Source organism: Tachysurus vachellii, chromosome 16, assembly GCF_030014155.1.
Source record: "Tachysurus vachellii isolate PV-2020 chromosome 16, HZAU_Pvac_v1, whole genome shotgun sequence".
Lineage (NCBI taxonomy): Eukaryota > Metazoa > Chordata > Actinopteri > Siluriformes > Bagridae > Tachysurus > Tachysurus vachellii.
The window spans coordinates 4,721,232-4,824,588 of NC_083475.1; the positions used below are offsets into that span (position 1 = coordinate 4,721,232).

At 40.7% G+C, this 103,357-nt stretch overlaps 2 protein-coding genes, 1 long non-coding RNA gene and 1 pseudogene across 3 annotated transcripts; 1 reads left to right on the forward strand and 3 right to left on the reverse strand.

Annotated features, from left to right (window-relative positions):
• Window positions 1–2,651: 2,651 nt before the first annotated feature.
• Window positions 2,652–6,873, reverse strand: atp6v1f (ATPase H+ transporting V1 subunit F). The gene is made up of 2 exons (XM_060889497.1): window positions 6,602–6,873; window positions 2,652–3,126 (listed from the first exon to the last, which is right to left on the reverse strand). The coding sequence occupies exons 1-2, from the start codon at window positions 6,757–6,759 to the stop codon at window positions 2,925–2,927; spliced, it is 360 nt and encodes a 119-aa protein (XP_060745480.1). The 5' UTR covers window positions 6,760–6,873; the 3' UTR covers window positions 2,652–2,924.
• Window positions 6,874–39,756: 32,883 nt separating this feature from the next.
• LOC132859453 (histone H2B-like) lies at window positions 39,757–40,131 on the reverse strand. Its single transcript, XM_060890196.1, has one exon. The coding sequence runs from the start codon at window positions 40,129–40,131 to the stop codon at window positions 39,757–39,759; it is 375 nt and encodes a 124-aa protein (XP_060746179.1).
• A 186-nt stretch (window positions 40,132–40,317) lies between these two features.
• LOC132858963 (histone H3-like) lies at window positions 40,318–53,626 on the reverse strand (annotated as a pseudogene).
• A 15,369-nt stretch (window positions 53,627–68,995) lies between these two features.
• On the forward strand, window positions 68,996–76,802 carry LOC132858987 (uncharacterized). The gene is made up of 3 exons (XR_009649697.1): window positions 68,996–69,099; window positions 76,036–76,124; window positions 76,511–76,802. It is a non-coding gene; the product is annotated as an uncharacterized LOC132858987 (long non-coding RNA).
• Window positions 76,803–103,357: the final 26,555 nt, after the last annotated feature.

The following is a 103,357-nucleotide window of genomic DNA, read 5'->3' on the forward strand; positions in this document are numbered from 1 at the left end:
GATTGTCTTTGCTCTTTTGCTCATTCTGGAGAAGTACAGGTCTTGGAGAGTGGGGAGTGTTGTGCCAATGGTTCGCCCAGCAGTCCGGACTACCCTCTGTAGTCTTCTGAGGTCAGATTTGGTAGCTGAGCTGAACCAAACAGTCACTGAAGTGCAGAGGATGGATTTGATGATGGCAGTGTAGAATTGTTTCAGCAGATCATGTGGCAGGTTGAACTTCCTCAGTTGGTGAAGGAAGTACAACCTCTGCTGAGCCTTTTTTACAATGGAGTCAATGTGAATGTCCCACTTCAGGTCCTGGGAGATTGTGGTTCCCAGGAATCTGAATGACTCCACTGCTGTCACAATGCTGTCCATGATGTTGAGTGAGATGAATCTTTTTAACCCTACAATTTCACCTAAGAAAGCAGACATTACGTCGAATATATGTAAATTCACACACAAAAACCTGGATTAATAGACGTTTAAATCTAGAATATACTGGAAGGTTACACTGCTTATTTTTTATTACATTTACAGCTTTTAGCAGATTCAAGGCAGTACCTATTACAGATACAGCTATTACAGATACAGCTATTACAGATACAGCTATTACAGATACAGCTATTACAGATACAGCTATTACAGCTACAGCTATTACAGCTACAGCTATTACGGGTACAGCTATTACAGGTACAGCTATTACAGCTACAGCTATTACGGGTACAGCTATTACAGGTACAGCTATTACAGGTACAGCTATTATGGGTACAGCTATTACGGACAGCTATTACAGCTACAGCTATTACAAATACAGCTATTACGGGTACAGCTATTACAGGTACAGCTATTACAGCAACAGCTTTTACGGGTACAGCCATTACAGCTACAGCTATTACAGCTACAGCTATTAAAGATACAGCTATTACAGCTACAGCTATTACGGGTACAGCTATTAAAGATACAGCTATTACAGCTACAGCTATTACAGGTACAGCTATTACCGCTACAGCTATTAGAGATACAGCTATTACAGCTATAGCTATTACAGGTACAGCTATTACGGGTACAGCTATTACAGATACAGCTACTACAGATACAGCTATTACAGCTACAGCTATTACAGATACAGCTATTACAGCTACAGCTATTACAGATACAGCTACGCTGCCACGGCCAGTGCTTGTTCACCCCAGAAAGCTCCATTCTCAAAGTAATTCATAATTTTTTTATTTTTTTTAACAAATGTCTTGTAATGAATTTCAAACAAGCTTCAACAAGCCTTTCCTCCAATAATAGTGCTTTCTCAGGTTGTGTTGTGTCCAGTGGCAATGACAGCTGGACCTGTAGGAGGTAGAACTTAGTGAAATTAGCCTTGGTGTACTGCTTGAATTCTTTTCCTCCTTTCTTGTGAACATTCATTTCATGCTCCCAGCTGTCTGTGTAACCGTTTTGGAGCTTTGTGGGCACAGTTGTATAGAAATGAGCCCCACATGCCTAGTTATACATGACTTTTGGTTTTCGATCTTTTTATGGAAGCATAAAATTACTCCTGAAGACATTAGTTTGCAGGTCACAGTGTATTTATCAGTAATACTGAAAAGTTTAATGATTAATGTTTTAGCAAATCATACAATTCAGTTCAAATTTATTTATATGGTGCTTTAATTAAGCATTAATAAGTATTTAATTAGGCATTTAATTAAGCATCAATAATTAAGATTAATATAATACAAAATTCAAGATTAATATTAGATATATTTTAATGTGTTTGTATTTATCCCTAATGAACAAGCCTGAGGTGACTCAGGTGACTGTGGGGAGGAAAAACTCCACAAGATGGTAAAGGAAGAAACCTTGAGAGGAACCAGAATCAAAGGGGAACCCATCCTCATTTGGGTGACACTGGAAGGTGTGATTATAATTATACAGTCTGGCAAATGTTATATTGATGAGGAGATTATTGTCCTCAAAGACCACATGGAGTTGGTATCTCCTCTTTAGTATTGCAGAGTTCAACTGGAGCTGGTAGATCTCTAGATGTCTCAGGATCCTCTCAGAGTCGGCCTCGTCTCATTTGTAATCCATTCTAAACTTCACTGGTAGCCCATGTAGAGATGATAAAATTGGGATTATATGATCATATTTTCTTGTCCTGGTAAGAACTCTGACAGCTGCGTTTTGGACTAACTGTAGACTATTTATTAAAGATGCAGGACAACCACCTAGTAATGCATTACAATAGTCCAGTCTAGAGGTCACGAATGCGTGAACTATCTTCTCAGCATCAGATACTGATAGGATGTTTCTCAGTTTGGCAATATTTCTAAGGTGGAAGAAGGCTGTTTTTGTAATATGGGCGATATGATTTTAAAGACAAGTTACTGTCTAATATAACACCCAGGTCTTTCACTGTTGAGCTAGTAGTAACAGTACATCCCTCTAAATGGAAGTTGAATTGTGAGAGCTTCTGTGTACTGGTTTTTAGACCGATAAGAAGTATTTCTGTCTTAAATCAATTATGAAATATTTAGACAGCATATGGAAATTCCCTCCAGGAAAATTATGCTTTAAGGGACTTTTGCTTTTTTTCCAAATAAAACCACACCTGAAAGCAAGGCTTAGATCTGCACAGTAATTGTATACAAGTGATTAAGTAATGTGCCAAAAGACAGACTTTAGATTTTTTTATTCATTTTTAATTAACACAAACTCAGTTTACATTCACAAAACTCAGAGACCATTTTAGAGATTATTAAGTCAACACATATCTAGATTTGTTCTTCATAAATCACAAAAGTACACATCACACATTTTTTAATCAGTAATCTTAGTTCAAGTATTTTTTAAATATAAGGAAATGGGAGACAATGAACAACATCAACATTAACATTTATATTTATAAATGCATTCAATGCTTCTGTGGCTTGACAATGCTAGAACAGTTATCGGAAATCCTCAGCAGAGAACATGCCCTTAGCCCTGCGTAGGATTGAGTCTTTGGAAGCATCATAAGGATGCTCTTTAGAGGGGATCTCCAATACAGCAGGGATGGACTGCATATGAGCATCTATTGCATGCCGGATCATCTCAGCAATGAATTGGTTGATTAGGATGATACCAATATCGTTGCGAGTCAGGAAACTCCTGTTTAGGAAATAATCACAAATCACAATCAGGCTGTGGACATTGTATTATTAATACTGTAACAACTCACAGGGACCTATGATAACACAAATTAAAGCAAGTTACAGCTGCCATATGTTACTGTAGTTATATTTCAGGCAATAGCAATATTTAGGGATCGTAGAAGAGAAGAATAATATCAGACCTATCACCAATTTATGAATATCTTGAAAACCAGGTGCAGGTCATTCTTCAAGAGACTCCCTAGTAAATTAAGTGACAGATGATGTGCCATTCTGGAAACCTCAGCGGGGAGTGACATTTATTTATTATTATTGTTTTCATGCATCTCTATGTTCTGTGGGTGAGGGTGTGCAGATGTTGATATGATATAAATTGGCATTATGTCAAGCTGTTAATATTACAATTTTATTTTCAATGGCATACATATTTATAAATATTCAATAGAAAGCCAGAAAATGCTACTTATTATATGTATTTAGTGTAGAAGACAATACTTTATTGGTTAGATAAACTCCCTAAAGCATAGATAGGCTTGGGGTGACTACAATATTCCGTTGGATAATGGAATAGAGACATGGCTGTCAAGGTCCTTCATTAATACAGGACTAATACTGAGAATATTAATTTCTCAAACTTTTTAGGTCAAAAGCTGAAGGTGTTTTCATAAGGTCTAGAATATGCAGGCTAGAAGAATTACAAAATTCAGCTTACAGTTCAGGTTAGAAATATCTCTGCAAAATCACTATTCATCAGTTAAGAGTAGATCTTTCTATTTCAGATGAAGGAAAAGAGATAAATACTAAACAGAGCTAAATACTATTTAGATATCTATGACCTTCGTTATTGCAGTCAGTTCTGCTTTGAAATAATAATTGTAATTTGTAAAAGACTTTTACAGGAAGGAATTAGTGTTGGGTCTGTGGTGAACTCAGAGTTTATGATGACCCATTAGTTCCTCAGGATCTCTCGGTTGCACAATTCTAAACTGTTGTAGAAATTACATTATTTGCATTGACATTATTTCCTGTTCAGTGTCACCCAAATAAGGATGAGGTTCACTTCTGAGTCTGGTTCTTCTCAAAGTTTCTTCCTCATATCATCTCAGGGACATTTTCCTCACCACCGTCACCTCAGGCTTGCTCATTAGGGATAGAGATAGATATATAGTATTTAAAATTTTACATTAATTTTAAACTTTAAATGTTAAATGTTAATTAATTTATTTAAATGTTAATTAAATGTTAAATGTTAATTAATTTATTTTTTCTTATTATAGACACACACTTTTTTCTCTTGTTTCTATACTTCGGTAAATCTGCTTTGAAACAACGTGAATTGTTAAAAGCGCTATACAAATAAACTGATTTTGAAAAGTTGATAGAGATCCTTGTGTCGATCAAAAGGCTAATAAATCACTAGGTTTTAATTTTTTAAGATTTTAATAAAAGAAGTGGCTCTTTTTTAGGAAGTAAGTAATCTATTTGTGTTGGTGTTCTTCCTTCCACTTAACACAATGTTTCTTTTATTCCTAAGAGTAATTAGTTAGTAGACAATTGGTGTCTGATTAGACTTTTAACCTGTGATTACAAACATATACAATCTTTGTAAAATGCTTAAACCATTTAAGGAAACCTAATAGTATAATCTGGATAAAAATATAAAAAAATAGGCACATCTCAAAAATATTCTGGACTTTTGCAAAGCCTTTGACTTTCTTGACCATGTTAACATGGTTTTATATTTAAACATTAGAAAAAATTGTTTGATGTTGACTTTTAATGATCACAGTGATTCTTCCATTAAGGTAAAGCTGGGAATATGTCAAGGATGATATAATTTGCCATACCTATTTCTGTTAACTACTCAGCTGATGGTCACAAATTTATATACCAAAAATTTACCTCTCAATATAATACTCTGGATACTCTCAATCAGTTGCTATATGCTGTTTAAAAAGTATGAAAACGTTCTGTTAATTTTAGGTTTAATTGTTCCAGATGCAACCGATACACACTTAATATGTTTTAAATTGCTCACAACAAAGTACAGAAGAAACATGCATGCTCTATTTTCTCATGTGATTCCAAAATGGTACATGGAGATGGACTCTTTTCCATCTCTTTTAGTATCGTGATCACATTTAATTGTACTTTTCCCCCAAATAATCCTCTTGCGCTTGCTCAAGCCCTGGTCTTATTTGTCTGATTATTATCATTGTGTAGATCTAAAAGGTGACTTCTCTATGCATCCTAGGATTATGTTTGGTTTTCCACAAGGTTCTGTTTTAGGCCCACTTCTTCTCATAAATATTCACAAAGATGGTATGAGCTTCCACTGTTATGCTTATGGATACAAACGAGAAGCTCTTGACACACACAGACACACACAGACAGACAGACTCAGAGACACACACACAGTCAGACAGACTCAGAGACACACACACACAGACAGACGCAGAGACACACACACAGACAGACAGACGCAGAGACACACACACAGACAGACAGTCGCAGAGACACACACACACACACAGACAGACGCAGAGACACACACACACAGACAGACGCAGAGACACACACACACAGAGACGCAGAGACACACACACACAGACAGACGCAGACACACACACACACAGACAGACGCAGAGACACACAGACAGACGCAGAGACACACAGACAGACGCAGAGACACACACACAGACGCAGAGACACACACACAGACGCAGAGACACACACACAGACGCAGAGACACACACACAGACGCAGAGACACACACACAGACGCAGAGACACACACACAGACGCAGAGACACACACACACAGACGCAGAGACACACACACACACAGACGCAGAGACACACACACACACAGACGCAGAGACACACACACACAGACGCAGAGACACACAGACGCAGAGACACACACACACAGACGCAGAGACACACACACACACACAGACGCAGAGACACACACACACACACAGACGCAGAGACACACACACACACAGACGCAGAGACACACACACACACAGACGCAGAGACACACACACACACAGACGCAGAGACACACACACACACACAGACGCAGAGACACACACACACACACAGACGCAGAGACACACACACACAGACGCAGAGACACACACACACAGACGCAGAGACACACACACAGACGCAGAGACACACACACACACAGACGCAGAGACACACACAGACAGACGCAGAGACACACACACAGACAGACGCAGAGACACACACACACAGACAGACGCAGAGACACACACACAAAGACACACACAGACACACACACAAAGACACACAGACACACACACAAAGACACACACACAAAGACACAGACACACACAGAGAGAGAGAGAGAGAGAGAGAGAGAGAGAGAGAGAGAGAGAGAGAGAGAGAGAGAGAACAAACACAAATATACACAACATAATGCAGAAGCTGTTACTGAAACACTTACTTAAATGTCTCTTCTATCTCGGTCACACTGGTGTCTTTCTCCACCACCAAGAAATTCGGTTTGCGGTTTTTGTTCAGCTCACCGATTCCTCCGAGAAGGAAACCAGTGCACGTGTCTTCATCCCCTATAACTGCGATTAATTTACCCCGTCCTGCCATCGCGTAGGTAATTAAATGTAGATCAGAGAGCTTAAATCTGCCTTTCTGCTGTGTCTGTGAATGACAAGCTAAAGTCAGGTGACAGATTCACTTCCGCTTTCTGGAAGACCAGAAGTGTTGATTCTCGCGAGAGTTCAGTACGTGAACAGGACGTGGGATGCACTTATTTCCAGGGATTTCAGAACAGCGTAATAGATATTGTGTCATCGGGTAGGCGTGGCCTATTTGATAATCTAACGCTAACCCTAAACGCCCCCCCCCCCCAAAAAAAAACAAAAAAAAAAAAAAGAAAAAAAAAAAAGTATTCACTAAATTCCAGGGGTTTCGTTACGACGACGTAAAGTAGTGATGGGAAGTTGGTTCTTTTCCGCGAACCGGTTCTTTCGGACAGTTCGTTTTAATGAACCAGAACTAATCTTCATCAATTTACAAAAACTTACAAAAAAGCATAATTTTGAAATGTTTCTTTCGCTCCATCAGTTGTTTTTAAAACTAATGAAACTGAGTTAAACACTCATATGTTGATAAGACATTAAATCATAACCATTTACATTTGTTGCTGTATCAGTTGTAATTTACGCATGCGCAGTAACAACAGCTCGTCGGTTCTCAGTGTGTCGGACGTGTCCGAAAGAAACAGTTCTCAGTTCAGTGTACTGATGATTCGCTGTATCAGTTCAGTGATTCAAGCATGCGCAGTATCAACAGCTCATCGGTTCTCGGACGCATCCGAAAGAAACAGTTCTCAGTTCAGTGTACTGATGATTCACTGTATCGGTTCAGTGATTCACGTATGCGCAGTATCAACAGCTCGAGGTCACAGTTCTCTCAGCACAACATGTCTCAGTTCAGTGTACAGGAGTTACATATACTCCGGGATATTAGTTTATTTAGAGTCGGAGGGGCTGTCTGGCATGACCGAAAGTGAGTAACTTTAGTAACTTGTGGATTAGCGCTGAACTGAACTGTTTGGAACGAATCAGTCCGATTTGGTGAACTGGTTCATCCAGTTCACTAAAAAGAACCGGTTCAAAAGAACGATTCGTTCACGAACTGCCCATCACTAACGTAAAGTGGGCGTGGTTTATAGAGGTTTTGGGAAAAAGCCCTCTTTCGTTCATCCCAACATTCACAGGGCTCTCATGCGCAGGTCTACATGGGCTTTAAATTATGGGGTCAGAATTGTTTCGTTATTCTGAATAAATATACTATGATCCACAAATAAATATAAAGAGTTTCACAAATATTTTTTAAATCCACAAATAAATATAAAGAGTTTCACAAATATTTTTTTAATTCACAAATAAATAAAATGGGATTTGCAAATAAAAAAATATTTATAAATATATATTTAATTGTATTTATTTGTGAATGCCTTCCTGCTCATTTGTGAATCGCGTTCTGTGCATTTGTGAATCACTGCACGCATTTGTGGATTGCGTTCTGTGCATTTGTGGATTTGAAACATTTCTAACGCCAAGACCTGCACAAGAATCCACAAATAGGTGGACTCCGCCCACCGTCTACTCCAGCCAATCGGACAACGGTCTCGTGGCGCTGACCAATCGTGGCACGGTCTACCTCCAACCAATCACGTTCTGATTTACTTGCTCTGAGGCTGTTCTTCAATCCAGTGTCTAGTTTGCACTCGTTTTTTTTCATCCAGTACGATTCTCTTGTTCTATTTTGTGTGCGCTTTCACATGTATTTACAGTCTCATGATTTTTTTTACTTTGCATTTTTCTCATACTGATGCTTTCACTTGCACGTACATGACTTAGCCCTGTGTGCCATCGTTCCACGTTATATAAAGCATTATGGTCGTGAAGAAATGACATTTTATTCTAATGTATACAAGCTGTATAGAGGAATTATGATACCTTGAATGATGAAACCTAAGAGTTATTGTAAGCATAATGCATCCTGCTTCCTTTAGCTTTTACTTTAATAAAGTCACACAGTACATTTTCAATCAGCAAAATGTGAGCAATGTTTACAGGTGTACATTGTTTACTGGTGTTTACAGGTGTACAGTGTTTACTGATGTTTACACGTGTACAGTGTTTACTGATCTTTACAGGTGTACAGTGTTTACTGATGTTTACTGGTGTACAGTGTTTACTGATGTTTACAGGTGTACAGTGTTTACTGATGTTTACAGGTGTACAGTGTTTACTGATGTTTACTGGTGTACAGTGTTTACTGATGTTTACAGGTGTACAGTGAGTTGACACTGAATGCTATTTCACATGAAACTTCTGTTTCTAAATGACCTGCACTTGACCGATTAGTAAGGATAGCATGCATGTTATCTCTATCAGGAGTTTACAATATTTGTCTGAAAAGATTCATCTCTGTTTCTGGGCTTTTTATTTTTATTTTTAGTATTTCACATACAGTAGATAATGTCATGATTTCGAGTCATGCGATTGCGAGTAAATCAGAACGTGATTGTTTGGAGGTAGACCGTGCCACGATTGGTCAGCGCCACGAGACCGTTGTCCGATTGGCTGGAGTAGACGGTGGGCGGAGTCCACCTATTTGTGGATTCTTGTGCACGTCTTGGCGTTAGATATGTTTCAAATCCACAAATGCACAGAACGCAATCCACAAATGCGTGCAGTGATTCACAAATGCACAGAACGCAATTCACAAATGAGCAGGAAGGCATTCACAAATAAATACAATTAAATATATATTTATACATTTTTTTTATTTGCAAATCCCATTTTATTTATTTGTGAATTAAAAAAATATTTGTGAAACTCTTTATATTTATTTGTGGATTTAAAAAATATTTGTGAAACTCTTTATATTTATTTGTGGATTTAAAAAATATTTGTGAAACTCTTTATATTTATTTGTGGATCATAGTATATTTATTCAGAATAACGAAACAATTCTGACCCCATATTAAACTGGTTTTGTAGGGAATTCCAAGGCCATTATTAAAGTTTGCAACAAACTATTTTAAACCCGACATTCAGAGGACGTGTAACTTCCCACAATGAAATCGTATGAAAATGTATATAGAGGGTTGGACAAAAATAATGTGAACACCCATTGTTATAGGCTTTAATATTATTTGTGTAGGCTACTGTGAAAGAAATAAATGTGGAAATTATAATTTATTTCTTTTTTATTTCTATATATTGTTTAGTTCCATGGCAGCATAAAACAAGTTGTGCTCAGACTTGGTTAGTTTAAGCAGTGGTGTCAAAAGTATTCACATCCATTACTCAGGTAGAAGTATAGATACTAGGGTTTAAAAATACTTCTCTAGAAGTTGAAGTATCAACTCGAGATTTTTCTAGTGTAAAAGTACTGGTTTCAAAACTACTTTAAAAGTATAAAAGTAAAAGTAATGCAAGGAAAAAAATGCCATTAAGGACAAAAGCTTAGGCTGTGCCACAGGGGCCTATTGTGCACTACCAAACCTCCTTAAAAAAACATATTTCTAAAGGCCATAATGACTATAATGTTATATTAATATGATATGTTGAAAAATGTGGGATGCACTAGGCTACCTGTTTCAGCCGCATACTGTATATGCCCATTGAAAAAGAACACATTTTAGTACAATGCAAATACATTAAAGAACCATATATGTGTACTACTGAGCTGTGTTACATGGAGCAGAGGATATGACTAGTTGGCTGTAAGTATTGTAATGGTGCAAAAAGTCAAACTTCAGAGGCATGTCATCAATAACCTTTATTAAAACAAACACATTGGACTTAAACAACATGGAACAAAGAGTTACTCTGCAGAAAAGCAGCTGGTTCTCAAAGTTCTTTGAGCCAATGCATGTTCTTCTTGTCCTGAAGATCAGCCCTGCAACACTAAACAGTCTTTCACAGGCTGCTGAGGCAGGGAGTGCCATATTAAGCTTAAGTGATAGCTGGCACACAGCTGGGAAGGACTTCAGTACCTCTACTGTGTCTCCTGGGCACCCCAGGTACGCATCCAACTGCTGGGTCGTTTCAAGAAGGCTGGTCTTCTTCACAGAGGAAAAGAAGTTCATTAGAATAAAGAAATTCATACAGATTTAAAACAACATGAGGATGAGAAAATGGTGACAGAATATTTCTTTTTGGGTGAACTATCCCTTTAAAGCTGTTTTAGGACCACAAGCAGCTGCTGGCATGACCGAAAATTAGCAGTAAAATCATTTTAAACAGCATTTGGCTAATAGTTGGGCCTATTACGTCTTTACAAGGACCCATAGAGCCCCATACAGGCGCGTGCACTCTCATACACAGACAGGATCATGACTATCTTTAGTACATAACTTATCAACCAGCTGTAGATTATAGCTTTGCACAATTAACTTACAAATATTGCATATAGTACCAATATAAGCTCAGATAACATTTGGTTAAAGTTGAATTTCAAATCTCACATCAAGCCACCAAACTAGTTTGCATCATAGCCTTCTGGTAGCAAGCAAACCATTGGCATGTACCCAAGTTTGCCATAGAAAACATTGCAAATTTATTATTATTAGTATGTTACTAGGTCACTACAATATTGTCAATAATCGACTGATAATAACAAAAACTATAGCTTTGCACAATTAACTTAGAATTATAGCAATAATTTAAGCTCAGATAACAATTGGCTAAAGTTGAATTTGTTAATAATTGACTGATAACAAAATTTCAGCTTACCTCAATATGCTTTTTTAAATTAGACGACGAGTTTTTGAAAGCCATTAGTGCGTGGTATTTGGGTGCGCGTAGCTTACAGCGCATGTGCAATGACTTATCATTTCAAACAATTCTTCCAGGTACGGCCAGGGATGTACAGTATAAGGGTTTGGGTTGGTTGGTCTTCCTGGCTACCAACTTCCTTGCTGGTGCTGGTGCTTGGTTGTTGAGACATTGAGTTCGAGTTTTGAGCCTTTGCCATGGACATCTTCATACTTGGCTCCGTCTGCTATGTCCAGCGTTGGGTAACTGAAGTGTGACGTGATTTGTGTCATGTGCAGGTGCGATGGGTCGCGCACAAACCAATAGGGTGTCAGAATGGTATATGTTTATACTTCTCAACCAACCACAATCAAATTCACTCTATCCGGATGGCACGATTTATCTTGATAGGTTTTTTTGAATGATGACAAGCCGAAATGAAATCAAGCTGAAATGAAATAGACGTAACAAAAAACAAACAAACAAAAAAAAAAGAAATAGGAGCAACGAGGTTATTTTTAAAAAGTAAGGAGTAGAAAGTACAGATAATTGCGTGAAAATGTAAAGAGTAGAAGTATAAAGTATGCTAAAAAATAATTACTCCATTAAAGTATAGATACTCAAAATTTCTACTTAAGTAAAGTAACGAAGTATTTGTACTTCGTTACTTGACACCTCTGAGTTTAAGACACTTGAAATGGGTGACATGAGACTTCCAAAGGTGACACATTATGGGAACCCATTTATCAGGAGAATTTGTAACCTTTACAGTCCAACTCTTTGGTGTTCAAACAGCAAGTGTCCACGGTTATGACTGCGTATGCATGACAGGACCTCATGAGTTAAGAAGAATAGTGGATGAAATTCAGAACTTAATAACAGGGAATGTTGACCACTAGGAAGAATTGTGTCCAAACAACACAGAACTACTGCAGGAAAAGTGAAAGCAGGAATTAATATCCACTTTAAAGCCCTGTTTAAATAAAAATAAAATAAGTATAACATCAAATAGGGTATTTTAATATTTGTGGCCATAAATGTAAGTGAACTTGGAACTTAACTTAATTAACAGTGCTGCTTCAACCGTTTTAGCACCGTTTGTACCAGTCCAACAGATACAGTATATACAAATATACAGTTATATCAATACCAATCCTACTCTGTAACACATTGCTTGTAGTTTTAACAGCAAAACTTTACAAAATTTGTTTGAACATTTTATAAGTTATTAGTGTAATTAGCAATGCAAATACAAAAAAGTATTACAGTTGTTAACAGCATATTTCCGTGTCATGTGTAATTATGTTTACAGATAGGAAGTGCTGTCACTGTATTATGAGATTGTAAGGGCTTAATTCATGTTTGAAATCTGTTGGACTAGAGCAGTACTAGAACGGTTGAAGCAACACTGTTCAGTTAATTAAGTTGCGTTCACTTACATTTATGGCCACAAATATTAAAATACCCTATTCAATGTAAAGTAAAACTTATTTTATTTCATTACACGCATTTTACTGGGGCACATGCTCTTAATGATCTTTTATTCAAGTTTTATAAAAAGTTTAAAAAATCCATCAAAGTAACACTACCATCACCTACTACACTACATCTTGAAAACAATCTCATTGGCATTCTTGTTGTGGTCCAAATACTATAGTGACCACTGATGTATAGTTCAACTCAGTGTGTTTTCAGAACATTTAGTGGGATATAAATTTCAATTTCTTGATTTCAATGTTTTTTGATATGTTGTTTTCGGTTAGTAAATGAATGTAATGTTAACTTTTAGTTTTTTTTCTTATTTATAAGGAAAACTCTATCAATATAGAGGGATAACATTAACAAAAGGACAATGAGAATTTCACAGCAAAACTGGTTCAATATAAAGTTTACAAAGGTGACAACAAAAAAGAAAACACACAAATGTCTTGGCATACAAATTCATACAGGGAACATTATAATTGTGTATTACAATTACGTTTTTAAAGGTTTTGTAAGTGTTTAGGTAACAACCACAACTGCAATTTCCCCTCTGGACTACCAGATTAAGCCCTAGCCTGACTTTTGATCACTTCCTGGACATTTCCCACCATTATGAACTTTTAAGCTGTGTTTTTAGACACATGAGGCGGGGTATTATTAATATTTGATATGAACCAAACCTTGTTAATGCCATTGCCATTGATCTATCAAGTTTTGTCTGTGTTGCAAACATTGTTTGGATTAAGGATCTGTACCTCTGCATCACTGATTTTGTTTTTTGGACAGTTTGCCTGAATCCTTCTTGCCTGCCATTTTGGATTTGCATGTCACATGTTTTGCTTCGCATATGGATTGTACATATGTGCTTCTGAGAGTTCATTCTGATAGAATACATTGCCAGCTATGAACCCAGAGGAGAACTCACAGCTTTAAGCTCTTGTAACATACTAGGCTGACTGTCCTTATACTCTCCCATTGGTTGCTCCGGCTCTGGAACAACTCAGAGAGACACATATATTCACCAATCTGGATTTACTGAGTGCAGACAAACTTATCCAGGTATAAGAAGGCAGTGAGTGGAAAACTGCATTCCACACTACCACAGGACATTATGAATATCTTGTCATTCGTCAATTAACTGCTTTGAGATCTACTCAACCATTGTTTCATTGTGTACATTGATGATATTCTGATCTTCTCTAAGTCTGAATAAGCTCTCATTAGCCACATGCTAATGGTGCTATTTTGGCTGTTAAAGAAGCAACTTTATCAGCGTGAAGTGAAGTGGAGACCGATGAAAACAAAATGTGTGGTTTGACAGAGTGGCTTACTTCCCCCATGAAGGGTGGTGAGGTGAATATATCCAGCTATGTAATTGGGGCTGTGTTGTCACAGACTCATAGTAGCCTGGCTAAACTCTATCCATATGTTTTCTTTTCAAGGAAATTAACTCCTATGGAATCAAATTATAATGTAGGCAATAGAGAATTGTTACCCATAAAGAAAGTTTGGAGGAATGGCATCCTTTCAAGTAATAACCAAGCATAAAAACCTGGGCCTGTATTCATAAACAATCTAAGAATCATATCAAAGAGCTCCTAATTAATCTTCCAGAGGAATTGGGGCTGACCCTGTTGCTAGGTATGAAGCATTGTTGTAAAGACTGCGATTGGATGTACACCCTAAAAAATAATAAAGAGCGCTTTTCTGTAAAGTTATAAGCCTTCACTTACCTATTTAACCCTAGTCACACATACACACACCATGATTTTAATTTCATATTTAACATATTTGATAGATCAATGGATGAAATTTTAATTCTTTCATTATTTCCAATTACACTTATTGCTGCCATGTCTATTTAAGGTGAAGTTGGTTTGATTGTAGCAAATATAGAATAAAATACAAGAAGGACGAGAAAGCCTGAACAGAGGAACAGTGTTTACTGTTAGCCCAGTTAACTGATGAACACAAGGCCATCCTTAAAGGAAATTTAGGCCCAAGTGTCACTGCATGCAGAAGGAAGACTTGAGAGCTTATTGTGCAAAATATTAATGCTTCATGCCATCTGGTTGTGTGCACCATTGAAGACTGCAAGAAATGCTGGTACGTTCTGCAGTCAAAAGCCTAAGAAAAAATTGCAGCATACAAGCGGGAGTCATCAAGCTGGCAAACTTACTGGTGGCAGAGCTATCTTAAACAATTACATGTAGGCTACACATGAGGTCTGTTGCACTATTTTCTAGGTGGTGTACTGAGGACTCGCTGTTGAGTCAGGAGCTGGTGCTAGTGGGTCATATGTCGGTGGTTGTGGCGTTGGTGCAGCCACCTCCAGATGTGGTTGAGGAGGTGAGCCATCCAGGACAGGATCATCTAAAAAAGACTTAAGACATGTCACGGAACATATGAATGTGGCTGCATTTCATGCCAGGATGCAACTACCAAGTACTGGACCTAGTAACAGCATTAAATCATATTTTATCAACCTGCCCACAGATTTCGTTCTGAGCAAATGCAAACTAACTAAACTAAATAACTAAAATGTGTTCAGTAGGAATGTACCACTGATGATGAAAAGTACTGAGACAAAAACAAAAAAAGTGGAACAACCTTTTTGCAGACAAACAAGCATCTGTAGAAACAAAAAGGAAAGTTATTATTGAATCCGGAGGATTTCTTTTCCAGTACTCAGCATGGCCATTCCAGGAAACACTATCAAAAGGTTCTCACATGGTGGATCTGCTTAAGAATCTCACAGACCCTCATAAAGTTGTCTGGTCACACCAGACAACTTTCCTCATATATTTCTACATATTTCTTTATCTCTTTCTAATACTGCGTTCCAGTATTATGATAGCAGCGGGTGTGGCTAAGCTTTTTTCTCTATCCATTATTAACCCTTTTCTCACCCTCATGCAAAGTGCTTCTCAGGAGCTGAAAACGCGTTTCCCGCAGTCGCAGCGCTCTAGCGCCTTCCTTTAGTGGTTTTTCGTGCAACCTTATATAAGCACACATCTGACAAGCTTGAAAAGGGCTGTTTCACCTTGTTTCCATGAAACATGATAGGACACAGTGTGTTTATGTCAGAAATCTCGGAAAAAAGCTTTTTTACAGTATTTTATGCTAAATAATATAAAATATAATAGTTCATATTAAAGACCAATATGTTGATAAAAATATGATTTAAACTCGAAAATCTGATGATTTGTGTGTGGTAGGATCATTTTCATGCAATCTTAGGTATCAGCATGTGCTTTGAGTGAATCCCTGCATGCATGTACAAGAGTGCTTCTCAGGAGCTGAAAACGCGTTTCCCGCAGTCTCAGCGATCTAGCGCCTTCCTTTTGTGGTTTTTCGTACAACCTTATATAAGCACACATCTCGTCTTGTACTTGTCTGTTGCTGCCGTTGATTATTCAAATATTTTAATATCAGATCATGCACCACTATTTCTGGATATTCAGCTGTCCACAGAGAGATCTACTCCCCCCTTTGGAGATTTAATTCTCTATTGTTGGCATATAACAAATTTTATGAATTTCTGGCTAATTCTGTTGAGTTTCTCCTTCTTAATCAGAACGAACTTCAAATCGTTTTATACCTCTTTGTATAAATCTGAATTTCCGGCCGATACTGCTATTATGAATCAGTTTTTAGACAACCTTAAAAACCCAACCATTGATTCTGACCGTGTACAAGAACTAGATGCCCCACTCTCCCTTGAAGAAATAAAATTCTCAGATACCTTATGGTTGTAGGCATGTTAATGCAAACAAAGGTGCTGCTGGTAAATGTCTATGCACCCAATTTTGATGATGTTGAATCCGCCAATAGATTACTTAGTAACATACCTCATTTAAATTCTCATTTGTTGATTTATGGAGGTGATTTGAATTGTGTACTTGACCCAGTGCTAGATAGATCTAGTTCATGACCAATATCTCAGTCAGCTATGTCAAAATCTTTTTCTGACTTTATGAATCAGAATGGGTTGGTTGACCCTTGGAGAGTTCGTAATCCTTTAATTAAAAAATTCTCCTTTTTCTCTCAGGTTCACCAATCATACTCAAGAATAGATTATTTCTTCATAGATAACAGCTTGAACTCGTCTGTTGCTGCCGTTGATTATTCAAGTATTTTAATATCAGATCATGCACCACTATTTCTGGATAATCAGCTGTCCACAGAGAGATCTACCCCCCCTCTGGAGATTTAATTCTCTATTGTTGGCAGATAACAAATTTTGTGAATTTCTGGCTAATTCTATTGATGAGTTTCTCCTTTTTAATCAGAACGAACTTACATCATCATCTTTACTTTGGGAGTCACTGAAGGCTTTCCTTAGGGGCAGATTATTTCATACTCCTCTCATTATAATAAAAAACATAAGGCCAAGCTTACAGAACTCACTTCTGCTATTGGTATCCTTGACCAAGAGTGTGCATCCAATCCCTCCCCAGAACTGTTTAAGAAACGTCTTAACCTTAAGACAGAATTTGATCTTATCTCCACTAGGGAAGTAGAGCGATTGTTATCGCAGACACGCGGCACTTACTATGAACATGGGGATAAAGCGAATCGACTATTGGCTCACCAATTGAAACGTCAATCTGCCTCACGTTTGATACCTAAAATGAATAATAATGTTAATGTAATTGTTACAGACCCAGTAGAAATTAATGCCACGTTCAAATCGTTTTATACCTCTTTGTAAAAATCTGAATTTCCGGCCGATACTGCTATTATGAATCAGTTTTTAGACAACCTTAAAAACCCAACCATTGATTCTGACCGTGTACAAGAACTAGATGCCCCACTCTCCCTTGAAGAAATAAAATTCCCGATTAAAGCGATGCAGTCCAATAAAGCCCAGGGACCTGATGGGTATTGAGTTCTTCAAAAAAATTGTTAATAAATTAGCACCTCTACTTTTGTCAGTGTTTAATGAATCCTTGGAAAATGGTTTGCTCCCAACTACTATGACCCAAGCTTCGATAGCTCTTCTTTTGAAGAGTGATAAAGATCCAACTTTATGTGGTTCCTATAGGCCTCTATCTTTGTTAAATGCTGATGTTAAAGTTCTGGCAAAAACTATAGCTCTGCGTCTAGAGATAGTGTTGCCCAGCATTATTTCTGAGGAGCAAAACGGTTTCATTAAGGGACATCATTTCATTATCGAAGCATGATACACTATTTAGTTTTCTGAAGTCAGTGCAAAACCTAATTCCTCCGTCCTTTTTAGGGACCAGTATTATGGGACTTGACCACTCACTTTTCGATGGTTCTATAATCCCCATTTCCAACATGGTCTTGAGCTCAGTCTTTAACTGTTCTACCATCTTCTCCGGGACTCGATAAGATTTCTGTCGTATAGGGGTAGTGTCTTTCAGGATGATATTATGTGTGAGAATCTCGGTCCGACCCGGTCTTTCCTGGAAGAGAGATGGAAAAGATTGAAGTACCTCAGCTAGCTGCTGTTGTTGTTGGTTATTCAAATGTGAACAACATTCTGGGGCATCCTGTATTGACCGAACTGGATCCATATCTGGTTCATCCTCTTCCTCCACTACGGCTCTCACCATCATCTCTTGGTCTTTAACCTTCATGGGACCTTGGAGATCAGACATATTCTCCTTAAATTCTCTCAGAAGATTAACATGTAAAACCTGTTTAGGCTGTTTTCTTCCTGGACACAAAATCTCATAGGTTACCGGACCCAGTTTTCTGGTCACAACATATGGACCCTGTCATTTGGCCAACAACTTGCTGGTACCTGATGGTAATAGTAGTAGAACTTTCTGTCCTGGTTTGAAATCCCTTTACCTGGCATGTGTGTCATACCAGACCTTTTGTCTTTGCTGGGCAGCAGCTAGGTTTTCTTTAGCCAGAGTCCTAAAGTTCTACAACTTGTCCTGCATCTGTAAGACATATGAAGCAATACTGCACTGGGCTGGTTCCTCTGCTATCCACCCTTCCTTGAGCACGTCCAGGGGGCCACGAACTTGCCTGCCAAACAAAAGTTCAAAAGGTGAGAAACCGGTTGAACACTGAGGGACCTCTCTATAGGCAAAAAGAAGAAACGGTATCCATTTATCCCAATCCTGCCCAGACTCATCAACAAACTTCTTAAGCATGTTTTTCAATGTGGCATTAAACCGTTCTACAAGACCATCTGTTTGAGGGTGAAATGGTGTAGTTCTGATTCCTTTAATGCCTAGATGTTTATACAACAGCTTCATCACTTTAGCCATAAAGTTTGTCCCCTGATCCGTGATAATTTCGGATGGGACTCCAACCTGGGAAATCAAGTCAACCAAACATCTCACAATGTGTTTTACTTGGACTGAACGCAAGGGGTAGACCTCTGGATATCGGGTAGCATAGTCACAGATCACCAATGCGAATCTGTGACCCAAACTACTCTTTACCAAAGGACCTATTATATCCATACCTATACGATCAAATGGAGTTCCGATAATGGGCAAAGGTTGCAGATAACTTCTATCAGCTCTTCGAACAGGTGCTACCATTTGACATTCAGAACAAGTTTTACAGTATTCTTGCACATCATGGTACATTTTTGGCCAATAAAACCGTTGACTGACACGCTCATAAGTTTTCTGTTGGCCTAAGTGCCCTGACCAAGGGATGGTATGCCCCAAATGTAAAATTATTTGATGCAGTACTTTGGGTACCACTAATCTAGGACTCTCTATGTCAGCCAGGTACAAAAGATTGTTCTTTAAAATGTACCGGTCCCCCCCAAACTTTCGTACCCCAACTGGCTTACCATCCACTTCACACAATTTTGCAAACAAGGGTTGTAAAGCAACATCTCCCTTTTGTAACTCCCTAAAATTATCAGGAACCTGCCAACGGGAATTAATCAACTCAGACCCAGAGTCAGGAAAATTTGTTAATCTCTCTTGTACCTTATCCTTCCCCTTGTGTTTTTCCTGTCGTCTCTGTCTTTTACTTTTTCTTTCCTTCCCCGCATTAGCAAATAATTCAGCATCCGCATTGGGAAGGGGTTGCAAGCCTTTAGTCTGGGACCTTGTAACTACTGCACACATTTTGGAAGTCACCAAATCAGTTAAACAAGGAAAATGTTCACCTAACACCACATCAAATGGTAGTTTCTCAACTACCCCCACCCTTGACAAGTATGCTTGTTCTTCTACAATGACAGAGACTTCAGCAGTTGGATAAGTTTGTTCATCCCCATGTACACATCCGAAGCATACAGTATCACTATAGTTCAACATTTCACAGTTTAGCAAGTCAGATTTCACCAAAGTTTGCGTACTACCTGTATCAACCAAAGCCTGGGCAGGCTGACCATTTACAATTACCATTAGAAGGTGGCTATGTTTCTCGGTAGATGTTGATGATTCAGCAAAGCACTCATTCCTGGGAACATAACACATATTATTCACTTTGGATTTTTTAAGGGGACAAAGGGAAGCCTTATGTCCGGGTTGTTGACAATAAAAACAAATCAAAGTTGCATTAGAATGTTTCCCAAACAGTCCCATAGTCTTATCAATAGGTTCCTCAACTTTACCCCTGCCCACAATCACAGTACCTTTGTTGGTTCGTGGTGGATCTCGATGTGCAGCCATGTATCTCTCAGCCAACCTAGCAGCTTCCTCACTACATAGTTCAAATATGATGGTTTCTCCCAGCTGTTCCTTGCTCTTCATTTCCGGTCGCATCTACCTCTTATACAAGCCCTTAATGCGGTTGTAGGTCTCTCTTACGCTTTCTCCAGTTGGTACTGTCAGACTCCTAAAACGCAGGCGATATGTCTCCTCAGTCACGTTGTACTTGGCCAGCACAGCAGCTTTGATGTCAGCATAAGATCCGGAACGTCGTTCATCCATGCCTGCATAGGCCTCCAGAGCTTTGCCTGTTAACAAAGTTACCACTCGTGCCGCCCACTCATTGGTTTGCCATCCCCACGTTCTAGCACTGCGTTCGAACCGCACAAAGAAGCTCTCCACATCCTCACCTTCCACGAAATCAGGAATTCGAGGTTCATGATAACGTCTAAAAGGTACTACCGGTGGTACAGACATACTTGGCAGATGGTGCTCAGGTTGAGTTGCATGAGGTTCTGAAAACATGGCTCTTCCTCCTGGTGCTTGCGGAAGTGTTCTGGGTGTAGGTAATGGGTAGTGAGTTTGTTGACTTATTTGTTCAACTGATTCCCACCCTGCCTTGGATTTCTGGAGAATAGTAGCCTTTAAGCCATTCAATTCATCAAATAATAATTTTTCATTCCTTTGTTGTTGCTTCATAATGTTCCTCATTTCCAAAAGAAACTCTTGATCCACCACAATACTTTCTGCTTCACCTCGGGGTGTACTTACTTTATTGGTCTTGGATCTCACCACAGGTTCAGTCTCCGGATATGGCACTTTCCTCATATGAAACAAGTCCGTCACAGCCTCCTCTGCTATCACAGCTTCCAACTCCACATCAACTGCTTGGACTTCAACAGTGTCCTCCTCCCCTTCAGAGAACAGTATTGGATGAGCTCGGGTAATCCTTTGAGAACCTCCATGTCCTCTAGCAGCCATCTTAAGATTTAAGATTTTCCTCCTCTACTGTCAGTCACTCCTCAAAGACTTCACATCCCACTTCTGACACCATTTGTGGTAAGATGGTCGATGCAGGGGCTAACTAGCAGAAAAAGAAATGGCAAAACTCTGGAAAAAATCCAAGGAAATGTCTTTTTATTTACATGAGCCACCATTTTCAAACAGGTGAGAAAGAAGCCAAAGTAAAATCTCCATTGAAAATCAAAATTTAACAAAACCAAATTAATAAATAAATAAATAAACTATTCAAAGTACAACTCACTCAACAAAACACAAAAGGGAATAACTAAATTGTTGGCTACTGTTCCAACAAACACCCCTCTTCCCCCTATGCAACATTTCCTTTGTCTTTATCAACCTGGTCCCCTCCCTTCATATTCAAACGGACCAATCATAACACTCCATATGTTAGCAACATTATTTTACACTTCACAGATCTGATCACTTTACAAGTTACACCAAAATAATATCTACCTGTAATCAAAGGCATTATCCTTTAACAAATCACCAAAATATCTACATACAAGACATTTGTAATCCTTGCATGCTTGATCAGGTGACTCCTCCCCTTCAGGATGCTATAAAACCGGCTTCCTGTTCGCGGGCCACTCCCTATTAGGCCTTTCCTGAATCGGTAAGACAAACATTCACATTAATACACAACCTTTTATTGATTTCGCCTTACTTTGGATGTTGCTAGCAGTCACCATGGAATGTGCACCTTTCATGTGCCTGCTTCAAAAGTAAAACAAACACAAAATAAAGAATGTACCAAACTGTATTGTGTCTTTATTTAATCTGAACTGTGTGTGCCACATCACACTCATATTTCATAGGCCTTCAGGTTTTGCCGGATTAGCTTTTCTTTTCTTTTGTAAAATTAAAATTATTGGTACTCAATAATTAAAAAGGGCCAGGACCCAGGGTGGGCAGTGGTGGTGGTTTGTTTTCTGATTTTCCTTTTTGACTTCCTTTTTATTATGTTATTCTTGTAATTCTTTTACTTTACTCCTTTTTCATGCAACGCCAAACTTTTTTTCAACGCAAAAACTTTGATTTTGTTTGCAATGAAAAGGTTTCGCAACAAAAAAGGGCCATTATGTTGATAAAAATATGATTTAAACTCGAAAATCTGATGATTTGTGTGTGGTAGGATCATTTTCATGCAATCTTGGGTATCAGCATGTGTTTTGAGTGAATCCCTGCATGCATGTACAAAAGTGCTTCCGAGGAGTTGAAAACGCGTTTCCCGCAGTCTCAGCGCTCTAGCGCCTTCCTTTCGTGGTTTTTCGTGCAACCTTATATAAGCGCACATCTGACAAGCTTGAAAAGGGCTGTTTCACCTTGTTTCCATGAAACATGATAGGACACAATATGTTTATGTCAGAAATCTCGGAAAAAAAGCTTTTTTACATTATTTTATGCTAAATAATATAAAATATAATAGTTCATATTAAAGGCCTATGTGTTGATAAAAATAAGATTTAAACTCGAAAATCTGATAATTTGTGTGTGGTAGGATCATTTTCATGCAATCTTAGGTATCAGCATGTGTTTTGAGTGAATCCATGCATGCATGTACAAAAGAGCTTGTCAGGAGCTGAAAACGCGTTTCCCGCAGTCTCAGCGGTCTAGCGCCTTCCTTTCATGGTTTTTCGTGCAACCTTATATAAGCACACATCTCGTCTTGAACTCGTCTGTTGCTGCCGTTGATTATTCAAGTATTTTAATATCAGATCATGCACCACTATTTCTGGATAATCAGCTGTCCACAGAGAGATCTACTCCCCCCTTTGGAGATTTAATTCTCTATTGTTGGCATATAACAAATTTTATGAATTTCTGGCTAATTCTGTTGAGTTTCTCCTTCTTAATCAGAACGAACTTACATCATCTTTACTTTGGGAGTCACTGAAGGCTTTCCTTAGGGGCAGATTATTTCACACTCCTCTCATTATAATAAAAATACATAAAGGCCAAGCTTACAGAACTCACTTCTGCTATTGGTATCCTTGACCAAGAGTGTGCATCCAATCCCTCCCCAGAACTGTTTAAGAAACGTCTTAACCTTAAGACAGAATTTGATCTTATCTCCACTAGGGAAGTAATGTAATTGTTACAGACCCAGTAGAAATTAATGCCACGTTCAAATCGTTTTATACCTCTTTGTATAAATCTGAATTTCCGGCCGATACTGCTATTATGAATCAGTTTTTAGACAACCTTAAAAACCCAACCATTGATTCTGACCGTGTACAAGAACTAGATGCCCCACTCTCCCTTGAAGAAATAAAATTCTCAGATACCTTATGGTTATATACATGTTAATGCAAACATAGGTGCTGCTGGTAAATGTCTATGCACCCAATTTTGATGATGTTGAATTCGCCAATAGATTACTTAGTAACATACCTCATTTAAATTCTCGATTTTTGGAGGTGATTTGAATTGTGTACTTGACCCAGTGCTAGATAGATCTAGTTCACGACCAATATCTCAGTCAGCTATGTCAAAATCTTTTTCTGACTTTATGAATCAGAATGGGTTGGTTGACCCTTGGAGAGTTCGTAATCCTTTAATTAAAAAATTCTCCTTTTTCTCTCAGGTTCACCAATCATACTCAAGAATAGATTATTTCTTCATAGATAACAGCTTGAACTCGTCTGTTGCTGCCGTTGATTATTCAAGTATTTTAATATCAGATCATGCACCACTATTTCTGGATATTCAGCCGTCCACAGAGAGATCTACCCCCCCTCCTTGGAGATTTAATTCTCTATTGTTGGCAAATAACAAATTTTGTGAATTTCTGGCTAATTCTATTGATGAGTTTCTCCTTTTTAATCAGAACGAACTTACATCATCATATTTACTTTGGGAGTCACTGAAGGCTTTCCTTAGGGGGCAGATTATCTCATTATAATAAAAAAACATAAGGCCAAGCTTACAGAACTCACTTCTGCTATTGGTATCCTTGACCAAGAGTGTGCATCCAATCCCTCCCCAGAACTGTTTAAGAAACGTCTTAACCTTAAGACAGAATTTGATCTTATCTCCACTAGGGAAGTAGAGCGATTGTTATTGCAGACACGCGGCACTTACTATGAACATGGGGATAAAGCGAATCGACTATTGGCTCACCAATTGAAACGTCAATCTGCCTCACGTTTGATACCTAAAATTAATAATATTGTTATTTTAATTGTTACAGACCCAGTAGAAATTAATGCCACGTTCAAATCGTTATATACCTCATTGTATAAATCTGAATTTCTGGCCGATACTGCTATTATGAATCAGTTTTTAGACTGTAGCGGCCCCTTGGATTTATTAATCAAGAAGAAGCAGAGAGTTCCAAACGGGTGTTGGTTTATTTCTTCCTTTCAACGTATCATGCACCATAAGCAATATGAACACCGTGAAAACTACAGCAGAAAACAGCAAAAATACAAAATGCTTCTATGTAGTTTCACAAATAATTAGCACATAAATCATAATCACAAATTAATCATGTTTACACCAAATACAAATCATTTTAACATTTTAACTTATAATCAATAGAGAATGAATGACATAAAATATCACGTTTCTTTTAAATGAAATACAATATATTACAATTGTTCACAGAAAGAATATATTGCTTTTATCATGAGGACACGTGCAATTAACTCAAACAAATGAAGTTTATGACCTTCTCTGTTCCCTAAACAAAATCTCTTCTGATAATAATACACACTCCACATTTTGAGTTTCATACCTCATTCCGCTCTCCAAGGGCGCCATCAGCTAACATTCTCTTTAGCTCGACACGCACCCTCACAGTCCAAGGCTCTTAGAAATAACAGGTACGAACAATACAAAAAATAATAAAGTGAATCACAATGTAAACTCTTTCCTCATAGGATTCAAACGGAAGAACATGATAAACAACTGATGTGTTTAATTTTTTTACTATTTTTCCAACAATGCGTGAGCACCACGTTGTGAAGCGAGTGTAACAGGAAGTTTAGCACCACAAACATACGAAGAAGAAGAAGACGGCACTTTTCAAAATAAAAGCAGAACAGACCACGGGGTGGCACTGTAAAACTACAAGGTCTTATTAACACAAATATAATACTGTGTAGGAGAATATTAATGCAATTTATCAGACATTTACACTCCCACCAAATCCTTGTACAATGAATGAACAAATACACAAAGAGTAAATGAATTGTACAGGATTTCTTGACTCTAAGAAATAAATAGCTTGAAGTTAAGCTATCAGAGGTGTAACTATATATATCATAGTGTTGTCAATCGCTTTCTTCTAATCAGTTCTCAAGGAGGAGCACCAATTTTTTGATTGGTCTCTCAATAACTGAGGGCTTGGAGGCCAACTTGCACTTTAACTCGACGAACCAAGCCATCACTACTTTGAACAGTCTCCATCACTCGTCCAAGTTGCCAATGATTTCTTGGGAGGTTATCGTCTTTGATAATGACAATATCATTCACCTTGAGTTGCGTTGAGGTGAGTGCCATTTCTGTCTCATGGATATGTTCAACAGATACTCCCTTTTCCAGCGGCTCCAGAATTGTTCGCCTTGATCACAGTGTAGTTGTTGAACAGCTCCTCTCAGGCTGATGAAGCATCTCAATGCGTTGATGAATGAGTCTGTTGACAAATCTTCGAGCATTTCAATATGAACAGCTCTAGAGTACAGACATGTGAAAATCAGGCCATATCTTTTGTATTGTTTGCGAGCTTTCGTTACAATAAAAGGGCCGAAACAGTCCATGCCACTGTATGTGAAAGGTGCTGAAGCTTTGACACGTTCTTTAGGAAGTTCGGCCATTCGCTGTCTCTCTGTCGGCCGTCTCAGTTTCCGGCAAAACACACAAGTGTGTATCAGCTTAGCAACCAACTTGCTCCCACCAATTACCCAGAATCCATTGGCCCGAAGCTCATTTAAGTCTGGCTTCGACCCTGATGGCATATCTTAGCGTGGAAATGGTACACAATCAGCTTTGTGATGTGGCTGTTATTTGGTAGGATGACTGAGTGCTTCACTTTGTGACAGAGCGATGACTGTTCCAATCTCCCACCAACATGGAGGAGTCCTTCAGACCAAATGGGGTCGAGACGGAAAAGAGAGCTTGACTTTGGAAGTTCTTTTTTACCCTGAAGCATCTTTATCTCCTTGGGGAAGGCTTTCTGCTGTACGATCTTAATCACTTCATCTGCAGCCTTCTCACGCTCCTTAACAGTCACATACTCATGGTGTTGTTTCGGTTTAGAGCCCAGCCTCTTGATTCTTGAAACCACTTTAAGAATTGTTGTCCAGGAGGAAAACTGACTCAGACGCCTGAGGATGTCATTGTAGTTTTCAGCTTCTGTTGCAAGCACCTGAATTGTCTTGACTTCAGGATCGCCAACGAGTAATTCTGATGGAGTGCTGGGTGTTAGAAGTAATTCACGCTCCCAGAGAAACTTCGGTCCTCACAGCCAGTTTGTTGAATGAATGTCTGAAGCACGAAGACCTCGGGAAGCATGATCGGCCGGGTTTTCTGCAGTGTCCACATAGTGCCACTGACTGGGGTCACTGTTATCCCTTATCAGCTGAACACGGTTCGCAACAAATATGTGGAACCGACGGGCATCATTGTTAATGTACCCAAGCACGACTTGTGAATCTGTCCAGAAAACCTCATCATCAATCTTTATGTCAAGTTCACCTCTTAACATGACACTGATTTTTGTAGCAACCACAGCTGCCGCAAGTTCTAGTCTCGGGATACTTGTGACCTTTGTGGGTGCAACCCTTGCTTTCGCCAACACGAGACTGCAATGGACTTCGTCCCTGTCATTTTGGTACCTGAGATAAGAACATGCACCATATCCCACGCAGCTGGCATCCGAAAAATGGTGCAATTCTACCCTGACAATGTTATGGAAGACATATGGGTGGTAACATCTCGGGATTGAAACCTCTTTCAACTTGTGAAGACCATTTATCCACTCCTCCCACCGTGACTTCAAATCTTCTGGGAGTGGATCATCCCATCCAATGCCTCTGTGACACAGCTCTTGCAGTATACGCTTTCCAGTTAGGCTGAATGGAGCGATGAATCCAAGTGGGTCATAAAGCGAGGCAATGACAGAAAGACAACCATGCCGGGTTGAAGGCTGATCCTTCAAGCTGCTGTTAAAGCTGAAAGTGTCAGTTTCAATCGACCATTGAATGCCGAGTGCACTCTCTGATAGGGTTGAATCCAGTCCTAGAGGTTCGATGGTTGCCGCTGTTTCTGAGGGATCTAAGCAGGTGAGGGCTGCTTCCTCGTTTGAATTGAATTTGTGAAGGCGTAGGCCTCCTCTTTTGCACCACTCCTGCGACTCAGTGATCAATTTCTTGGCTTCTTCGACTGATGGGACACTAACTAGCCCGTCATCAACATAAAAGTTTTTCTCAAATATTGATGCCAGTGGATAGGTAGCTTGAGAACTGATAAAACATTCTTTCGCTATCACAGATGATTGCTACAGCCTCCTTCCTGAAGCAGCAAAGAACTCCTACCAGAGGATTGATAAGGTCAGGTCCAGTCAGTAGATTGTTGTTTAGAGAAACACCATGGAATTTGGCTGAACAGTCGAATACGACTCTCAGCTTGTCTGGTTTCCTGGGGTGATAGATGCCGTGATGCGGAAGGTACCACTCCGTCTCTCCCTCAGATGTTGTAGCGGCAGGCTCTGCATCACCCTTGTTAATTGTTTCTTCCATGAATGTTTTGTATTGATTATAATATTGTTTATTGGTGACCTCCGGTGGTGCGCGCTGCAAGATGGCTGCACAACACTAGGCTCCCGAATATTAACCTCTTATTTCTAGTTATTCATGTCATACAGAGGGAATATTGTCTCTTTTCGACAACTGGTGAATTCTAATACAAGGATGGCTACCGGCAAAAAATCGATTTCTCCCCAAAAGTCTGCTACGACCAGCAAACACCTCAAAACACTCGACGAAGATGTTGCCTCGATTGTTAGCCACGCAATTGAAGCACAACAGGAGGCTATGCGAGAAATGGTTTCTTGTATGTTGATGGAAGCGATAAAGACGGCTCTCAATCCATTCAACGACTACATTAAAGAAAACAGCGCTGTTCTTCGTACAATGAAACAAGAAATTTACTCTCTGAGTAGTAGTATGGCGTCGATTACAACGAAAGTTGACAATCTTCAAGGTGGTTTACGCAATTCAAAGAAGGATACGAACTTTTGATTGACTCAGTTAGAGCAGATTCAACGAAAATGCAATGACCTCGAAGATCGGTCACGTCGCAATAACGTTCGTCTGGTGAATCTACCAACAGGAATGGAAGGCGACGACCCCATCGGTTTTCTACAGAAAATGTTGCCTAAATGGATCCCTGACATTTCGACACGCTCTTGCCAGATAGAGATCGACAGAGCCCATCGGGTCTATTCGAACTCCAACTCATTTAAACCACGATCGATGATATTTCGGCTTCTTCGCTATCCTGACAGGCAAGCCATCCTTCAAGGAGCACGTAAAGCAAAACCCACCTTGCCCGGAGGAGCGCATCTGGAGTTCTACGCTGACTACAGTCACGAGACGGCACAAAAAAGGAAGGCGTTTTCAACCGTAAGATCCAAACTTCACCAGAAAGGTGCTGAAACTTTCCTTATCTACCCAGCATTGCTGAAAGTTACTTACAAAGGTCAGAAAAACTCGTTTGAATCTCCGGAGGACGCAGAAAAGTATCTGGAGGGTCTTAATGAAACAGCGACACCGACTGCTCGCAGATCCTTAAGATTTCCGCCCGAGGAGTCAATGGACTTATAATCGCTTTCGGTAACAGATTTGTTTAATACAAGCACTAGAAACCAGTTCAGCGTTTGCTCATGGGTCAGCACATCAGAGTGAAATGGTAACATTCCTGTTTTTATATAATACTTTATTTAATTGTTTTTTCTATTTTTATTTTTATACCTCATGTGTGGACTGTTAGATATTGCTTTGTAGAGAGTTTAGTTGAAGTACTGTAAGCTCGCTAATCTTGAAAGTTGGGCCTCAGCCCATAATTTAATTCCGGTGGTCATAAAGAGTTCAGTTATGGATATCACATGTTATATGATTACTCTGAGTTCTGTAATAATCGTCTTATAATTCTACATTTCTCTGTTTGTTTAAATCATAGAGGTTAATAAGGTAAATAGTGTTCTAGACATTGCCTCGCGATCGCCACAGATGTTTGCTAAAAGGGTTATACGGGAGAGGGAGGGGGCGCTTAGGCGCATAAAGCACCCAGGACCGATACTGATTTTGTTACTGCAAATGGTTGTGAAAATCTTGGTTATATGCTCAACAATCTGTTTTTTACCTTATGCGTTATTCTGTGTGATTCCAACAATTGTAGACTATGGTTAATATAAATATATTGTCTCTCAATGTTAGGGGGTTGAATTCTCCGATTAAACGTACTTGGGTTTTAGATCTTATGCACAGAAAGAAAATCGATGTAGCGTTTCTTCAAGAAACCCATCTTACTGCAATGGACACCCAAAGAATGCAAAACAGGCGTTATATTCCCATAATATCATCATGTTGTAAGTCTAAAAAACAAGGGGTGACAATTCTTTTTAAGCATAATTCTAATTTTATTGTTGAACATAAAGGCTCTGATGACGATGGCCGAGTTGCATATTGTTGTGCCTTAATTGAAGGAAATAGGTATGCATTTGTTAATATATATGCCCCAAACTCATATGATGCCTCCTTTTTTCCACAAGTTTTGAAAACTCTTTTATCTCTTCATAACTATTCAATCGTCACTGGATCAGACATGAATGCTGTGTTTGACACGGCTCGCTCCAATCCTTCAATTTCAGTAACACAGTCTCATTCTTCTGCAGCACTGAGATTGTATAGTAAAGACCTAGACCTATGTGATGCCTGGCATTTACAAAATCCAACAGCTAAAGAATACACTTATTTTTCCCCAAGCCACAAATCATTTTCAAGAATTGATTATATTTTACTTTCATCACCGCTACTTTCAGATCTAATAAACATTGAGTTCCTACCACAAAGTGTTTCTGATCATAATGCTGTATTAGCACATCTCCAGATTAAGACAGCCTGTAAATTGTCAAGATGGAGATTTAATACTCTACTTTTACAAAACGAGGAATTCCTATCTCAACTGAGACCAGAACTGACTGAGTTTATTAGATTGAATCAAAACTCAGTCTCTAACAATGATATGCTATGGGCATCTATCAAAGGCTTTTTAAGGAACAAAGCCATTTCCTTTTCTGCTAGACTTAAAAAGAAATATTTTGAAAAAATATCAGCATTAGAAAAAAGATGTGGGGACTTAGAAAAGGAATTAGGATACAGCTTTTCCAATATTAAACTACATGAGTTAAATGTGGAAAGGGCTGCACTCAATGATTTGCTTCGCAGAAGACTAGAATATCTTATGCATATTACGAAACAGAAATACTATATAGATGGAAGCAGACCAAGCCGGCTCCTTGCACTTACTCTGAAAAAACATGAGCAACGTTTTAATATAAGGGTGATCAGAAATTCAAAAAATGTTCTCAATTCACATCCCAAAGATATTAACAAAATATTCATGTCATTCTTTGAAAAATTATATGTTTCAGAAACACAACCCAGTACTGGCCAGTTAAAAAGATTTTTCGACCAATTGAATTTAAATAAACTTTCAAAGGAGGAAGTGGACAACCTTGATTCTGATATAACTCTGGAAGAACTACATAATGCAGTAATCTGTTCGAGTAAAGGAAAGTCTCCTGGAATTGACGGTCTTCCGGCTGAGTTATACCTGGTGCTATGGGATTTATTAGGCCACATTTGGTTGCGTACTATAAATGAGGCCGTATTCAAAGGCCATTTTCACCAAGACTTAAATACAGCTCTAATCTCTGTTCTACCTAAACCCGGAAAGGATCACTCAGACTGTTCTAATTATAGGCCCATTTCCTTGATAAATGAAGATGTCAAAATTTATGCTAAAGTTATTGCTAGACGTCTACAAGTAGTAATACATAAGCTAATTGATCCAGATCAATCAGGTTTTATCCCTGGACGCCTGGCTTCTGACAACGTCCGCCGAGTGTTACACGTCATTGCGGAATCAAGAAAATTGAAAGTGCCTAGTGGCCTTCTATTTATTGATGCCGAAAAAGCCTTTGATCGGCTTGAATGGGGTTATCTATGGTATACTTTAAAGAAGTTCAATTTTGGTGACCGGTTCATTAGAATGATACAAACTCTATACACTAATCCCATGGCCAGGGTATCTACTGGTGGACTCATATCGGACAGATTTTATATTCATAGAGGTACGAGGCAGGGTTGTCCACTTCCCCCTTTTTGTTTAATCTATCAATAGAACCTCTGGCACTGTATGTTCGGCAGTGCAATCTGGTTACACCAATCCGGTTAGGTGCTGCAAGCCACTCTATTTCCCTATATGCAGATGACATATTATTATTTCTATCTGACTTGCAGCGCTCGCTTCCTAATGCCCTCAAAATTATAGACGAATTTGGCATACTATCGGGATTTAAAATTAATCTTTCGAAAACTATTTTGATGCCTCTTAATTCCGATGGTCTAATCCTTCCTATTCCAAGCAATATCTTGATATCAACACAAGTTAAATACTTAGGGATCGAACTCAGACCTACTTTAACCCTAATCTCAAAAATAAACTTTATGTCAATTTCTGAGAAAACTGAGGCTGATATTCAACGGTGGATGTATCTACCCTCATCACCTTCAGCCCGGATGTCAGTGATAAAGATGAATATTCTGCCTCGCATTAATTTTATTAGTTCCATGCTTCCTCTCCCTCCACCTACAAATTATTGGAAGAAAATAGATTCTTTACTAAGAAAATATATTTGGAATGGAAAACGTCCCCGCGTTAAGTGGTCTACACTTCAAAGAATTAAAACGAAAGGTGGATGGGGCTGCCCAAATTTTAAATTGTATCATCGGTCCTTTGTTCTGCTCTCAGTCAAGAAATGGTTTGATCCTTGTTCACAGCTCTCGTGGAAAGTAATAGAGCGAGAGATTATTTCACCAATTCGATTGCAAGATTTTTTATTTTCTGGTCTCTCATATAGGAAGTGCTCATTACATTATGGACCTATACTCTCCTACACTCTCCAAATATTTAAAAAGATTGAATCCCTTTTTCCTTCTAAAACAATATGGCATACTCATACTCCTATATGGCACAATCGGAATCTACTTTCTGGTGGGCAACCATTTGTACAGCCAAATTGGGCTGCAAAAGGTGTTCTAACGTTAAAAGATATAAGTGGAGGGAAATCAATTTTGAATTTTCAAGACTTAACAGGAAGATTTAACATTTCCCATAACACTTTATTTCTATATTTTCAACTTCGTTCCGCATTAAAAAATCTAAAAGTTCCTTGGGGCAATAATCTTCTGATCCACCCAGTAATGCAATGGATTCAAAAAGCACCAAGCATAGGAATGGTCTCTTATTTTTACTTTTGCCTCTCAAACCTTAATTCTGATGACTTCCCTAAAGCTAGAGTGTGGGAAGCAGATTTGACTCCCTATAATAGAAGCATTGATTGGGACACAGTATGGGTTAATACATTCCATGCGTCCTCAAACTCTCAAACCACAAATTCATTCACTTTAAAATTATTCACAGAGCATATTTAACCACACGTATACGTTATGCGATAGGTATTTCACCCCAGCCGTATTGCATGTTTTGCGGACCAGGTTGCCTTCACACTTTCAGGCATATGTTATGGGACTGTCCAGGTGTACAAAAATTCTGGGACATCGTGCTTGATGGTATATATAGGATTATCGGGATTCGTTTTCCTAAGGATCCTGTTATTTTGTTGTTGATGAACGCATTCCCGTATCTGTCTTGTAAGACTTTCCATGCTCCATTGTATGCGCTCTCTGAATCTCGATAAAAGAAACCTTCTACAGCTTTGCGCGCCTCTCCAGCAAGATAGTTTTTGAGATAAAACATCTTTTCACTTGGTGGGAGAGGTTTTCTGTCAATAAGATCTATGAACGACATCTTCCAATCTGTAAACTGTAAAGGGTCACCACTGAACGTGGTTGGTTCAGGGATCGGTAAGCGGTTCATGCTTAATGAGCTGGCGATTGCTTGGGATAGACTGACAGACTCCTGGGTCATTGTCACTTCAGGAGCAACTTGGTGAGGTTGGAATGATACCGCATCAGGATTTAATTGAGGTTTGGTTTCCATTCTGTAGCAAGCAGAGTTAGTTTTGTCATTAATCTCCTCATCATGGTTCTCAAAACCTTCAAAACTGTCATACGCTCTCACACGAGCTGCTGCTATGGCAACGTCTTTTGCTTTTTGTAATCGCTGTAATTTTGCTCTCTCTTGTTCCAACTGTTGCTGCATTTCCACCTCTTTTTGTTTCATTTCTGACATCATTTTTGCCTCTTTAAGTTTCCATTCACCTTCTAACTTGAGAAGATGTGCTTGCTGTGCTTGGATTTCTTTCATGGCTTTTGATTGTTCCAGCTTAGCCGCAAGCTCTGCTTGTGCATCTACTCTGCTGCTGTTGGTACTGGCTGAGCTGGAGTAGTTGCTCAATCTCTCCGGTGACTCTGCTGAGATTACCGTTTCAGTTTTGGTGTGGCCAAAGACAGACCCATATTCATCTTTGTTTAATGTTTCTCTTACCCTTTCCTTCTCAAGTTGGTCATTATAATCTTGATTAATAGTCTCTAGGCGGTTACTTATAAGGTCACAAATGTCTTTTGTTAGCGTAACACAGGCGTCCATTTTCTTTACAATTTCTGGTGTGGTGTTACTGTTACGTAGGATAGGTTCATACTGCTGGCCAACGTCATCATGCTTTGCTTGAATGTCTTGCTGTAATTCATTAAGGTCTTCTGATGAACAAATGGTTTTTAATTTTGTCCTAGTCTTCCTTGCTACCAACTTCCAAGAGTCATAGGTCTTGTTAAATGCTTTCTCCCTTTTTTTGTTGTCTTGGTCATGCATCATTTGGCCTTTCTCTGTCAGCTTTCTTTCACGCGAGCTGGACCTGCATGGTGTGTCTTTGTGACATCTTGTTTGTTTGTGCTGCTGCTTTAAGTCGAATGTAGCCTTTGATTGTCCTATGCCTGAATTTACACTTGTAAGCTGTAGTTATCTTTTACCACAGAGTAATATTTATGTCAAGCATTAACCGATTATGGACATCCAAAAGTAAAAACAGTAACAACAAATTCACACTTCAAACATTTTCATAAATAGACATGACATGAAGTTGTGGCTTAGCTTGCAAGTTATTTTGACCTTATAATAACATTATTTACTTAGTCATTTCAGTTATGCTGTAAGCTTGCGTGTGTAGAAATTGTCCACCTTTATTTGCTACTTTGCATCCAGTGTTCTTTTTTGCATCTCTAGTTGTACCTTAAGCGTACTGCCCAGTTCAAGTCTTGCCTTTGTGCAGGAGTTGGATGCAAACGGGTGTTGGTTTATTTCTTCCTTTCAACGTATCATGCACCATAAGCACCATGAACACCGTGAAAACTACAGCAGAAAACAGCAAAAATACAAAATGCTTCTATGTAGTTTCACAAATAATTAGCACATAAATCATATTCACATATTAATCATGTTTACACCATTTTAACATTTTAACTAATAATCAATAGAGAATGAATGACATAAAATATCACGTTTCTTTTAAATGAAATACAATATATTACAATTGTTCACAGAAAGAATATATTGCTTTTATCAGGAGGACACGTGCAATTAACTCAAACAAATGAAGTTCATGACCTTCTCTGTTCCCTAAACAAAATCTCTTCTGATAATAATACACACTCCAAATTTTGAGTTTCATACCTCATTCCGCTCTCCAAGGGCACTAATTAAAGAGTTTCCGCCATCAGCTAACATTCTCTTTAGCTTGACATGCACCCTCACAGTTCAAGGCTCTTAGAAATAACAGGTACGAACAATACAAAAAATAATAAAGTGAATCACAATGTAAACTCTTTCCTCATAGGATTCAAACGGATGAACATGATAAACAACTAATGTGTTTAAGTGTTTTTACCATTTTTCCAACAATGCGTGAGCACCATGTTGTGAAGCGAGTGTAACAGGAGGTTTAGCACCACAAACATACGAAGAAGAAGAAGACGGCGCTTTTCAAAGTAAAAGCAGAACAGACCACGGGGTGGCACTGTAAAACTACAAGGTCTTATTAACACAAATATAATACTGTGTAGGAGAATATTAATGCAATTTATCAGACATTTACCTAGACAACCTTAAAAACCCAACCATTGATTCTGACTGTGTACAAGAACTTGATGCCCCACTCTCCCTTGAAGAAATAAAATTCCCGATTAAAGCGATGCAGTCCAATAAAGCCCAGGGACCTGATGGGTATTGAGTTCTTCAAAAAAACTGTTAATAAATTAGCACCTCTACTTCTGTCAGAGTTTAATGAATCCTTGGAAAATGGTTTGCTCCCAACTACTATGAACCAAGCTTCGATAGCTCTTCTTTTGAAGAGTGATAAAGATCCAACTTTATGTGGTTCCTATAGGCCTCTATCTTTGTTAAATGCTGATGTTAAAGTTCTGGCAAAAACTATAGCTCTGAGTCTAGAGAGAGTGTTGCCCAGCATTATTTCTGAGGAGCAAAACGGTTTTATTAAGGAACGTCATTTATTTTTTAATACTCGCACTCTTTTAAATATTATTCATACAGTACATTCCAAAACGGTACCTGAGATTGTGATTTCAGCGGATGCCGAAAAAGCATTTGATAGGGTGGATTGGGAGTATTTATTTGCTATATTAAAAAAAAATTGGTTTTGGTAATAAATTTATTAGTTTGGCAAAATTACTTTATACGTCACCTCAAGCCAGTATTCAAACAAACAATGTGTGCTCAGAGTATTTCCCATTAAAACGTGGGACACGTCAGGGCTGCCCTCTCTCTCCATCTTAGATTAATTAGATTAATGCTATCAAAATGAATGTTCTGCCTAAATTTCTTTTTTTATTTCTAACAATCCCGTTGATCCTACCTAAACATTTCTTTGACTCATTAGATAAAACGATTAATGCTTTCATTTGGTCTTGGGGATGTCCCAGGGTGCGTAAGTCATTACTGCAGAGATTTAAGTCTAGCGGTGGTCTGGCACTACCAAATTTTCAGTTTTATTACTGGGCAGCACACATGCATAAGATACGGTGCTGGGTGGAGTCACCTCATTTAGCATGGTGTAAGTTAGAAGCCCAGTCATGTTCTTCCTCATCCTCTATAACTGCTCTTATATACTCTTCTCTTCAAATTAAAACTTCTTTATATGTTAAAAATTCTGTTGTGTTTAATACTCTAAAAATCTGGTATCAATTTAGGAAACGTTTACAATTTAGTGTAACTGCTTCTCCTTTAGGTCCGTTATGTAGCAATCATCTTTTTCATGTCTGGATTCTTTTTTCTCAGTGTGGTAAAGCAAAGGTATACACTGTTGTCTTGACCTTTACACAGAGGGATTTTTTAACAGTTTTGCTAATTTGTCATCATTGTATGGGCTACCTGCCAGCCACCTCTGGGACCTGCCACCAACTGGGACTTCAGCTCGGGGACGGGTGGTGGGATAGTGTTGTAAATGGCTTTGGTAATGTCTCATGTGCTCGTCTCGCACTCGTCCAGTTTAAGGTCATTTATAGGGTGCATTTTTCTAAATATAGATTGTCTCAAATTTACCCAGATGTCGAGGACAAATGTGACAGATGCTCTAGCGCACAATGCCACCTGAGTCACATGTTTTTTTTCTGTCCACGACTATATAATTATTGGTCGGATTATTTCAGTACAATGTCTACTATTCTGGGAGAACATTTGCAACCCTGCCCATTGATTGCTATATTTGGACTTCCAGATGAAGCATCTCAGTTAAACTCTATGCAAAAAGAAGTTATTAGCTATACATCATTGTTGGCCAGACGTCACCTTCTTCTTCAGTGGTTTTTCGTGCAACCTTATATAAGCGCACATCTGACAAGATTGAAAGGGCCTTTTTCACCTTGTTTCCATGAAACATGATAGGACACAGTGTGTTTATGTCAGAAATCTCGGAAAAAAGCTTTTTTACATTATTTTATGCTAAATAATATAAAATATAATAGTTCATATTAAAGGCCAATATGTTGATAAAAATATGATTTGAACTCGAAAATCTGATGATTTGTGTGTGGTAGGATCATTATTATGCAATCTTAGGTATCAGCATGTGTTTTGAGTGAATCCCTGCATGCTTGTATAAAATTGCTTCCGAGGAGCTGAAAACGCGTTTCCCGCAGTCTCAGCGCTCTAGCGCCTTCCTTGCGTCATTTTTCGTGCAACCTTATATAAGCGCACATCTGACAAGATTGAAAAGGGCTGTTTCACCTTGTTTCCATGAAACATGATAGGACACAGTGTGTTTATGTCAGAAATCTCGGAAAAAAAGCTTTTTTTACATTATTTTATGCTAAATAATATAAAATATAATAGTTCCTATTAAAGGCCAATATGTTGATAAAAATATGATTTAAACACGAAAATCTGATGATTTGTGTGTGGTAGGATCATTTTCATGTAATCTTAGGTATCAGCATGTGTTTTGAGTGAATCCCTGCATGCATGTACAAAAGTGCTTCCGAGGAGTTGAAAACGCGTTTCCCGCAGTCTCAGCGCTCTAGCGCCTTCCTTTCGTCGTTTTTCATGCAACCTTATTTAAGCGCACATCTGACAAGCTTGAAAAGGGCTCTTTCACCTTGTTTCCATGAAACATGATAGGACACAGTATGTTTATGTCAGAAATCTCGGAAAAAGAGCTTTTTTTACAATATTTTATGCTAAATAATATAAAATATAATAGTTCATATAAAAGGCCAATGTGTTGATAAAAATAAGATTTAAACTCGAAAAGCTGATGATTTGTGTGTGGTAGGATCATTTTCATGTAATCTTAGGTATCAGCATGTGTTTTGAGTGAGTCCATGCATGCATGTACAAAAGTGCTTCTTCTTTTTTTTGTGTGTGTGTGTCACATACACACACACATACAGGGTACGACATGCAGTGAAATGCTTTTTGCAACTGTCCAGTATTTAAGCATAAAAAAGGGAATGCAATTTAGGATAAAAAATAAACCAAAACCAAAAGGAGATAGATAAATAAAAAAAACTATAAACAACTATATAAACAACTATATAAAATATGAAAATATAAGTGGAAAAATAATGTATATGCATATGCATGAATGTGTATTTTTTTTTAAAGATTGTCCTTAAAGTGTCCAGGTGCAGAATGGTGTGTAAATAGTGTATATAGTGTATAAAGTAGCACTGTGCTGTGCAAGTCCTGAGTTAATATTATTATTAAATATTTATTATTAAATAATATTAGATATTTATTATTATTATTTGTAGTAGTAATTTTAGTTCATTTTTTATTTATTTACTATTACTGCTAATACTAATAGTACTAATACTACTGCAATTAGACCAGTCTAGGTGTAAAAACAACTGCAGGAAGAAGGGTTAAGGTTACAGTTTATGCTGATGATAACAATTTCAAATAATATTCACTTTGAATTAAAGGTGATAATGAGATATTTCAAGAAATATAAAGAAATATCTGGAGCTAAACTGAATCAAAACAAAACAGAAGCGTTATGGATGAGCAATAGTGTTGTTCCACCCCTAGACACCCAGAGCAAAGAAGAGGTCAAAGTATTAGGCTTAACAATTACAAACGTGCTGAACACAACTGGGGAGAGAAATAATATTTAATAAAAACTGAAAACGAAAACTGGAAATCAAGAAATTTTGTATTCAAATGTATGATTGTAAAACGCATGATGTACTTGTGAATGAGCTTTTGATAAAGTTACTTGAAATCTTTCAATAAAGTTTGGGGGGAAAAAAGCAAAACCAGTAGCAAAGCATTTAATTGTAATTACAAATTAAAATACAGAAACACTGATGGAATACATACGTGAAAAAAGTGGTGTGTGTGTGTGTGTCAGTCACACGCAGAAAGGAGATTTGCACGTTGTATGAAAAAGTGGGCGGCTCTTAAAAGAGCCTTTGTGTTGATAAAGACGGCGGTAAGGCGCTTTACTTGGAGTTGGTGTACCTGGTGACGGCCTTTGTGCCCTCAGACACCGCGTGCTTGGCCAACTCTCCGGGAAGCAACAGACACACGGCAGTCTGGATCTCCCTAGAGGTGATGGTTGAGCGCTTGTTGTAGTGAGCCAGACGAGAAGACTCACCGGCGATGCACTCAAAAATGTCGTTGACGAACGAGTTCATGATGCCCATGGCCTTAGAGGAGATGCCGGTATCAGGGTGCACCTGCTTCAGGACTTTGTACACGTAGATGGCGTAACTCTCCTTCCTGGTCTTTCTGCGCTTCTTGCCGCCTTTACCTGCCGTCTTGACCACGGCTTTCTTGGATCCCTTCTTGGGCGCGGTCTTAGCTGGTTCAGGCATGCTGTTGCTGTTCGAGTGAAGTGCGAGAGAATGAGTAACACCCACCTAGCGGCTGCTCTATTTACAGTCTGACATTGTAACACACACACACACACACACACACACACACACACACAAGAAGGAATATCTCTTTGTGGATATTTGGGTGGCCCTTAAAAGAGCCGTTGTGTTCACGTGGGTCGGTGTTGAACGTTTATCCGCCAAAGCCATACAGAGTGCGTCCCTGGCGTTTCAGGGCGTACACCACATCCATGGCGGTGACGGTCTTTCTTTTGGCGTGCTCGGTGTAGGTGACGGCGTCGCGGATGACGTTCTCCAAGAAGACTTTGAGCACACCGCGAGTCTCTTCGTAAATCAGGCCGGAAATACGCTTAACACCGCCACGGCGAGCCAGACGGCGAATAGCCGGCTTGGTGATTCCCTGGATGTTATCGCGAAGGACCTTACGATGACGCTTTGCGCCCCTTTGCCGAGTCCCTTACTGCCTTTACCTCTACCAGACATGATACTGCTCTCTGGAATTGAAGCTGCTCAATAAAATACACCACACAGAGGCCGAATATTTATCCTCCATCTCCTGGACCCAGTTGAGAACAGGCAAGGAGGAGGGTCTAAGACCAGCACTCACACAATAGAACCCGTTCATAAACAAAGAGAAAGCCACAGCTTTTAACTTACTAGTGTATTTTTCTGCTGCAACCTCTATGTACACACAAGGATCATCATCATCATCATCATCATTATTATTAGAGTTGTTATAAGTCTTAGTAGTAGTAGTAGTAGAAGAATTTAACCCAAGGTATACAAAGTGAGTACTTCAATAAAAATATACAGACCAACACCCAGCAATGTATAGAGGTTAGTAACATCACTCTGTGGTTGTACAACATTAACCTGCACTGTTTAGATGTAAAACATCCTTTTGAGCACATCTGTGGCTTGAGAACTTTATTCTATACTCCTAGGTCCACTACTAGGAGGCCCGGTGTTCCCCGTTCGTCTGGGTACATTATAAACCGAGCCCATGTTTAACCCTGATAGTAGATTACAAGCAACACAGAACAGGAATGTAAAGACAACGAACAGGAGTCATTTTATCAGCTGTAAAACACAAAATATTACAGAATCTACAAGGTTTATAGTCTAAATCAGCTATATTGTCTCCAACACTAATCTCATTCTAAAACTCACAGTGTAATTCACAAAGAAAGCTCATTGAAGTCAAAATTCAAATATCAAACGTGGGTCAAAACAAAACATCACTGTTCTACTTGAAATATTTAGTCCACACCGTCTAGACACACCGGGCTCACTGTAAATGGGATCATTTGAACAGCTATGTTAGATTACATGTATATAAGTAGACTCTATTTGTAATAGATAAACAAGACAACAGCTGAACAACAGAGTCTGATACACTGTACACTCTATTGTACTGAAAGCAGAGCAATGAAGTGTGATTCTGATAGTTGTGTGTGACTGCCAGAATCTGGAAACCAACATATAAACTGTTTATAAACTGTGACATGCCGTATTCAAACAAAGGGTTAACCAAGATTCAGAATTGAAGACAGAACCAAACAATACACAAACAATAAAAGAAAGAAAGAAATCAAAAGCAATACAGAATGTACAGACAAACTGAAACACGTTTATATATTGTCGCTGTCGGGCGGAATCCTCGTATCTCCAAAAAAATTACTTTTCAGGAAATTAAAAAAGCGCCGTACCTTATCTGCAGTGCACAGGGTTTAGTCCGCATTGCAGTGGATTGTCTTGCGCTAAATTCCTGTCCTCAGACGAGCACCAGAACTAGCGGGGGTCAAGATTTTTTTTTCTTTGAGCCCAGTGTTTTGAAGACATTTACCTCAGAAGACGTGTTGACTCGTTTCGACTCTTCTTGAGGAGAAATATTCCGCGAAGCTCTCCCGCAGAGTGAAGAAGAGGTGGACAGTTGAAGTGTCCAATGGAGTTAAGAGATTTGCGCTCAAGCTATTTTCAAGACTTTAGATTGGTTAATAACTTGTAAAAATAACAGACCCACGTGGGGACTGACCAATAGCATCGGTATGTGAAAAAATATGAAATTGACCATATTTGGACATATGAGGTTTCCGCCCGACAGCGACGATATATATATATATATATATATATATATATATATATATATATATATATATATATATATATATATATATATATACACACACACACTGTTACGAACTATGTTTGTGGGTTTGCTGTTTTGCTTGTTCTTGTTCTCTCTCTCTCTCTCTCTCTCTCTCTTTTCTCCATTATCTATCTTTTCAGATCCTACCATTGGGCATCTCCTGTCAATCTTCATTATCCTGTGTGACATCACCCGTCGATCCACCAATCAACCAGAATCAGAATCAGGATTAGAAACAGAGTCAGAAACAGAAGGAGAAAGAAGATGTGTGCTAATTTGTTAGAGGGCTCTATTGTTGTTCATTCGGTTTTAGTATGTCAGACTGTTCATGTATCCCAATTTGTTATTTTTTTTTTGTGTATGTGACTTGCGGGTCACTTTGTGTATGTGACTTGCGGGTCACTTTGTGTAAGTGACTTGAGGGTCACTTTGTGTATGTGACTTGAGGGTCACTTTGTGTACGTGACTTGAGGGTCACTTTGTGTATGTGACTTGCGGGTCACTTTGTGTATGTGACTTGAGGGTCACTTTGTGTATGTGACTTGCAGGTCACTCGTTCTGCATCTGGATGCCTGTGTTCTTCGCTTTGTGGATATAACTTTGTTTATTTTGGGGAAAACTAGACAGGTGAGTACGTCACGTGACATACATTGTGCAACATGTAGGTAAGCTTTTCTGTATTAGACACACTAGGTTAGGAGCGCGTGCCACCCTCTGTATCTTTTGTTTTTATAGGAAGTATAGGTTAGTTAGGGCGTCATCGACGCTGAAGATTTGTTTTTATTACTTTTCTTTGTAGTTCAGGTTAGAGGGTTATGTTCAAGCTAGCACAGTTTTGTTTTGCTAATTTCTTTGTTTTGGCACCGCTCATGGCTCTTTTCCCCTTTGTGATTTTTGTTATCTTGTTTCTGTAGATATCATACATATTACCACTTTTGTCACCACCATTTGTATGATAATAGAGACAGGTTTTGCCCACTATTTGTTGTCCTTGTCTTTGATTGCCACATACACACCAGAAATCTAACTTTATAATCATTTCATATTGTTACATCCCAACCATACCCCTAAACACCATTTGGGGTCGTAACACACACACACACATACACACACCCACACACAGTTAAGTCCATATATATTTGGACACATGAAAAAAAAAAGATGCATTTGAAGAGCAGATGTTCAGCTTTAATTCAAGGGGTTGAACAAAATTATCAAGTAAAAGGTTCAGGAACTGCAACCATTTTAATACACAGTCCCCAGATTTTCAGGGGCTCAAATGTAATTGGACAAATGAATATAATGATAAATAAAATGTTCATTTTTAATATTTTGTTGAAAATCCTTCGCAGGCAATGACTGCCTGAAATCTGTAGCCCATGGACATCACCAGAGACTGGGTTTCCTCTTTTCTGGTGCTTTGCCAGGCCTTAACTGCAGCTGTCTTCAGTTAATGTTTGTTCATGAGTCTTTCTGCCTTTAGTCATCTACTGTTGTCTTCCGTGGACGGCCAGGCCTTTTTATGTTGCTGAGCTCACCATTGCATTCTATTTTTTATCAGTATCTACCAAACTGTCGATCTGGCCACTCCTTATGTTCTCGCTATCTCTCTGATGGATTTGTTTTGTTTACAGTATGAAGCCTAATGATGGCCTGTTTGACTTGCATGGAGAGCTCCTTTGAAGGGATGATGTAGGTTCACAGCAACAGATTCCAAGTGCAAATACCACACTTAGAATCAACTCCAGACCTGTTACCTGCTTAATTGATGAAGAAATAATGAAGGAATAGCCTACACCGGTACATGAAACAGCTTTTGATTCAACTGTCCAATTACTTTTGATCCCTTGAAAAAGTGGTCTGGCTACTATCAAGAGCTGTAATTCCTAAACCCTTCCTCCAATTTGGATTTAAATATCCTCAAATTAAAGCTGAGAGACTTTCAGCCCACTATACCTATACAACTATAGCCTGAATATGTTTGGTAAATACCTAAAAAAAAACTAATTGTGCCTGTGACCAAATATATATGGACCTAACTGTATATGAAAATTGTACTCTACTTCTAAAGATTATCAGTCAAGAACTAAATGTATTGTTGCAATTTTGAAATTTGGCCAACAACATCAAATAGTATGCATAACAGTGAAGTTTTAATTATGCAATTTATTGCTTTTATATTAGTTTTCTTCTTATTGTTTTTGTTAGAAGTAGTAGTAGAAGCAATATTCTAAAATGTGCAAATGTAGCACTGGGTAAAAGGAAAAAACAACAAAAAAAAAACAACTACTACTACTACTAATAATAGTAACCTGAAACTATTTGTAACCATTGTGAGTTTTTTTAATACAATTTACTACTAATACCATCACCACTACTACTACAACTAATAATAATAATAATAATAATAATAATAATAATAATAATAATAATAATAATAATATTAAATATAGCTGCAAGCAGCAATACCGGGGTCAAGCCGATCAGATGCGCTCAGAACATGTCGCTGATGAACCATACCAAGTTTTGTAGCGATATGGCATTGCATTCGTAAAATGTGTGTGTGTGTGTGTGTGAGTGTTTGTGTGTGAGTGTGTGTGTGTGTCTCTGTGCGTCTGTGTGTCTGTGTGTGAGTGCGTGTGTGTGTGTGTGTGTGAGTGTGTCTGTGTGAGTGTGTGTGTGAATGTGTGTGAGTGTGTGTGTGTGAGTGTCTGTGTGTGTCTGTGTGTCTGTGTGTGTGTGTGTGTGTGTAAATGTGTGTGTGTGTTCCTCGTATGTGAAAACATACTTGGGAATAAAGTGTGTGTGTGAGTGTGTTTGTGTGTGTGTGTCTGTGTGTGTCTGTGTGTGTCTGTGTGTGTGTCTGTGTGTGTGTGTGTGTGTAAATGTGTGTGTATGTGAGTATGTGTGTGAGTATGTGAGTGTTCGAGTGAGTATGTGAGTGTGCGAGTGTGGAAACTTGGTATGGTTCATCAGCAACGTGTTCTGAGCGCATCTGATCGGCTTGACCCCGTGTGTGTGTGTGTGTGTGTGTGTGTGAGTGTGTAGTGTGTGTGTGTATGTGTCTCTGTGCGTCTGTGTGTGTGTGTGTGTGTGTGCATGTCTGTGTGTCTGTGTGAGTGTGTGTTTGTGAGTGTGTGAGTGTGTGTCTGTGTGTGTGTGTCTGTGTGAGTGTGTGTGTAGTGTGAGTGTGTGTGTGAGTGTGTGTGTGAGTGTGTGTGTGTGTGTGTGTCTGTGTTTGAGAGTGTGTGTGTATGTGTGTAAATGTGTGTGTCAGTGTGTGTGTGTGTGTTCCTCGTATGTGAAAACATACTTGACAATAAAGTGTGTGTGTGTGAGTGTGTGTGAGTGTGTCTGTGTGAGTGTGTGTGTGTGAGTGTGTGTGTGAGTGTGTGTGTGTGTGAGAGTGTGTGTGAGTGTGTGTGTGTGTAAATGTGTGTGTATGTGAGTGTGTGTGTGAGTGTGTGAGTGTCTGTGTGAGTGTGTGTAAATGTGTGTGTAAGTGTGTGTGTTCCTCGTCTGTGTGAGTGTGTGTGTCTGTGTGAGTGTCTGTGAGTGTCTGTGTGTGTGTGTGTGTGAGTGTCTGTGTGTGTCTGTGTGTGTGTGAGAGGGTGTGTGTGTGTGTGTGTGAGTGTGTGTGTGAGTGTCTGTGTGTGTGTGTGTCTGTGTGAGTGTGTGTGTGTGTGTGTGAGTGTGTGTGTGTGAGTGTGAGTGCGTGTGTGTGTGTCTGTGTGAGTGTCTGTGTGTGAGTGTGTGTGTGTGTCTGTGTGTGTGTCTGTGTGTGTGTGAGAGTGTGTGTGTGTGTGAGTATGTGAGTGTGTGAGTGTGAGTAAGTGTGTGTGTAAATGGGTGTGTAAGTGTGTGTGTGTGTTCCTCATAAAGACCTTTCTGATTCTGAGTCTGATTCTGATTTTGCAAGAATTTTGCCTAAACATACTTGGCAATAAAGACCTTTGTGATTCTGATTCTGATGTTGCAAGAATTTTGCCTATAGGCCTTACGATTCAGCACAAAATTGGGTTTTTGGACTGTTGGTGGCGCTAGAGGGTTTGAGCTAGACACACCAAAGTTGCTACAGTAACTTCTAAGACTGGCCTCTACATGTGTGCCAAATTTCATAACTTTCCTACGTACGGTTCTATGGGCTGCCATTGACTTCAATGGTGGAAGAGGAATAATAATAATAATAAATATAGCTGCAAGCAGCGATACCGGGGTCAAGCCGATCAGATGCGCTCAGAACATGTCGCTGATGAACCATACCAAGTTTCATAGCGATATGGCATTGTATTGGTAAAATACTGAACTTGACGTGAAAATTCAAAATGTGTGTGTGTAAGTGTGTGTAGGTGTGTGTGTGTAAGTGAGTGTCTGTAAGTGTGTGTGTGTGAGTGTGTGTGTAAGTGTGAGTGTGTGAGTGTGTGTGTACAGTAAGTGTGTGAGTGTGTGTGTAAGTGTGAGTGTGTGTGTAAGTGTTTCTGTAAGTGTGTGTGTAAGTGTGTGTATGTGTGTGTGTGTGTGTGAGTGAGTGTGTGTGAGTGTCTGTGAGTGAGTGTGAGTGTGTGAGTCAGTGAAGGTGTTTGTGAGTATGTGAATGAGTGTGCGAGTGTGAGCAAGTGTGCGAGTGTGAGTGTGTGTAAGTGTGAGTGTGTGCGAGTGTGAGTGAGTGTGTGTATGTGAGTGTGAGTGTGTGTATGTGAGTGTGAGTGTGTATGTGAGTGTGCGAGTGAGTATGTGAGTGTGCGAGTGTGAGTAAGTGTGCGAGTGTGAATGAGTGTGTTTGTGTGTGTGTGTAAATGTGTGTGTTCCTCGTATGTGAAAACATACTTGGCAATAAAGTGTGTGTGTGAGTGTGTCTGTGTGAGTGTGAGTGTGTATGTGTGTGTCTGTGTGTCTGTGTGTCTGTGTGTGTAAATGTGTGTATGTGAGTATGTGTGTGAGTATGTGAGTGTGCGAGTGAGTATGTGAATGTGCGAGTGTGGAAACTTGGTATGTTTCATCAGCGACATGTTCTGAGCGCATCTGATTGGCTTGACCCCGTGTGTGTGTGTGTGTGTGTGTGAGTGTGTGTGTGTGAGAGAGTGTGTGTGTGTGTAAATGTGTGTGTATGTGAGTGTGTGTGAGTATGTGAGTGTGCGAGTGTGTGTGTAAATGTGTGTGTAAGTGTGTGTGTTCCTTGTCTGTGTGAGTGTGTGTGTCTGTGTGAGTGTGAGTGTCTGTGTGTGTGTGTGAGTGTCTGTGTGTGTGTGAGAGGGTGTGTGTGTGTGAGTGTGAGTGTGTGTGAGTGTGTGTGTGTGTGTGTGAGTGTGTGTGTGTGAGTGCGTGTGTGTGTGTGTATGTGAGTGTGCGAGTGTGAGTAACTGTGTGTGTGTAAATGTGTGTGTAAGTGTGTGTGTGTTCCTCATAAAGACCTTTCTGATTCTGGTTCTGATTCTGATTTTGCAAGAATTTTGCCTAAACATACTTGGCAATAAAGACCTTTGTGATTCTGATTCTGATTCTGATGTTGCAAGAATTTTGCCTCTAAGCCTTACGATTCAGCACAAAATTGGGTTTTTGGACTGTTGGTGGTGCTAGACGGTTTGAGCTAGACACACCAAAGTTGCTACAGTAGCTTCTAAGACTGGCCACGACATGTGTGCCAAATTTCATAACTTTCCTACGTACAGTTCTATGGGCTGCCATTGACTTCAATGGCGGAAGACGGAAGAATAATAATAATAAATATAGCTGCAAGCAGCGATACCGGGGTCAAGCCGATCAGATGCGCTCAGAACATGTCGCTGATGAACCATACCAAGTTTCGTAGCGATATGGCATTGTATTGGTAAAATACTGAACTTAACGTGAAAATTCAAAATGTGTGTGTGTATGTGTGTGTAGGTGTGAGTGTGTGTGTAAGTGTGAGTGTGTGTGTAAGTGTGAGTGGGTGAGTGTGTGTGTAAGTGTGTGAGTGTGTGTGTAAGTGTGAGTGTGTGTGTAAGTGTGAGTGTGAGTAAGTGTGCGAGTGTGAGTGTGTGTAAGTGTGAGTGTGAGTGAGTGTGAGTGAGTGTGTAACTGTGAGTGTGAGTATGTGAGTGTGCGAGTGTGAGTAAGTGTGCGAGTGTGAATGAGTGTGTGTGTGTGTGTGTAAATGTGTGTGTGTGTTCCTCGTATGTGAAAACATACTTGACAATAAAGTGTGTGTGTGAGTGTGTCTGTGTGAATGTGAGTGTGCATGTGTGTGTGTATGTGTGTCTGTGAGTGTGTCTGTGTGTGTGTGTGTGTAAATGTGTGTGTATGTGAGTATGTGTTTGAGTATGTGAGTGTGCGAGTGAGTATGTGAGTGTGCTAGTGTGGAAACTTGGTATGTTTCATCAGCGACATGTTCTGAGCGCATCTGATCGGCTTGACCCCGCGTGTGTGTGTGTGTGTGTATGTGTGTGTGTGTCTCTCTCTCTGTGTGTGTGTGTGTGTGTGTTTGTGTGCATGTCTGTGTGTCTGTGTGTGTCTGTGTGTGTGTGAGTGTGTGTGTGAATGTGTGTGAGTGTGAGTGTGTGAGTGTGAGTGTCTGTGTGTCTGTGTGTGTATGTGTGTCAATGTGTGTGTCAGTGTGTGTGTGTTCCTCGTATGTGAAAACATACTTGACAATAAAGTGTGTGTGTGTGTGTGAGTGTGTGTGTGAGAGAGTGTGTGTGTGAGTGTGTCTGTGTGAGTGTGTCTGTGTGAGTGTGTGTGTGTGTGAGAGAGTGTGTGTGTGTGTATGTGAGTGTGTGTGTAAGTATGTGAGTGTGCGAGTGTGTGTGTAAATGTGTGTGTAAGTGTGTGTGTTCCTCGTCTGTGTGAGTGTGTGTGTCTGTGTGAGTGTCTGTGTGTGTCTGTGTGTGAGTGTCTGTGTGTGTCTGTGTGTGTGTGTGAGAGGGTGTGAGTGTGAGTGTGTGTGAGTGTCTGTGTGTCTCTTTGTGTGTCTGTGTGTGTGTGAGTGCGTGTGTGTGTGTCTGTGTGAGTGTGTGTGTGTGTGTGAGTGTGTGAGTGTGAGTGAGTGTCTGTGTGTGTTTGTCTGTGTGTGTGTGAGTGTGTGTGTGTGTGAGTATGTGAGTGTGCGAGTGTGAGTATGTTTTCGATTGTGAGTAAGTGTGTGTGTGTAAATGTGTGTGTAAATGTGTGTGTAAGTGTATGTGTGTGTGTGTGAGAGTGTGTGTGTGTGAGAGAGTGTGTGTGTGTAAATGTGTGTGTATGTGAGTGTGTGAGTATGTGAGTGTGCGAGTGTGTGTGTAAATGTGTGTGTAAGTGTGTGTGTTCCTTGTCTGTGTGAGTGTGTGTGTCTATGTGTCTGTGAGTGTCTGTGTGTGCGTGTGTGAGTGTCTGTGTGTGTCTGTGTGTGTGTGAGAGGGTGTGTGTGTGTGTGAGTGTGTGTGTGAGTGTGTGTGTGTGAGTGTGTGTGTGAGTGTGAGTGCGTGTGTGTGTGTCTGTGTGAGTGTGTGTGTGTGAGTATGTGTGTGTGTAAATGTTTGTGTAAATGTGTGTGTAAGTGTGTGTGTCCCTCATAAAGACCTTTCTGATTCTGGTTCTGATTCTGATTTTGCAAGAATTTTGCCTAAACATACTTGGCAATAAAGACCTTTGTGATTCTGATTCTGATTCTGATGTTGCAAGAATTTTGCCTCTAGGCCTTACGATTCAGCACAAAATTGGGTTTTTGGACTGTTGTTGGCGCTAGACGGTTTGAGCTAGACACACCAAAGTTGCTACAGTAACTTCTAAGACTGGCCTCTCCATGTGTGCCAAATTTCATAACTTTCCTATGTACGGTTCTATGGGCTGCCATTGACTTCAATGACGGATGGGATAATAATAATAATAATAATAATAAGAAGAAGAAGAAGAAGAAGAAGAAGAAGAAAAGTAACGATAACAATAGGTGTCTACGCCCCTTCGGGGCTTGACCCCTAATTAAAGCTGCAAGCAGCATTTCCCGGGTTCAAGCGTTTAAGGCCTTTGGATTGACATGACAATATATGTCATGTCATGCTACATATGTCATGCTACAGAGGGTGCCACAACATATGTCATGTGAAGTACTCACCCGTCCAGTTTTCCCTAAAATAAACAAAGTCATATAAATTAGAGATGAGCCGGATACTTGGCTGAAACGAGTATCCGGTACGGATAAAGCACTTCTGCCGAGTACGAGTATTATACGAGTAATACGAGTCAATATCTGTGCTCGGATTGTATGAAAATCATCATTGGCTAGCTGATTGTGTCAGCGCTCTGTGATAGGCTAGTCACAGCGCCCCTCCCCTACAGTGATAGGCTAGTCACAGCGCCCCTCCCCTACAGTGATAGGCTAGTAACAGCGGCCCTCCCCTACACACATACAGATGTATTGTGTTGCTGTGTCTCGCTCTGCTCACTCACAGTCACACACAGAACAGCTCTCTGTCTCTCCCTCAGTCTCTCGGGTTCGTGGGTCTTTTCCGTTAACGTTTAGGGTTTCTTCAGTTTTTTACTTCGGGTTGTATCATTAATAATACGTACTTACTAACCAGTAGAGTTCTGGTAAACGTGGGTTTGTTCAGATTTGGTGCTTGCTTGGTAGAATGCGACTCGCATTGCGTCTCTGCCTGTCGGAGATTTTTTTTCTTTTTTAAACCTTCAGCTGTCTCTAACCAGTAACCAGACACTGTGTGTCTGACACGTTTTTGCTGTATTTCATAAAAACATAAAGGTAGTAAGCTAGTGTTATAAATATTACAAATTAATTATTACTGGTTAAAGCCCCGCCCATTTCAAGACAAGCCCCGCCCACTTGAGATTTTGGCCCTGAGTAACTGTGACCAGTACTACCATCTGACCAAGTTTGAGCTCTCTAGGCCTTACGGTTTGGGCTGCACGACCGTTTCTAGGGTGGAATAATAATAATAATAATAATAATAATAATAATAATAATAATAATAATAATAAAAATCCTAACAAAAACAATAGGTTTCCAGTGCTTCGCGCTTGAACCCTAATAATAATAATAATAATAATAATAATAATAATAATAATAATAATAAAGATCCTAACAAAAACAATAAGTTTCCAGCGCTTCGCGCTTGAACCCTAAATATAGCTGCAAGCAGCGATACCGGGGTCAAGCCGATCAGATGCGCTCAGAACATGTCGCTGATGAACCGTACCTGAAGTGGCCAGAATACACGTGAGCCAGTTCCCCTTATTGTGCTGAGTGTTTTGATATATCAAATGTCCATGTTGTGCAAATTTTTTATTTCGCTTATTTTGGGGGCGGGACTACACGTGACGTCACGTGACGTGACCAAAATACACGTGAGGCAGTTCCCCTCATTGTGCCGAGTGTTTTGATATGTCACATGTCCATATTGTGCAAATTTTGGATTTTCACGTGACGTCACGTGACATCACGTGACGTCACGTGACGTGACCAAATACACGTGGGGCAGTTCCCCTCATTGTGCTGGGTGTTTTGATATGTCTCATGTCCATGTTGTGCTAATTTTTTATTTCCACGTGACGACACGTGACGACACGTGACGTGACCATAACACACGTGAGGCACTTCCCCTCATTGGGCTGAGTGTTTTGATATATGACATGTCCATATTGTGCTAATTTTTGATTTCGCTTATTTTGGGGGCGGGGCTACACGTGACGTCACGTGATGTCACCAGTATACCCGGTGGGGTGCCAATACTTTTGGCAAAAAGTGGCTACTGAGGGTTTGGACATTTCATGTCAATACTGCAGTCATTATGGGATTCTACTTATTATTATACTGCATAGAACACAGGAGAGAAGCCGTGCCTGAGCTCTGCGCACGCTGCGTGTGTGAGAGCTTAGAGGAATTTTAGGAATTCCCCATTCAAGTCTATGGGACGTTCCATCGTCGACTACGGGAAAACCGAAAGTTCCGTCGGAACGCCGAGACAAAAACTTCGTCCGGAGTAACGTCCTAAAGAACCTGTCCGAGTTTGGTGTAAATCGCTCGAACACTTGCCGAGTTATAAACCTCCAAAGTTTATAATGGAAGTGGATACGAAAAAAGGCCACTTTGAGCTTCCGTACCGGGAATGCCGGGTCTACCAGGGTCTACGACATATCCGAATTTGATGCATGTGGCTCGAAAGCCCTAGGAGGAGTTACTCTTGATAAATTTTTGTCTAAGAATAATAATAATAAGCTTATAAAGGAAAACAGAACGTTGGCTTCTACAAAGCCAACATAATAATAAAAAAAGAGATGACGACTACATGTGGTCTTTGAGGACAACATCCTTATCATCAATACAACATTGTCAGACTGTATATTTATAATCACACCGTCCAGTGTCACCCACATGAGGATGAGGTTCCCCCTTAAGTCCGGTTCCTCTCAAGGTTTCTCCATAAGGGTGTTTTTCCTCACCTCAGACTTGTTCAGTAGGAATAAATACAAGTCTAATATTAACTTTGAGTTTTTGTTTTATATTAATCTCTATATAACTATGTTGTGTTCGTGTTCTATTAAGCTGCTTTGAGACAACGTCCATTGCTAAAAGCACTATACAAATAAATGTGTATTTATTTATGTATCAATTACTCTTCTTATCCCTGAACACAATATTCCTAACACAAACACTCTGTACTCGCTGTCTGTAAATCATTTCTGTTAAGCAGATTCACATTTATATGCATGTGATTATATATTTTAATATTATACACACAAACACAGTGAGTTTTATATGACAAACTCTAAGTTCACACACACACACACAGATATGAAGAAGTGCTCATTTATCCGAGAGAATGTGGTGGCTCTTAAAAGAGCCTTTTTGTACATTAGACAGAATTGAGGTTTAAGCGCGCTCTCCGCGAATACGGCGGGCCAGCTGAATGTCCTTAGGCATGATGGTCACTCTCTTGGCGTGAATGGCGCACAGGTTGGTGTCCTCGAACAGACCGACCAGGTACGCCTCGCTAGCCTCCTGCAAGGCCATGACGGCCGAGCTCTGGAAACGCAAGTCGGTCTTGAAATCCTGAGCGATTTCTCTCACCAGGCGCTGGAAGGGCAGCTTGCGGATAAGCAGCTCAGTAGACTTCTGATAACGGCGGATCTCCCTCAGAGCCACGGTGCCGGGCCTGTAACGGTGAGGCTTCTTCACGCCGCCGGTAGCCGGGGCGCTTTTGCGAGCAGCCTTAGTGGCGAGTTGCTTCCTGGGCGCTTTGCCACCAGTGGACTTACGGGCGGTCTGCTTGGTTCTTGCCATAGCGTCGAGCTGTGAACTTCACTGAGAAAAAAACACAATAAGCAGCGCTGGCGAACGCTGTCGTTTTAAGCCCTAAAGCCGCCCTGTTCTCATTGGGCGGATTGAAAGCACACGTCTGCCATTGGATAGAACGCGTTACGTCACCTGATGACTATTGGACGGTTCTCTGTCACGGACACAGTTTGATACCCAAACCGCCCGCCCCTATCTCAGTAGCACACGCTTTTGTTTTCTGTCAGCAAACCTACTGTCTCTTTCTGTCATTTAGTCAGCAGGCTTCATTATTTATTATCATCATCATCATCATCATCATCATCATCATCATCATCATCATCAATTATTATGATTGTCTGTCATCCGCCCTTCTCCCTGACAGCTCTCAATAAAACTTCAGCTAGTGATAAAGAAATTAAACACTATTTTTTAATTATTATTATTTAATTAATATTACATCTGATTGAGTGATCAATTACATGAAGGTAGTTAAAAAATAATTTACAACATTAAAGGAATAAAAAGAATAAACTTTTCACAAATTCCTTATTAACCTTCAAATTTAATTGAATTTTTTTTCAAGAATTCATTTCAAATTTTCACCTTCTAACATTCACATTAAAAAAATCACTAGCTCTCAGCTCAGAACGAGCTCTTATATGAAACATCACTTCAAATGTTTACTCACAGTTCATGTTAAAGTCTGTAATGCAGCTGAATTGACAAAGTTCACCCTACTGCTGCGCTAAAGTTGCTGGGACACGTGAGACGTATACAGTGACGTCACACTCGGCGCTGTGATGGCTCTCTAGCCGGTGGAAAGGCAAACCGGTTCTTAGAAGGATCGCCAGTGGAACCAACTTTGAACCAGCACCAGAGCTAGCTCTGAACCAGCACCCGGTTCTTTCCGGTGGAAAAGGGGCAGTAGAGTCCTGATGCCACCCACTGTACTTTTAGTTAGTTTAGATTAGGGCATGCAGATAGTTTTTCTTTGCTGTCAATTTATTTAGCTCAAAAAAAAAAAAAAAAAAAAAAAAAAGACTACACGAGGCTCTGTTTTTAATTCTGTTTATTTCTTTACACTGTCCATGTTTTCCTACCTTAATGAGTCCTGAGTCCTCATGTTCTGTCTGTAATTTCTTGTCATTTTAATCATTAAAGTAATAAGCAGTAATAAGCAGACGTGACCTAATGGTTAGAGAGTCTGACTTGTAACCCGAAGGTTGTGGGTTTGAGTCTCGGGCCGGCCACGACTGAGGTGCCCTTGAACAAGGCACCGAACCCCCCAAGTGCTCCCCGGGTGCCGCAGCATAAAATGGTTGCCCACAGCTCCGGGTGTGTGTTCACGCTGTGTGTGTTCACTGCTGTGTGTGCACTTTGGATGGGTTAAATGCAGAGAACAAATTCTGAGTATGTGTCACCGTACTTAGCCGCGTGTCACTTCACTTTCACTTTCAATAAGTAATAGCTGCTTTCCCCCTCCTAAATTTTCACCTGGTGATTTTCACCTCTTATATTTATAGATATGACCTCATTATATATAATTATTTGTGTAGTAATAAAGTGTCCACTTTCAGTAAATGATACTAATACAAATTCTATGTAATAGAACTCTAGGTAATTATTCTGGCTAAGGAACAGATTGATCTTTTGTCCTTTACCTGGCCTCTACTCAGGAGCGCTGCTTCTTTAGTGTCTTTTCATATAATAGTGAAGTCCTTTGGGGAAATTTTTCTTTGTTGTTGTTTTTTTCCCTCTTTAAAATAAACATAAAGCATCATAGGGTCTGGGGTTTATTAAATTTAATAAAAATCACATTCAATAAACAATAAACAAATATAATGAATTTACTGACAGTCACTATAACTCTAATGTATAACATTTTTAAATGCTGTCTATGTTCAGTTTAACATTCTTGCTGGTTTTAAGTCTAATGTAAGAAAACATTTTCAAAAAAATCGAAGACCAGGGGTCTCATTTATAAAGCGTGCGTACACACAAAACGGGGCTGGAAACGTGCGTACGCACGCTTTATAAATGAGACCCCTGGTCTTTTTACCATCGGATAGCTATCTGATCACAGAAAACGCATGAAGTGACCAGGTGTAAAAAAAACCCTAAGATATAAGTCTTAAGTCCTGAACTTCATACCAGGTGGCTGTGGATCAGCAGAACAAACATGGGGGTGTTAGGATAAGAATAAGGACAGAATAAGACTTTTTTGACTAAATCATGTATTTTCGATTTTTATGAAAATGTTTTCTTACATTAGAAAGAAATGTTGCACCAGTTTTCGCGCAAAGGTTGTGATCTATAAAAAACAAACTTGACGGGAAAATGTGCGCACCTTTAAGCAAACTTTGAGCTGTGCGTACGCACATTCTGGAGACAAAGGGAATTGGTGACACAGATGGTGAGGTCGTGAAGTGAAGTTAGATTGTAGAAAATACATGTGAGATGAACGATTATAAGAATTAATGTCATTTAATTTTCACTCCATTTCATACGTTATATCCACATTATCATGAAGATTAAAGCCACAGGCTCCCCGTGACCCAAGTAGTTCGGATAAGCGGTAGAAGATGAATGAATGAATGAATAATCAGCGCTGCCTTACAGTCACATTGTCCACAACGGGAGCGCGACTACATGTGATACAGAATAGCATGAAATACCCTTTTATTAGAGAACTGCAGAGCACAGTGTAAAAACGAAATATTTTCCTTAATCTACATATCATAAAATGTCAAAGTCTGCAAATACAGTCATGAAGCACAATCGCTACTCATCATCAGTCCTAACTATTACGGTGTTCATTACAAAACCGTCAGGAAGAAGCATGCGTTCACTATAACATTTTCGTCTTAAATTTTCGCCCACAAATTAATTCTGTGATTTTGTCAAGGTGTTAACGATCAGTCTAATTGCTAGAAACATATAAATCCTCCGGTGACCCGGGTATGTAATGCTTCATGATGGCACTGCTGGCACTGTTGGAGGATTACGCCAATGGCAGAATAAGGAGAGAACGAGTTTTCAGGGACCATGATGATTTCCTGGCCCATGATGATGACTGGCTAATAAGCTGATTTAGATTCCCTAAAGCTGTGCTCTTAGATCTATGTGTTGAATTGGGTCCAGTATTAGAGAGGGCAACACGCCAGAACCATGCCATCCCAGTCCAAATACAAGTCCTCACCACTCTGGGGTTCTTGGCAACCGGCTGTTTCCAGCGGGAATTGGCAGACAGGTAAATTATTTATATAAAAAACTATAAGTAATGCTCAACTTTGTCTCTAAGACCTTTTTGTATATGAAATAATTCTATTGGAATCTATCATCTCACCCTATAGGTCTGGTATATCACAGCCGTAATATCTGTCATAATATCTGTCGTTTTGTATGGTATACTTAATATGGGTAGTCGATACATCAGGTTCCCCTACACTGTGCGAGAACAGGCCGAAATTAAAATGCAATTTGCAGCAATGTCTGGTTTCCCAAATGTAATCGGCGCAATTGACTGCAGTCATGTTGCTATAAGGGCACCATCTGAAAATGAATTTGCTTATGTTAATAGAAAGCATGTGCATTCTATTAATGTGCAAATCATATGTGACTCCAACATGACCCTCACAAACATTGTGGCACGCTGGCCTGGTTCAACACATGATTCCTTTATCATGACACATAGCAGTGTAGGGAACAGACTAAATGCAGGCGCCGTACATGATGGCTGGCTTCTTGGTGAGTTTAACAATATTAAAAAGTAGAAACTGTAACAATTTTGTTTTTAATATAATTATAACAATGTTGCTTTTAATATAATTATAACCTGAAGGCGACAGTGGCTACCCCCTGAGACGCTGGCTCCTCAACCCATTTTTAAACCCGCAGAGCGCAGAGGAAACTCATTATAACGAGGTCCACTCTCGTGCCCACGCAGTGATTTGCATTGACTATTTATGGTTAAAAATGGGCGTGTACAGGGCGGGATTTGAGGCTGGTTCACGTACGCACATCTGTGAGTGATCTGTGATTTATAAAGGGAACATTGCTTAGAGGAGTGCGTACGCACGGTTTTATAAATCAGAATTTTTTTTGGCATATGCCATTTTTGGCTTTTGGGCATACATAAACTTTTAGTAGGGATCCTACGCACAGTTTTATAAATGAGACCCCAGGTGTAAAAAGGCCCTTAGACTTTATTTCTCAGAACACTGACTTTTTCCTTGCGACACACATCCACTAGATGGCGACATCTGGCCGCAGTAAGTGAACCACACAATGTGCTGCATCTGTTACTGCTCTCTTTCAGTAAACTTCCATCCTTATCATTAGTGTGCAGAACATTTCACATCAACAACGTATTACATTACTGTACAATATTTAATACATTAAAATTAATTTTATTGCATCCATGAAATGTTACCGGCACGTTACCAGCATCAGTAAAGCTGATATAGACCAACATCTTCACAGAACGTTTTCCTAACACAGTTATATCTCTAAACTGCCCCAATAGTATAAAACCATTCTAATACTTAGTTAACAGTGTTAAAATGAATGCATCTTTTGTTATACTTTAATGTTTTAGTTGTTATCAAAATGTATACAGTGTTGAAGTTACACACCATAGTAGTCAGAGCACTGTAAAATTAGAAGATATGGAATAATAACGTAAATAAAATAAAACACATTATTCACATTAGTCACAAAAAGACATCACTGCTATAATTTAATATAATCTATTGTACATATGGTAATATAATATCCAAGCTCATACTGAGCTGGATTTAATGGATGTCTGTATAAAATTGTGATAATGATGTGGCCAAACAAAGAAAGCAAAAAAAAAAAAAAAAAAACATAGTGTAAAATGTATACACAGTGTGTGACGATCATTTTAGGATATTTTCAAATATTCTGAATTTGATCTTCGGTCAAAAACCCAATATATGACAAGACCAAGGATTTTCATTCATTTTCTGAATTTGTCACATCTATGGGGAACTTTTTGGTGGACCCAGAGTTTTCGTGATACAGTGTAAAGAAACCGAGTGAAAAAGAACTGAGTGAATAGGTTTCTCACTCACTCATATTCTACCGCTTATCCAAACTACCTCGGGTCACGGGGAGCCTGTGCCTATCTCAGGTGTCATCAGGCATCAAGGCAGGATACACCCTGGACTGAGTGCCAACCCATCGCAGGGCACACACACCCTCATTCACTCACGCAATCACACACTATTGACAATTTTCCAGAGATGCCAATCAACCTACCATGCATGTCTTTGGACCGGGGGAGGAAACCGTCTTGCCACATTGTGCTGCTTTGCCGTCGCAACAGTTGTCCCGCAAATGAGACACACACACACTTTTCTTTGACTGATGTAAAAAAAGAAATCTTCCTCCCAAACACCGTGAAAATGGTATGTTTTCTGTTGCTTTTCTGCCATGTTTTTGGGGGTAAATCACAACTAGTTGCTGCACCGCTTCCTTGTGTTAGTAGTTGAACGTGACGTGCGTGCAATATTGACATTTGACTTCAGAAAAGGCCAGAGTTCGTTATATACATAAAACATTTTTGTTTTAATTTTTTTAAAATTAAATAAAATTAAATTAAATATCATCATTTTAAAATCTACATTAATGCAAGTGTTTTTTTATTCAAAAACTACAGCAAGAACATTTTTTAGACTGAGCTATATTTTGACCAGTGCTGTTTTTAGAACATACCTCGCGGGCACCTTAAGTGCTCCTTGCGGGCGACCAGGTGCCCACGGGCACCGCGTTGGTGACCCCGGGTATAGAGAAACCACATTTTGTATATAATTAAATTGCCAACGTCAATAAACTATAAAGGACTGAAAAATTGATGCATGATTGGCAGCAGGAATATTTATGTAGACTAACAGTTATATCAAATCTGAATTTAATATTTAATTCTTAGGTGTGGTAGGTTTCAAACCGAGTCAGTCTTGTGGGCAGGGAGACATGTGATTTTTCAAGACGTTTGCATAAAAATCACATTTAAAATTTAAAAAATAAATAAATAAATAAATAAAACGCATGAAAGAAGTGTATAGAAATCACACATGGCAATCAATCTCTCCTTTAATTTTTCTTTCCCTTGTAGGAATTTCCCAAGTCCATCAGACAGTTCTGATGGACTTGTCTTTAAAGAGATCATTACATTTGATGGGTTTCTCCTGTGTTGCTGGTCTCCTGGACGCTGCCTCAATCTGTCTCACCTCATGTTCATTATTGATGTCTCCACTCCAACCCTCTGTGATGTAGAGCTCAGTATATATCTCATTCAGAAGTGCTGAGCTTCCATGCTGTGACATTCCTTCATTAATTCTTCTAAACCTCTCTCTCAGATTGGACTTCATCTTTGGCTGATACACAGAGGCGAGTTCTAATAAACAAAGTAATAACTAATTTTGAAATGTAAATAGTTTTAATGCAAAATCATTCAAACACTGCTATCAATTCCTGACAGATGTACTAAATATTTTTAGAGCTGAACCAAAAACATAACAGAAAAGCAGCAGATGTACATGATACTAAAAGTTTAAAAATAATAAATAAATAAAAAACTCACAACGGTTACAAATAGTTGCAGGGTACTAGTGTTATTAGTAGTATTTATTTTTTTAACCCAGTGCTACATTTGCACATTTTCGAAAATTGCTTCTGCTACTCATACCGCTACTACTAGTACTACTACTACTACTACTAGTACTACTAGTACTACTACTACTACTACTACTACTACTAGTACTACTACTACTACTACTACTACTGAATGAGTGAATGAGAGTGTGTGTGTGTGCCCTGCGATGGGTTGGCACTCCATCCAGGGTGTATCCTGCCTTGATGCCCGATGACGCCTGAGATAGGCACAGGCTCCCCGTGACCCGAGGTAGTTCGGATAAGCGGTAGAAGATGAATGAATGAAACAAAACAAATCCATCAGAGAGATAGCGAGAACTTTAGGAGTGGCCAGATCAACAGTTTGGTAGATTCTGATAAAAAATAGATTGCAATGGTGAGCTCAGCAACATAAAAAGGCCTGGCCGTCCACGGAAGACAACAGTAGTAGATGATCGTAAACCATTCATAAGCCTCAAGAATAGAAAGGCCAGATTAGACTTTGCCAAAAAAAAAAAAAAAAAAAAAAAAAACTCTAAAAAATCTAAAACCAAACAGATACCAAAAAGTGTAATACTGAATATAATTTCTCTACACATCAACAAAGCGGTTACATGATGATTAACAGGCAATTAGGAACAGGTGAGTCCAGATGTAAAACACATGACACAACACGCTCCATGAAGGCCCACTAAAGTTCCAGCAGGGAATGTTTGAGCAGAGTCCTGACATATCCAGAGTATTGTTTAAAAGTGCTTTGAAGTCTATCAATGAACAGATCAATACCGGTTCAGTAAGACACAGACTAAGGATACAATCAGTCTATAACTTTGTTGGGAGGAAATATAGCATACATACATTTTATCTTATACAAAGTCTGAAATTGGCTGCCACACCCCTGCTCTCCGGAGTGATCTTTGTACCACTGGTTAATCTTCATTGAGTTTGCTAAACCAATATCTAAATATTTGTGACTGTAACTTAAATGCTATGTTTGTATTAATGTGTGTTATTTATTACATATACCAGGTAAAACCACAACACAAACTCCATTTCCCAGCAAACACAGCAGCCTACTAACATCTTGTTTTTGCTCATGTTTGTGTCCACTGTTTTGCTTTGGATTTCCTGCTTGCTGATTGCTCGACTTTGGTCTGTTTATCACAGAGATTTTACCTTACATTTTGGAATTGTCTTCCTGGTTAAACAGAACACTTACCTGCACTTGTGTCTAACTGTTCTAACAATATGATAAATTATCATTCCTATAAAAGCTCATCCACACAGCCTTGTATAATGGATGGTATTGTACAGTGTTGTGTACAGTCTAATGTCTGACTCTTTAAAATGTATCATTGTGTTTCTGTTTTTTCTCACTCAACATTTCTGTAGTGAGAAGGAATGACAATAAAAATTAATTGAAGTTTAAGCTCAATTTTTAAAGTTTAAGCTCAAATTTTATTTATTTCATATTATTATTATTAGGGTTCAAGCGCGAAGCGCTGGAAACCTATTGTTTTTGTTAGGATTTTTATTATCACGAAGCGCTGGAAACCTATTGTTTTTGTTAGGATTTTTATTATCACGAAGCGCTGGAAACCTATTGTTTTTGTTAGGATTTTTATTATTATTATTATTAGGGTTCAAGCGCGAAGTGCTGGAAACCTATTGTTTTTGTTAGGATTTTTATTATTATTATTATTATTAGGGTTCAAGCGCGAAGCGCTGGAAACCTATTGTTTTTGTTAGGATTTTTATTATTAGGGTTCAAGCGCGAAGTGCTGGAAACTTATTGTTTTTGTTAGGATTTTTATTATTATTATTATTATTATTATTATTATTATTAGGGTTCAAGCGTGAAGCGCTGGAACACTATTGTATTTCCTCAGATTTTTATTATTATTATTATTATTATTATTATTATTATTATTATTATTATTATTCTGCCCTAGAAACGGTCGTGCAGCCCAAACCGTAAGGCCTAGAGAGCTCAAACTTGGTCAGATGGTAGTACTGGTCACAGTTACTCAGGGCCAAAATCTCAAGTGGGCGGGGCTTGTCTTGAAATGGGCGGGGCTTTAACCAGTAATAATTAATTTGTAATATTTATAACACTAGCTTACTACCTTTATGTTTTTATGAAATACAGCAAAAATGTGTCAGACACACAGTGTCTGGTTACTGGTTAGAGACAGCTGAAGGTTTAAAAAAGAAAAAAATCTCCGACAGGCAGAGATGCAATGCGAGTCGCATTCTACCAAGCAAGCACCACGTCTGAACGAACCCACATTTAAAAGAACTCTACTGGTTAGTAAGTACGTATTATTAACTTTACAACCCGAAGTAAAAAGCTGAAGAAACTCTAAACGTTAACGGAAAAGACCCGCGAACCCGAGTGACTGAGGGAGAGACAGAGAGCTGTTCTGTGTGTGACTGTGAGTGAGCAGAGCGAGACACAGCTACACAATACATCTGTATGTGTGTAGGGGAGGGGCACTGTGACTAGCCTATCACTGTAGGGGAGGGGCGCTGTGACTAGCCTATCACTGTAGGGGAGGGGCGCTGTGACTAGCCTATCACAGAACGCTGACACAGCTAGCCAATGATGATTTTCATTCAATCCGAGCACAGATATTGACTCGTATTACTCGTATAATACTCGTAGTATACATACACTCGTATAATACACTGTAGCATGACATGACATATATTGTGGCACCCTCTGTAACTTGCGGGTCACTTTGTGTATGTGAAAATCCCTAAAGGCCTTAAACGATTGAACCCGGGAAATGCTGCTTGCAGCTTTAATTATTATTATTATTATTATTATTATTATTATTATTATTATTATTATTATTATTATTATTATTCCGCCCTAGAAACGGTTGTGCAGCCCAAACCATAAGGCCTAGAGAGCTCAAACTTAGTCAGATGGTAGTACTGGTCACAGTTACTCAGGGCCAAAATCTCAGCGGAATCGGACAATTTGGGGCGCTTCAGCGCCCCAAAACGTGTTTGTCCCCATAACCCCTAAACCCCTAAAACCCATATGTCCAAATCTCAAGTGCTTTATATCATTGGAATCCTTGGCTCATGACTTAAAAAACGTATATCTCCAATTTCATTTCCGCCGTTAAATTTTTTCGCTATAGCGCATTTTATCCGAAACCTTCTTTTGCTAACTAGTCCTAGGTTTTTCACCTGATCAAGACCAATCCAGTGCAGTAATATTCTCTGGAGTCTCAAAGACAATAATTTTCGAAAAAAAGTCGAAATTTTGATTCAGGGTCCTTAAGGGGCCCCAAAAAGTTTGGACTGGGAGGATTGTTTGCTGACTTACTAACATAGGGGTAGCTACTACCTGCTCTGTCCCTTTATAATCTATCTTTAGAAACGTTTTGTCTTCTGACATATACTGTATACTGCTGTCCACGATACGTGAATGCAAACAAGTGCTGAGACTCCGGGTGCAGTGGAACACTAAAAAATGCAGAACACAAATCAATTACTGTATACTACAGTATTTTGTCCCTTCTGGAATGTTTGATAATAACGTGTGTGGATCTGGGACCACAGGGGTCTCTGCTACCACTATTTGATTGACTGGTCATAAATCATGTACCAGTCTCCATTTTTCTGAATTTGGCTTTGACTTTTTGTGGGGATTAAAACCCCTGCTTCCACTAGCCCGTTTATAGTTGGTCCTATCCCTTCTTCGGCTTGTTTAGACAATGGATACTGTCTCTGATTGGGTAATAGTGCGTTGGGTCTAACCTGTATTTTTGCTAGCCCTGCTGACTTAACTAGTCCTACATCTGTTGCATGTTAGGTCCACAGTTGCTCTGGAACTTGACGTAGCGCTTCCTCTACTTCTTTCTTTGTTAATTCCTCCTCATCTGCTATCTGTGGCATCTGTACCTCTACTTCTACCCTTACTTGTATCTTTGTTTGCTGACTCACTAACAAAGTTGTAGCTACTACTTCTTCTGTACCTTTATAATCTATTCTTAAAAATGTTCTATCTTCTGACATATGTACTCTAGGGTTGCTAGTCATGTTCCATTTCACTACCCTTTCTGCCTCTCTTATCATAGGCCCTAAATCTTTGGATTTACTACCTTGCCAGATCATCAGGGAGATGTGGGAGACTGTGTGATTCATCCTTGAATCTCTTCTGGGAGTATGGCATATGCAGCGACTCCTTGCTGGCCAATAATTATATTGTCCACCCTAATATCATATTGTTTCCCTTCTAGTTGTTCTTCCCATAGTGTTGCATATTCCTCATCTTTCTCCCCTTCATCATATCTCAGGGTACAGTGCAATGGTTTTCTGGCTTCACAGCAATCCGGACTTATGTAATTCAACCATGGTTTCGATTCAGAGTATTCTTGCCATATTTTTGATGTGTCTTTGTCTTTAATTTCCATCCAGTACACTTTGTCCAGATCCATTATTTCTTCTTCTTGGCTCACTTTCTTCTTCTTGGCTCACTAGTGTCTGGGGAATATAGTAAAGGTGCTAGCACTACTATTCCTTCCACAGTAATCCACTGAGGCTCGGTAAAGTGTAGAGTCTGAGTTTTTCCTGAGAAGCCCACCGTCTTAATTGCTCTACGTGTGAGGGGAAGCTTTGAGCCTTCTTTTCCAATACTAGTAAATGTTGCTCCTGTGTCAATCAGGAATGGGGCCTGTACTTCATTTCCAATTGGATCTTGTGCAGGATGCAATGAGGTGGTACACTGCACCAGCTCCCCCTCTGGCTTCTCTAGGCATCCTCACATCCCTCCTGGAGCTGGGCCCATTGGGCTCCCTCCAGGTGGAACTGGGGCTTGTCCCTGAGATCCTGGGCCCATCCATTGGCCTGCCTAGTTTTCTGGTGGTGCTGCTGCAGGCACTTGCTGCATTCCGGGCTGCTCTGTTCCTTGTTGAAGCATTGGTGCAGGCATTCTCTGTCTTCCTTGATTACTCTGGAAAAATCCTCCTCCTGGCGCCCCATATGGTAAGTAGGGCCACTCTCACTTCCAGTGACCTGGACTATTACAAATCCAGCAATTTCTTCCTTGTCCTCCCATTCCCCAGGCCAGTCTTGGTAGGGGAGGTTGTCTTCCTTGTCTTCCTCTTCCTCGACCTCTATTTGGTCCCCAGCCCTGCTGTTGAGGAGCATACTGAAGATTCATGGGATAATTCATTGGGTATCCCATTGGATATTGCATCATGGTTGGGGGCAGAGGCTGTGGTTGTGCCATCACCCCCTGTGGCATCCCACCACTACTCGAGGTTGGTGCTGTCTGTTCTGTTTTGTGGTGTACTCTTTGTCTTCTTTTTTCTTCTTCTCATGACTCTCTTGCTTATTTCTCACTAGCTCCCCCAACTGTGCTTTATGTAATTGCACTAGCAGATCTTCAGCAGCTTTCTTTGCTTCCTTTTTCTGTGTAGTTCTGCATAATGTATTACGTTAGCTTCAAACGTGGCCCAGGGCATAGTATTCAAACCCACTACTGTTTCCAGCTGATCCTGAACTTCCGTTGGGAGTGCTCATTTTAACATGAGTTTGAACAGGGTCATGCTTGCCGGTGTTTCATCCCAGGGTGCTCCCATCTCTTCTCTCCAGGAGTCTTGAAGCTTTAGTATGAATTGAGAATCCTTCTTCCTCGTCCAGTTTTATCTTTTCTACCTTTCCTGGGTCGGCTTTAGTTGGATACATATCCCTTAGCACATTCCATAGGGTATTCCTGTGTGGACCGAAGGCTATACCGTCTCCCCTTGGATCGTCTGCCATTCTCCTCAATTTAGCATTATCAAGTATTTCTATCATTTTAGCTTTTTCTACGGTCTGGCATAGGATTGCCTTCAGATCGCCTATGGCCAAGTGCTGTCCGGATGTTTGTTCTTCAAATCTGGTGATCCACCGTTGTGCTCCCTCACACACATTTGGCAACCTTTGTATTAATCCAGTCACATCCATGAAGGTCCAAGGCACATAGTGTGCCTGCCTCCCTTTGACTATTAGGAGACACTGTGCTATTGTCCCTTGTGTTGTCTCCTCTTCTTCTTCTTCCTCTTCACTAGTGTCTTCAATTTTCCTTTCCTCCATTTCTTCTTGTTGGCTCTGCGCTTGTGATCTCGTTGTTATGTGTCTTTTTTCTGTAATAAGTTCCATCTTGACTTGTCTCTCCTTCCCTTCACATAGGGCCTCATTTTCTCAGCTCGGTCTTCAGCGGTCTCGGCCATCCTTTCTTCCTGCATCCACAGCCGTTTGTCTATTTCTGCAGTTGTTTCTCCTTGTTCATGCTGTAAGTTTCTCAGCCTTTGGCTTGTATTCTCCTGTTCCACTTCTAATTCTTTTAACTTTAGCTCCAGCTGGGATGCCTGTTCATTCAGTTCCAGTGCTCCTTCTTCTGCTAGCTGGCTTTGTTCCAGAGCTTCTTTGGTTACCTCCTGTTTCCCTTCACAAATCCATTTGTCTCTGTTTTCCAGTGGAGTTATTTTCACCCTCCCAACTAGTCTTGCCCACATGCCTCTTTCTCTTTGCTGTGGTTCTCCTCCTTCCAGCCGTTCTTCCTGGCCTATCAGGTCATCACTTTTTTTGCTCAATGTCTGGTGTGTTTGACGGTCACCTGTATCGCTTGGTTCTTTTTCAGCTGTTAAACTTGCTCTCTCATCCTTATACTGCCATCCCTTTTCCTGGCCTTCCATGAGTGTCCGCTGAACCTGAGTACTCAACTCGTCTAATGTCTTGCAGAGATTGCTCATATCTTCACAGTACTTGTCCGGTTGGTACTCTGACCCTGTCCCGCTCCGGGTTAATCTATATAGGTCCCTAGGCTGTTGTTGCAGGTGTTCCCATATCCTAGGAGTGCTGTGGGCTGGTAGGGACTGCTGCCCCTGTTCACGATAGTTTTCTCGTAACCATCGTTCTGTGAGGTTTATTGGGTCCTCCCACCATGATTCCTTCCCAACACTTCCTTTTTTAGCCGTCATCTGCGGGCTCTTTGGCCTTCCCGCCGGTGTGTCTTTTCGTCTTACACTTTCTTCCTCTTTTCTTCTATCGTGGTCGACTGAGAGAGGGGAGCTGGGCTCCTCGGGTCTTTGCTTCATGTCTTTTTCTTTTTCTCCTGCTGATACTTGTCGTATGAACCCTTTGACCTGCCCGCTTGTAATTTCAAGTTCTACTTCTTGTACGTCGTATCCTTGTCCCAACTGTAGCGATGGGTATTCCCATAATACTCAGATCGGTAATGTTCATTATAAGCTGGGGGCCGGAGCTGCTCCTCACATTCACCTCATGGTGGGGTTATAACCTTCTCTTTCTCCTGTTCTTTACTCTGTTCTCCTTTTAATTTCTCTTCTCTTCTCCTGTTTCCTTTTGTTCAAACCAATCCACTATTTCCCATTTCTTCATTGTCCGTACTCTCTCTTTTTATTTCACCCCAACACTCTATTCTTTCTTTCATCTTCTTACATTTTTCTCATCAACTGTCTCACCCTCAGGCCACTGCAACTCTCCATGTGTTCGCTCGTGCCATTTTCTCATGTACTTTTTGATATCCTTTTCAGTGTCTTTGTGCATTATTATTATGATTGTAGCTGGTGTGATTTTCCCTTTCTCCATCATGCACCCTTGTCTAGCCCTTGTGGCACTGTCTATTCAATGAGTAATACTAGTAAGGTTATAGTGCCCTCTTGATTGAATGTTAATTGAATGAATTAAATGAGTTAATTGAATGTTATGTCAATAAAAAGGGTCTCACGAGGATTTAATCAGTTCACAATGTAGCAACTCAAATGTTATACGATATATCAAAATGTTAAATCAAAATTTAAACAAATGTTAATTAATATAAAATCAAGTTGTAATTATTAAAATTCAAAAATTAATTAATTAAAAAACTCAATTAAAATTAAAAATAACAAAATAAAAACTAATTACAATCAATTAACTACATAATTAACCAATTAACCAGTTAATAATAAATTATCCATCAATTAAACACTCAACCAATTACCCATCCAATCAAATAAATCAGTTACTCAGTTACTTAATCAATAATCAATCAATGAATCAATTAATCAGCCCGTCAACTAAATCAGTAACTCAGTTTATCAATCAATTCAATCAGAGTTCAAATTAATCAATTAAAATTAAAACTTAATTTAACTTAATACTTAAACTAAATTAGGAAGTTATTAATTTAGGAATATAAATTAGGAATTATTGCAGCTGCTCAGCATACAAGTCTACCAGCATTCATTCACTGGGTTTTTATTTACTTACACACTGGTCAATGGTATCTAAGCTGTTGTTCACCAGGGGTTTCCAACTAGGACTCTCAATACTGGGCTCAGCAGTCAAGGCCTCCAGATCGCTTATACTTTCTCATGCCAAATATCACATGGAAAAAATTAATTAATCAAAAAGTTGATCAAAAGGTCTGTCCTTCTAAACCCCTTCTCTCCTTATACACTCTTCACATCGTTCTTACTCCTCTTAATGTCAGTCTCTAAGTCTATCTATCTCTTCTTCAGTACCTGACTCAAGTCTATTCACTGTATTCACCAGTAGAGGTCAGTAGTGGTGTATATATGTATGTATTGTGATGCACTGTACTGACGAGGAAGTGGACGAGATGGAAGTTGACCAGTTGACCCGTAGAGGTCAGTAGTGGTGTATGTATGTCTGGATTGTGACGTACTGACGAGGAAGTGAATGGGATGGAAGTTGACCAGTTGACCAGTAGAGGTCAGTAGTGGTGTATGTACGTCTGGATTGTGACGTACTGACGAGGAAGTGGACGAGATGGAAGTTGTGTGTGTGTGTGTGGGTCTGTGGCGTTGATGTTAAATTATGATTGATGTTATGAGCGGAATGACGTTTCTGTTCCTGTATATACTGTAAGGTACGGCCCAAGTCTTCTCTTTTCTTATTCTCCTCGGGATTTTAACTATTTATAACGTGTTGAGGTACAATCTCTTCTGTAAATACTGTGTTTGAGTAGTAAATTCACCCATCTGTATTTTACTTTGATTTTTAAATTATTTAAATTGTCTTGATAAGATATCGTATATTTCTATATGATTAATATATGTATATATATATATATATATATATATATATATATATATATATATATATATATATATATATATCAAGCACCCCTAGCCGCAGCCTCTGTGAAGAGGAACCCAAATCTAGCTACGGATCAATTAAATGAACAATACCCCCAGGGGAGCCCGAGAGGGGGGGAGAAGGAGAATCCCATTCGGACGGATTTAAGGTTATCGACCATTAGCAATGGAAAAACGACTATGAGCGCGGTATGTCCTTGCGGAAAGATCTGCAAAAATGCAAGAGGACTGAAGATCCATCAGTCACGGATGAAATGTCTGGAGCAACGGCAAGCACCACAATGCACAGGCCTAGGGCCTAGTGAGTCAGAGGAGGAGCAGGGCCCGGAAGCACCCCATAGAGCCCAGAGCCTCCAAGTGGTGCAAACTGTCCCTCCAGTCATGCAGCCCGAGAATAGGAGGATCAGGTGGCCTCAAGCATGTAAAACAGCAGAGTGGCAGGCGTTTGATGACGATGTGGATAAGGTGTTGGAAGCAACGGCCAAGGGTGATGTGGAGAGGAGGCTGCAAACTATGACGACCATCATAGTGAGATTGGCGGTGGAGAGGTTTGGTGTGGAGGAGGGGAGAGGAGTAAAGAAACCATACACCAAAAACCAGAGGGCAGTCAAAATCCATAACATTCGAATAGAGCTGAAAACCCTAAAGAAGCAGTACAAGGCAGCCGGTAAAGAGGAGCGTGGGCCACTGGAAGAGCTGCGCTGCATCTTAAGGAAGAAGCTTCGTACCCTGCGCAGAGCCGAACAACATAGGAGGCGGCGAAGGGAGAGGGCTAGGAGGAGAGCAGCCTTTATTAGGAACCCATTCGAGTTCACCAAGCAGCTCCTTGGGCAGAAGAAAGGTGGACGCCTAGTTTCTTCGAAGGAGGAAATCAACCAACACCTTTCAAATACCTTTAGCGACCCCTCCAGAGAACAAGAGCTGGGGCAGTGTGACGCCTTGATAACACCATCAGAGCCTGTGGAGGCATTCGACCTGAGGGAGCCACTCCTGAAAGAGGTACAGGAAGTGGTTAGGAAGGCAAGGTCTGGGTCTGCACCAGGACCAAGCGGAACATCTTACAAGGTGTATAAATACTGTCCCAAGCTGCTACAGCAGCTGTGGAGGATCTTAAAGGTTAGCTGGAGGAAAGGAAAAACGAAAAAAAAAAAAAAAGAAAAAAAAAAGAAAAAAAAAAAAGGTTTGCAGAGGGAGTTTGGATCCCAAAAGAGGAAGACTCTAAGACCATCAGCCAGTTCAGAATCATCTAGCTTCTAAGTGTTGAAGGAAAGATCTTCTTCAGCATAGTTGCAAAGCGTTTGGCAGAGTTCTTCCTCAAAAATGGATACATTGACACCTCTGTGCAGAAAGGTGGCATACCAGGTGTCCCAGGCTGCCTAGAGCACACAGGCGTGGTTACACAGCTCCTCAGAGAAGCAAAGGAGAACAGGGGCGATCTGGTGCTGCTGTGGTTAGACCTGGCCAATGCCTATGGCTCTATGCCCCACAAACTGGTACAGGAGGCTCTGGAGAGGCACCATGTTCCTGTCATAGTGAGGAACCTTATCCAGGATTACTACAGTGATTTTATGCTGACAGTCTCATCTGGGTCAACAACATCAGAGTGGCATAGGCTAGAAGTAGGAATCATCACAGGTTGCACCATCTCAGTGATCCTGTTCGCCCTAGCAATGAATATGTTGGTGAAATCTGCTGAACCGGAGTGTAGAGGGCCCAAATCCAAAACTGGAACACGGCAACCACCAATCCGTGGCTTTATGGATGACCTCACAGTGACAGCGGAGTCAGTGCCTGGGGCCAGATGGATCCTTAAGGGGCTGGAGAGGCTGATTGAATGGGCCAGGATGTCATTCAAGCCTGCTAAATCCAGATCCTTAGTGCTGAAGAAGGGCAGGGTGGTGGAGAAGTTTCTTTTTACCATATCAGGAACTCAAATCCCAACCCTGTCTGAAAAACCAGTTAAAAGCCTGGGAAAGACTTTCGACAGAAGCCTCAGGGATACAACATCCATCAGAAACACCTGTGAGGAGTTGGAGAGGTGGCTGAATAATGTTGATAAAACTGGGCTCCCTGGAAAGTTTAAGGCATGGGTATACCAACATGGGATTACCAAGGATTGGTATCCCCTACCCCTGGGACTACCAAGGATACTGTGGCCTCTGCTCCTGTATGAGTTTCCGATTACCACCATCTCAGAACTGGAAAGGAGAGTCAGCTGCTTCCTAAGGAGATGGCTGGGACTCCCGAGGAGCTTAAGTAGCATCGCCCTTTACGGAAACACCTGCAAGCTGCAGCTTCCTCTAAAATCCATCGAAGAGGAGTTCAAGACTTTAGGGACCCTAAAGTCTCCGGGGCAGGGGTAGTGGTCAAGACTGGCAGGAAATGGAGGGCAGAGGCAGCAGTAGACCAGGCAGAGTCACGGCTGCACCATGGTGTTCTGGTGGGAGCAGTGGCCAGAGGAAGGGCTGGGCTAGGAACCTTTCAAGGGCCCCGGTTCGACAAGGCTCGGGGGAAGGAGCGGAGGCAGTTAGTTCAAGGTGATGTGAGGGCTGCGGTGGAGGAGGAAAGGTCCAGCAAAGCAGTGGGAATGGCACGTCAGGGTGCCTGGACTAGATGGGAACAAGCTATGGAGAGGAAGATCACCTGGGCTGACCTTTGGCGGGCAGAGCCACACCGCATCAAGTTCCTGGTGCAGGCAGTCTATGACATCCTCCCTAGCCAATCCAACCTGTACACCTGGGGTCTGGTCGATACACCAGGATGTTTCTTGTGCCAGAGAAAGGGAACTCTTGAGCATATCTTGTGCTGCTGCCCAAGAGCTTTGGGGGAAGGCCGGTATCGCTGGAGGCATGACCAGGTGCTTAAAACAATTGCAGAGAACATCCAGGCTACTATCAACAACTGCTGGAAGTCAAAGCACCCCAAGCAAACCATCAGCTTCATCAGGGCTGGAGAGAAACCAGAAAGATCTGCCAGGGTAACATCAGGGCTTCTGAACACCGCACAGGATTGGCAGCTGAAAGTGGACTTGTGTCGACAACTTAAGTTCCCCCAGCATGTCGTCAATACCACCTTGAGACCTGACATTGTCTTGGTATCTGAGGGAACAAAGAACCTGGTCATGTTGGAGCTCACTGTGCCATGGGAGGACCGAATGGAGGAAGCTTTTGAGCGGAAGAGGGCGAAATATGAAGGCCTCGTCAACGACTGCCATAACCAAGGCTGGAAGGCAAGGTGCTTACTGTGGAGGTGGGGTGCAGAGGCTTTGCAGGGCAGTCCCTCTACAGGGCCTACACTGCACTCGGGATCACGGGTGAGAGAAGAAGGAGGGCTATCTGTAATAGCACAGAGGCTGCAGAGAAGGCTTCGAGGTGGCTCTGGATCAAAAGAGCAGATCCGTGGACAAATGCTGCTAGGGCACAAGCTGAGGCATGATCAACCTCAGTTGGGTCACCTGAAGGAGGGTGTCTGATGTTTTGAAAGACCCAAAACACCCAATGAGATCAGGAACATCACTGATGATGTGCCCTAGCTTAGCATCAGTTGATGTATCATTACAAAAAAAAAAAAATATCCCTATATATCCCTAAGCATGAAACTACGAAATGAAATCAGCAAAAGTATGTGTGACTGACCGCACTGCTTCAAGCTCAAGCTACATTACACCACTGCGCTCCGCACGCTCTATGGAGAAGCACGGCACGTGCATGCGCTGCCCGAGCTGAAAAGAGCGCAAGACAACCAAAAGCTGTGACAGGTCAGGTGATAGTGCAGACAATATTAACAACCCAAACAATATTAATGCAAACAACACATGCAATGCTAACATAAACATAATATACATGCATATACAACATTAATATTGTATCTATTTATTTTTTTTCTTTTATGAACGACTAATCATTGGACACACTGTTTACGGAGATTACACACACATGTACTATTCAACTATCTTTTGTAACCTTTTAGATAATTACTTACTACGTAAGTTCACGTCTCTAAGTTCACACTGAGGGCTAAAGATAAAATCCTAGAACCTAATCTTATGCGTATTGAAGATCACTAACATTTTACTTCCCACTTTTACTTCCTTAAGTACATTAACTATCAGCAATTCACTTTTGATGCTCAAGTATAATCTATAGATATATATATCAGTTACTTCAAGACTTTTACCTGAGTAATATTCTAAAAGTATAGTATTAATATATTATTAATATTCTGCAATATTCTAAAAGTATAATATTCTAGTCCCTTCTCCTGACTTTTTCTGTTTTCTACTATTTTACACAACACTGGTGTCGTGCTTACTTACCCCTTATCCTCTTCTGGGACTTTCTATTTTCATAAGTCCCATATAACTTTTAATTGTCCAATTCCTAACTATCTGTCAATCTGTTTAATCAATGCAACTACGGCCGTAATCACTCCTATTACACACCACACCGCACTTCCTCCTCCACTACATCAACCATCAAACTGAATCGTCATTCAGTTCAACAATACACATATGCACATAAAAAATTACACATATACCGTTGTCATGATTCAGCCCGGACTTTTGGCCATGTGCTGTTGTTGTTGTCACGTGTCTGCCCCGCCTTCGTCTGCTCCTCCCTGTTTCTTCACCTGTTCCTAATGTTGTCATTGTCTTAATTGTATTTAAGTTAGCCGCGTTGCTGAATGCAGCGCGGATCATTAGTTGCGTGTACCCCTCGTCATGTCTAGTCCCTGTTAAATGTCGTCAGTTGCATTGTTTCATTTATCGTCATTTTTGTCTATGTCTTCTTTATTTATTAAACCCCCTTCATTTGAAGCTATCCTGCGTACGGGTCTGTCTCCTTCCATCCAGGTTGTGACACTGGGTAAGATTTAACGCAACAACCAATTTAAAAAAAAAAAAAACACACATACTCATTAGAGAGGGTATTTTTGATAGTCGGTTTGAACAAAACCTCAACACGAAACAGCTTGTCTCTGGACGGGACATTGTCCTCAATCATGACCCTAAAAATGTCTGGTCTTGTGCTGAACTGTTTTATATGGGAGCAACATTACAAATGATAAAGGAGTCCAAAAAGGCAACAAACACTTACAGTAAACACCACCAGTCATAATCTCTCTCTCTCTCTCTCTCTCTCTCTCTCTCTCTCAATCTTGCACACACACACACACACACACACACACACACAAACACACAAATTAATAAATGGAAATTGAACAAATACTTGGTATGTGGTTAAATTGTGGTCAGTGATCCTTACCAAACACCAGGTGCAGTTCTAGGATTTTATCTTTAGGGGGTTTTAGCCCTCAGTGAGAATTTAAAACAGGAAGAGTTTTATATTATATATTATATGACTACACAGTAAGACAAAAGTTATGGTATTATTTAAAAAGGCAAAAGTGGACACCAAAATTTTATGCATGATGTAATGATGCCAGTCTTGAATCAAATTAGTTCATGTATAGCACTATTTGGACGGGACTACTGTAGTTTTCCAAACGACGTTTGAGTTAGAATTTTTTTCAGCCGACATCTGTCATTTCATGTATTGATTCGGACGGGACTAACATCTCTGTGTTTATTACGGAGGTAGGAGTGTCTGTGTTTTACATGTGGGCGTTGCACAAGACCACATGTCCAGGATGCGTGGATTGCGTATGGTCATATGACCGATCATAGTAAAATGGTAGCAAACACATTTACATCCATTATTGGTGTGCAGAAAGCAGAAACCTGAATACCGGTGCGCTAGGGTTAATACGGTAGTTCACGTTGACCAAAACAGACAAGAATACGCGTTTTGGAAAAAACATTTTCGGCAATCACAGACACTCGCATTCAGACGGGGTTAGATTTCTCAGAGGAGCGCCGATTTTGCTGAAAAACAGTAGGCAATTTGCTCTGGAATTTTTACACAGGTCGTGTGAGAAAAAGACAGACATGGCAGATTCGGACAGGACTAAAATCACAAAGTACGTCTGTGAAACTGAAATTTCTCTAACGACCCTCTGTAAAACTAGTCCCGTCCGAACAGGACTTAATTGAGTCCTCTTCGTATTCATGCCAAGTTTTGAAGACAGGCAAGCGTGACATCTCCAACCCCCCGCCAACCGCAATTGTTTTTATTGGTTGTTGCGTTAAATCTTACCCAGATCGTGCTATTTTCTGATTGGCTATTGTGTAGCCTCTTTTTTGATTGGCTGATAAGTGTCAGGCTCGACTAAGAATGGAGACGCGCTTGGTTCCTGCCCGGTTCCATAGAGACAGTGGTGCGGACTGATACATTTTGGGCACAGCTATCTGATAACAGATCACTAAACTGTAATGTTGACATACATTCTCTGTAAAGCTGCTGTGAAACAATATGTATTGTGAAAAGCTCTATACAAATAAATGTGAGTTGAACAGAATTAATCTATTTACTCCTATTAATTCCTTTTAGTATGAGCTAATTAAACAATAATTGCTAACTCACTAGTAATAATAACTAATAATTGCTCATGCAGTGACCGTGAACTCACTATTTATATATTAATATATGTATATTAATATTTTAACTATAAACTAATAGTTTGGTAATGATTTGAAGTACTTTATTCCTGTATACTTTATTATAAAGTGTTACCCTAATTCCTCAGTGCATATCGATATAGATATCCTCTCTTGTGTTTTTTATTTTTATTTATTTTTATTTTTGTAGTTGAACATGCCATCGCTGTGTTTACCGCCCTGCCACTGCTCTTCCCATCTGGCTCTGCAGTGCCCAACAAATTTTTCCATGTTCTTACGGTGAGTTTAACTTCATGATAACTTAGCAGGTGCCTAAGATGCCTACACTCTCACTAGAATACTTGGTTAAAAAACATGCTAATTGTGCTACTCAAAAATTGGCCATGCAAAATAATAAAAATTAAAATAAAATAACCTCAACCCAGTCTTTGGGTAGAAAAAAATACCCATAATAACCAGTCTTTTAGAAGGGTGTAAATGCTGTTTATTTATGTTTTATACTGGATGCATATTTACCCATGAAGAGCCTCAAACTTGACACAGATGTTTCCTTTTCCCTCATTAACCCTTTCCATCCCACAACAAATGAAACACAAACATTACTTATTTTGCTTTGTGGCTGTGTTTGTAGTCTAAATTCTGTATTTATGTATTTCGTTTTCTAGCCCTCTGAGGATCCTGACACCTACATCCACCGGTGTGTGCTTTCTAGTCCTGTCTTGCTGGTTGGAGAGGAAAAACTGTAATCACTTTGTTCTGCTGAAACATTAGTGTAACCCAGCTAGGGTTATATTAAGTACTGTATCATTTCTTTTATTTTCATGTAATGGGGCATTTATGAGTGTGTGTGTGTGTGTGTGTGTGGAGGCTGTGTTGTGAGGCTTCTTTTTTCCTCAACCCTAAAAGCATTGATTTATTTTGTTCTAAGTTAACTGTTTTGCACATACTTTCGTTACTTCTTGGCCTATTAAGTTGTTGTTAATTCTTTGGGAAGGGATTTGTAGAGAGGTGGGTGCCATTTTCTTTCACATGTTGTTTTCTCTTGTTTGAGCTAGTTAGGAAGTTAGTTTAGTATTGTAAATTTTGTTTTGTTTTCTTAGGTAGTTTAGTTAGTTTCTTTCTAACAGTTAGAGGGTTTATGTTTCTTATTTTGGCCTTGCCCCCTCTTGAAGCCTTGAAATCCTCCCATATTTGGAAAATAAAAGAACGAATATGTTTTCGATATTGAAAAGAATATGTTTTCGATATTGAGTTTTGGTCTTACTCGTTCCCCCAACCCTAGACTTGCTGGGGACGTAACACCGTCTTTGACAGCGTTTAGTGTCATGAGAACCAGACGGTGACATTTCATTCTGTAGTGAAACATTATACAAAAGCAATAATGGATTTGACACTTTATTTTAGATAGAATTTTAGGTAGCAACTAAAATACAAAAAAAAAAAGAGAAAAAAATAAAAATGAATAAATAACCATATATAAATAGATAATCATATATAAATAACCATATATAAATATGAACAGCCATCAAAGAGGCTTCAAACATTAAAGATTCAGATTAGTCGATGGTTGGTATTTTGTGAAGCTTTTCCTCAATTGAACACATTTAAAGTGTGTCGTTCCTCAGTCATAAAAAACCCTTAAAGCTGGTCCAAATAAAACAGTTTCTGATTATTTTGTGTCTCGATAACTAATATAGCTTAATTTCCTTTAGTAACAATAGCCAATAGAACATTGAGTAATTCCCCAAACCTATTAACTATTTTAAAAAGATGCTCAAATTTTATACATTTTTGCATCATTTAAAAGATTTCACTTTTAAAAAATTGGAACCTGGTAAAGAACAGTCATGAATTATTCATTTAGAATATACACTCCTTAGATAATATATAAAATAAGCAAATGTAATTAGAATAGTTATTGAAAATATGTTTTAGTTTATTAAAAGAAAGATCAAGTGGAAATGAGCTGAAATGAGCTGAGACTCAGCTTTCTTTCATTCTAATCTCACATCAGTCTTCCTTCCTAAGAAGAGGCTAAAATATGAATACAGGGTACAATGTGAAACTGTCTTGTTAGATGGTAGAATGTTGGGGATTTAAACAGTTTCACTAGGCATGTCTGCAATACGCTTTGATATATATTAATGTTTGCTTTATTGTATTCTATGTTTTATATGTATTTGTTATTTTTGACATTTTTTTCTTCACATTATTCCTAAATTACATTGAGCAAACTTTGAGTCTGGTAAAGTACTATACAGAATGTACACTTTTTTCAGTATATACACACTTTTATACAAAATTTATGAAATTATTCATTTTTTTAAAGAAAGCCTTACAGAGTGTAAATGAACTGAGATGAAAGCTCTTCCCAGAAATCCCAGTAGCTTCCCAGCAGTCTTCTTTCCAGCAGACTACAATCAGAGTACAGGGTGTCTTCTTAAAATATTTCTGGGGAGAAAAGTCACAGGGCAATCCATCACCAATCGTTAAACACCCATTAGCCTCGTATCCTCCGAGTCTGACATCACATGAACCAAATTATACTAAACCACTAATCCAAAACTAACAGTATAAACATTGGTGGATGTGTCTGTGTGTGTGCAGGCAGAACAAAGTCTGATAGTCTAGATGTAGATGCAGACTGGCAGTCCTTAACTTTAGAGAATGCCTCAAAACCTTCTGCTGGGTGGCAGATGGACAAAAATACAGTGGATAGATGAAGTGAGTGTGAAAAATGTCTTGAATAAATTTCAGTGTTCTCTATTAATGTTTAATTAAAATTAATATTCTTGAACATTAAGTATAACAAAATGTTATCATTTAAATTATTTTACCCAGCCGAATCATTCATTCATTCATTAATACATTCATTCATTCTCTACCGCTTATCCAAACTTCTCGGGTCATGGGAAGCCTGTGCCATCTCAGGTGTCTGTTGTGAAAAATCCTGGAGCCTTAAGAGAATATATTTATATTATTATATTATATTATTATTATATTATATTATATTAACCACAAGTCAGAGGGTGAATAAAAGAGGGACTCTTTATTATAGTAACTCAGCAGACAGGAGAAGAAAAGAGTGTAAACAGGGGACTCAGGGCCAGAACAGAGCTGCTCCAGACACGTAATGAGCTCAGGGGTGATATGAAGCAGCGATAGCTCGCCATGACATCAGCAGGCACTGGCCTTGGTTAGGGAGAAGGACGAGGATGGTGAGGTGAGGACCTGATGGTGCGACCAGGATGAATTGGCTGACCTCGAGGCGAAGGATCTGAGGGGAGATAAGGGGAGTTAGAGGAAATAGAGGAACGGAAGATTGAGATATGTGTAAACAAGCCCAGCCTGGGCAAAGACAGGCTGAGATCATAACAAATTCTAATTCAAGCATTTAGCAGGCTTGAAGAGTCATCAAAGAACTCCATTTTTGTACACAAGCAACATTATAGCAGCAATAGCTTAGCAATAGTGACAATATAAAATGACGAATAAATGAGAGCTTTTAACATAATAACTTTTGATATAAACCAGACTCATAGAGTGACTTATATATAGAAGAAGATTTTTTTTTAATTTTTTTTTTTATTATGCAAACAGACAATTACAATATTTACAGAAGAGAAATTAGATGCAAAATACGAATACAAAATACAATATACAAAATGTGTGTGTGTGTGTGTGTGACTGTAAGTGTAACTGGGTGTGGGAGTGGAGATATATGAATGAAGGAGCATGTAGGGAAGTACAACAGATATAAAATGTGACAGTATCAACAGTAATAGCAATAATAATAATAATAATAATAATAATAATAATAATAATAATAATAATAATGAAAAAACCCAATTAATAAGAAATAATAATATAGTATTAGCAGTAGTAGTAATGATAAACATATTTACAAATATACTCATGAAGGGGAGGTTAAAGGATCAGGAAGAGGACAAATAGAAATAGTAGTAGTAATAGCAATAATAATGCTGATACAGCCATTAATAGTAATGATAATAGTAGTACTTATAATAGCAACGATAATAATAATAATAATAATAATAATAATAATAATAATAATAATAATGGTAATATTGATACAGCTATTAATAATAAGGTATTATAAAGCTGCTTCTGATACCCCTCATGGCCCTGGCATAGTATAGACCCCCGCCAGCATCATATTACAATGGGCTATCAAGGTGAGGTGCTGCCGGGTCCAGGGTCCCAAAATCCATCCCCATCCCCAGCCGTCCCACACATGCCACGCTTACCCTGTTTGTGTGTTTTTTTTTTTTTTGTTGTTGTTGTTTTTTTTTTTGTTTTTTTTTTTGTTTTTTTTTTTGTTTTTGGCTTTCATTGTTATAATCATGATATGTTTATGTCAACTAGTGTATAATGCATTAAAAAAGCATGGCGTGTAGCATGGAACCAGCCCAGTGCAAAGCCCAGGCCGCCATGCCCGCGCCACACTTACCCTATGTGTGTGCTTTTATATATAGATATTAGCTATTTATAAATATATAAAATACACACACATATATATATATATATATATATATATATATTGTGACGGCGGCACGTGCACCACCGCACACACACGGAGGAAAAACCGCTCTTCGCCCACGGCATCGGCAACCCGGAAGCGGAAGAGTGGAACAGGCGGTGGTTCAGCACCCTGGCCAGCGGCACTAACCGCGAGCCCCCGATCTCCAGCACCTTGGTCAGCACCGCGGCAAGTGAGAGAGGGGCGGAGCGGCCGAAACTCCCGCCGAAAATCCCGGACCAATCAGGAGCGCCGCTGGAGCATTCACCCTCCAGGAGGAAAGCACAGCAGGAAGCAAGGCTCAGCGACTGAAGAAAGGAAAGGGGGGCGTGCTAAATGGAACTAATGTTGGTTATCTTTTCTTCCCTTTTTTCCAGAGACATCCAACTGACCTGGGACTCCACGTTGCTGGCTGAGCCTTGCTAATATCCTGGGAGGGCCGCTGTATTATTCTCCTGCCGTCCTCCTCTTGCTACCGGGTTGTGGAGCCTGGTTCTCTGCCCAACCGCCCCTACAGGAAGGACTCAGTTTTCTGCCTTCCAAAGTTCTGGTTTTTTGCTTTAAGTGAGTGAGGAAATAAATACCTCATTTCTTGTTATCTCTCACACCGCCTCTGTGCCCTTTTTTTTTTTTCCCGTGTCCCATCTCTCGAAGAGCCCTACACTGGTGGAGAATGCGGGCAGCGGACACGGAAGCAGCACCGGAGCCCTCTGTGGGGCAGGTGCTGCAACATCTCATGCAGGCCAGTCTCCATCAGCACGAAGTCACCCAGGAGCTGGCCAAGAGTGTCAAGAAGGCCACAGAGGAGCTATTGGAACTTCGGCGGGGGCCCCCCGCCGCATCAATTCCCCTCCCTGATCCCGGCCATGACGCTCTGCGCAGGCTCACAAAACTCGGCGCCGGAGACGATGTGGAGGCATTCCTGGATACCTTCGAGCGCACCGCAGACCGGGAGGGTTGGCCCAAGCGAGACTGGGCCGATGCCCTAGCCCCATTGCTCAGTGGAGATGCCCAATTGGCGTATTACGCGTTGGATCCAGGAAACGCTCGAGACTATGAAACGGTGAAAGAGGAAATTCTTGTCCGCTGTGGTCGATCCCATGTCACGGCAGCCGGAGATTTCCATAGGTGGCGGTATGATCCAACTAGCAATCCTCGCCCCCAGATGGATGAACTGCTGCGTATCACCCGGCGCTGGTTGCAGAGTGATCGACTAACGGCCAAAGAGGTCACGGAAAGAGTGGCCATGGACCGGTTCCTACGAGCGCTGCCGGCCGAAGAGCGGAAGGCTGTTGGGCTGAAGGGCCCAGAGGACACCAAGGACCTTCTGAACACCCTGGAACATGCCAAGGCCACCCTAGAAATGGGTCGGGGTGCTCGAAGAGACTTCCAGGCCAGCGCCCGCCACCCCCAGCCCCGACAACAGCCAGTGTCCGAACGGATCTGGGAGAGGAGACCTCTGGATAGCCGCCCCACCCTGGGACCGGTTGATGAGCCTATGCCCACCGACCCGGACCTCAGAGCCCCAACTCAGGCCCCCAAACAATGGCTCGCGAGTTGTGGCCTACACACCCCCACCATTCCAAAGGGGGCCCGCCTTACCGTGGAGGTAAATGGCCGCCCGGTGTCGGCGCTCCTGGATTCGGGGAGTACAGTCACGCTGGCCCGGCCCACTGTACTCCCTGCCCCCATAAAGTCGGTGGGGACTCTCGCGGTCTCGTGTGTCCATGGCGATGCCCGTTCTGTCCCTACCGCACAGGTCAAGATCCGTAGCAAAGCAGGAGAGTGGCCACTCCTCATCGGACTTATCCCAGATCTCCCGGTCCCTCTCCTACTGGGACACGACTGGCCGGGGTTTGCTGCCGCCCTGAAGGCCACTGCCAAGGGTGGGCTGGAACAGAAGCAGAAGGGCCGGGACCGCCGGGCGTGCATGGCTCGGGGTGACAGAGACGCCAGCGACTCCTCTCCAGGTGAGCCCCAGCCGCAGGTTAACCCTATTTCTTCACTGTTTCAACAGGCCACCCAGGAGAGAGGTTTTGGAAAAGAGCAGAAGGAGGATGACCGGCTGAAGCACTGCTGGGGTCAGGTCCTGCAGGTGGAGGGAGTCAACACCAACCCTGCCCGGCCACTTCCCCCCTCGTACTTCCTGGTGAGGAATGGGCTACTTTATTTTCACACCGATAGGAGAGGAGAACCTTGCGACCTACTGGTGGTGCCACGCCAACGTACCCCGCCTCTGCTCCACCTAGCCCACACTCACCCCTTGGGGGGCCATCTGGGACCCAAGAACACACTAGAGAAACTGCGGGACCGATTCACCTGGCCGGGCATGAACGCCGAGGTCCTGGGCTTTTGCAGGGCCTGCGCCACGTGCCAGCGGACCTCTCCCCTGAAACCAGCTCCGGCCCCCCTTATTCCCCTTCCTATCATTGGCGTCCCCTTTGAGAGGCTTGGCATGGACCTCATCGGGCCGCTACCAAAGTCTGCCCGGGGCCATGAATACATTCTGGTGATGGTGGACTACGCCACCCGCTACCCCGAGGCGGTCCCGCTTCGGAAGGCCACCTCACAGAGCGTGGCCAGAGAACTGCTCCTGCTCTTCAGCCGAGTCGGGATCCCTAAAGACATCCTCAGCGACCAAGGTACGCCCTTTATGTCTAAACTAATGATGGATCTGTGTCGGCTCTTGCAGCTCAAACACCTGAGGACGTCTGTCTACCACCCCCAGACAGATGGCTTGGTGGAACGTTTTAACCAGACCCTGAAACGTATGCTACGGAAGGTGGTAGACCAGGAAGGACGGAATTGGGACCTCCTCCTTCCATACGTCCTCTTTGCAATCCGGGAAACACCCCAGGCGTCCACAGGCTTCACCCCTTTCGAGCTCCTGTTTGGGCGGCGGCCGCGGGGCATGCTGGATGTTGCCCGGGAGGCCTGGGAGGAGCAACCCTCCCCCTTCCGCTCCGTCATCGAATTCGTCCAGGACATGCAGACCCGTATCGAGCGTGTGGGGCCCATCGTGAAGGAGCACCTTGAGGAGGCCCAACGAGCACAACAGAGGACGTACAATCGGCCCGCCCAGGCGAGGGAACTTCGCCCTGGGGACCAAGTAATGCTCCTCATTCCCAGTGCCGCCTGTAAGTTCCTGGCAAAGTGGCAGGGCCCGTACACTGTCCTCGAAAAGGTGGGACCGGTGAACTATCGGCTGCAACAGCCAGGTAAGCGTGCAGACACCAAACTATATCACATCAACCTTTTAAAAAAATGGATTCCCCCGCCGGCTGTGGTGTCTGCGTTTGCCTCCCTTCACACAGCTCCCCAAGAACGGGCCCTAGTGCGGAGGGGAGAGGATCTCACACCAGCCCAGCAGCACGACCTCACAGAGCTCCTGGACCAGTTTGCGGATGTCTTCTCATCCCAGCCAGGACGCACGGCACTGGTACATCACGAGATCAGGACCCCTCCTGGGATGGTGGTTCGACTGCGACCATATAGGGTCCCAGAAGCTCGACGCCAGGCTATTGAAGAGGAAGTAGAACGCATGCTGAAAGAGGGGATTATCGAGGAATCTGCCAGCCCCTGGTCCAGCCCCATCGTGCTGGTGCCTAAACCAGATGGGTCCATCCGCCTCTGCAACGACTTCCGGAGGCTCAACCAGATTTCAGACTTCGACAGCTATCCCCTCCCTCGAGTTGATGATCTGGTGGAGCGGCTGGGGAAGGCCCGGTTTATTTCCACCCTTGACCTGACAAAGGGCTATTGGCAAGTCACCCTGGCGCCAGAGGCGAAGCCAAAGACCGCCTTCAGCACCGCCCATGGCCACTGGCAGTACCGGGTCCTTCCGTTCGGCCTACATGGGGCCCCGGCCACTTTCCAGCGCCTCATGGACATCGTCCTCCGACCCCTCCGCGCCTTCGCTGCTGCCTACCTGGACGATGTAGTAATCCATTCCTCCACCTGGTCCGATCACCTATTCCACCTGGGGGAGGTTCTGGGGGCCCTCCGAACAGCTGGTCTTACGGCAAACCCCCACAAGTGCCACCTGGGCCTGTCCGAGGCCCAGTACCTGGGATACTGCATCGGCCGGGGACTCCTAAAGCCCCAGGAGAAGAAGGTCCAGGCCGTGAGAGAGTACCCTCGACCCACGTCAAAGAAACAGGTACGGGCCTTTTTAGGATTAGCGGGCTATTATAGACGCTTTGTGCCTAACTTCTCCTCTCTAGCTGCCCCTCTTTCAGACCTCACCAAGAAAGGCCAGCCGGACCGGGTGCACTGGACGGACGGCACAGAACAGGCGTTCCGCCAGCTCAAGGAGGCCCTCACCACCCAGCCAGTACTACGGAACCCCGATTTTGGTCGCCCCTTTTCGCTGCAGACGGATGCGTCTGAAACAGGGCTGGGAGCCGTCCTGTCACAGGAGTTCGAGGGAGAAGAACACCCGGTCCTCTTTATCTCCCGGAAGTTGACCCCCGCTGAGAGAAACTACGCTGCAGTGGAACGAGAAGCCCTGGCCATCAAGTGGGCTGTGGAGGATCTCCGGTACTACCTGGCAGGGCGACACTTCACCCTGGTGACAGACCATGCCCCTCTACTCTGGATGGCCAAGGCGAAGGACACCAATGCCAGGGTAACGAGATGGTTCTTATCTTTACAAGATTTCTCGTTCCAGGTCATACACCGAGCCGGGAGCCGGCACGGGAACGCCGATGGCCTCTCGCGGCGCTATGCTCTCTGGGGATGGTTACTACCAGGTGGGGGCTCAGAGCAAAGGGGGGGGACCTGTGACGGCGGCACGTGCACCACCGCACACACACGGAGGAAAAACCGCTCTTCGCCCACGGCATCGGCAACCCGGAAGCGGAAGAGTGGAACAGGCGGTGGTTCAGCACCCTGGCCAGCGGCACTAACCGCGAGCCCCCGATCTCCAGCACCTTGGTCAGCACCGCGGCAAGTGAGAGAGGGGCGGAGCGGCCGAAACTCCCGCCGAAAATCCCGGACCAATCAGGAGCGCCGCTGGAGCATTCACCCTCCAGGAGGAAAGCACAGCAGGAAGCAAGGCTCAGCGACTGAAGAAAGGAAAGGGGGGCGTGCTAAATGGAACTAATGTTGGTTATCTTTTCTTCCCTTTTTTCCAGAGACATCCAACTGACCTGGGACTCCACGTTGCTGGCTGAGCCTTGCTAATATCCTGGGAGGGCCGCTGTATTATTCTCCTGCCGTCCTCCTCTTGCTACCGGGTTGTGGAGCCTGGTTCTCTGCCCAACCGCCCCTACAGGAAGGACTCAGTTTTCTGCCTTCCAAAGTTCTGGTTTTTTGCTTTAAGTGAGTGAGGAAATAAATACCTCATTTCTTGTTATCTCTCACACCGCCTCTGTGCCCTTTTTTTTTTTTCCCGTGTCCCATCTCTCGAAGAGCCCTACAATATATATATATATATATATATATATATATATATACACATATATATATATATATGTGTATATATATATATATATATATATATATATATATATATATATATATATTTTTTTTTTTTTATGCTCCAAATGAATGTGTGCACACCTCATCTAATATGTGATGCATTAAAACAGCGAGACAAGTGATGGGCCAACCGGAGATAAGAAATCTCAGGCATAAGTACAAGCTGGAGGGCGAAAGCCCAATGCCCCCGGCCCCACATCACACCCACCCACAACTAATCAGAACTGCACATGGCATGGTATGCCACATAGTATGCCACATCCAACCAGGGTCCAGAAGCAGCGAAAAAGAGAGAGAGAGAGAGAGAGAGAGAGAGAGAGAGAGAGAGAGATTTAAATATAATCTTATAAGTATTTTATTTATATTTGATATTAGTCTGTGTAGCTGCCTCTTCCTGACCCCCCTCCTCCCAATCATGTGTGATTATTGATGGGATTATTGATGGTGTTTCATTGAGGATGGCTTCAGACAAAGAAGGTCACTGGATTCATGACTGTTTGAAGTTAAAGAGAGATGACCAAGAAGGGTGTAATTCTGATGTACTATTTTGAATGGAGGTGGACAAGTTTTCCATGGAGATGTACTCTATTAATAAATTTTTCCAAGTTATAATGTGTATGGTGTTCCTTGATTTCCAGTTCATGAGTATAGTTTTCTTGGCGATAGTTAGAGCCACTAGGAGTAATTGTAATGTTAGGAGTAATGTTCATCTCTTTGCAAATTGACTGTTCAACATCTATCCATGTGCTTTCTGATGGGTTAGGATGAATCCATTTGTATATGTTTTGGAGCTGATTGGCCAAAAAGTAGTGGTAGAAATGTGGTGCTTCCAGTCCTCCTTGTGTTTTTGGTTTCTGTAGTGTAGTCAGTTTAATTCTTGGAGTCTTATTTTTCCAATAGAATTTAGTGACGATTGAATCTAGTGATTTAAACCAGGTGAGGGTGGGTAGTGCTGGAGTCATTGTAAATAAATAGTTTAATTTAGGAAGTATAGTCATTTTAATTACTGATATTCTGCCCATAATGGATAGTGGTAAATTCATCCAGCGATGAAGGTCATCATTTATTGTTTTAAGTAATGAAGTAAAGTTGAGTCCAAACAGCTCTGACAGCCTGGGGGAAACATTAATGCCCAAGTATGTGATATAGTTGGTGCACAAAGGAATAGGTGATGTCTGGGATGTCACATCCAAGCTGTTGGAATGTAATGAAAGTATGGCTGATTTACTCCAGTTGATCGAGTATTCAGAGATATTTGAGAATGAATCAATGAGTTTAATCGTTTCTTGTAATGAAGATGAGGGGTCTTGTAAATATAGTAATATATCATCAGCGTAAAGACTAATTTTGTGGTGCATGTTTAGTGTTTGAATTCCTTTAATGTAGCTATTTTGACGGATAGCTGCTGCTAGTGGCTCAATGAAAATGGTAAATAATGAAGGAGAGAGTGGGCATCCTTGTCTAGTCCCCCGTTGCAGTGTGAAGATATGTGATGTTAGTCCATTGGTGATGACAGTGGCTAAAGGTGATGTATACAGAATTTTGATCCAATTAATGAATGACTCCCCAAAACGAAACCTCTCTAATGTGGAAAACAGGAATTTCCAATTGACCCTATCAAAAGCTTTTTCTGCGTCAAGAGTAACTATGATGGTTTTGTTTTTTTGAGTTGATGAATAATGCATCAAGTTAAAAAGTCTGCGTGTGTTGTTGGATGAAAGTCTACCTTTGATGAAACCGGTTTGATCTGGATGGATTATAGATGGTGTGACTTTTTCTATTCTATGAGCTAGTGCTTTGGCGATGATTTTAACGTCTACATTGATTAGGGAAATCGGGCGATAACTTGATGGTAATGTTGGGTCTTTATTTGGTTTAAGAAGGAGTGAAATTGTGGCTGTGTTCATAGTATCTGGAAATTTTGATTTTTGTTTTGATTCAGTAATCATACGGACAAAAAGTGGTGATAAAATGGACCAAAAGTGTTTGTAGAACTCAGCAGGGAATCCATCGGGGCCTGGTGCTTTGTTGTTTGGCATGAGTTTGAGGGCATTAAAAAGTTCATATTCTGATAAGGGAGATTCAAGAGTATGTATTTCATGTTTACTGAGTTGAGGCAGGTTGATATTGTTGAGGAATGAGTCAATGTCTTTCTGATCTGGGTCTTTATTGGAGGAATATAATTTACTATAAAAATTTTGAAAGATTTGATTTATTTCTTCTGGTGAGTTGGTGGATTTCCCTGATGTGTCTACAATCACTGGTATTGTAGCTTTTTCCTTATTTTGTTTGATTTGATTTGCCAAATATTTACCAGATTTGTTATTATGATGGAAGTTTTCTTGTCGTAGTCTATGAATTAGGAATTGTGTATGTTTATTGATTAATTCGTTCAATTTGAGTTTATATTTTCTTAATGAATCCTGTGTTTCTTCTGTTGGGTTATTTATGTTAATGTCTTCTAGTTGTTTAATTTTTTGTTCCAATTCTACTTGTTCATCCCTTTCTTTCCTTTTTTTGTAAACTGAGAATGAAATTATTTTTCCTCTTAGTACTGCTTTTCCTGTTTCCCACAGAAGAGATGGAGATGTTTCCGGGGAGTCATTCATCTCTAGAAAGCATGCCCACTCTCTTTTGAAATAGCTGTCAAAATCATGATCTTTCAGAAGGGATATGTTAAATCGCCATCTGGTGCTGGGTTTATGTTGACTGGTTGTGTTCCATTTTAATGTTACCGGGGCATGATCACTGATGGCTATTGGATGAATCTTTGATTCAGAAATATTTGATATGATAGAATTACTGGTAAGAAAGAAGTCAATGCGGGAATATGAGTGGTGTACTGGTGAGAAAAATGAGTATTCTTTACTGTTAGGATGCTGTAGACGCCAACTATCGCCAAGACCAAAATCACTCATGAACTGTTTTATGGTTTCTGCAGATTTCCAAATGCGTTTATTGCCTAAACTATTACATCTATCTATTGTTGGATCTAGAACTGTATTGAAATCACCTGCAATTATAACTGGACAATTAGAAAAATTTGAAATTGAAGAGAAAAAGGTCTGGAAAAAGGATGGGTCATCTGTGTTTGGGCCATACAAGTTGCCAATTGTGACCGGGCTATTATTAATGGAGATGTTTATAATAATGAATCGTCCTTCAGGGTCTGTAATAGTGGTGTTATGAATAAAAGAGATTTTTTTATTTATTAGAATGCATACTCCTCTTTGTTTTGTGTTGTAGTGAGCCGAAAATAAATGACTGTAATTTGATGATTTAATTTTGTTATAATCTGATTCTGATAGATGTGTTTCTTGCAGGAGACATATGTCGGCTTGTAATTTATTTAAATGATTAAAAACTTTGACCTTCTTTGTCTGAGAACCAAATCCACGAACGTTCCAGGTTACAAAAGTGATAGATGACATGTTTTAGTGATTATGGCAGTTATTGACTCAGGAATGAAAGTGACGTGTTCAGAAAAGCCAGGGAGTAATGTCCTTATCACGATATAGTTGTCCATCTATGTATAATTTGTCCACTGTAATGACTGCCTTTTTTCCTTCATTTATTTTTTGTTTTCGGATTGGGAAGAGTTGTTTCCGGCGTTCGAGAATGACCTTTGGATATTGATCATTGAGTCCATAGTTTGTGCCTTTGAGTTGTTTGCCTTGCCTCTGAACCAGTTCTTTGTGTTTATAGTGTTCGAATTTTGCGATGATCGCTCGTGGTCGGTTGTTGTTGTTTTTTGATCTAATACGGTGAACTCGGTGAAAGGTGATGCTCTGTACTGTTTCCGCCGGTAATTTGAGTTGTTTTATCATGAAATCCTTGACTGATTTTTCGGGGTCGTCTGGAGTTTGTTCCGGGATGCCTGTAAAAACTAAATTGTCCCTCATGCTGCGCGATTGCAAGTCCAAAATGTTTTCTTTCATGGTTTTGTTTTCAGCGACAACGGAAGTGAATTGAACGGTAAGTGCTTGCACGGAGTCCTTTAAAAAGTTATTTTCTTTAGTGAGAGTGTCTATCTGTTCTTGGCTGAATTCTAAGCTGTACCGTAATTCTTGGAATTCCTTGTGTATGACTTCTATGAGTGCAATCCTGGTATCAAGTCCGGTGAGTTTATTTTCGATTGATAGCAAAATATCGCTTACCTCAGTGCAGCACGGCGGTTTGGGTGATGTGGATGGTGTTGTACTTGAGCTGAAAGGTGAATTGGGACGAGGTCTCTTGGAGTTTGGAGTGGAGTTACCTTTACTTTTTTTGTTGTGATCTGGTTTGTCCCTGTTCATGGTGCAGCAGAGTGTGTTGAAGTGCGCGTCGATATATTCTTCGAGCTGATCCAGGTTGTATAATATTATAATCCGGATTTGAAACCGAAAGAAAAAAAAAGAGAGAAAAAATGGAAGGGGGAAAAAACGAGAGAGAGAAAAACAAAAAACAACAAAACAAAATGTTGTAGGTATGTTTTAGATATTTCAGCTGGAGTTGTTTACAATCTAGCAGACTAGGGCCGCCATCTTGCTATCCTAGAAGAAGAAGATAGCAAAAGAGAAACTTACTCATTGTAGTTGAATGAAGGATTAATCCTCAGGACATCTGTCATAAAAGACTGAGAGGCAAATGTAACATTGACCAGTAAAGCTCTTTTGAGCACATTTTTAATAACAATAACAAAATTGTTGTTTAGAATGAAGACGACCTTGGTCCCCAGACCATGACTCATAATTGTTATGTAGAACGAAGAAGACCCAGGGTCGCAGGTCTGGGCTCCCAGACCTGGGCCCCGGGGAACAAAGGGGAGGAAAATCCATAAATGGGCATATGGGTAAAAGGTGATGGAAAACAAGGGGATGTTAGGGAACAGGACGTTACAAAACATATGAGGTAATTCCGGTAAATAAGGTGATATGATGAAAAAACGGGCCTGTGAGGGCCTGTGAGGAGGGGAACCAATGAGGAGGTGCCTAGAAGCGCCAGGGTATATATAGAGGAGAATTTTTTGGGCCAATTTGGTATGTGTAAAAAAACCCGTTACTTTGCAGGACCGTCCTGAGAGGTTTTTGTTTTCGTTTTTGCATGCCGATGCTCTTCATGAAGATGCACTTTTTTGGGTTTTTGGGTTTTCTTTTGTTACTTTTCTTTTTTTACAATTTCTCTTAAAGAATTGTTGGCTGATTGACCACAATAAAGAAGTTTGCTCATTCTCATCCAGGTCTGAGGAGTTTTCTCAGTGTTTTGCTTGTAGTAATTATAGTTTATCATTTAAGTCTAACTAAAACAGTCTTTATTAATTAAAAGTATATAAGTACAAATCACCCGGCGATGTGTCGACTTGGAGACGGGCTCTAAGTTCCGACATATTTAATGGCACCCCAGATGGGACTCTGTAGGGACGGCGTGAGCTGCCTCCAGAACCGGGACCACTCTCTCTGAAGGGCTACAGAGGCCGGCCATAATAACAAGGTGAGCAGACGCCTGTTATAGTCAAATGTCTGTGTATAGTGAATCTGTGACCTGAGAGGGGAGGGGTGGCAATGGAGAGGAGGGCAGACAGCCGCCCTCGAAATCAAGAACTCCTAAGGGTGAGATAAAGAACTGGATGAGAAAAAGCAAAGGGAAAGCCCCATACTGTAAGTAGATAAGGTTTTGATGTGTGACTGTGTGTGTGTGGAAAAATCTCATGAGTGGATATTTATTTTTGGGGGGGCCCCCGGTAATAGGTGCACAGTAAAGTGCCCGGTAATAGGTGCACGGTAAAGTGCCCGGTAATAGGTGCACGGTAAAGTGCCCAGTAATAGGTGCACGGTAAAGTGCCCGGTAATAGGTGCACGGTAAAGTGCACGGTAATAGGTGCACGGTAAAGTGCCCGGTAATAAGTGTATGGTAAAGTGCACGGTAATAGGTGTACGGTAAAGTGCCCGGTAATAAGTGTACGGTAAAGTGCACGGTAATAGGTGTACGGTAAAGTGCCCGGTAATAAGTGTACGGTAAAGTGCACGGTAATAGGTGTACGGTAAAGTGCACGGTAATAAGTGGACGGTAAAGTGCACGGTAATAAGTGTATGGTAATAAATGTATGGTAATAAATGTATGGTAATAAGTGTATGATAATAAGTGTTTATGATAATAAGTGTGCGTGATAAGTGTACGTGTGTACATAGATAAGTACACAATATAAGTACACAATATAAGTACACGGTGAAAAGTGTACGTGTGTACATAGATAAGTACACAATATAAGTACACAATATAAGTACACAATATAAGTACACGGTGATAAGTGTACGTGTGTACATAGATAAGTACACAATATAAGTACACAATATAAGTACACAATATAAGTACACGGTGATAAGTGTACATGTGTACATAGATAAATACACAGTATAAATACACAAAATAAGTACACACGTGATAAGTGTACATGTGTACATAAAGGACACGATAATAAGTACACACGTGATAAGTGTACATAAACAGATAAGTACAGTACACACGTGATAAGTGTACGTGAACAAACAAGTACACACGTGATAAGTGTACATGAACAAACAAGTACACACGTGATAAGTGTACGGTAATGAGTGCACGGTAATGTGCAAACTGTGTATGGATCAGTCATGTGCATTGTTGAACCGAATGACGATTCGGATTGCTGTTTGATGTAGTAAAAGTGTGGTGTGTGGGTAAGTAAAGAACAGAGGTAAGTAAGCACGACACCAGTATTGTACAAAGTAGTAGAAAACAATACTTGAATAAAAGTGCAAGTATCATATTAGAAAAAGATTTTGGTAGAATATTTTACCATATATTAAAATATAACACCTTTTATAATGATATTTAAGCAAAACATCTCAAAGTATCTGATATATACTGTACTTAAGAAGCTGAAGTAGAAATAAGAAGTAAAATTCAGTGATTGTGAATTTGATTGTGATTGATAGTGATTTTAGGTAAGCTAGGAGCAGGGTTTAGGCCTCAGTGTGAATTTAAAGCAAGAGGTTTATATTATATGACTACACAGTCAGAAAAAATTATGGTATTATGTAAAAGGGCAGAAGCGGACACCAAAGATTTGAATTAGATCAGTTCATGTATGTGTGCAGTCTCCACAGTGTGTCCAGTATGTAGTCATCAAAAAATAAATAAATAAATAAATAAATAAATAAACTAAACAAATAATAATATCGACAAGACAAAGACCAGAGCAATGATTATTATGTTTATGAAGTATTGCATGGAGTGTTTGCATTAATGTTTTGTTTGTACTGTAACTGTGGTAACAAGAATTGTGACATTTCACCGCGGTTGGGTGTTTTTGTGCTCTTTCCAGCTCTGACAGCGTGTGCACGTTGCGCGCGATTGTGCTTTTCCATGGAGCGTGCGGACGTGCGTAATGCAATCCAGTCTAGGAGCAGTGTAATCTCCCTTGTGGCATTTGTCTGGTTTTAGTCTGTAGTAATGAGTAACGAAGATGCTTAGTGGAAATATAACGGAATAAAAGTGGAAAGGTTAAGTTCAAAATTAAAAAAGCGAAGTAAAGTACAGATTTTTGAAATTCGGACGTACGTAAAGAAGTTCTTGTACTCTGTTACAGTAGAACACGGCACGATACGCACGATTCAGTACAACCGGCTACACACACACAGGATTGCATGAAGAGCAGTTAATATCCTGAGTAAAACGAGAAAAGAGAATTATTTTGTTGCATTTTATACTCAAGAACAGTCATCATCATCCTGTGTTTGAGTTTTAATTCCTCTTAGTAACAACGTCACGAACACGCACAGCTTCGCCCAGTATTACGAGCACCGCTAGGGGATGAGGCTGCATCAACTTCATTGTAACTTTTGAGCATTAGATCCTCTAAATGCACGGTCATGTTTTATTTATTAAGTCCACACACAAAGCATAATATGATTTATAGTAGTCGTACAAATGTAATCAAGTTGATCGTTACCTGAACTAGGCGGCGCTAGTTCAGTTTGTTTACTTGCCTGTAAGCTCTTCCCTTTCTTCACTGGGGTAATATCTTCCAAAACAAATTTGGAAAGTTATTTTTTCGAAATACCTGAAGTGGAATACCTAAGCCTTATTATCCACATCACTTTGCTCGCCTCACAATCATTACGGTTCTGACCGAAAACCGTAAGCAGAAGTTCATCTCCCACTTCCCATTGGAGGCTTAGACAACTACAATTCGGTGTCAGATTTGTAGTCCAGACTCTTAGGAATTGAACAAGCCCTGACATGAGCCAATAGGTGCCCGTAGAGCGGAGATAGACAGCTTAAAGGCCAATGATGGCTCTCCATTGTATTCAGAATACCCTCCGTTTGTTTGGCAGTTGTGTGTGTTTGGCAGTTGAGGTGCGATAAAGGCCATCTGGCGGGGGGGCTGCCAGTGATAACAATTCTTAAGTTGTATTGCGCAATCCTATAACACACACACAGAATAGCTTTCCTGTGTTTTTTGAGCAAATACTACTGCCTAGTGTAAAACATTCATATGAAATCCATTCTTGGGTCTTTTTTTGACTTGAAAAATTTTTTTGCTGTAAGCTAAGACGTGTGGCTATGACCTTGAGTTGTTCATAAGCTCCTGGCATGTGTTTACCGTAGTATCTTGTAGTATTTTTTTTTTTTTTACAGTAAAATCATTTGGGTGGAAATGAAACCTCCATTCTAGCCTCTGTAACTCTTTGTTTTCTTTCCAATCTGGGGCATTCTCTAACCGGTTAGAGGACACATCATTACATGATGTTATAAATGAGTCGTTAGATGAGGATAATAAACCAGTTGGGAGAATTTACCGAGTGACTGTAACAATTTTAATCTGGACTGGATTAATTAATTAATTGATTAACTGGTAGTTTATCTGATTGATTAGTGAGTTGATTAATGGAATGGGTCAATACTTGGTTGATTATGTAGTTGATTGATTTTAATCAATTTTAATTTAAATGTATAACTTTTTAAATTAAAAGTTGTACTTTTTGTACGTATACTTTGAGATCCTAATATCTGCCTTGTATATCTAGCCATACTAGAAGGAATCCTGCACAACCACGTTTACCAGAAAGAGAATAAACGTTCAGCTGAAATAGTCAACAGTACACAGAAATCCAGTACCATGTGACAGTGCCACAAGGGCGAGATAGGGGTGCATGATGGAGAAGGGAAAAAGTCTGATCACTCCAGCTGCAATTATAATAATAAAGCACAAGGATGCTGAAAAAAGAAATCAAGAAGTACATGAAAAAGTGGCAAGACCAGACAAAGGGAGAGTTGCAGTGGCCTAAACAAGGAACATTTGATGAGAGAATATTGAAGATATTGGAAAATAATACGCAAAATATTTTTAGCCACTCATATAGTGTTTTAGGAAGCCGCTGATGTAGAAAATAAAGATTTGTCTATTTTTCCACATTCTAGTAAGTTTTTAGGGAAAGAGTTTAAATTTCAATTTGTGATTATGCAGTGTCCTTATGTAATGTGTAAGGAGCACAGGCTATTTTGACTACCACTCTGGCCCAAAGTTGTAGAATTACAACATGGACATAACAAGCTCAAATTGGGCAGGCCAATGGATGGGCCCAGGGTTTCAAGGACAAGCCCCAGTACCACCTGGATGGAGCCCACTGGGCCCAGCTCCAGGAGGAATGTGAAGAGGCCTAGAGAAGCCAGAGGGGGAGCTGGTGCAGTGTACCACCTCACTGCACCCTGCACAAGAACCAACAATTATGGTGGGAATTGGAAATGAAGTACAGGCCCCATTCCTGGTTGATACAGGAGCAACATTTACAAGCATTGGAAAAGAAGGTGCAAAGCTTCCCCTCACATGTAGAGCAATAAAAACAGTGGGCTTCTCAGGAAAAACTCAGACTCTACGATTTACCGAGCCACAATGGATTACTGTAGAAGGAATAGTAGTGCAAGCACCTCTAATTTATTCCCCAGACACTCCAGCTAATCTTCTTGGAAGAGATGTGCTCTGCAAACTAGGAGCCAAAATACACTGTGGGCCAACAGGAGTGTGGATAACACTTCCAGAAATGTTAGCTCGACAATACCTAGTAGTAAGCCAAGAAGAGGAAATGACAGAACTGGAGAAAGTGTGTTGGATGGAAGTCAAAGCTACATCAAAAATATGGAAAGAATATTCGGAATGGAAACCATGGTTAAAATACATACGTCCAGATTGCCGTGAGGCTAGAGGACCATGGCATTGTACCCTGAAATATGATGAAGGGGGAAAAGATGAAGAATATGCATCGTTATGGTAAGAATGACTAGAAGGAAGAAAATATGTCATCAGCACAGACAGCATAATACTTGGACGGCAAGGAATAGCTACATATGCCGTACTCCCTGAACAAATTCATGAATGGTATCAAGTCGGAGACACAGTCTCCCACATCTCCCTGATGATTGGGCAAGGTTTTGAATCAAAAGATTTAGGGCCTATGATGAGAGAAGCAGGAAGGGTAGAGAAATGGAGCACGACAAGAAATTCTAGGGTATATATGTCAGAAGACAAAACGTTTCTAAAGATAGATTATAAAGGGACAGAGCAGGTAGTAGCTACCCCTATGTTAGTAAGTCAGCTAACAAAGATACAAGTAAGAGTAGGAGTAGAGGTACAGATGCCACAAATAGCAGATGAGGAACAGTTAACAGAAAAAGATGTAGTTAAAGCACTAGGTGAAGTTCCGGAACAACTATGGACTAAGCACACAACAGATGTAGGACTAGTCAAATCAGCAGGGCTAGCAAAAATACAAATCAGACCCAACGCTCCACTACCCTTTCAAAGACAATACCAGTTATCCAAACAAGCGGAAGAGGGGATAGGGTTATTTAGAGGGCTATTAAAGGGTTAGTGGAAGCAGGGGTTTTAATCCCCACTAGGAGTCAGTGCAACACTCCAACTTTTCCGGTCAGAAAGCCTAACTCAGACAAATGGAGATTGGTCCACGATTTGAGACCAGTCAATCAGATAGTGGTGGCCGAGACTCCAGTAGTCCCAGATCCACACACTTTGTTATCAAATATTCCAGGGGGAACAAATTGGTACACAGTAATTGATCTATGTTCACCCTTTTTCAGTGTCCCATTGCACCCTGATTCTCAGCACTTGTTTGTGGTCACTTATCGTGGGCAACAGTATACTTATACAAAAGCCCATCGATATTCAACCAAGTACTGACAAGAGATCTGGTGAATTTATAAATGGATAGCCTCATAGTCCAGTATTTTGATGACTTACTGATCTGTAGCCAAACAAAGGAACAATGGGTACGGGATTCAATAACAGTACTGAAGGCCCTAGCAAATAATGGGCACAAGGTTAGTAAAGAGAAGCTACAATTCTGCCAGAGAAAGGTGGAATATTTAGGACGAGTTCTAGAAGGAACAACACGAAAGATATTACCGGCTCATGTACAAGCTATACGTGATGCACCACGACCTCAAACCGTGCGTATGTATGTTAGTGGTCATTCGCCCTGTGTGTGACATTGTGTATATTGGGGAAAGTGGACAGGTACAAGTACGTCATGGGACATACATTGTGCAACACGTAGGTACTCTTTCCTGTATTAGACACATTAGGTTAGGAGCGTGTGCCACCCTCTGTACGTTTTGTTTGTGGTAGGTAGTGTAGGTTAGTTAGGGTGTCGTTCGAAGCTGAAGCTCTGTCTCATTACTTTTCCTTTTGTAGTTTAGGTTAGAGGGTTAATTTCAAGTGGTTTTGTGAAGGAGTGAAGGAGTGGTTTTGTTTTGCTTATTTCTTTGTTTTGGCACAGCTCGTGTCCCTCTCTCCCCGTGCGCCAGATGTTGTCATTCCGGGGCATGGCAGGGTTCAGTAGACCATGGATATGCGATTTTGCCTTAAAAGTACAACCACTTAGAGACATAATAAAAGCTACAGATCAGGCTAAACCCAATGCACAGCTGACATGGACACCAGAAGCACTAGCAGCATTCAAGATGTTGAAGTGCACACTAGCCTCAGCCCCAGCGCTGGCTAGTCCAGATTACAGCAAACCATTTCACCTATACGTGTCAGAAAGACAAGGTTTTGCATCGGCAGTATTAATGCAGCAACAGCAAGGGGTAGGAAAACAGCCCATTGCCTACTTCAGCACAGCGTTAGATAATGTTGAGAAGGGCATACCGCCATGTTATCGTGCTATATCAGCAGCAGCATTTGCATATCAAAAAGCTTCTACAATTACGATGGGTCACCCCGTAACCCTGTATACAGCACCTGCACTTCATGCATTATTGACAAATCAAACGTTTGTAATAACCAATGCAAGGCGCACAGGATATGATGTAATACTCTCAGCACCAGAGTTGACAATCGAAAGGTGCAACACAGTAAACCCAGCCGAAAGAATGGTGCTGCCGAGTGAAGGGACTCCACACAATTGTACAGAGGAATCTGAAAAGTTCCTGAAAGCGCGACCAGATTTAGAGTCCCAACCTCTTCTAGGGGCACAACGAATTTTCTTTGTGGATGGATCATGTTATCGTACCACTGAGGGAAACAAAGCAGGTTATACATTAATAGAATACGACCTCATTGAGAATATATATCGAACAATTAGCGAGGTGACTGTCCCACAACCATGCTCAGCTCAATGGGCAGAGATAAAAGCATTGATAGCAACGTGTAAGCTAGGAGCAGAAAAAGCGGGTACAATTTACACTGACTCAGCCTATGCGTATAGGGTATGTCATGTTTTTGGACCAATCTGGGCACAGCAAGGTTTCCAGAGGGCTGATGGTTCCGCTATCACTCATGGACCAGCCATATCAGAACTGTTAGCAGTTATACAGCTACCTAAGAAATTAGCTATCGTGAAGTGTAGAGCTCACAAAACAGATGGAACAACAATAACTAGAGGGAACACTGCAGCAGATGAAGCAGCTAAAAAGGCAGCATTAGGGGATAAATGCATAATGGCACTTATGCAGGGAGAAGAGCAAGATGCAGGTCCAGGAGAGATGTCAATAAAAGATGTCAGGGATGCACAAAACACAGCCAATCCGGAAGAAGTAGAACAGTGGAAAAAGCGAGGTGCATTTCAGGACCAAGAGTCAGGAGTATGGAGAGGCGGAGAGGGGTTGTGGGTAGCACCCACAGCCCTGTTACCAATGTTGATAAAGGAAGCCCACGGGATGGACCACTGTAACAGAAGGGTGATAATAGATACTATCAGGAAAAATTGGTGGTCTCCGTATCTAGCCAGCTTCGTAGACAAAACATTGAGAACATGTGAGCTATGTGCTAAAAGAAATGTCAGGAAGCATTTAGGACAATAAATAGGACACCCGGGGGCCGTTTCGACACTTAATGATGGATTTTGTGGATATGGCAGAAAAAAGCGGAAGGGAAGCGATACATTTTGGTAGTGATTGACATGTTCAGTAGATGGGTTGAAGCAGTGGCCTGTGCCAAGAATGATGCTAAGACAGTGACAAAATTCTTGTGTAGGGAAGTAATCCCGAGGTTTGGTATTCCAGATCAGTTGAGTTCAGATAATGGATCCCAGTTCGTAAATAAAGTAATTGAGTACCTTGCGCAAGTGTTATGCATTAACCATAAGATGGGATGTGTCTATCACCCAAGTTCACAAGGAAGAGTAGAAAGAGCCAACGGCGTGTTGACAGAGAAAATTGCAAAAATATGCGCTAGCACAAGTCTGAATTGGGTACAGGCTTTGCCTTTGGCTCTGATGAAAATGCGGTCCCAGATGAACCGTACAACGCACTTGACACCTCATGAAATGGTGACAGGCATTGGCTTTCACACGAGGACCCTATAAGGGCCCATCGCTTGAACGAAATGTCAAGCTATGTGAAGTATTTAACCCATATCCACAGACTCTTGTGTTCTCAGGTGAGTCTGGCTACGCATGGCACAGCAGTAGAGTAAGGGGAACCACGTAACCAGGTAGACCCAGGAGACTACGTGCACATCAGAACATTCAAGAGACAACGAATACATTGGAGACAATCAAGAAAAGAGGGACCTTTTGAAGTGGTGTTAGCTACCCCCACTGCAGTCAAGGTCGAAGAGCTTTGTGTGCAGGCCATGTCCCGCCCACGGAGAGGCCAGCGACGAGTCCAGCGACCCCTCACCTGTGCGCGGTTAGAGGCGAGCCCACAGGGTGTCGCTTGTCGCCTTGACGACGCCTGGTTCATCTACACGTGCATGCAACTGGACATCGAGGTGGACCAGTCTAACTTCATCTGGAGGGACTTCGACCTGGGTGCGGCACCACATCGCACCTGCCTGACATACCCTTCCCCGCCGACGGCTGACACCTGGTTCACGTTGCTGAAGGACACTGATCCTTGTAAACGCAGAGCTAGTCCTCCCTGACGGACTGTGGGTTCATTCGTGCCACCAGAATGATTATACTCTTGACAAAGGGTTGCTTTTGCAGGTGCACACATATGAGATACATCGTTCCTTTTGTGTGGCTTCAACGTATGGACGTGGACGTAAACATGCGTATATTATTTCCTGCATGTATCTGAATTGAATGTATCTGCATGAAGTGAATGTATCTGATTAAAACTGTGAAGAAGAGATCCAGAAGGAAGCTGATACAACAACAGGAGGAACAGACACTGTACCTAGACAGTTGGATAAAGACCCATCATCTTGCTGAAAGAAGATTATTGAATTGTTATAAGTTTTCTTTTTCATTTTATAGAACGATAAGTTTTCTTTACCTTTTATACGAACTTACGTAATCGTTTGTATGCATAGAGAGTAACATTGAAAGCTTGATGTGAAATCACAAGGTTTTGTGTCAGCAGTATAAAAAACACACAGTCGGCATAAAAACACACAATCAGCAGCGGCAAAAATCCTGAAGAACTAATTATATTTATATATGTATATTTATGTATATACATTATTTTTCACTTATATTTTCATATTTTTTTCATATTTTTTTATAAAGTTGATACTTTTTTATTTATCTATCTCCTTTTGGTTTTAGTTTATTTTTTTTATCCTAAATTGTATTCCTTTTTTATGCTTATATACCGGACAGTTGCAGAAAGCATGTCACTGCATGTCGTACCCTGTATGTACGTGTACGTGACCAATAACTTTTGTTTTTGTTTTTATTTTTTGACACTTGGAGACTGTTTCTTGGTTTGTTATTTTATTTTCTTCTACTTACACTAGAATTGTTTGCTTATTTGAAGCAGATTTTATTTGTAATTTTACTTTACATATATTACACACATTTATCTGTATTACACTGCTTTTAATAAAAACAAGGCCTCCCATTGTGAGGATCCTGAAAAGACAAGAAGGTCTAAGTCTGTCTCCTTCACCTAAAGATACAAACAATAGATTAGGGAGAACTTGAAGAGGACAGAGGGACGTCAGTATAAATTACTTCAGGTGTAATATCTTTTTGGTCAGAGCAGTGTGTCACAGCAGGTTAGAGTACACTTAAAAAGTGAAACAGCTTTGTCATTCTTTTAAAGTTTGTTTCTACACTGAATTGATCCAAATTTTTGGATTTTCCATTTGAACCTGTTCTTTTTTAGTTTGCTTAAAAGTAACCAGCACCACTCCTGGTAAAACTTGCACTGATTCCGTTCACTCAGAGGACATTTCTACTTCAGAGCAGAGGATTGACAAGTCACATGACCTCATGACGTAGCGCCAGCTCGCTTCGAAAGAGTCTTTTGACCGCCATTATTTTTTTTTCGCTCGCATGGAAAGAGAGTGTTCTGCACAAGAAAACTCCTGTTCAATAAGGTAAGATGTCAGTCTTATTTTCAGACCTTATGTTAAATAGCTTTTGCATTGTCAAATTTATGATAAGTGTCATGAACTACAGACCAACTTCATATTAGGGATTAATAGCATTAGCATTTAGCATTAGCTGTATCTGTATCTGTTAACCATATGAATTATCCGTATCTGTATCTGTACTTGGAGTGGGTGTGGCCTAACCCGGAAGTAGGGTCTTGTCTTGAAATGGGCGGGGCTTTAACTGGTAATAATTAATTTATAATATTTATAACACTAGCTTACTACCTTTATGTTTTTATGAAATACAGCAAAAACGTGTCAGACACTCAGTGTCTGGTTACTGGTTAGAGACAGTTGAAGGTTTAAAAAAGAAAAAAATCTACGACAGGCAGAGACGCAATGCGAGTCGCATTCTACCAAGCAAGCACCACGTCTGAACGAACCCACGTTTACCAGAACTCTACTGGTTAGTAAGTACGTATTATTAAAGTTACAACCCGAAGTAAAAATCTGTAGAAACCCTAAACGTTAACGGAAAAGACCCGCGAACCCGAGTGACTGAGGAAGAGACAGAGAGCTGTTCTGTGTGTGACTGTGAGTGAGCAGAGCGAGACACAGCAACACAATACATCTGTATGTGTGTAGGGGAGGGGCGCTGTGACTAGCCTATCACAGAACGCTGACACAATCAGCTACCCAATGATCATTTTTATTCAATCCGAGCACAGATATTGACTCGTATTACTCGTATAATACTCATACTCGGCAGAAGTGCTTTATCCGTACCGGATACTCGTTTCAGCCGAGTATCTGGATCATCTCTACTTCATATGCTGTACTGACGGTGTGCTTGTTAGCCAGTATTAACTAGCTAAGCTCATGTTTAACTTTTCCCAAACCCATAAGAAAACTTGGCAAAACTGCTAAATCAAACTCTATATTAGCTACATTTCAGTAACACAGGCCAAAGATATCAAAAATGAATAGTTATGTGGTGAAAATACAATATAAATACTTGTGACATGCTAGCAGCATGCTTGTGGGCTACGGGGCTCATCTTGGCGTGTAACCTTAAGAACAATGCTGTCAGGTCATGTACTTGTGCTACGTGTATTATATTAGTATTTCATACGGTAACTTTTTTTGGGGGTTACCCGTGATACTGTTTAAGGCCAGTGCTTATACTGTACTACTCCATCTCGACCTGTGTCAGCCACACACACACACACACTCAGGTGGAGACACAAAGGAGAGCGTTAATGTATGTGGATACTTTTTCTGAAGTTGACAAATGTTGACATTATTTCAAGTGCTCTGTCTCTGGTGACTAGAAATCAATTAATTACAACTTACATTTCACCTCTTTACCATCGGTGAGGTGATGTTATGTAAAATGGCAGAGGTTAAACGTATTTGCCTGTTCACACAAACATAGCTCTCATTTTACTGTATTCGAGTTTTGCAGCCTGGCTGTGTTTGTGCCGAGCAGTGTTGTGAACCTCGGTCGGTCGAACACAGCCGGCTTGGTGCGATGCACTGTTTGGAAAAGCAGTCCGTCTGAATAGCTAACAGTCCAAGGTAAACACGATAAGACCTGGATGACTGAGAATCGTCACCAACATAAGACGTCTCCATGTGGTAAGCACATTGCATGTCCTATGATGTCTTCACAATAAAAGCACCCCGTTGTTT

Bases quoted from the DNA above. Each gene is read 5' to 3' on its own strand.
- atp6v1f (XM_060889497.1), bottom strand. From the start codon at position 6,759: ATGGCAGGACGGGGTAAATTAATCGCAGTTATAGGGGATGAAGACACG. The intron at 3,127-6,601 runs GTAAGTGTTTCA...TTTCCTAAACAG, and splicing joins GAGATAGAAGAGACATTTAA to GAGTTTCCTGACTCGCAACG.
- LOC132859453 (XM_060890196.1), bottom strand. From the start codon at position 40,131: ATGCCTGAACCAGCTAAGACCGCGCCCAAGAAGGGATCCAAGAAAGCC.